At 38.9% G+C, this 142,796-nt stretch overlaps 8 protein-coding genes and 2 long non-coding RNA genes across 70 annotated transcripts in view; 3 read left to right on the top strand and 7 right to left on the bottom strand.

Moving 5' to 3' along the window:
• Nucleotides 1–17,446, top strand: part of cables2b (Cdk5 and Abl enzyme substrate 2b) — a 42,659-nt gene extending 25,213 nt beyond the window's left edge. The window contains exons 3-10 of the mRNA XM_051424308.1: nucleotides 3,675–3,752; nucleotides 5,823–5,931; nucleotides 6,075–6,243; nucleotides 7,544–7,641; nucleotides 10,407–10,513; nucleotides 10,662–10,781; nucleotides 11,853–11,937; nucleotides 13,004–17,446. Of these exons, the coding sequence (XP_051280268.1) occupies nucleotides 3,675–3,752; nucleotides 5,823–5,931; nucleotides 6,075–6,243; nucleotides 7,544–7,641; nucleotides 10,407–10,513; nucleotides 10,662–10,781; nucleotides 11,853–11,937; nucleotides 13,004–13,150 (913 nt within the window). The 3' untranslated portion in view covers nucleotides 13,151–17,446. The remainder of the gene's footprint in view (nucleotides 1–3,674; nucleotides 3,753–5,822; nucleotides 5,932–6,074; nucleotides 6,244–7,543; nucleotides 7,642–10,406; nucleotides 10,514–10,661; nucleotides 10,782–11,852; nucleotides 11,938–13,003) is intronic.
• Nucleotides 17,447–22,955: 5,509 nt separating this feature from the next.
• On the bottom strand, nucleotides 22,956–40,098 carry LOC127376932 (uncharacterized). Of its 4 annotated transcripts, none has more exons than XM_051424389.1 (7): nucleotides 39,999–40,082; nucleotides 37,547–37,897; nucleotides 25,604–25,801; nucleotides 25,234–25,332; nucleotides 24,720–24,751; nucleotides 24,551–24,629; nucleotides 22,956–23,553 (listed from the first exon to the last, which is right to left on the bottom strand). In XM_051424389.1, the coding sequence occupies exons 1-7, from the start codon at nucleotides 40,036–40,038 to the stop codon at nucleotides 23,528–23,530; spliced, it is 825 nt and encodes a 274-aa protein (XP_051280349.1). In that variant the 5' UTR covers nucleotides 40,039–40,082; the 3' UTR covers nucleotides 22,956–23,527. The 4 variants fall into 4 exon arrangements, with proteins under 4 accessions (XP_051280349.1, XP_051280347.1, XP_051280348.1 ...); XM_051424387.1 differs by lacking the exons at nucleotides 37,547–37,897; nucleotides 39,999–40,082 and adding exons at nucleotides 25,986–26,336; nucleotides 27,173–27,283; XM_051424388.1 differs by lacking the exons at nucleotides 37,547–37,897; nucleotides 39,999–40,082 and adding exons at nucleotides 25,986–26,336; nucleotides 27,173–27,283 and having other exon boundaries at nucleotides 25,610–25,801.
• Nucleotides 28,544–47,239, bottom strand: LOC127376942 (uncharacterized). 2 transcript variants are annotated; one of them, XM_051424427.1, is made up of 5 exons: nucleotides 46,849–47,239; nucleotides 30,309–30,653; nucleotides 29,762–29,905; nucleotides 29,465–29,563; nucleotides 28,544–28,968 (listed from the first exon to the last, which is right to left on the bottom strand). In XM_051424427.1, the coding sequence occupies exons 1-5, from the start codon at nucleotides 46,886–46,888 to the stop codon at nucleotides 28,925–28,927; spliced, it is 672 nt and encodes a 223-aa protein (XP_051280387.1). In that variant the 5' UTR covers nucleotides 46,889–47,239; the 3' UTR covers nucleotides 28,544–28,924. The 2 variants fall into 2 exon arrangements, with proteins under 2 accessions (XP_051280387.1, XP_051280386.1); XM_051424426.1 differs by lacking the exon at nucleotides 46,849–47,239 and adding an exon at nucleotides 32,073–32,192 and having other exon boundaries at nucleotides 28,545–28,968.
• Nucleotides 47,240–57,685: 10,446 nt separating this feature from the next.
• Nucleotides 57,686–116,971, bottom strand: LOC127376922 (mucin-5AC-like). Of its 50 annotated transcripts, none has more exons than XM_051424318.1 (10): nucleotides 112,279–112,293; nucleotides 111,226–111,355; nucleotides 107,917–108,264; nucleotides 107,338–107,523; nucleotides 107,054–107,152; nucleotides 106,425–106,462; nucleotides 98,917–99,081; nucleotides 86,898–87,034; nucleotides 85,655–85,891; nucleotides 75,452–76,031 (listed from the first exon to the last, which is right to left on the bottom strand). In XM_051424318.1, the coding sequence occupies exons 2-10, from the start codon at nucleotides 111,263–111,265 to the stop codon at nucleotides 75,980–75,982; spliced, it is 1,302 nt and encodes a 433-aa protein (XP_051280278.1). In that variant the 5' UTR covers nucleotides 111,266–111,355; nucleotides 112,279–112,293; the 3' UTR covers nucleotides 75,452–75,979. The 50 variants fall into 50 exon arrangements, with proteins under 50 accessions (XP_051280302.1, XP_051280303.1, XP_051280311.1 ...); XM_051424320.1 differs by lacking the exons at nucleotides 106,425–106,462; nucleotides 107,054–107,152; nucleotides 107,338–107,523; nucleotides 107,917–108,264; nucleotides 112,279–112,293 and adding exons at nucleotides 99,173–99,210; nucleotides 99,845–99,943; nucleotides 100,131–100,241; nucleotides 100,635–100,985; nucleotides 103,562–103,691; XM_051424342.1 differs by lacking the exons at nucleotides 75,452–76,031; nucleotides 85,655–85,891; nucleotides 86,898–87,034; ... (2 more) ...; nucleotides 111,226–111,355; nucleotides 112,279–112,293 and adding exons at nucleotides 57,686–57,844; nucleotides 80,719–80,867; nucleotides 92,485–92,599; ... (1 more) ...; nucleotides 115,828–116,178; nucleotides 116,811–116,969.
• On the bottom strand, nucleotides 66,318–67,508 carry LOC127376959 (uncharacterized). The gene is made up of 3 exons (XR_007887593.1): nucleotides 67,027–67,508; nucleotides 66,511–66,539; nucleotides 66,318–66,416 (listed from the first exon to the last, which is right to left on the bottom strand). It is a non-coding gene; the product is annotated as an uncharacterized LOC127376959 (long non-coding RNA).
• LOC127376952 (uncharacterized) lies at nucleotides 71,819–72,738 on the bottom strand. The gene is made up of 3 exons (XR_007887585.1): nucleotides 72,668–72,738; nucleotides 72,463–72,584; nucleotides 71,819–71,967 (listed from the first exon to the last, which is right to left on the bottom strand). It is a non-coding gene; the product is annotated as an uncharacterized LOC127376952 (long non-coding RNA).
• LOC127376930 (uncharacterized) lies at nucleotides 76,038–79,590 on the bottom strand. Of its 2 annotated transcripts, XM_051424382.1 has the most exons (7): nucleotides 79,536–79,590; nucleotides 78,215–78,571; nucleotides 77,573–77,758; nucleotides 77,186–77,208; nucleotides 76,986–77,023; nucleotides 76,783–76,891; nucleotides 76,038–76,253 (listed from the first exon to the last, which is right to left on the bottom strand). In XM_051424382.1, exons 1-7 carry the CDS (start codon nucleotides 79,573–79,575, stop codon nucleotides 76,077–76,079), a joined length of 930 nt encoding a protein of 309 aa, XP_051280342.1. In that variant the 5' UTR covers nucleotides 79,576–79,590; the 3' UTR covers nucleotides 76,038–76,076. The 2 variants fall into 2 exon arrangements, with proteins under 2 accessions (XP_051280342.1, XP_051280343.1); XM_051424383.1 differs by lacking the exon at nucleotides 76,038–76,253 and having other exon boundaries at nucleotides 76,783–76,912; nucleotides 77,186–77,293.
• Nucleotides 116,972–117,660: 689 nt separating the features above from the next.
• LOC127376943 (uncharacterized) lies at nucleotides 117,661–123,207 on the bottom strand. 4 transcript variants are annotated; one of them, XM_051424429.1, is made up of 5 exons: nucleotides 123,057–123,207; nucleotides 121,723–122,052; nucleotides 121,103–121,159; nucleotides 120,767–120,900; nucleotides 117,661–119,014 (listed from the first exon to the last, which is right to left on the bottom strand). In XM_051424429.1, exons 1-5 carry the CDS (start codon nucleotides 123,094–123,096, stop codon nucleotides 118,907–118,909), a joined length of 669 nt encoding a protein of 222 aa, XP_051280389.1. In that variant the 5' UTR covers nucleotides 123,097–123,207; the 3' UTR covers nucleotides 117,661–118,906. The 4 variants fall into 4 exon arrangements, with proteins under 4 accessions (XP_051280389.1, XP_051280390.1, XP_051280391.1 ...); XM_051424430.1 differs by having other exon boundaries at nucleotides 121,121–121,159; XM_051424431.1 differs by having other exon boundaries at nucleotides 122,008–122,052.
• A 957-nt stretch (nucleotides 123,208–124,164) lies between these two features.
• On the top strand, nucleotides 124,165–132,567 carry LOC127376931 (uncharacterized). Of its 2 annotated transcripts, none has more exons than XM_051424386.1 (11): nucleotides 124,165–124,306; nucleotides 124,959–125,000; nucleotides 125,291–125,334; nucleotides 126,030–126,137; nucleotides 126,259–126,296; nucleotides 126,572–128,380; nucleotides 128,984–129,307; nucleotides 131,532–131,846; nucleotides 131,980–132,078; nucleotides 132,173–132,207; nucleotides 132,295–132,567. In XM_051424386.1, exons 6-11 carry the CDS (start codon nucleotides 128,335–128,337, stop codon nucleotides 132,403–132,405), a joined length of 930 nt encoding a protein of 309 aa, XP_051280346.1. In that variant the 5' UTR covers nucleotides 124,165–124,306; nucleotides 124,959–125,000; nucleotides 125,291–125,334; nucleotides 126,030–126,137; nucleotides 126,259–126,296; nucleotides 126,572–128,334; the 3' UTR covers nucleotides 132,406–132,567. The 2 variants fall into 2 exon arrangements, with proteins under 2 accessions (XP_051280346.1, XP_051280345.1); XM_051424385.1 differs by having other exon boundaries at nucleotides 124,168–124,306; nucleotides 125,266–125,334.
• A 978-nt stretch (nucleotides 132,568–133,545) lies between these two features.
• Nucleotides 133,546–139,637, top strand: LOC127376940 (CMRF35-like molecule 6). 3 transcript variants are annotated; one of them, XM_051424424.1, is made up of 8 exons: nucleotides 133,546–133,676; nucleotides 134,952–135,296; nucleotides 135,913–135,996; nucleotides 136,479–136,562; nucleotides 136,660–136,700; nucleotides 136,817–138,393; nucleotides 138,633–138,660; nucleotides 139,467–139,637. In XM_051424424.1, exons 1-6 carry the CDS (start codon nucleotides 133,637–133,639, stop codon nucleotides 136,913–136,915), a joined length of 693 nt encoding a protein of 230 aa, XP_051280384.1. In that variant the 5' UTR covers nucleotides 133,546–133,636; the 3' UTR covers nucleotides 136,916–138,393; nucleotides 138,633–138,660; nucleotides 139,467–139,637. The 3 variants fall into 3 exon arrangements, with proteins under 3 accessions (XP_051280384.1, XP_051280383.1, XP_051280385.1); XM_051424423.1 differs by having other exon boundaries at nucleotides 134,949–135,296; XM_051424425.1 differs by lacking the exon at nucleotides 136,660–136,700 and having other exon boundaries at nucleotides 134,949–135,296.
• Nucleotides 139,638–142,796: the final 3,159 nt, after the last annotated feature.

Here is a 142,796-nt window from a genome sequence, read left to right as displayed (position 1 = left end):
TAGCCCAGAAGGGACAAACCCAAACACTGGCGCTAGATAGTTTCTCCCTCGCGCTTGGGAGGGGAGACTGAAGCGAGGGAGTTGTGATCTGCAACTACACCACTACATGCCACTAAATCTTTAAAGCATCACTGAATCTCATCCCAACCCGAGCAAAGAGCAGATTTATCAGTGTATAAAGCCCTCTGGTATGAGGAGCTTTTCTTGGACCTTATGTTGACCTGTCTAACCAAAGAAAGCAACACAGAGTCAAAATGAATGTGTTAGTGAGTGTGAGAGTGCAGGGTCATTCGGTGGGCATCCTCTCAATAACTGCTGTTTCACTGAGTTTGGCCCACGACAATCTCAGCATTGTATTGCAGTGTAGGAGAACCGCCACCCTCTGTACCTGCATCCACATACTCAACACAACCCTCTTCAGCAGGTTTTAAGATGAGGGTTTGCTCCTTTAAAGCTCGTATTTTATTTGTTTAATCCAGGTTATGTAACTACGTTGGTAGATTTACTGCTCCCTCTGCCAGTATTCTGATTAACTACAGAGCTGGTTGGGGTCTTAGTTTGATTTAGCTAAATTTGAAATTGGGAGCATTTGCTTCTGTTGCTGTTCCGTCTGACAGTCTCGGGATTGATTGGATGCTATCCTCTGTTCGCCTTGGAGCTCGAGCAGTGTGTGGCCTGTTTTGAATGTTTTATTGCTGTCAGAGAATGACAAGGTCAGTGATATGAGGTCTCCACTAGGATCTGCGTATAGTGTGTGTGTATTTATATATATATATAAAGGAACTGATCCCTCACAAACATGATAAACTCTGACATAAGTGTGTTTATGTTTTCACACAGTGTGAATCATCTTCCAGTCTCTTTGGTTCCTGAGCCAAACATAATGACTGTAAACATTTTCCTCTGAGACAAAAAGCAGCCTCTACTCCACAGGGGTTTATACTTCAGAGGATCCGCAGTGACAAACACACACACACTTTGTTCCATTGAAACCATGTCATAGTTAAGCGTGGTAAAGGTGCAGGTGGAACACTGAGGTCAGTTAGGAAGGAGTCAAGTGTGTGTGTGTGTTTTCAGGTGTTACCAAACACAGGTCCCTGATGTGATCCCTCCGCGGCTCCTCGGCAGGAGCAATTGTCTTCTTTTAGCTGTATAATTTGACCTGACTGTTGTGGTCCATTGGTTCCCAACTTCGGGGTTGGGACCCCCACTAGGGGTCGATAAAGCTTCATTGGGGGGTCGCTAGGCCTTCTACATATTAAGGGGTTTAAGAAATGTAGAATAATGGCCAGTCAAGTTAAAAAATACATAACACAGACAGAGAATTGTATAAAAAGTTCCCTAAATAGGAAATTATCTACTCGTTTTACACAAATGTCTTCCAGTTCTTGTGTTCATTATTTGGGTTGTACAGTTTTGAATAAAATATGGAATATCCATAAAGTATGTCACGTCTGATTAATAAATGATAGAAAAGGAGTCGCCCCATGTTAGAACTCTTAGTTAGTTTTATTTCCACTGACTGAAAACATGCTCATGTAATAGCACTGTGAGGTACAACCAGATGTCTCACATATTCTCTGTAAGTTAATTGAGTGTGAACCTGAGAAAAAACAAAGGATTTTTACTATAAACCTGCTTTAAGCAATACTGGAAAAACAAAAAAACCAAGCTGCCTGTTAGTCATCAAACACACACGTTGGAGATGTTTACAGCTGGAGTCTGGTACGGTCGAGATCGGAACACGGAGTGAAAAAGAAAAAAACAGAACAAACCACAGTGACCAAAATGAAATCAATTTAGTTCAGTTGTGATATTTATTGTCCCACAAGAGGAAGGCAATAAACGTGTGAAAGTTATACACGCAAGGAAAAGTACAATAAAGTGTCAATACGATAAATAACAGCAACAAATTAGAACAAGGATGAGATAAAATACGGCAAACAGTTGTCGTTGTTTATGGTATATGTGAATTAAGGATGTTTGCTGCAGATGTTTAACTCAGCAGTCTGTCTGACCAGAAGAGAGGGTATCAAACTTCTTTAAGAGAGCATGCTTTGGAGTCGGTCAGGATCACATTAAAATCAATATCATTATTGACAAGAAGATTACTTGTTAACATTTACCTTGGTAACGATTAATAAACAGTATCTTATTTAACAGTAATCTCTATTTAACATATACATAAAGCTATAATATGTAACATTCCCTGATAAAAGAACGCTGTTTCACATCCATCATTTTATTACAGTGACTGCGTTTCCTTGCTTGCCTGTAGTTGCTCTAACTTCCAGATAAACACGGCATACGTCAGAGTGAGGAAGAAAGTCGGTAAACATGACTAAAACTTTCATTTCCTTCTTCTTCTTCTTTTGTTTTGATGTGTGCGACCACGTATCCGGGGAAGATAACACGCTTGACATTAAGGAGCACTTTAAAGTATTTGCATAAATAATAGAATCAGCAATATTTTGCATCTGTTCCGACTATCATAAAATAGATTTGAAGACATTTATGGCTTCTGTCCTTTATTAACCCAGACAAAGACAGACTGCTGAAACAACACACACAACATGCTTCAGCCTCCACACTGAAGACTCCTTTGCTCCTCCAAAGTGAGGTTGTAGCTAACTCCATGTTTAACCCCGTCACTGCTGGTGAACTGAAGTTGTAACATTTATTTCCTGATAAACTCTGGCTCATACTGAACAACCGCTGATTCATTCACCTGACTCACCTGAGCTCAGACGCTTCATCTTTCTCACCCCTCGCCACACACACACACACACACACACACACACACACACACACACAGCACAAAAAGCTGCAGTCCTCTTCTATTTGATGACAGTATTTACAGTTAGCTTTGTTTTGTCCCGTATTGTGCTGACAAAGTGTGGCAACTTGGCCGACATGACATCTATTTTTGTGTACCAGCTCTTTCTCATCTGCACCCGCTGCATTTCTCCAACACTTGGTACTGAACTGTCTGTCTGAATTAGACTGGAGACAACTGCTGGTGGAACAATCCGACTCGACCAATCAAATGGACTGTAGAGTAGGATTGAGGGTTGAGCTAGTGCTCAGCAGAAACAAGTATCTGGTACCGATAGGGTACTTTTTTACAAGTACGGGTAAAATACGTACTGGTAAATACAGCGACTTTTATTCTCTGAAGCTCAAGTTCTGAGGATGTCCTTTCCAGTTTTCTAATAAATATAACAACATCTGATCAACCCATATCAGTTTTTAGGCTTAAATGGTTACTCCTGCCCACATCCAGTTTAAGCCCTGCCCATTCTGAGAACACATACTAATACAGATAATTTAGTTGGTTGAACAGATACAGATAATGCTGTACACATTGATCCCTGCTGTATAGTCAGGTTTTTTGTTGTGTATTTGAAGGGTAAGAGGCAGTCTGTATACAGGAATGAATGAATCAAAGGAATCAGACTAAAATGAGATGGTTGTGGTTACTTTCTGATTAACTGTCCAGCCCTTATTTGGAGTTGGTTTTCTGTGTGTCTGGTCGGCTAAAGCAGTCTGATAATGATCGCTTCTGCTCACCAGAGATTTGACTTCCCGCCTTGACAGCGTTGCCAAGTTGACCCCTGATGTTACAGATGTTACAGCAACGTAACCACTAATGTGTGCGTTTGTTTGTGTTTCAGGATCGTGCTGATCTGCGCTAAGAGATCTCTGTGTGCTGCCTTCTCTGTTCTGCCCTACGGAGAAAGCTTCTACCTCAGGTAATCCACACACAGCTGCACACACACACGCGCGCACACACACGCGCACACACACGCACACACCTCTAGCATCCGTGTCAGGCAGGATGAAAGAGTTTAGAAGGAAGAGCTTAGGAGGAAGAGGTAGAGCTGGCCACAGAAAGAAAGAAGGTGGAGGAGAGGAGAGATTTTCTCACTGGGAGACAAAGAAAAAGGATAAAGGACGGATTGCTGAGAGAGGGCAACGGGTGGAGGAGGAGGAGGAGGAGGAGGAGGAGGACCTGAGGACGTCCTGATAAACAACTCTTCCACAAACAAGGAAGAGGGGATATTTGGGATGATTTTCCCATGTGCTTCAGAGCCCCCTGACTTGACCTGAGGGCTTTTTGTCTGGTGACTGACACACACAGACACACACAGACACACACAGACACACACACACACACACACACACACACACACACACACACACACACACACACACAAACCGATACACACTTAGGTCTTTACAGACACATTTACAGATAAACATTCAGCAGAATGTACACTTATCATGTTCTCCTGTTCACACACACACACACACACACACACACACACACACACACACACACACACACACAGATAAAAGTACAGAGTAACAGTAATGTGAATTTATCCTAATCCCTTTCTCTCCATCACATTCTCTCACTCACACACACACACACACACACACACACACACACACACACACACACACACAGTTGCAGACGGTAATCTACAGCAGCCCTTGTTTATCATGGCGCCACGCTCAAACTACACATACACACACATTGTAGAAAGTATCAGTACACAAAGAAAAACAAATCTGTTATGTACACACAGATTATTATTTTGCACACACATCTTTCTCTGTTGTGTGCGCACACACACACACACACACACACACACCCCACCACACACACACACACACACACACTTACATACACAATAAGTATGAATATACACACAAGAAACATTTGTCTTCCTGGTATTTTTCTCCCACTGAGGAAGTGAGCTCACACTTCCCTTTTTATCTTGTAGCTGATGCTCCAGTCTGAAAGTGCGAAAGTTCAGCGTGAACATGTGGCTCTGGTGGGAAGTGAGCTCTGACCTGCACTCACAGGATTTTTTCTGAACCACATGTCACCTCATAATGCTACAGGCAGCAGGATGTAGGGAGGGAATACTACATTGTCTCTTCTTCAAACTACACTAGGAATCTAAAGCGCCACCAGCAGCCCCTAGAGGCTGCAAAATCCATTACAGCACACAATTACAAAAATGCACCAGCATTAAAAATGTAAAGTTTGCCTTGGAGGTGCTGGAGGAAAGGTCGTGGAGTTGTTGTGCAAGCATATAATCAGTATATTTAATTGCAGCCTTTCTGCTTTTTCTCGTGTACAAGTGTTAAGATTTTGGTATGATGACGCTAGAGGACAATCAGGAGGTCACTAAAATCATTAGGATTCATCTACAAATTTTAATTTAAGCTCAGTCCTCAGTAAATTCTGATGAATTCCTCTGTTTACAATGGTATTAAGATTTCAGCTTTGTAAAATTATGATCATGTCGATGATTTAGTCAATGTTCAACAATTACTTTTCTGAAACTCCACAATTCCCCTTTGTCAAGATCAGTCTTTCATGATTAGGGATGGGAACCGAGAACCACTTCCAGTTGAGAACCTGTTACAGATTGTCGACCCGATTTTCCCAGTATTTCTGACAGTTGTGCATGAAAAGTGAGGCAAATCATGCAGCCTAATCTGGAGGGGAAGAAATGGTCCACAGTCTGGCTTCATTTCACAATGAAAGATGACAGCAGTGCTAGGCTTACTTTTCCACACAGAAAATTGTTTAGGTATCCGTGAGGGAATTGATAAAGAATCTGATCGATAATGGCATTTGTATCACTAAAATCTTTAGTTCCCACTCCAACTGCTGCAGTCTGATCCGTCATCTGAATCTTTTATCTGAGATATCCTTAATTTAAATTCCTCTCTCTCTCTCTCTCTCTCTCTCTCTCTCTCTCTCTCTCTCTCTCTCTCTCTCTCTCTCTCTCTCTCCCACCCAGTGACCCCACATTAAACCACCCCAGGAGGAGGCACTCATCCGGTAACATCTCCACCACCCTGGAGATGCTGCCGGGGCTGGAGGGCTTTCAGCTGGACACCTACGGCAGGGTAGATCAACACACAACCACTAACACACACACACACACACACACACACACACACACACACACACACACACACACAGAGGTCTTGGAGGGTTCTATGTGGTCAGATCCTATAAATTCATCTCTCTCTCTCTCTCTATGTCTCAGTCTGTGTCGTACGCCCAGTTCCTGTACCCCACTAACGCCCTGGTGAGGCAGAAGCCGTCGTCCACCAGCGACCTGACGCTGCAGATTCCCGTGTCCAGGAGCACACACAGCATGCAGGGCAGGAGCTGCCCGCCCAGCAGACTGAACAGCACTGTGGGACTGGACCTGGGTAACACATACCGCCATGTGGTCTTGTGATGTCAGGATTTCACCACGCAACTACTGAGCCAAATTTAGGGTTGATAGCTTGATGTCCCCGCATTTAGACCGATTTAGACTAATCAAGAGAACATTCATACAGGAAGTAGAGGCAGAGGGGTGTGATTGAAGCTGCAGAGAGAAAGAATGAAAATACAAAAGTATGTAGGGGTAGAAGAGACGACAAACACAGGGTGGAGGGATGGGATGAGAGAGAGAGAGTTGTTGCAGCTGTGCTGGAGTGTTGTTCTCTTTATATTTTAAACATGTGTGTATACATATGTACACACTGTGTGTCTCATGCTTCTCCTATCATAAACACACACACCCACAGAGCCCTGTATTAGCCTCTAAACCTCTCTCTCTATTGCAGAACCTTTCATTAACACAACCCAGCTGTGTGTGTGTGTGTGTGTGTGTGTGTGTGTGTGTGTGTGTGTGTGTGTGTGTGTGTGTGTGTGTGTGTGTGTGTGTGTGTGTGTGTGTGTGTGTGTTAGTGTGTGTGTGTGTGTGTGTTAGTGTGCACACTGATAGCAGGTTTATATTTTTAGTCCTCTTGTGACGTCTTCAGTCTCAGACTCAGCTCTCGAAGCTGCCGCATCTATACGTCATCCGTTAGGTGGCTAACTGGTCACAGAAACATCAGCGATCATTTGGTTTTGTTCAGTTAGAAAACTGTGACGTCCTCTTCAGGAATTCTGAGATGCAGCCAGCTGTTGGTCAGTAAACAGCTGCAGTGTGTGTAACCGCCCATCAAACTACAATGTCCAGTTTTATTTCATTTCTACGTGTGTTAAATACACTAATGCAACATAAAATCAAAAAAAGAGACAGATGGAGTTGGTTGAAGTGGAGCACAGCTAGCAGTTTGCTTACCGCCTTTGTGTCTTTGTGTCTTTGTGTCTTTATGTTAGTCTAAACACACCACTGAGATAACCATCTGTCTTCATATCTGGCTCTCAGGACGTCTCACAGGGTGTTTCTGCGTTAGAGATCCTTCTGAATGATATCTGCCATAAGGGACAATGATTATAATATATATTTATACAAATCAAATCAATCCATGTATTCAATTAAACCAGCTAACTGATTAATTGTTGACATTTTATAGAAGAGTACTCCGTTGATTTAGTGTTGCACTTTTATAACATTGTCAGACTCTTGATGGGCAGTTCAGAAAATAAACAAATCGAGATATTGTTTTTTTTATCCACACCCACTCACTTAAGGGTTTACTCTAAATTCCTTCTACTTCACTCTGTGTTGTCCAGGTGTGGAAGATGTGACAGACTACGACCCTAACCTCCTCAATGACCCCCAGTGGCCTTGTGGGAAACACAAACGAGTGCTGATCTTCGCCTCCTACATGGTAAGAAGACACTGAAGGTGTTCTTTATTATTTTAAGTGTGTGCTCCATGGAAAAAATATTCTACAGTTTGATTTTAAAGGTCCAGTGTGTAACATTTAGGAGGCTCTACTGGCAGAAATGGAATATAATGCATAACTATTTTACTAAGTTTGGTGTTTAGAAGGGGAGAGTCTGCAATTACACCTGCCACTAAATCTTCCACTCTGGACCTTTAAGTGACCTCAAATGCATGGAAAATGACTATAATTCTGGATCAGCAGTAAATATCCAGCAGCCGTGTGTCTCCAGCTCTGCTGGCTGTTTGACGTCTTTAATGACACACTTCTTCTCCTGTGTCAGAGGACAGGTGGTTTCAGTGCTCTCAAAGCACTTTACTGCTATACTGTAGTAGTGAGCCAGGGTACAGATGTTCACACATCCATTGCTGTTTGTGAACAAACCATTCAAAGTTGGCCCCAGGGTCAATTAGTGAGCGAGAGGAACGGACCTGCAGCTCTTTCTACATCCAGACCTCTCTCCACAGAACACTGTGTCAGTGCTGGAGAGGAGACACTGATGTAACCTACTCGCTACATTTTCTCTGAGTCCCGACCTCACACCTGCACGCTGCCCAAATAATAAAAAAACTCTGGCTGAGAGCAACACACACACTTCTAGTGCGTCATTAGTGATGATTGAGAGGGATTATTCTGAAGTCTATACAAAAATCCTTCTCTTGAGATCTTGCCAAGTCTATGACATAGGTAGTTTCTGTTCTAGACGGTTTATAAGCAACAATTTTATAACACAAGTAAGAAACTATATGGGATTTGATCTATTTAATATGATTAACATCTGATCAGATCAGTGTGTCACATACCTAACTTCAGATAACGATGGTGTTTGGTAGTTTTGTTTCTGTCTCATTTCTGGATCTGGTTCCTTTTTGCAGGGATGGAAATAATCTTTATAAACTTTGTTGTGTCCAGAAGTTCTCACTACACCTGTGTGACATTAAGGGCAATTTTAATTTCCCACATTGTAAGAAACTGGAATAAAGGAGCAGAAAGAAAAACGTAAGGAGAGGAAATAAAGAAGAGATGACAGAAGTGGAGAGGAGAGAGAAGGATAAGGGATTATAGAGCTGCTCTGAGAACAGCATAATCACTACTCAGAGAGGAAAAACACACACACACACACACACACACACACACAGCTCTTTTACATCAACATAATTATCCTATAGGCAGCAGCTTAGTTTTATCCCTCCACGGAGGTGATTTAAAAACTATGGAGACACACACGCACACACACGCACACACTTTATCAGTACTGTTTAATCCATCAAACGAGATTATTGCTGAGGTGGGCTGCTTTGTCACTGATCTTACTGTGTGTGTGTGTGTGTGTGTGTGTGTGTGTGTGTGTGTGTGTGTGTGTGTGTGTGTGTGTGTGTGTGTGTGTGTGTGTGTGTGTGTGTGTGTGTGTGTGTGTGTGTGTGTTAGCATTACACAGTGTGATCTCACCACCCACAATGGTGTCAACTCTCTGATCTAAACTACAAACAGACTCAGACTTCACACACACACACACACACACACACACACACTATAAACGGACATTAAATAGGCTTTCAAACTGCATGTACATGATTCTAGAAAAGTTTTAAAATCATCATTCAGAGAAACTCTGGTCGTATCTTACACATCAGGAGAACATTAGAATGTTTCCTCTCTGCTCTCACAGTACTATATGGACTGGAGCAATAAGGAACAGAGACACGGTTTAAATGTCACCGTCTGAACTAGGGCTGCACGTTCATGGCCACAATTCTAATCACCATTATTCTGATCAATATTGACATTGTGATTATTTCACAATGACAGAGCACTGCTGTATCCAGGCTGCAGCTGCAGGGTGTGCATGCAGCGACATGACAGCTCACCAAAAGTGTAACCATAACATCTTCATCACCCCTGCTGGCAGGCTGTTAGTTTAAGAAGCACTTGACATGCAGCAGAGTTTTCTATGAGCCGAGCACACATTTTAAATGTCAATATCATAGACGTTCATTTAGTTGTGGGAGCCAAAATCATGATCGTAATTAATATTCCATTAATTGTGCAGCCCTAGACTGAACCCACACACCAGCTTGTTGTCTTTCTGAGTTTGTTAACAGTCTTTATTTGTTGTCAGTTAGTGACCCAACTGTCTGCACCTACTGGATATGTTCATATATTCTGTGAGAATCGACAGTCAGAGAAATGTACCATCTATCTCATTAAACTCTGGGTGTATAAGGTCATTGTGAGCAATTTAGCAAATCAATTAAAATTCAATATTGGATCTCTATACATAATTTGTGCATCAGCGTGATGAAGTGTCTTTGTTTGTGTGTATTCAATTCACACTGGATCAGACAAAAAAATCCTCTCTGGTTATTTTATACATTAACACTTTTTAAATAGATTTTTCATAATTGAAGCCATTGAAGCCACCATTGATCAATCAATGGATCAATGTCCAAGCAGACAGTGTGTGCTCAGAGTAAAGCCGTAGATGGTAGAGTAGAGAAATGTATCCTCAGTGTTTACTTACTCATGGGGTTCATTTACATTCTGTCACCATTGTTTGACTTTTAAATGTCTCTGCTTACACTTTGCATAAACAGAGAAAAGAAGAGATTGTTGTGCTTCTCTTCCTCCACTCCCTTTTCTTTTGTTCTGTTTCCTCCATTTTTCTTTCTTTTTAATTACATCTTCTCCTCTCGCCCTTCTTCCTCTAGACGACGGTAATAGAATACGTCAAACCGTCCGATCTGAAGAAAGACATGAACGAGACGTTCAAGGAGAAGTTTCCTCACATTAAACTCACTCTCAGCAAGATACGCAGGTAAAGTATTCGAACTGAATCAACTAAAATGCTACTATGTTATTATGGCAGTAAGATAAACTTACTTTCTTTTTATATACACTTTGCTAAAATGTAAACTACAGTTAAGAATTGCATCATAATAAAACTGTCTTTGTCTGTCTGGCAGTCTGAAGAGAGAGATGAGAATAGTCGGGGAGGATTGCGGCATGCAGCCCGTCACCATCGCGATGGCGTTCGTCTACTTTGAGAAGTTGGTGCTGCAGGGTCGACTCAATAAACAGAACAGGTACTGTAACACCTGAACGACTCTCTGTGCTTTGAATGCTCATTCACACTGCGTATGGACAATATTTGACAGATTAGGTGATGATGGAGAACTGATAATTGCAGTAATTCCTACTATAACTAGTCTCAGGAGTGCAGTCTGGATTTATAACAGTTAATGCAGATTTTGGGAAACAACAACAACATGTAGGAAAACAAAATGCTGCTGTGTCCACAGTGTGTGGTGTAGGAGTGGCTCCCCCTTGTGTTTGTTTTTAGTTATTGTCATTAATGCAGCTGATCCATTTCTGTCACACACTCCATAGACAGGTGAGAGCTCCTTTGTGTCCCATAAACCCCACAAAGCAACATAATGGCGTCAATGTCATTGTAAATGTTTGGGAAAATGACGATTTGAAGAATGGAAACCTGTTATCTCTCCATCTCTCTTAAAAATGGGCATTGATAGGTGTAAATGATTTTTTTTTTTTTTTTTGGTATGGGGTTCCTACAAATACTGAAGATTTCCTTCATATTAAGAGAGCCACTGATTGGGGGGGAGAGAGAAAAAGGCCCCACCCCCCCCCCCCCCCTCCTGGGGTCTTATTTAATTTAATTTAATTTTTTTTTAAACAATTCATAAAGATTTCACTTTTCAAATAGAGCAGAGAGACACTCAGAGCGCAGAAGGCAGAAACAGGACAGATCCAGAGAGTGGGTGGGGTGAGAGTGAGTGAGTGAGTGAGTGAGTGAGAGAGAGAGAGAGAGAGAGAGAGAGAGAGAGAGAGAGAGAGAGAGAGAGAGTCTCCCATTTACTTCTATTAAAGCCCACACAACTAACGAGATCATTTATTCAGAGTTTGTAGTTCATCTTTGTTCAACTAAGCAGATGTGAGCAGTCGGTCAATTGAACGTCTTTAAAAATGTGTTATTGTTATCAGTTATTATTCTAGCTGTTTCATTACCATATTTACATACATACATTATCACCTCACCAGACCACAGACTGTAGCGTCGCTCTCATTGGAGGGTCCGTGTGTGGTCTAACTCTGCAGAACGACGTCCTGTCACTGACACTGTTGTTGTTTCACAGGAAGTTGGTGTCAGCTGCCTGCATCCTACTGGCTGCTAAGATCAGCAGTGACCTCAAGAAACAGGAGGTCAAACACCTCATCGATGTAAGTCTCTCTCTCTCTCACACACACACACACACACACACACACACACACACACACACACACACACACACACACACACACACACACACACGGTTACCTCTGTCTGTCCATCAGATCATGTTGCTCTTGCTCAGGTGTTTATGATGCTGATCTACCTGAGCAGGTGGAAAACAACCTGCAGGACACTTTCTGTCCTTTACAACTGTCCTCACACACAGTAGAGAAGGTCAAACCTCAGCAGTGTCATTAAGTCCCAACTGGTACAGCGTCATGGCTGCTGTTATTGGCCAATTTCAGGTTGTCACACATACTGTATGTCAGTATCAGCATATATGTCGGCTGATGAGTAACATTAAAACGTCAGCACAGATATGTTTGAGGTCATTTGGAAACAGTAGCTCCATTATATAGTCTGTCCACCAGAGAGCGCTGCATCTACAGTCTGTATCTTGGTTACATTTCTTTATACCCATATTTAAAGCATCAAAAAAATATTTGATTATTCAGAATTAAATATCAAGCAAAAAAAATATCAATGCTGTTCCCAGCTTCTCTGTTGTGAGAATTCTCTGCTTAATTCTGGTTTATGTCATTGTAAACCTAATATTTTTCTCCAACCTCTTTTAGGCTAAACGATGAATCACTTCATCTTAAAAAAATTAATTGGTATCCCAAAAGGGATCAGTTGTTTTCTGTAAAATAAACAAAGCGATAAATCCCATCTCAGATTACCAGATCTTAAACTGTCTACAAATAACATGTAAAGCATATTTTCAAACTAAATAATTTTCAGTTTCAAAAAACGGGGAAAAATAAAGCAAATCCTCCCATTCAACCTAAACATTAATAACTTCAACCAATAATCAAGACTTGTGAATCAGAAGTCTTGATTATTCTACAGTCAGCTCAGTAGTGATCCAGACATGACACCATTTGACAAAAAATAGGGAGAAAATTCAAATAGAATATAAGAAAGTCTGTCTCATCAAAGACAAGTGGACATTTGACATGTTGTCAGAAAGCATTGTGTCTGTGTCTCACTCTTTGGTTTCTGTTGTCTCTGTAGAAGCTGGAGGAGCGTTTCAGGATCAGCAGGAGGGAGCTGATATCGTTTGAGTTCACCATCCTGGTTGCCCTGGAGATGGCGCTCTACCTCCCTGAGAGCAAAGTCATGCCCCATTACAGGCGGCTGGTGCAGCAGCAGCAGTTATAGCAGCGTTCACACCCCCCTTCCTCCCTCCAGGGACTCCCAGCACCTTCCAGCTCCACACTGTGACGCCTGGCTCAGAGGCACTGAGGAATCATCCTCCTCTCGGACACCAAAGCCCGTCCGCACTGTGACGGTAGAACGACGGCAGCGCCTGGCTCGACGGCACAGCAATGCAAAGAGAGCAGCATCGCCTTCTCTTCCTCCCTTAGAGACCAAAGTGACGACACTGTGATCCATGGCTCAGCAGCACCACGGGGATCACTGGAGGTCAAATCCATCACAACCCCTCCAAATCACATCTTTTTAAAGGGAATTATGTTTGTTTTTTACACCTGATTACACCTGGTTTGTCACACCTTTAAAAAAGGTTTTCCTCGCCTTTACAGAGATTTCAGTCAGCCTTTATGAAGCCATTTTCAGCAGTTTCAAGTACTCCTCTCTAAATTCTCTGCAGTGGAGCAGGTGATGAACTTATTGCCCAACCCCCCCAGAGCGATAAAAATGTGTTCCAGTAATCGCTTTTTGGACTCGCGTAATGTGACATTTCACATTTGGTCGGCTGAATTTGGTTTTAGAATCACTCAACTATTTAATGGCATGGACTTAATACACGTACCAGACCTGACTCTGATTGTGCAAGTTGGTTTTGGTTTGTGTTTAAAAAAAAACTTGCAGTCACAGTCGAGTTCACAGAAATCAAGAAATTCAAGGACAGAAAAGAGACATTTACATCCAAACTAAATCAAAACAGAAGCGCTGTTTTCAAAAAGTAACACCGAATCAAAAGATTTTCTCTCCAGCTGTTTTAGCTCCTTTCGGTTTAACCTAAATTGAACAGTTTTTAACGTTCTAGTCAAAAACTGCTGTGGGCCAAATTCACTGAGTGAAGAAATTGACCAGAAAGTCTGAAATAGCACTTCTTATGTTGAGTTTTGTGCATCTGACAATCATTTTGCTGCATTTAAAAGCATCTTAAATCAAAAGTCTTCTCTGCAACATCCCCATATTTTTGTACAAAACTTAAATTGTGAAATTCAGTTTAAGGTGATAAATTCAGGCCGTGAGGGGGAATACTTCCAGCACTGTGGCGGCAGCAGTTTCCAGTACTTGTTTGGACTCGTCGTCGCTGTTTGTGTACTTTGATTTGTCGAGGGGGAAGGTTCACTGTGCTCTGTGACACACGTGGAGCTGCAGTCTGCTGCTGTCAGACCGACGGTTTAGATGTTTAAGTGCCTTACCGGAGGCCACCTGAAGTGTAGATGATCCTGTTCTGTCTGTCCTGAGCCACACATTCAAACCAGCAACTTTATCTTTACCTCTCCCCCGTATTTTGACCTCTTTCTCGCGCTCATGTTGTCGTCCCTCCTCCTTGCCAGTTTGGTGTGAATGACCGGCTGCACACTCTGGTGGTCACAGAGAAGAATTGCGTCCTTTGGGAACAACACTGTCACTGTCTCCGTCCCCTCCATCCGGTTCACACAAACACTGGGTCCCACTGTAGGAGTCCATGTCCGTTATGGTCTGTCCTAGCAAAGCCACCTCCAAACGCTTCTTCAGATGAAACCTGAATCTTGCAGCCGTCTTTTACCCTAATTTGGAGGAAACAACCGCTGTTTATTTTTTAGGTTTTAACGTCCCAGAGAAGCCGAAATAATTATACTTTATTTGTATTTAATATATCAGCGTTTGGCTGGTGTCTGGCATTAATTCACAGATGTTCCGTTAACACTAGAGCTGAAATTAAATTTATCGGCCTGTATCAATACTTGAAAATAATCATTTGTTTTTGTTTTTATTTAGGCAAAAATATCACACATCCACTGATTCCTTAATACTAATTTTTTTATGCTGACATAACAGCTATTTGAATATTGACTCTGAGATGAGAAATTGTAGTATTTTTCACCTTTTTTGGACATGTTGTGGAAAAAAAGGTTTAATCAATCGCCAAAATAAATGACAGTTTAATCAACGCAGAACATAATCTTTAGTTGCAGCTCTAGCTAACAGTCGTCACTTTATTTTACATCCGTTATTTTGTGCTGCGGGGCTGATAGTGCTCACATACGGTACAGTCATATATTTTTAAAGTAGGCCGGTGCCAACGCTAAGGCTTCTTAAGGCGGACTGCAAACACATTATTCATGGTTGTTGGAGGGAACTCACTGTAGCTACAGACGTCCTCATTCTGTCTGCACTGTGACGGAACATCAACTACCACAAACACCTCTCTGTTCATGAACTACCTTAGAAAAAGGACTTTTCACTCAAATATATTATTTATTCTGTTTTCACTGTATCATAAAGGGACAAATATTTAACCAAACAGAGGCCGACAGGATGTTTGTGCCTGGTAACCATTGGTTACAGGCGGCCATGTTGGAGGAAAGATGGCTGCACAAACGCTCCCTGTGGGGCCTCTGTTGTTTTTGCACTTTGCCTTTTTGCTTCACAATCCTGAATCTTTATTTTATCACTAAGTGTAAGGGTAATAATATTTTTCTACATTAAATGTGTCGTTGTATTATTGTATGTTGAAAACTGACAGTCACTGAAATTGTATTTATTGCTAACAATCCCCCTGATGAGGAATCATGTTTTAATCCAACAGCTGCGGTTGTGAACCTGCAGATGATGCAAAGCATCTTCACACCAGATCATTAAGCTGAAAACTATTTCAGATACAGTTTAAAGATAAAGCCTTTAAAATGTGATTCTTCATCTTGAGGTTTCCCGTCAATGTTCTTCCACTGATGTTATTTTCTGTCGTGTGTTAAAAGTGTGTGTGTGTGTTGTATTTTGGAGTCTGGGTTCAGCGGCACTCGAGAGTCGGAGCAGGAGAGCTGATGGGTTTCGCTTTAGAGAGAGTTGTGCTACACGAGACAAAACCGAGTCACGTCGGGTTCGCTTTGGGTTGCGTTCCATTAGTGTGACGAGCTAACCAATAGCCAATGAAAGAAGCTAATATTTGGCAGCACCAGTTGCATACGGTTGCTAATGTCCAATAATTCTGTTATTTTTAACAAATTCCACAAAAAGACCAAAACCAACAATGTGTTCAGACTTCACCAGCCCGCCTGTATTACTCAGACAATAGTAAAGAATATATTTCTTAGGAACTATTTTTAGAGGCGATTCTGGGAGTTTTTTGGACACCAGTGGAACTCTGTGACACAGAGGAATGAGCTCTCAGGCTTTGGAGTAAGTTTAAGTATAGTGTATACTTATTAGTAGGATCAATTTATTCATTCATTGCTGGTTTTAGCTTCTCAAATGTGAGAATTTGAATTTCTTGGGCTGTGGAAAAATTGAACGAAACCAGTACCGCCTGAAAGATGAGAAAAGACATCATTGATAGTAAAGGAGCTAGAAGTATTTAAAGAAGAGGGTTTGTCTCAGTGTTTCTCTCCTGCTCTGACAAAGGTAGTGACGAAGAATCCACACAGAGCAGAGTCGTTTATTTAAACTGGTGTCTTTGTGAAATCCACGCAAGTTTATTTTGGCAATAAACAGCGAAGCTTCTTTGGTTTAAGTTAAAATATGAAAGACGTTCTGAATAGAAGACTCTGCCTGAGAGCAGGAACGGCAAACAAGCTTCCAAATTTGTCTTCTCTACATTAGAGATTTTTGTGAAAAAGATCCTATGCAGCTTTTATTCCGTCAGCTGACCTTCCTCCTCCTCCTCCTCCTCCTCCTCAGTGTGTTTACCTGTAACGTGCCACAGCATTTATTTTCACCCTCATTTATTTAAACCTCACGTTGGATTTAGTTCATTGTTTTGTATCGAGTTATTATTTCATTCTTCTTTGAGCACTGTAAGGCTGAAAAGGGAAATATTTACCAAGTGTTTGTCTTCCATTAATAATTATTGTTTTTACATTTTAAGTTAAATTTCATTCTAAGTTTAATGAATTAGATTTTTGTATTGTGTGTTTGTCGGTTTTTTATGGACAACTCGGACGAGCGACGCAGCAGTTTGCAGCCAGTCGAGGCATTACAGGAAGTCGGTCTATGAGATCTTATTTATCTGTTTCTGGGTTCAGCTCTTGTTGCCACTTTTGTTCACTCCACATGTAGTGAAACAGAAAACATCAGATTAAAGTTTTATCAACCTGCTCGTACTGACGACACTGTCCGCAGAGACTGCGTTGGTCACGTTACAGGACAGTTCAACAAAAACAGAAATAAGTGGCTGAAAATATTTATAGAAATATTTTATAAAAAATAAAGACCGTATACTGTTTAAACTGCCAATGTTCAATTCATGTGAATTTATTTTCATTAAAAATATGAAAGTGACTGCTTCTGCTCTAACTCATTCTTTCATCAAAGTTATCTTCTTGGTTGGGGAATAAAGTGAAGGGAGGTTTGTAATACAGTTCAATATTTGTGTTATGAATATTAAATCAATCATTGTTGTCATGATGACCACAAACACAAACCAACTAATGTTTAAAAACTACAGACTGCAATAAGAGAATATATACATTTGTGCACAATAAAAGCCAGAGCCTATTAAGACGTTGTATATTCACAGTTAACAGTTACAAACTGTTTATGAACTAGTTGCCAGCAGTTTGGTTTTCCAACATTTTCAGGCACACATTAAAGGTCCACTGTGTCACATTGAGGAGGATCTATTGTCGGAAATGGAATGTAATATTCATAGGTATGTTTGTCGCTCTGTGATTGGAGAATGATATTAATTACATTCTGATTTATTTTATTATTATTTAATTTATGAAATTATTACTTGCTATCAGATTACAGAGGCTGTTCAGGACCCAGCTTAGCTTCCCATCACTCCGCTTTCAGTGAGTCACACTTTGATAGAAAATAGTCCACATTATACCTGAAACACTTTACAGTAACTTATAGTTTGTACCTTACAAATCATTTACCAAAATATGTACAATATTTAAGATGAGCCTAACTTAAAGTTGAATCAGTAAAAGTCGCTCTGAACGGAGTGCAGAGGAGGTGAATCATCATCGGCGAGGTTGCTGCACGAGCTCGTCTCTACCGGAAGCACAGAGTGGATGACATTATCTGCAGCCTGGAAGTAAAGAAACACAGAAAATGTTATCACTTACTGACTGTTTTAGTCTTAAAAAGCAACTTAAAGCTTTGATTTGATTTAGTCTCTACAGCAGAGCTTTTCAAACTGGGGTCCAGGGACAAACAGGTGTTGGTTGCAGGGGCCCCCAGCAAAATTAAGAAGAACATTTCAACTTTTATCTCATGTTTTGTGAAGAAACTGGCAGATTCTCTCTCTCTGTCTGTCTGTCTCTCTCTGCGTCTCTCTCTGTGTCTCTGTGTCTCTCTCTCTCTCTCTCTCTTTCTCTCTCTCTCTCTGTTCACACTTTAACATTCAGTCCGAGGACTTCCTCCTCAAACCCACAGAAGCTTGTAGCTTGAGATATGATCACAAACTGACCTGGTTCCTGTTTCTTAAACAGACAGGACGTTACTTAGAAACATGGACGGACTTAAACTTTGCTTAAAACCACATTTCTGAGAACATGCCCACAGAATTTATTCTGCCACAGCAAAAACATTTCCTCTGCTGTATGATGAAAGTCAAAACATACTGTTTTCTGAACGCACACTGCACTTTCCTTGTCAACGTGTGTGGATACATTTCTGTTAGAAGACTTGAACCAGGGTCTTCTCTACTGAATAAACTTTCCTTTTCCAATGTACGGTGGAATTGCACATATTGTGTTAATAGGCTAAATGTGGGGGAAGGTTTATTTCATGTGTGAAAGCTGGTTTGACAGGTAAACTGTGTTGGGTTTTTTGAAAATCAGTTTTACACATTCAGTTGTGTTTGTTCTGTTTCCTGCAGTCTCACCTTTGGGTTCACTGGCCCTCTTCCTGCAGAATATCAGCACAGACGCTGATAATACGAAGATCATGACGACCACAGTCAGACGCACATACAGCTGCACACCTGTGGTTGTAGAACAGGTTTGATTTACACTTTCTGGTTCATTATGAAATATCTGGGAGTCTGCATACCTGGACTCTCAGGTACATGTGGGAGTCCATTCACGCAGTGATGTAAACCAATATTATCAACTATAATATTTAGATGATTAAATCAATACTTCATAACATAAAGATCTATCAACCAACAATAAACAGTGTATGTATAAATTCTAAACATACAAGCAAAAACATTCATGTATGTGCATAAGAGTTTACACCGTAGAATAAAACATCGCCAAGGCCCGTTACCTGATAGATTCTGACTGAAAAATGTACCTGGACCTGCAGCTCTCTGTTGCCGTTCAGGCTGGTTGGGGGTTTCAGGGGAGGATGATGAAGGTGTGGAGCTTCCTGAACTGGAGCTTAAACTCTGTGTTGTTGTCGGTGTGGAGGCTGATGGGACTGATGGTGTAAAAGGTGCTTTGGTGGTGGTTTTCCAGTTTGGTTTTGAAGCGGTTGGAGCTGTGAAACACATTTCAGATATTTTACAGATGAACTGTTGCTTTTAAAGGAGCATTTATCAGTGTTCACAATGATGGAAATATGCAGCTCCAAATATAATTGTTAGACTAAACATGTTGGGTTATTAGAAACATCAGCAGCTGTCAGTGAACACTTCATTTCATGACTCTCAGTAGAAACTCACCATCTTCAACTCTGAGCTCAAAGTCCTTGATTGAATCTGGAAGAATATTTCTGTCCAACCAAAATCTGTACCGCCCCGAGTCAGACTTAGTCAGCTTTGTGATGCTCACAAGCAGAATTGTTTTAAATTTTGGAAAATGTCCTTCTTCATATTCAATGCTGTATCTGCCACTCTGAGCTCTGTTCTCATCTGTTTCAATGAGAATGTCTTTTCCTTCACATTCTCTCTTACAGAAGATCCTTCTGCTTCCAGACAAAGAGAAGGAGCATTTAACTTTGAAGGTTCCTCCTTCAGTTCCTTTAAGGACTGGGATTTCTGCATTGATGAAACCAGTGTTTCCATCCCGCAGTGCTGTTGGAGAGATGAACAATCAATAGTTACTATCTTCCTGTACGATCCTGCAGTCTGATCATAATGAACAGATCCACAGAGTCACACTGAGAGCTGCTCAGTTCAAACAGTCAAACAGCAATTTGATTCAATGCACATTCAGCCAACAAAGATTGACTTTAACTGGGATTAATGTTTGTAACTAGGGATGGGCATGATTAATCGACGATCGATTAATTGATCATTAAGAATTTGGTCGATGACGTTAATTTTTCATCGATAAAACTAATGCAGGTTCTGTTGCGTAGTGTGAGTCTTGAGGAATGCAATGAATTTCGCTATTTGGCAGCAATTAAACATTTGACCACACAGGGGCAATATTTGAAAAAACACGCCACAGGCCTACTCAGTTACCTGCGAGTTTCAGTGTATTTCAAAAGTAATCATGAAGAGGACAAGGTCACGGCGAAGTGTGGTGTGGGACCATTTTGATTTAAACAATGACTTAGTTCACTGCCAACACTGCGAAGCTGTGTATAAGTACAACCCGGCCACGACTCAAATGATGTACCACTTGAACAACGTGCATCCGACCCTGGCTAGTGGCGGTGCATCCAGCTCTCAGTCTCAACCTAGCATCGACTCGATGTTAGCACGGACACCGAGAAGCTGCGATGCACAACGAGCAGAGAAAATTACCCAAGGGATCTGCAAGTTCATTGAGATGGATATGCTGCCCTTAAGTATTGTTGAGGGCGAAGGTTTTCGAAAACTGATAAACTTATTGGAACCAGCATATCACATTCCATCACGGCGTACCATCACCAGACTGATAGAAACTCACTACGAAGAACGGAAGCAAGAGCTGTTAAAAGAATTGAGCACAACTGAGAGAGTTGCTCTAACCACAGACTGCTGGACCTCTTTAACAGCTGAGAGCTACATCACCATCGGAGGTACCTGTGCATCACGGCAACGTCGGTCCCCTCAGAGCGGGTGTTTTTGGCGGCTGGACTGACGTTCACCAGCCTGCGGTCACGTCTGACCCCAGAGCATGTTAACATGCTCATCTTTCTCAACAAAAATCAGTAGACTGGTGCTGAAGTTGTATGTGAGTTACTGGTTATTTTTTCTGAAGCTTTGTTAATAAGCCTAATTCATTGTTAGGTAGGCTAATCTCTCTCTCACCCTCTTTCTCGACTCCGTGCCTTTTTTGATAGTTTTGAGTTACATTTGGCAAAACCTGTCCGAACTAAGTATTATATATTTTTATATTATTATTATTATTATTATTATTATTATTATTATTATTATTATTGTTATTATGGGAAAAAACGAGGGTCAGTTGTGTTTATGAGCACCGGCTTCTAGCTGCAGGCTCCACTTCTTTAGAGAACAGTAGCGCATATCAAGTGTAACCATTGGATCCGGTTTAACTGCCACAAGAGTTGTTCATCTTGTAATAAAGATCTCAATGAGGCATGTTGAATATAGCATATAAATAGTGAATTTTAATATAAAAATATTAATGATTAATCGGAAATCGATCGTTAATTCTCCAGACGATCGACTAAGACAATTTAATCGAATGCCCATCCCTATTTGTAACCAAAAAAAAGACAAAAGATTATTACACTGAATCTTTCTAATTTCCCTTCAGCCATTCAGCCTGGTCAGCTCATTTCTGCTTGGGAAAGCTAGAAAGTGAATTTCTATTTTTGTTTATTTCTTTGTGAAAATGACTTCTCGGTATGTTAAAAATCAGTTTTTGGATGTATTTGAATTTTGCAGTTCTTCCTCTGGAACTGGTTGAAATCAAATAATAAAGGTTTATTGTTTTTTTTTGTCTTTAGCTCTAAGTACACAAAGTGGTTTAACAAATTGCATGTTGACTAAAGGAAGAGGCATTGACTAGTACCTGTACATTTTAAAGTGACTGAACATCGTGTTCAACCACAGAAACCAACGATGTGTGAGACAGAGACAGATAACAATCAAGCAAGACTGAGATGAGATGCAACAGTCCATTGTTAAACATGATAAATACAGAATGAGTGTACTCACAGAGGAAGAACAAGCAGATCAAAGTGTGACAGACTTTCATGTTGGAGGCTCTGATGGTTTATCGCTGCCTCTCTTCCATCTTCACTGACAAACCAGGAACTCCTCACTTCTCTAAAGTCCCTCCTCCAAACAGCACTGAACTCATCTCTACTACTATCTTGTCTTTTGTCCTGTGCAGAGTCTAGAAATCTCTATCTGAAGTCATTTTTACCATTATTGAGTTCTATAAATGTATTCTTTATTAAATCAAGTGTAAAAATCTGCCATTTTAACCTGTTACCAATATAAATAAACTTGTTTTCAAAACTCTATTTTAAGGAGTGTTTGTGCTGCAGTAGGATGAATGAATAACAATTGATTCTAGAAAATTGTGTCTGAACACCACACATTCATTTTTATTTTATCCTCAAGAAAACAGATAATTTGTGTTACATAAAGCATCAAAAGAGGGAAATGTATTAAAGTCAACATCTTTTTATCCGTTACAACTGGAGCGGTGAGAAATGGTCCAGTAGACTCCCTGAAGCAATCCGAGAACATTACAAGTGTTGAAGCCTCAGCGAGCATTCAGACTGATAACAGATCAAAACATTTTTAAAAGAAGGAGGCAAATAAACTGCACCACATCACTGCAGGCTAGAAGCTTCCATCGATAACAAACTACCTAACACTTTGTACAAAAATGTACCTACATTATACTGAACAACACTTGGATTGTGTTTGTATCTGTGGCCTTGAAGAGAAAAAGGACACCAAAAAAAACAAACAAGGAATCACTTCTCTTTCAACAGTTTACTTTTTTTTATTACTGCATATCTGCAAATCACTGCAGGAATTAGCCACTGAATGGGTTAAATGGTCAGACATGGAAGAACATTTGACAGTAGTTTACTTGTTTGTCTTTGTCAACTTACTTTCTTACAATGCTTTTCTAGAAACTGTGAAACTGAGAGTAAATACCCAAGAAAATGTTCTTAATGTAAATAAAGGGTGCAGAAATGTACTTGCTTGACAGATGGCTGCACAAAATCTGGCAAAAAAAGCGTTTAAGTATCTCTAAATCTCCACAAATAGGAAATAAAACAACAAAATATGCATTGATCTTCATTCATGTAGATGAAACATGTAATATAAACTTACATACAAAGCTTCTCCATGGCAGCGAAGGATTAAAGCTCTGGAGTTCCTACTGTGTAACCTCCAGACAAATGGCTGCTCTCAGCTATGACCCTACCCATGTGATCAGAAAAGGACCAATAGCCAACAGGTACATTCAGCATGAAACAGAAATCAGAGAGGAGACAAAATGATCTGCATCACCACAGGGGGCGCCGTTGAGCTGCTGCACCTCAGAGTAGGGGAACTTTCTGGAAGTCTGGAAGAAAACAAACAGAGGTCAAAGGTTATCACGTACTGACTGTTTTAGTTGTAATAGCTACTGGAAGCTTTTATTTTATCTTGTAAATAAATTCAGTTTCTTCATTTTCATATGTCCATAATCTCCAAAGTCCTGAAAGGTGCTATTCTTATACCAACCTATGTAACTAGTTTTAGATATCAGCTAGCACTGCAGCTAACTCACTGTTTTGTCCACAACCCAAAGATATTCAGTTTACTGTCAAAGTAAAGTAAACTAAAGAAAACAGAAAATATTCACATTTGAGAAGCTGAAGTCAGAGGATTTAGACTTTTCTCTCTTAAAAAATTACAAAAAAGGATGAATCGATAATCCAAATAGTTGGCAATTACTTAATTTTTGACAACTCATCAATTATTTGACTAATCATTGCAGCTCTAATATCAGCAGGGATTCTGTATACTTTGGCAGGTTTGTTGTTTAATGACCAACCAGTGTTAGACACGTTGTCTGTTTTGTGTGAAGCCCCTCAGCTACAAACAGCTGGTTTCTGAGTGTCTTCATTTCAGGATGTGATCTGCTTCATGTGAACTGTAACCTGGGTTTCATAAAAAATATGAAACATAAAGTCCGAAGACTTCCTCCTCAAAACAACGAAAGCTTTAAGCTTGACCTATGATCACAAAGTGGCATGGTTCCTGTTTCTTAAACAGCGAGTTACTCAGAAACACAGACTGACGTCAAATTCTTTTTTGAGAACATGTCCACACACTTCTCTCTATACTGCCACTGCACAAACATTTCCTCTGCTGTACAATAAAGTCAGTACCGAATAAAAATTTGATTTTACGTCAACATTTGTTTTTGTCCATTCTGGGCTACTGTAGAAACATAGTGGTGCCCTCTGTAGATATAAAAGGCTCATTCTAAGGTAACAAAAACATAACAATTCTTATTTTCAGTTGATTATACATTATATATTATTATTCATTTTATATAAGATGTTTTTACTCACGTTCTCCTGAGAACTGGCTGCTGTGAGTGTAAACTGTAGATATTTCTTCAGGAGGAGATGTGCTCTGTCTGTCCTCCTCCTGCAGGGAGAGAACAGGAGTTTGGTTTGTGTTCAGATCAGCTGGTTTCACAAACACTAATAACATTGGCTCAAATTTACTGAAACTCACCTCGTTGAAATGAACATACTCCACAGTAGGTTCTGAAAAACATGCGGTTCAGAAGATCAGGTCCACTGTTAAAACATCTGGCTTAGTCAAAGAGACACATACAGCCCATTTCTATCAGAACGTTCCAGTAACTAAACATCCCTGTTGGTGTTCTGTCGTGTGACTCTGATTTTGGATGAAATAAATGAATGAAGATGACACTGAAACCTTTATTTAGTTCCTCATAGGAACAGATACCATCTGGTTTCATGTTCATCTTGCTACTGTAGATTGCTTAGATAGCCTGCTAGCACTAGTAATCACTAACTGTTGTTTTGAGTTCTTTTATCTGGCACTACAATTGCAACAAGGAACCAAAGCTTAAACATCTATTTTACTACATCTATAATATGCCTGTGCTGGAAGGGCACTCCTGATCAATGATAAACATTAGAAGCAATGAGAGAAAGCTGCTTCGACAGGTCAGAAGAGATGAAAATGGTAAGTTTGAGAATTCTGTTTCCTGCAGTCTCACCTTTGGCTTCACTGGCCCTCTTCCTGCAGAATATCAGCACAGCCGCTGATAATACGATGATCATGACGACCACAGTCAGACTCACATACTGCAGCACACCTGTGGTTGTTTGAGCGGCAGAATACGTTTGTTTTAAATGTTTTGGTTCATGAAATGTATCTGGGAGTCTGCATAACTGAAATCTCATAAAAACAGTAGTAAAAGTAAAAGTAGTAAGCAGTAAACATAGGTTGCATAATATGTGGGAGCCTAGAGACCACTGACACTGACGCCATTTAACTCTATAGTGTGATTCAGTTAACTAGGAGACTTACATGTTTCTGAGCTGTGGAAAATGGAAGAACACACTATTTGAATGCTGTAAATGTACCTGGACCTTGACCTGGAGCTTGAGCTGACTGTCGCTGTTCAGACAGTATGGGGGTTTCAGGCAAGGATGATGAAGGTGTGGAGCTTCCTGAACTGGAGCTTAAACTCTGTGTTGTTGTCGGTTTGGAGGCTGATGGGACTGATGGTGTAAAAGGTGCTTTGGTGGTGGTTTTCCACTTTGGTTTTGAAGCGGTTGGAGCTGTGAAATACATTTCAGATATTTTACAGATGAACTGTTGCTTTTAAAGGAGCATTTATCAGTGTTCACAATGATGGAAATATGCAGCTCCAAATATAATTGTTAGACTAAACATGTTGGGTTATTAGAAACATCAGCAGCTGTCAGTGAACACTTCATTTCATGACTCTCAGTAGAAACTCACCATCTTCAACTCTGAGCTCAAAGTCATCGTAAGAATCTGTAGATCTGTCCACCTTACATCTGTACCACCCTGAGTCAGACTTAGTCAGGTTTGAGATGCTCACATCCATAGAGATAATAGATGGTTGAGGATCTAAGTGTTTATATTGGATGCTGTATCTGCCTCTCTGAGCTCTGTCCTCATATGTTTCAATGAGAATGTCTTTTTCTTCACATTCTCCCTTACAGAAGATCTTATGTTTTCCAGACAAAGAGAAATCAAAGTGACACGAAGCTCTGATGTTTTCTCCTTCAGTTCTTGTATAGACGGAGGTGTCACTATGGAGGCAGGCAGTGTTTCCATCCCACAGTGCTGTTGGGAAGATGAACAATCAATAGTTACTATCTTCCTGTAAGATCTTGCAGTTTGATAATAATGAACAGATCCACAGAGTCACACTGAGAGCTGCTCAGTTCAAAGTCATTGTTTACTGAAGTATTTGCATTTGGGAACAACTGAACAAACCATATGTGAGATCCAGTTAAAAGATACTGAAAAGGCTAGAAAGTGAGTTTTTATGGGGGTTTTTTGTGTGTGTGTGTGTGTGTGTGTGTGTGTGTGTGTGTGTGTGTGTGTGTGTGTGTGTGTGTGTGTGTGTGTGTGTGTGTGTGTTGGTTTGGTCAAATTCCCATCTCTCATGTGAAAATGACTTTGTGAAAACATTTTGGTTGTATTGCTTAATATATTCACGGCCCAACCCAGAATCACCAAGGGTACCGTACTACTGGGTTGCATGGCCATGCATGCCGATTCCGTGGGTGCTCCAGGGCTCAGCACCCACAGGGGATGGCCGATTCTAAGCTTTCTCTATTACTCTGTATAATGTAATCCCTTTGCTCAACTTATGAGACTGCAACAGTCTAAATACAACAAAAAGCAATAATTAAGCTGTAAAACAAGTACAGCAGAACAATCGGGTTAACCCTAACCCCGTCTTCACATTTTGAGATCACTTAGTATTAGTACATTTTAACTTAATTCATACTGGACATCAAGTTTAACCACAGAAACAAACATCATGTTGGACAGTCCTCTGTGAAAACAGTTAAACACATGCTGCGTAAAGCTAACTGACCAACTAGGAAAACCAAAGACAAATCACATAATAAAGAGAAAGAATGATAGAAACAGAAGGAGAGTGTACTCACAGAGGAAGACGACGCAGATCAAAGTGTGACAGACTTTCATGTTGGAGGCTCTGATGGGTTCACGCTGCATCTCTTCTGTCTTCACTGAAAAATTAGGAACTTCTCATTTCTCTAAATCATGGAGTCCCTCCTCCGAAACCACAAACTCAACTTTCCTTTCCTCTTTCTGATTCTTTGTTCCACAGCAGAGTCAAAAACAAATTGTAAACAAACTGCATGACTACAGTGTGTCCACACGGACAGAAACCCCCTCTCACTGTCCATTTAGTCCATTATTGAGTTATATAAATGTCTTTCTTTCTTAAAAACAAGTAAATAAATCTGCTGTTTCAATAAAGCCCAACTTATTCAAAGAGTTCTTTCTTTTGTTTTTTTACAACAGGAGAGTTTTTGCTTTAGTAGAAAAAAAGCGAATGAATGAATGTGTGAAAAACATTTTATTATGTACTGAAGAAAAGAGATCATTTTTGTAACATGAAGTAACACGAGAGGGTGAACAATTAAAAGTCAAGATCTTTTGTCTTTACAGAAGAACTGAAGTTGTGAGAAAGAGTCCAGTACAATCCCTGAAGCAATTTATTTCAAATGTTAAATCCTGAGAATTTAGCCACATAACATTATCTGCATCACCACAGGGGGCGCTGTTGAACCAGGCAGCTGCACTGTTGGAGCTCAGAGTAGGTGAGTTTACTGGAAGTCTGGAAGAAAACAAACACTCACTGACTGTTTTAGTCTGAATAACAACTGGAAGCTTTATTTTTTTTAAGTAAAAAACAAAAACAATGTCAGCAGATTATCAGAATTTTAAAAGAATAAAATATTTCTATCAGCATCTTAAATCCAGTATTGAACACTGTCAGTTGTGTGTGAAGTTAATTTTCACAGTTTCATGGTTCTCTTTTATTTCCAGTGTGAAGTTTATTATAGAACCAGAGGTTGTTGCAGCCGGCCTCTAGTGGCCACTGGTGGTACTGCAACTCAATGCACTTCCACACAACTGTAGTGCAGGCTGTTTAAACAACTACAGGCTGATGTTTCAGTGTGGGTTATTCATATTTTATGGTTCTATATTTCAGCTCAAACATGCATGTTAACAGTCAGTTACAATAACTGCCCTTCCTGTAGTCCCAGGACAGGAAGCCCCTCAGCTGCAGTCAGCTGGTTGTTGAGTTTACTCACCTGTTTGGTCACATAAGCATCGTTTCAGCATGTGTTCTGCTTCATGTGAACTGTAAACAGGCTTTTATCTACTCATTTTTTATTTGATATTGAACCCTGTATCTCAGTACACAACCTTTCCCTCTCTCTTTGCAATGAAACATTCAGTCCGAGGACTTCCTCCTCAAACCCACAGAATCTTGTAGCTTGAGATATGATCACAAACTGGCCGTGTTCCCGTTTCTTAAACAGACTGCACGTTACTCAGAAACATACTGACGTAAAGTACTTGTGAGACCACATTTATAAAACATGTCCACAGTCTCTCTATATTGCCACTGTAAATCATCCCTCTGCTGTACGTTCTTATCTACTCAACTTATTATAGTGGGTGAAGTCTAAAGACACTGTTGTCTAAACCCAAAGTTAAATGAGCAGTGTGTAGGATTTAGTGTCATCTAGTGGTGAGATTGCAGATTGTAACCAACTGAAACAACCTGTTTGGTTTGTCCTGGACCTTTAAACCCCTACCACAGTTTGAACTCACCTTACTCTGAGAACTGGCTGCAGTGAATGTAAACTGTAGACATTTCTTCAGGAGGAGATCTGCTCTGTCTGTCCTCCTCTCTGATCCTGGCCTGCAGGAAGAGAACAGGGCTTTGTGAAACCAACTGATTTTAACACAAACCAAACATTTAAAACATTCAATGACATTAACATACTCCACAGGAGATTCTGAAAAACGTGAAGTTCAGAAGATTAGGTCCACTGTTAAAACATCTGGATTAGTCACAGAGAAACATAAAGCCCATTTCTATCACAACGTTCCAGTAACTAACAGAAACTAAATATCTCTGTTGGTGTTTTCACCGAATCTGAGGAACTGTAAAGATTAGGCAAAATGGACCGATGACAAATTAAAAACTAGTTTTTACACACAAGAAAGTGCTGGCTCATTTTGTGGATGAAAATACTACTACTTTTATAAAACACCGCTTGCATGCATAAGGCAGTCCTGATCTGTGATAAACATTATTAGCAGTAAAAGGGAACTGGTTTGATACATAAAATGTGTTTTTTGTCAGAAATGTTTTACATGTTCAGTTGTGTTTGTTCGGTTTCCTTCATCCTCACCTTTTGGTTCACTGGCCCTCTTCCTGCAGAATATCAGTGCAGCTGCTGATAATACAATGATCGTGATGACCACAGTCAGACGTACATACAGTTGCACACCTGGGAATGTTTGAGCAGGAGAACAAGTTACTTTTACACTTCCTGGTTCATTAATGTATCTGGGAGTCTGCACAACTGGAGGCCGCTCAGTCAGTCCGTAAAGTTGAAGGAAGTCGACATTTATGAGTAAAAAAACATTTCACATTTATTGCAGTTTGTTTCAGATAACTAGGAGCCTTTTGAATGCTGTAAATGTACCTGGACCTGCAGCTCTCTGTTGCTGTTCAGACAGTATGGGGGTTTCAGGGGAGGATGATGAAGGTGTGGAGCTTCCTGAACTGGAGTTTAAACTCTGCGTTGTTGTCGGTGTGGAGGCTGATGGGACTGATGGTGTAAAATGTGCTTTGGTGGTGGTTTTCCAGTTTGGTTTTGAAGTGGTTGGAGATGTGAAACATGAAAAACACAATGAAACAATCAGATACTGATTGTACAGATACAAAGAACTCTGTGGTAACATTTCATTGAAATAACACAAATTTAATCATACAGCTAAATGCAGGAGGTCATCAATGTGTTTGCTGCAACAATATTCAAATCAACTGCAGTGTGTCCATTTGTGTGACAGTTTGAGTTGATCAGATATTTTACAGATGAACTGTTGCTTTTAAAGGAGCATTTATCAGTGTTCACAATGATGGAAATATGCAGCTCCAAATATAATTGTTAGACTAAACATGTTGGGTTATTAGAAACATCAGCAGCTGTCAGTGAACACTTCATTTCATGACTCTCAGTAGAAACTCACCATCTTTAACTCTGAGCTCAAAGTCCTCGGTTAAATCTCGTGACCATTTTATGTCCAACCAACATCTGTACCGCCCCGAGTCAGACTTAGTCAGGTTTGTGATGCTCACATACAGAAGTGCAGATCCATCAGTTCTTTCTTTATATTCAATGCTGTATCTGCCACTCTGAGCTCTGTCCTCATTTGTTTCAATGAGAATGTCTTTTCCTTTACATTTTCTCTTACAGAAGATCTTCCTTCTTCCAGACGAAGAGAAGGAGCATTTAACTGTGAAGTTTCCTCCTTCACTTCCTGTATGGACGAGGATTTCTGCATTGATTAGACGAATGTTTCCATCCCGCAGTGCTGTTGGAAAGATGAACAATCAATAGTTACTATCTCCCTGTACGATCCTGCAGTCTGATCATAATGAACAGATCCACAGAGTCACACTGAGAGCTGCTCAGTTCAAACAGTCAAACAGCAATTTGATTCAATGCACATTCAGCCAACAAAGATTGACTTTAACTGGGATTAATGTTTATAAAAGAGCAAAAATGATGATCCCACTGAATAGTTTGGTTTCCCTTCAGTCACTCAGTCTGACATTGTGTTCAGGTTAGCTGATTTCTGTTTGGGAGGAACTCAGCTGTTGGTTTTGTCTGAACCAATCACACAAGCTGTTGCTGAGAGCAGTTAACCTTATTCTTTAACATCAAACAAAACTATTCACTAAAAAAGAATCATACCATTTAAGACGTGTTGTTTGTGCAAGTCCACTTACAACCTGTACAGCTGTGTGTCCCTCATCTCACCATTCCTTAGAGCTTTTTTCTGTCTCTGTTTGTCATGGATGTAGCTAGGTAGTTAGTAACGTCTCCACACAGCAGATTCTCTTATTGTTACTAATTGATCCCCATTTTCAAATTAATGCGGCTGAATTTATTTAATTATTTACCTAAACATTTGCATTTGTGAACAACTGATAAAAAAGAACACCTGAGAAAGACACAAAATGCAGTTCAAATATCCTGAAAAAGTTAGAAAGTGAATTGTTATTTGTGTACGTGTTACTTTTTTTTTCTTTGTGTTTGTTTAGCGCAACTTCCCATTTCTCATGAGAAAATTACTTTTGAATGTCTCTCTGCATGTTAAATTAGTTTTTTTGTGTGTTGCTTAACACATTCACAGCTCTCAGTTTGTCAGCAAGGTTTCTAACTGTGGTTCACTGCTGCAGTTCTTCCTCTGGAGCTGGTTGAAATCAAATAATAAAGGTTAATTGTTTTCTCTCTTTTGCTCTAAGAAGGTTGACCAAAGTGGTTTAGCAAACTGCAAGTTAACTAAAGGAAGAGGCATTGACTCTGCACAGTTCTGAAAAAGTTGCTAAGATGTATTTTAGTGCAACTTGGAGGTTTCTATATTACTATGTAAGAAATAATCTTTCTGCTACTTCTATGAGACTGCAACAGTCAGCAGTAACAATTAAACTATAAAACATGTACAGAAGAACAATAGTTGGTTGCAGATTGGCAGGCTAAGATTTTGAGGAGATAACTAGTACCTGTACATTTTAAAGTGACTCTGAACATCGTGTTCAACCACAGAAACCAACGATGTGTGAGACAGAGACAGAGAACAATCAAGCAAGACTGAGATGAGATGTGACACAACAGAGTCCATTTTTTAACATGCTACACAAAGCTAACTGACCAACTATAAAAAAATTACAGAAAACTGATAAAATAAAGAGAGAGAATGATAGAGACAGAAGGAGAGTGTACTCACAGAGGAAGAAGAAGCAGATCAAAGTGTGACAGACTTTCATGTTGGAGGCTCTGATGGTTTATCGCTGCCTCTCTTCCGTCTTCACTGGTAAACCAGGAACTCCTCACTTCTCTAAATGATGGAGTCCCTCCTCCAAACAGCACTGAACTCTTCTCTACTCTTTATTAGTCTTTTGTCCTCTGCAGATCCAATTTTAAACGTTATGTATGATTTTACATTAACATGCTGCTTCATTGTAACTTAACGTAGCTTTAAAGTCATATTATAGTAACATAAATCAGTATAGTACATCTACACTACTAGAAATCTCTATCTGAAGACATTTTGTCCATTACTGAGTTCTATAAATGTATTGGGGAAAAAAAAACATTTTTATTTTATACTCAAGAAAACAGATCATTTGTGTAACATACAGCATCAAAAGAGGTTGATCTATTAAATTCAACATATTTTTAAAGCGTTACAACTGGAGCGGTGAGAAATGGTCCAGTAGACTCCCTGAAGCAATTTCTGCATTCAGACTGATAACAGATCAAAACAGGCTTTTTAAAAGGAGGCAAATAAACTGCATCACATCACTGCAGGCTAGAAGCTTCCATCGATAACTAACCAGCTGTTTGTAATTATAATTTGATATTATAGTATAAAGTTAACTTTTCACTCTGCTGATGGTGTGCCTCTTGCATTGTCTATTTATCTGCATTCTTCATGTCCTCAGCTGTGTGCTGCTGCCACAAGGGGGCACTGGAGTAACAGTCAAGAACAGATGGTATGTGTAAAAAAGAGTCAACTGTTTACAAGTTCAGTTTCAAATGCAAATGGAAAGTTTAAGTTTTTGTTTCAGAATGCCTTCATTTTTTAATATTGGCATTAAATTATTACTATGTCTCAGTGCTCGGGTATCCTGCAGTTTGTGTTACATTGTAATAGGATGGTTACTGAAACTGACTGTATATGGCAAAGCCCCACCTAGAACACTTGTCACCAGCCACCACCGCAAACAACCTACCGCTTCCTACAAAAAAGGCGGATTTGATTTATATCTGTGATCTTGAAGGAAAAGGGATTGAAAAAAAAGAAAAAATTATCCCAGAAACTTCAAACATGGTCATCTTCCTCATAGACATTCATCCACACTTTATAAAGACCAAACTTCCTGTTTCAACACTACATTTTACTTTTTCTATTACAGCTTTTCTGCAAATCACTACAGAAATGAGGCACTGAAAGGGTCAAATGGTCAGCTGGGAAGTAAAGTTGAGAGCAGTTTACTTGAAGATCTGCGTCAGTTAGAATGATGGCTGCGCTACATGTGGCAAAAAAGGATTTATTATAAGGAAATTGGGCGCCACACCACTTTCATACAAACTTGATTCAATCACTGCAGACTTTTTCCTGAGATGAAGCAAAACTAAAATCAGGAAAAACAGAACTTCAGAGAACAAGTTCCCCACATACAGTATATTACAGAAATAAAGACTCAATTGATTAAAAAAAAATAGCTTATTACGCCTACAAACACTGAAGTTAAAGAAATTACATAACATTTATAGTGGAATTAATAAATTTTGCTTGTTTACATTTGAAGTCAAAAATAAAAAATGAAACCTATTCAGTGGATCAGCAGGGTTGTGCAGAGTTGCAGTGTAACAGTTACACATTCTGATAAACCAATCTTACAGTTTAGTTCAACTGAAAATAAAAGTAGCAGAGAAATGAGTTAGAGCTCTGTGTTTATACAAGATGAATAATATATATTTAATCACTAAGCTCATATAAATTTACGAAAATATAAAATAATAATAACAAAATACGCATCATTTCTCATTCAGTAATATAAACGTACACACAAAGTTTCTCTGTGGCTCAACAGGCAGCGAAGGATTAAACGGAGAAAGTTCTGGAGCTCCTTACTGTGCAAACCTCCACACAAATGGCTGCTCTCAACTATGACCCTATCCATGTGATCATAAATGACCAACCAACCACTGGGAGGTGCTCAAATGCTTTTCACCTTCATCTAACATAAACCAGAGAGTGGACCACATTATCTGCATCACCACAGGGGGCGCTGTTGAACCAGGCAGCTGCACTGTTGGAGCTCAGAGTAGGTGAGTTTACTGAAAGTCTGGAAGAAAACAAACAGAGGTCAAAGGTTATCACTCACTGACTGTTTTAGTCTGAATAACAACTGGAAGCTTTATTTTTTTAAAGTAAAAAACAAAACAATGTCAGCAGGTTATCATAATTTTAAAAGAATAAAGTATTTCTATCAGCATCTTAAATCCAGTATTGAACACTGTCAGTTGTGTGTGAAGTTAATTTTCACAGTTTCATGGTTCTCTTTTATTTCCAGTGTGAAGTTTATCATAGAACCAGAGGTTGTTGCAGCCGGCCTCTAGTGGCCACTGGTGGTACTGCAACTCAATGCACTTCCACACAACTGTAGTGCAGGCTGTTTAAACAACTACAGTCTGATGTTTCAGTGTGGGTTATTCATATTTTATGGTTCTATATTTCAGCTCAAACATTCATGTTAACAGTCAGTTACAATAACTGCCCTTCCTGTGGTCCCAAGACAGGAAGCCCCTCAGCATCAGTCAGCTGGTTGTTGAGTTTACTCACCTGTTTGGTCACATAAGCATCATTTCAGCATGTGTGCTGCTTCATTTAAACTGTAAACAGGCTTTTATCTACACATTCTTTATTTGATATTGAACCCTGTATCTCAGTACACAACCTTTCTCTCTCTCTTTGCAACGAAACATTCAGTCCGAGGACTTCCTCCTTAAACTCACAGAATCTTGTAGCTGGAGATTTGATCACAAACTGACCTTGTTTCAGTTTCTTAAACAGAAAGCACGTTACCATTTTTAAAACATATCCACAGTCTTCCCTCTATACTGCCACTGTAAATCATCCCTCTGCTGTACGTTGTTATCTACTCAACTTATTATAGTGGGTGAAGTCTAAAGACACTGTTGTCTAAACCCAAAGTTAAATGAGCAGTGTGTAGGATTTAGTGTCATCTAGTGATGAGATTGCAGATTGTAACCAACTGAAAAACAACCTGTTTGGTTTTTCCTGGACCTTTAAACCCCTACCACAGTTTTTAACTCACCTTATTCTGAGAACTGGCTGCAGTGAATGTAAACTGTAGACATTTCTTCAGGAGGAGATCTGCTCTGTCTGTCCTCCTCTCTGATCCTGGCCTGCAGGAAGAGAACAGGGCTTTGTATTAAAATCAGCTGGTTTCACAAACACTAATAACGCTCATGGGCCCAAATTTACTCAAACTCACCTCGGTGACATTAACATACTCCACAGCAGGTTCTGAAAAACATGCACTTCAGAAGATTAGGTCCACTGCACTTTACTACTTAACTTGTATGCATTCATTTCTGTTAGAGAACTTGATCCAGGCTCATAAAACATGTAACTTGGGGGAAAATATAATTTTTCCTTGTAAATAAACTTTCTCTTTCCAAGGTAAGGTCAAATTGCACATGAATTGTGTTAAACATAGGCTAACTTCTTTGAGTGTGAAGAAAATATGTGAGTATATTTATTTCACGTGACATTCAGTTGTGTTTGTTCTGTTTCCTGCAGTCTCACCTTTGGGTTCACTGGCCCTCTTCCTGCAGAATATCAGCACAGACGCTGATAATACGATGATCATGACGACCACAGTCAGACGCACATACAGCTGCACACCTGTGGTTGTAGAACAGGTTTGGTTTCCACTTTCTGGTTCATTATGAAATATCTGGGAGTCTGCATACCTGGACTCTCAGGTACATGTGGGACCTGAGAGTCCATTCATGTAAAAGATCTCTCAACCAACAATAAACTTAAGTTGTATAATGTTTATGTTCTACATACATGCATAAACACACACATGCATGTACAGATTTTACGCTGCAGAATAAAACATCACCAAGTAAACAAACACAAATAGAAGCATAAATGAGATTGATGCAGCTGTTCAGTTTGTTATAAATGGATATTTTAATCTATTTGATACGTTAAACCTGTTAGCTGCTTCACAGATACATGGCACACTATTGGTTGGTTTGTATTGTCACTCAGCTCTGAGAGGACAACTCAAGCTGTGATTGGTTTTTTGTTGTTTACCAGTTTTGAAAATCTGGAATAACTTTGATTCATGATGTTAAAGGAAAGTTGGAAGAAGGCAAGTTTTAATGAGTTAAAAAACATTTCACATTTACTGCAAGCAGCCATAATGCAACTCTACAGTGTGGTTCAGTTAACTGGGAGATTGTGTACGGAAAAATCAAGAACAAACTGTTTGACTGGTTGGTGGTTTCAGGGGAGGATGATGAAGGTGTGGAGCTTCCAGAACTGGAGCTTAAACTCTGAGACACTGATGGTGTAAAAGGTGCTTTGGTGGTGATTTTCCAGTTTGGTTTTGAAGTGGTTGGAGCTGTGAAACATGAAAAACACAATGAAACAATCAGATACTGATTGTACAGATACAAAGAACTCTGTGGCAACAATATTCAAATCAACTGCAGTGTGTCCATTTGTGTGACAGTTTGAGTTGATCAGATATTTTACAGATGAACTGTTGCTTTTAAAGGAGCATTTATCAGTGTTCACAATGATTGTAAATGACCTTTAATACGGCCCAGCATATTTCAGGAAGTAGCTATTTCTGATTTGTATTAATCCAATAAGAGTTATTGTTAAGTTAAGCTATTATCTGGCCTATTATTTTGATAGTGAGGTCGGAGCTTTTAGTTTGAAGGGAGTCTTGCTGGAAAAAGGTGTACGGTCGCTCCTCAAGTGTGGCAGCATGACGAAGCGCGCCAGCCTAATGTCGAAATGATAAAGGTTTTGTTTACCTAGCACCAGCTGATAAGGGCACAAGGTTAGTTATGGCTTTGTTAAATATAGTGTTTAATGTGAAGTCATATTTTGGGAGAGTTTTAAGCTAATACTATATAAGCTCATTGTCTGAGGGAGCCGTTATCATGATGGAGTTTGTTTGCTAGTACAGTTTAAAAACTTATTGTATGTTAAATGTATTTAATGTATTTATTGTCACTAAGTTTAAAAAGGTGTTAAAAGGTGATATTTCATGATTTGAATATTGTGATTGATTTTCTATAAGAAGTTAAAGGGACATGATTTTCAATTAGTTATTTAATTAAGCTCATAAGTAAGTATTGTTTGTCTTCAGAACATTAAAGAAGATTAATGTTTCACTTTTGTTTCTATCTGTAGCTCTTACGGTGTGTTTGTTCAAGGGTAAAGGGAGCTACAGTGTTTGCTCATCAATAAATACATTGTGGACCATCAGTTAAAGAGTAGACCGTCATTCAGCCGGGGATGCTACAATGATGGAAATATGCAGCTCCAAATATAATTGTTAGACTAAACATGTTGGGTTATTAGAAACATCAGCAGCTGTCAGTGAACACTTCATTTCATGACTCTCAGTAGAAACTCACCATCTTCAACTCTGAGCTCAAAGTCCTCGGTTGAATCTGGTGACAAAGTTCTGTCCAACCAACATCTGTACCGCCCCGAGTCAGACTTAGTCAGCTTTGTGATGCTCACATACAGAAGTGTAGGATATTCTGGAAAATGTCCTTCTTCATACTCAATGCTGTATCTGCCACTCTGAGCTCTGTTCTCATCTGTTTCAATGAGAATGTCTTTTCCTTCACATTCTCTCTTACAGAAGATCTTCCTGCTTCCAGGGAAAGAGAAGGAGCATCCAACTCTGACGTTTCCTCCTTCACTTCCTGTACGGACGAGGATTTCTGCATTGATTAGACGAATGTTTCCATCCCACAGTGCTGTTGGAAAGATGAACAATCAATAGTTACTATCTCCCTGTACGATCCTGCAGTCTGATCATAATGAACAGATCCACAGAGTCACACTGAGAGCTAATGCTAATCGCGGTTAGCTCCGCTATGCTAGCTCAGGTAGCCTGCCACGTGGGCAGTATGGATGCTAATGGTGTAGCCGGCCAAGCTACTGGGCCACCACTATGTTGAATGAAGTAGAGATGGAATATGATGATAAACTGTAAAATGCTGTTCTATTGTACTGTTTGTGTACATAATGTGATTTATCGCATTGTGGTTATTTAATAACTCATGATGATTTAAAAATAGTGAATTAATAAAATTCATTTATGGTTTAAAAGGAAGTTAAAAGATAAATATTCATTTAAAAAGCTGTTTAAAAATATTAACATTGTTTAAAAAGACGATTAAGTCTATTGTTAAAAATATGAGTTCATAATGAATAGTTGTGTTAAAATAACTACTATAAGTGTGTACACTATCATTTACAATGATTTAAACTGTGTATGTACTGAATTTGATGATAAATATTCAGAGAATCAGAGTAGGAGAAGTAGAGAGTCAATATGAATATGGTATTAATGGAATGTGCTTTCTGCACCGTGTGTGTAGATTGGTTTTATTTTCTGCCGGATCAGGGATTGATCAGCACGAATTCTGAACCTTTCGGTTCAGTGGCGAGCCAGGCGATCGACAGGGACGGAGAACGGGATCCACTCCGAGGACCGCAGACTTCTACTCATTGCACTCTGACACAGATAAGACCGTTCACCACAAAATCTACCCGGGTAGTAGGAGGAACTGATAGATATACACACACACACCAAACACAGAACTGAACTTTATTCTTCTGATACAGAAGAAAAGAGCACTTTTATTTGAACTTTGTTTTATTTATTTTTTTAATTTATTTTTATAAAAGAGCTCTATTTTGTTTTTGGGGTTTTCCATTCTATGTGCTGCGAAATAATATTGTTGGATGCAATAGTTTGGTTTCCCTTCAGTCACTCAGTCTGACATTGTGTTCAGGTTAGCTGATTTCTGTTTGGGAGGAACTCAGCTGTTGGTTTTGTCTGAACCAATCACACAAGCTGTTGCTGAGAGCAGTTAACCTTATTCTTTAACATCAAACAAAAAAGAATCATACCATTTAAGACTTGTTGTTTGTGCAAGTCCACTTACAACCTGTACAGCTGTGTGTCCCTCATCTCACCATTCATTTGAGCTTTTTTCTGTCTCTGTTTGTCATGGATGTAGCTAGGTAGCTGTGTAACGTCTCCACACAGCAGATTCTCTTATTGTTACTAACTGTTTTAATAGATTGTTTTTAAATTCATCCCAGTTTTGCAAATCAATGCGGCAGAATTTACAATTTTTTTTACTCAACCATTTTCATTTGTTGAACACCTAAACAAAGCATCTGAGAAAAATGTAAGATGCATTTAAAAGATCTTGAAAAAGCAACGAAGTTCATATTTGTTTATATATGTGTGTTATGTCTTTCTTTCTTTCTTCGTTCTTACGTTCTTTGTGTTTGTTTGCTCAACTTCTCATTTCTCGTGAGGAAATAACTTTTGAATGTCTCTGTGTGTGAAATGAGGTTTTGGGTTTGTTCCTTAACACGTTCACAGCTCTCAGTTTGTCAGCAGGGTTTCTAACTGTGGTTCACTGCTGCAGCTCTTCCTCTGCAGCCGGTTGAAATAATATAATAAAAAAGAATTGTTTTGTATGTTTAAGAAGCTTTAAGAAGGTAAACAAAGCCAAGTAAGTCGCATTGACTCTGCACAGTTCTGAAAATGTTGCAGGTCTCTCTTTTACTGAATAAGACATTTTATAGTTTTCCTGCAACAGTCTAACAACCACAGATTGTCGGGCTACAACCAAAGGAGGAACTTCTATTGAACTATATGAAACTGACTGAATATCATGGTTAACCACAGAAAACAACGACATGTTGAACAGAGACAGATAATAAGTCCACTGTTAAACACACGCTACACAAAGCTAACTGACCAACTAAAAGAAAAAAAGAAAGATGACATAATAAAGAGAGAGAATGATAGAGACAGAAGGAGAGTGTACTCACAGAGGAAGAAGAAGCAGATCAACGTGTGACAGACTTTCATGTTGGAGGCTCTGATGGTTTATCGCTGCCTCTCTTCCGTCTTCACTGGTAAACCAGGAACTCCTCACTTCTCTAAATGATGGAGTCCCTCCTCCAAACAGCACTGAACTCTACTCTTTATTAGTCTTTTGTCCTCTGCAGATCCAATTATTTTAAACTCTATGTATGATTTGAAATTAACGCGCTGCTTCATTGTAACTTAACGTAGCTTTAAAGTCATATAATAGTAACATAAATCAGTATAGTAAGTCTACACTGCTAGAACTCTCTATCTGAAGTCATTTTGTCCATTACTGAGTTCTATAAATGTATTTTTTTTTAAAAAAAATGAAAAAATTTCCCTTTTTTTCCTTTTTCCCAAAAAAAAAAAAAATGTGCTTCAGGGGAATAAAAATGAATAACAAATTTAGAAAATTTAACAAAAATTTTTTTTTTTTTTTTTTTGGGAAAAAACATTTTTATTTTATACTCAAGAAAACAGATAATTTCTGTAACATACAGCATCAAAAGAGGTTGATCTATTAAATTCAACATATTTTTAAGCGTTACAACTGGAGCGGTGAGAAATGGTCCAGTAGACTCCCTGAAGCAATTTCTGCATTCAGACTGATAACAGATCAAAACAGGCTTTTTAAAAGAAGGAGGCAAATAAACTGCATCACATCACTGCAGGCTAGAAGCTTCCATCGATAACTAACCAGCTGTTTGTAATTATAATTTGATTTTATTGTATAAAGTTAACTTTTCACTCTGCTGATGGTGTGCCTCTTGCATTGTCTATTTATTTAATAATATTTTTTGTATACCAATTCAATAGCACTTATCTAGCACTCTTACATAAAAAAAAAACAAAAAAAAAAACCCTTAGGTGGTCCTCAGCTGTCGAAAAAAAAAAAAAAAAAAAAAAAAAAAAAAAGAGGAAAAAAAAAAAAAAGAGAAGAGAAAAAAAAAAAAAAAAAAAAAGGGGGAAAAAAAAAAAAATATTGGCAATGGCAGTCAAGGAGGATGTCCTCAGCTGTGTGCTGCTGCCACAAGGGGGCACTGGAGTAACAGTCAAGAACAGATGGTATGTGTAAAAAAGAGTCAACTGTTTACAAGTTCAGTTTCAAATGCAAATGGAAAGTTTATGTTTTTGTTTCAGAATGCCTTCATTTTTTAATATTGGCATTAAATTATTACTATGTCTCAGTGCTCGGGTATCCTGCAGTTTGTGTTACATTGTAATAGGATGGTTACTGAAACTGACTGTATATGGCAAAGCCCCACCTAGAAAACTTGTCACCAGCCACCACCGCAAACAACCTACCGCTTCCTACAAAAATGGCGGATTTGATTTGTATCTGTGATCTTGAAGGAGAAGGGTTAAAAAAAAAAAAAAAAAATTATCCCAGAAACTTCAAACATGGTCGTCTTCCTCATAGACATTCATCCACACTTTATAAAGACCAAACTTCCTGTTTCAACACTACATTTTACTTTTTCTATCACAGCTTTTCTGCAAATCACTACAGAAATGAGGCACTGAAAGGGTCAAATGGTCAGCTGGGAAGTAAAGTTGAGAGCAGTTTACTTGAAGATCTGCGTCAGTTAGACTAATGGCTGCGCTACATGTGGCAAAAGAGGATTTATTATAAGGAAATTGGGCGTCACACCTAAAGGTGCACTTTCACACAAACATGATTCAGAGAACAAGTTCCCAACATACAGTTTATTACAGAAATAAAGACTTAATCAATAAAAAAAATACCTTATTACGCCTACAAACACTGAAGCAACACTGAAGCAAAGCTACAATCAGTAAAAACAGTACTTCAGGGAACGAGTTCCCCACATATATTTCAGGAAAGACCTTATTAGGCCAACAAACACTAAAACTGAAAGATATTACATAACATTTATAGTGGAATAATTACATTTTGCTTGTTTACATTTGAACTCAAAAAATAAAAAATGAAACCTATTCAGTGGATCAGCAGGGTTGTGCAGAGTTGCAGTGTAACAGTTACACATTCTGATAAACCAATCTTACAGTTTAGTACAACTGAAAATAAAAGTAGCAGAGAAATGAGTTAGAGCTCTGTGTTTATACAAGATGAATAATATATATTTAAACACTAAGCTCATATAAATGTATGAAAATATAAAATAATAATAACAAAATACGCATCATTTCTCATTCAGTAATATAAACGTACACACAAAGCTTCTCTGTGGCTCAACAGGCAGCGAAGGATTAAACGGAGAAAGTTCTGGAGCTCCTTACTGTGCAAACCTCCACACAAATGGCTGCTCTCAACTATGACCCTATCCATGTGATCACAAATGACCAGCCAACCACTGGGAGGTGCTCAAATGCTTTTCACCTTCATCTAACATAAACCAGAGAGTGGACCACATTATCTGCATCACCACAGGGGGCGCTGTTGAACCAGGCAGCTGCACTGTTGGAGCTCAGAGTAGGTGAGTTTACTGAAAGTCTGGAAGAAAACAAACAGAGGTCAAAGGTTATCACTCACTGACTGTTTTAGTCTGAATAACAACTGGAAGCTTTATTTTTTTTAAGTAAAAAACAAAACAATGTCAGCAGATTATCAGAATTTTAAAAGAATAAAGTATTTCTATCAGCATCTTAAATCCAGTATTGAACACTGTCAGTTGTGTGTGAAGTTAATTTTCACAGTTTCATGGTTCTCTTTTATTTCCAGTGTGAAGTTTATTATAGAACCAGAGGTTGTTGCAGCCGGCCTCTAGTGGCCACTGGTGGTACTGCAACTTAATGCACTTCCACACAACTGTAGTGCAGGCTGTTTAAACAACTACAGGCTGATGTTTCAGTGTGGGTTATTCATATTTTATGGTTCTATATTTCAGCTCAAACATTCATGTTAACAGTCAGTTACAATAACTGCCCTTCCTGTGGTCCCAGGACAGGAAGCCCCTCAGCTGCAGTCAGCTGGTTGTTGAGTTTACTCACCTGTTTGGTCACATAAGCATCATTTCAGCATGTGTGCTGCTTCATGTGAACTGTAAACAGGCTTTTATCTACACATTCTTTATTTGATATTGAACCCTGTATCTCAGTACACAACCTTTCTCTCTCTCTTTGCAATGAAACATTCAGTCCGAGGACTTCCTCCTTAAACTCACAGAATCTTGTAGCTGGAGATTTGATCACAAACTGACCTTGTTTCAGTTTCTTAAACAGAAAGCACGTTACCATTTTTAAAACATATCCACAGTCTTCCCTCTATACTGCCACTGTAAATCATCCCTCTGCTGTACGTTGTTATCTTCTCAACCTATTATAGTGGGTGAAGTCTAAAGACACTGTTCTAAACCCAAAGTTAAATGAGCAGTGTGTAGGATTTAGTGTCATCTAGTGGTGAGATTGCAGATTGTAACCAACTGAAAAACAACCTGTTTGGTTTTTCCTGGACCTTTAAACCCCTACCACAGTTTCAACTCACCTTACTCTGAGAACTGGCTGCAGTGAATGTAAACTGTAGACATTTCTTCAGGAGGAGATCTGCTCTGTCTGTCCTCCTCTCTGATCCTGGCCTGCAGGAAGAGAACAGGGCTTTGTATTAAAATCAGCTGGTTTCACAAACACTAATAACGCTCATGGGCCCAAATTTACTCAAACTCACCTCGGTGACATTAACATACTCCACAGCAGGTTCTGAAAAACATGCACTTCAGAAGATTAGGTCCACTGCACTTTACTACTTAACTTGTGTGCATTCATTTCTGTTAGAGAACTTGATCCAGGCTCATAAAACATGTAACTTGGGGGAAAATATAATTTTTCCTTGTAAATAAACTTTCTCTTTCCAAGGTAAGGTCAAATTGCACATGAATTGTGTTAAACATAGGCTAACTTCTTTGAGTGTGAAGAAAATATGTGAGTATATTTATTTCACGTGACAAAGGTGGTTTGACAGGTAAAATGTATTGTTTGTTTGTTTTTTGTGAGTTTTAGACGTTCAGTTGTGTTTGTTCTGTTTCCTGCAGTCTCACCTTTGGGTTCACTGGCCCTCTTCCTGCACAATATCAGCACAGACGCTGATAATACGATGATCATGACGACCACAGTCAGACGCACATACAGCTGCACACCTGTGGTTGTAGAACAGGTTTGGTTTCCACTTTCTGGTTCATTATGAAATATCTGGGAGTCTGCATACCTGGACTCTCAGGTACATGTGGGACCTGAGAGTCCATTCATGTAAAAGATCTCTCAACCAACAATAAACTTAAGTTGTATAATGTTTATGTTCTACATACATGCATAAACACACACATGCATGTACAGATTTTACGCTGCAGAATAAAACATCACCAAGTAAACAAACACAAATAGAAGCATAAATGAGATTGATGCAGCTGTTCAGTTTGTTATAAATGGATATTTTAATCTATTTGATACGTTAAACCTGTTAGCTGCTTCACAGATACATGGCACACTATTGGTTGGTTTGTATTGTCACTCAGCACTGAGAGGACAACTCAAGCTGTGATTGGTTTATTGTTGTTTACCAGTTTTGAAAATCTGGAATAACTTTGATTCATGATGTTAAAGGAAAGTTGGAAGAAGGCAAGTTTTAATGAGTTAAAAAACATTTCACATTTACTGCAAGCAGCCATAATGCAACTCTACAGTGTGGTTCACTTAACTGGGAGATTGTGTACGGAAAAATCAAGAACAAACTGTTTGACTGGTTGGTGGTTTCAGGGGAGGATGATGAAGGTGTGGAGCTTCCTGAACTGGAGCTTAAACTCTGTGTTGTTGTCGGTGTGGAGGCTGATGGGACTGATGGTGTAAAAGGTGCTTTGGTGGTGGTTTTCCAGTTTGGTTTTGAAGCGGTTGGAGCTGTGAAACATATTTCAGATATTTTACAGATGAACTGTTGCTTTTAAAGGAGCATTTATCAGTGTTCACAATGATGGAAATATGCAGCTCCAAATATAATTGTTAGACTAAACATGTTGGGTTATTAGAAACATCAGCAGCTGTCAGTGAACACTTCATTTCATGACTCTCAGTAGAAACTCACCATCTTCAACTCTGAGCTCAAAGTCCTCGGTTAAATCTGGAAGAAAATGTCTGCCCAACATACATCTGTACCGCCCCGAGTCAGACTTAGTCAGGTTTTTGATGCCCACATTCAGAACTGCAAAAACCAAAGTTTCTTCTTCATATTCAATGCTGTATCTGCCACTCTGAGCTCTGCTCTCATCTGTTTCAATGAGAATGTCTTTTCCTTCACATTCTCTCTTACAGAAGATCTTCCTGCTTCCAGGGAATGAAAAGGAGCACCTAACTATGATGTTTCCTCCTTCACTTCCTGTACGGATGAAGGTTTGTGCATCAATGAGACCAGTGTTTCCATCCCGCATTGCTGTTGGAAAGATGAACAATCAATAGTTACTATCTCCCTGTACGATCCTGCAGTCTGATCATAATGAACAGATCCACAGAGTCACACTGAGAGCTGCTCAGTTCAAACAGTCAAACAGCAATTTGATTCAATGCACATTCAGCCAACAAAGATTGACTTTAACTGGGATTAATGTTTATAAAAGAGCAAAAATGATGGTCCCACTGAATAGTTTGGTTTCCCTTCAGTCACTCAGTCTGACATTGTGTTCAGGTTAGCTGATTTCTGTTTGGGAGGAACTCAGCTGTTGGTTTTGTCTGAACCAATCACACAAGCTGTTGCTGAGAGCAGTTAACCTTATTCTTTAACATCAAACAAAACTATTCACTAAAAAAGAATCATACCATTTAAGACGTGTTGTTTGTGCAAGTCCACTTACAACCTGTACAGCTGTGTGTCCCTCATCTCACCATTCCTTAGAACTTTTTTCTGTCTCTGTTTGTCATGGATGTAGCTAGGTAGCTGTGTAACGTCTCCACACAGCAGATTCTCTTATTGTTACTAATTGATCCCCATTTTCAAATTAATGCGGCTGAATTTATTTAATTATTTACCTAAACATTTGCATTTGTGAACAACTGATAAAACGAACACCTGAGAAAGACACAAAATGCAGTTCAAATATCCTGAAAAAGTTAGAAAGTGAATTTTTATTTTTGTACGTGTTACTTTTTTTTCTTTGTGTTTGTTTGCGCAACTTCCCATTTCTCATGAGAAAATTACTTTTGAATGTCTCTCTGCATGATAAATTAGTTTTTTTGTGTGTTGCTTAACACGTTCACAGCTCTCAGTTTGTCAGCAAGGTTTCTAACTGTGGTTCACTGCTGCAGTTCTTCCTCTGGAGCTGGTTGAAATCAAATAATAAAGGTTAATTGTTTTCTCTCTTTTGCTCTAAGAAGGTTGACCAAAGTGGTTTAGCAAACTGCAAGTTAACTAAAGGAAGAGGCATTTACTCTGCACAGTTCTGAAAAAGTTGCTAAGATGTATTTTAGTGCAACTTGGAGGTTTCTATATTACTATGTAAGAAATAATCTTTCTGCTACTTCTATGAGACTGCAACAGTCAGCAGTAACAATTAAACTATAAAACATGTACAGAAGAACAATAGTTGGTTGCAGATTGGCAGGCTAAGATTTTGAGGAGATAACTAGTACCTGTACATTTTAAAGTGACTCTGAACATCGTGTTCAACCACAGAAACCAACGGTGTGTGAGACACAGAGAACAATCAAGCAAGACTGAGATGAGATGTGACACAACAGAGTCCATTTTTTAACATGCTACACAAAGCTAACTGACCAACTATAAAAAACTACAGAAAACTGATAAAATAAAGAGAGAGAATGATAGAAACAGAAGGAGAGTGTACTCACAGAGGAAGAAGAAGCAGATCAAAGTGTGACAGACTTTCATGTTGGAGGCTCTGATGCTTTATCGCTTCCTCTCTTCTGTCTTCACTGGAAAACCAGGAACTCCTCACTTCTCTAAATGATGGAGTCCCTCCTCCAAACAACACTGAACTCTCCTCCACATTTTTTTCTCCACTTCAGGGTCAATTACCTGCCAGTGCATGAATGCATTTTACATTAAAACTGGGCTTGGTTGAACCCAAAGTGGCATTAATGCCATATGTTTGTCTAAAAACTAAATTCTATCTCTACAGTGTGTCTACACTAAATAGAAAATTCTTTGTCATTTTTGTCAGTTATCGAGTCTCTTTTCATCTCAAAACTACTTCAACAATCTTCTTCTTAAAAAAAAAAAGAATAGTGTTTGTGTATTAGTACACTGTAAAACCTAATGACACATCTTAATAAATGGAGTAAGTTCATATAACTTAATCCTCCAAAAAATTTGGAGTCACTCAATCTCATGAATTAAATCTAACTACATATATAATTCCAGTTTCTTTGATTGACTTATTTTCTTAAAGTTGACTTTATATCATTACAAAAATGTAACCACCACTGTGCTATAATGCTCAGGACTTTTTTATTTTTGTTTTGAGATGAAGCAAAGCTACAATCAGTAAAAACAGTGCTTCAGAGAACGAGTTCCCCACATATATTTCAGAAAAGACCTTATTAGGCCTACAAACACTAAAACTGAAAGATATTACATAACATTTATAGTGGTATAATTACATTTTGCTTGTTTACATTTGAAGTCAAAAATAAAAAATGAAACCTATTCAGTGGATCAGCAGGGTTGTGCAGAGTTGCAGTGTAACAGTTACACATTCTGATAAACCAATCTTACAGTTTAGTTCAACTGAAAATAAAAGTAGCAGAGAAATGAGTTAGAGCTCTGTGTTTATACAAGATGAATAATATATATATATAAACACTAAGCTCATATAAATGTATGAAAATATAAAATAATAATAACAAAATACGCATCATTTCTCATTCAGTAATATAAACGTACACACAAAGTTTCTCTGTGGCTCAACAGGCAACGAAGGGTTAAACGGAGAAAGTTCTGGAGCTCCTTACTGTGCAAACCTCCACACAAATGGCTGCTCTCAACTATGACCCTATCCATGTGATCACAAATGACCAACCAACCACTGGGAGGTGCTCAAATGCTTTTCACCTTCATCTAACATAAACCAGAGAGTGGACCACATTATCTGCATCACCACAGGGGGCGCTGTTGAACCAGGCAGCTGCACTGTTGGAGCTCAGAGTAGGTGAGTTTACTGAAAGTCTGGAAGAAAACAAACAGAGGTCAAAGGTTATCACTCACTGACTGTTTTAGTCTGAATAACAACTGGAAGCTTTATTTTTTACATGCATGTTAACAGTCCGTTACAATAACTGCCCTTCCTGTGGTCCCAGGACAGGAAGCCCCTCAGCTGCAGTCAGCTGGTTGTTGAGTTTACTCACCTGTTTGGTCACATAAGCATCATTTCAGCATGTGTGCTGCTTCATTTAAACTGTAAACAGGCTTTTATCTGCACATTCTTTATTTGATATTGAACCCTGTATCTCAGTACACAACCTTTCCCTCTCTCTTTGCAATGAAACATTCAGTCCGAGGACTTCCTCCTCAAACCCACAGAATCTTGTAGCTGGAGATATGATCACAAACTGGCCGGGTTCCTGTTTCTTAAAAAGACTGCACGTTACTCAGAAACATACACTGACGTAAAGTACTTGTGAGACCACATTTATAAAACATGTCCACAGTCTCTCTATATTGCCACTGTAAATCATCCCTCTGCTGTACGTTGTTATCTACTCAACTTATTATAGTGGGTGAAGTCTAAAGACACTGTTGTCTAAACCCAAAGTTAAATGAGCAGTGTGTAGGATTTAGTGTCATCTAGTGGTGAGATTGCAGATTGTAACCAACTGAAACAACCTGTTTGGTTTGTCCTGGACCTTTAAACCCCTACCACAGTTTGAACTCACCTTACTCTGAGAACTGGCTGCAGTGAATGTAAACTGCAGACATTTCTTCAGGAGGAGATCTGCTCTGTCTGTCCTCCTCTTTGATCCTGGCCTGCAGGAAGAGAACAGGGCTTTGTGAAACCAACTGATTTTAACACAAACCAAACATTTAAAACATTCAATGTCCAAAATGTACTCACCTCTGTGACATTAACATACTCCACAGGAGATTCTGAAAAACGTGAAGTTCAGAAGATTAGGTCCACTGTTAAAACATCTGGATTAGTCACAGAGAAACATAAAGCCCATTTCTATCACAACGTTCCAGTAACTAACAGAAACTAAATATCTCTGTTGGTGTTTTCGCCGAATCTGAGGAACTGTAAAGATTAGGCAAAATGGACCAATGACAAATTAAAAACTAGTTTTTACACACAAGAAAGTGCTGGCTCATTTTGTGGATGAAAATACTACTACTTTTATAAAACACCGCTTGCATGCATAAGGCAGTCCTGATCTGTGATAAACATTATTAGCAGTAAAAGGGAACTGGTTTGATACATAAAATATGTTTTTTGTCAGAAATGTTTTACATGTTCAGTTGTGTTTGTTCGGTTTCCTTCATCCTCACCTTTTGGTTCACTGGCCCTCTTCCTGCAGAATATCAGTGCAGCTGCTGATAATACAATGATCGTGATGACCACAGTCAGACGTACATACAGTTGCACACCTGGGAATGTTTGAGCAGGAGAACAAGTTACTTTTACACTTCCTGGTTCATTAATGTATCTGGGAGTCAGCACAACTGGAGGCCGCTCAGTCAGTCCGTAAAGTTGAAGTCACTCTGCATTAATTGACAATTGGGAGGAAAACAATCAAGGATCGTGATTGGTTAATTGTGGTTACCAGTCAAGTAAAATTGGTCAACATTTATGAGTTATTGAGTGAAAAAGCATTGCACATTTATACAGTCTACAGTTTGGTTCAGATAACTAGGAGCCTTTTGAATGCTGAAAAATGTACCTGGACCTGCAGCTCTCTGTTGCTGTTCAGGCTGGTTGGTGGTTTCAGGGGAGGACGATGAAGGTGTGGAGCTTCCTGAACTGGAGCTTAAACTCTGTGTTGTTGTCGGTGTGGAGGCTGATGGGACTGATGGTTTAAAAGGTGCTTTGGTGGTGGTTTTCCAGTTTGGTTTTGAAGCGGTTGGAGCTGTGAAACACATTTCAGATATTTTACAGATGAACTGTTGCTTTTAAAGGAGCATTTATCAGTGTTCACAATGATGGAAATATGCAGCTCCAAATATAATTGTTAGACTAAACATGTTGGGTTATTAGAAACATCAGCAGCTGTCAGTGAACACTTCATTTCAGGACTCTCAGTAGAAACTCACCATCTTCAACTCTGAGCTCAAAGTCATCGTAAGAATCTGTAGATCTGTCCACCTTACATCTGTACCACCCTGAGTCAGACTTAGTCAGCTTTGTGATGCTCACATCCATAGAGATAATAAATGGTTGAGGATCTAAGTGTTTATATTGGATGCTGTATCTGCCACTCTGAGCTCTGTCCTCATATGTTTCAATGAGAATGTCTTTTTCTTCACATTCTCCCTTACAGAAGATCTTATGTCTTCCAGACAAAGAGAAATCAAAGTGACACAAAGCTCTGATGTTTTCTCCTTCAGTTCTTGTATAGACTCGTGTTCTTCTGTCACCAACGAAGCAGGCAGTGTTTCCATCCCACAGTGCTGTTGGAAAGATAAACAATCAATCGTTACTATCTTCCTGTCCTGTAAGATCCTGCAGTCAAACACATCATTTACATCATTGTTTACCGAACCATTTGCATTACTAAACAAACCACCTGCTGATAAAGTGTGAGCTGTAGTTAAAAGAACCTTAAAATGCAAGAAAGTGAGTTTTTACCTTTTGTTTTTGTTTGATTGTATGTTTTTGATTATTTGATTTGATTCAGTATTTGTACTTTTTTAACATATTCACGGTTATAGACGCCCATCACATGCAGGCTCCAGTGCTTGTCTTGAGCCAAAGAGACTGAGCACTCACTGGGATGGCCGTTTAAAAACTTGCAGTTCGGGAAAATGTTACTATGATTTACTTTGACTGAAACTCACATATTTCTCTAATACTCTGTAATAAAATGTAATCTTTCTCTTGAATCTTTCCGACTGCAACAGTCTAAATACAACAAAAAGCATAAACAAGTAATATAAAAAATATAAAACAAGTACAGCAGAACAGTCGTTGATTGCAGATTGTTGGTATCAAACAAAAAAAATGTCTTTAGAGTTTGAGGTCACTTAGTATTAGTACAGTTTAACTTAACTCATACCGGACTCTGAACGTCAAGTTTAACCACATAAACTAAAATCATGTTGGACAGTCCTCTATTAAAACGGTTAAACACAAACTGCAGAAAGCTCTACACTATAAAACCAAAGACAAATCACATAATAAAGAGAGAGAATGATAGAAAAAGAAGGAGAGTGTACTCACAGAGGAAGACGACGCAGATCAAAGTGTGACAGACCTTCATGTTGGAGGCTCCGATGGTTTATCGCTGCCTTTCTTCGGTCTTCACTGAAAAATTAGGAACTTTACACTTCTCTAAATGATGGAGTCCCTCCTCCAAGCAACACCCTCACCCAACTTTCCTTCCTTATTTATTAGTCCTTGTTCCACAGCGGAGTCAAAAAAACAGTGTGTCTACACTGCTAGAAAACTCCTCTCACTGTCAGTTTTGTCTGTTATCAAGTTCTATAAATGTTTTTAATAAAAACAGCTTATTTCAAGAATTATTTTTAATTATTTTTACAAAAGGAGCTTATCTCTTTTGGAGGGAAGACATTTTTATTTTCTACTGAAGAAAACATCCCACTGTACAAATGTTGAATCCTGAGAGTTCAGACAGATAACAGACAAGCCTTAAATATGCATTTCAAACCCTATTTTTACTTTTTCCAGCAAATGGCAAAGAGTAGACAACAGTATCTGCATCACCACGGGGGGCGCTGTCGAGCGAGGCAGCTGCACCGTTCAGAGTAGATGAGTTTACTGGAAGTCTGAAACAAAACAAACAGAGGTCAAAGGTTATCAGTGACTGATTTAGTCCTTCATATGTACATAATCTACAAAGTTTATGTTATTCTTCTGTGTTCCTTTTGTTTAAGATATCAGCTATAGGGCTGCAACTAACCCAAAGATATTTAGTTTATTGTCAAAGAGGACTAAAGAAAATATATTCACATTTGAGAAGCTGAAGTCAGAGGATTTAGAATTTATTTCTCTTACAAAATGACTCAAAAACGAGGAATCAATTATCAAATCAGTTGGCAATTAATTTAATTGTTGTTGATTAATGAACTAATTGTTGCAGCTCTAGGGATTATGTATACTGAGGCAGGTTTGTTGTTTAAGCATCAGTTCAGCATGTGCGCTGCTTAATGTGAACCATAAACAGGGTTTTATCTCCAAATGTATTATTTAACATCTAACTGAATATCTGTATTTCAGTGCAGCACGTTTTCCTCCCTCTCTCTGCTCACACTGGAACATGAAGTCCGAAGACTTCCTCCTCAAAACAGCGGAAACTTGTAGCTTTAAATATGATCACAAACTGGCCTGGTTCCTGTTTCTTAAAAACACAGCATGTTACTGAGAAACAGACTGACGTAAAGCTCATGTAAAACTCTATTTTTGAAAACGTGTCCACAGACTTCTCTCTATACTGCCACTGCAAAACATATTTCCTCTGCTGTACACGAAGGTAGTCAAATTATTTTAGTGGGTGAAATCTAAAGATACTGTTTTCTGAACCCTGTGTAGAATGTAGTGCCATCTAGTGTTCTGGTGATGAAATTTCCCCTGCGGAAAGGCTGTAAATGCTACAGCAGCACAATGTTTAATCCCAGTGAATCTCAAGTGATTATACACTATACATAGTTATTCATGGTATATTCAATTTCAGCCATATTCTGTAAATGAACCCCCTAAATCTTTAAAAATTCTACCACAGTTTTAACTCACGTTGTCCTGAGAACTGTCTGCGGTGGAAAGTGTAAAGTGTAGATATTTCTTCAGGAGGAGATCTGCTCTGTCTGTCCTCCTCCTGCAGGGAGAGAAGAGGAGTTTGGTTTGTGTTCAGATCAGCTGGTTTCACAAAGACTAATAGCATTGACAAAGTTATAGTAAATAACAAAAAGTAATAACATGTCACCTCTGTGACAATAACATACTCCGTTTCCACAGGAGATTCTGAAAAATATGCGGTTCAGAAGATTAGGTCCACTGTTAAAACATTGGGCTTAGTCAAAGAGACACATACAGCACATTTCCACCAGAACGTTCAGGAATTAACAGGAACTAAACTGTTGGTGTTCCCACTGCATCTGAAGAACTGTAAGAATTAGGCAAATTGTGAATTTAAAAACTAGTTTATACACACAAGGAAACAATAAGAAAGTCATTCAAATAAGTAGATACTCAAATACGTAATTTGAATATTTTTTCATGCACTTTTTCCTCATGCATTTTGGTCAGTATGAAAATTAATATAAACTGGCTCATTGGATGTCATTGTCCATATACACCTCCAATGCTTGCTGAAATGAAATGAAATTTTGTGTGAGAAATTATTATGTCTTTTATGTTCAGTTGCCTTCGTTATGTTTTTTGTAGACTCACCTTTGGGTTTACCTGCCCTCTCTCTGCAGAAAAGCATCACAGCCGCTGATAATACGATGATCTTGATGACCAGTAGCAAATGCACATACAGCAGCACACCTGTGGTTGTTTGAACAGTAGAACAAGTTTGTTGATTAGCTTCTTAGTTCATCATAAAATGTATCTGGGAGCCTCCATAACTGGAAGCCATTTAGCCTCTCTGTCCGACTATAACCAGCCTCTCTTAGGCTTTTTCCACCAACAGGGAACTGGCTCTGTTCCGGTTCACACACCTAGAGTTTGAACCGTTCGGAGCATTTCAACCTAATATAAATATTGAATAAGTTTGGAACCTGAAAAGTTGGTCCCCAACTGGAACTATAGCAGGTTTTACTGAGGAAACAAAGCGGCACACCATATTCTACGCCCCCTGTTGATGATGAATCCTTGAAAAAAGTGGTTCTGCTCAAAACTGGTGAAAACGCGGGCTGGTTCGTTAGATAGCACCAAGGTTTTAAGATTGTTAAACAGAACCCATTCAAGAACCATAGCTAATTTGGTGGGAAGGGTGAATGTGGAATTAACAGTGTGGATGTTATCTTCCTAGCTAGCTATCTCCTAAAAAACATACACAAAAAAGCATCAGAAAAATGGCAATAAGTCAACTTTTTGATCAATTGGACACTTTAAACCTGTTAGCTGTTCGATTCTGACTGAAAAATACTTGACAGATACATTGCATGCTATTAGTTGGTTTGTATGTATAGTCACTCTGCATTGATTGACAATTGGGAGGAAAACAATCAAGGATTGTGATTGGTTAATTGTGGTTACCAGTCAAGTAAAATTGGTCAACATGTATGAGTTATTGAGTGAAAAAGCATTGCACATTTATAAAGTCTACAGTTTGGTTCAGATAATTAGGAGCCTTTTGAATGCTGTAAATGTACCTGGACCTGCAGCTCTCTGTTGCTGTTCAGGCTGGTTGGGGGTTTCAGGGGAGGATGATGAAGGTGTGGAGCTTCCTGAACTAGAGCTTAAACTCTGTGTTGTTGTCAGTGTGGAGGCTGATGGGACTGATGGTGTAAAAGGTGCTTTGGTGGTGGTTTTCCACTTTGGTTTTGAAATGGTTGGAGCTGTGAAACATGAAAAACACAATGAAACAATCAGATACTGATTGTACAGATACAAAGAACTCTGTGGTAACGTTTCATTGAAATAACACAAATTCTCTGCAAACAGTCAATGAATCAATGTAGTTTTAATCATACAGCTAAATGCAGGAGGTCAACAATGTGTTTGCTGCAACATTCAGTTTATTTCATGACTCACCATCTTCAACTCTGATCTCAAAGTCCTTGGTTGAATCTAGAAACATACGTCTGGCTGAACATTTGTACCGTCCCGAGTCCGACTTGGTCAGTTTTGTGATGCTAACATAGAGAACTGCGTATAATCCAAATGTTCCTTCTTCATATTCAATGCTGTATCTGCCACACTGAGCGCTTTTATCAGTGGTTTGAATAAGAATGTCTTTTTCTTTACATTCATCCTTACAGAAGATCTTTCTTTTTCCAGAGAAAGAGAATGAGAAGGAACACCCATATCTAATGTCTCCTCCCTCCTGTTCTGTAATAATGGGGACTGCATTAATGAGACGAGTGTTTCCATCCCACAGTGCTGTTGGAAAGATGAACAATCAATAGTTACTATGTTCCTGTGAGAGAGGCTGACAATAAGTAACCAATCCACAGAGTCAAAGAGAGCTGTCATAATAGAAAGTCATAAAAGGAAAAAAAATTGGGTTATGCTGTAGATTTCAGAACATGCATTTGGCCAGTAATGGTTTTAGATTAGATTATTAGTCATTGAGGATGGCTAACCTTTAGAAAATGTTATGCTGACTCACTAGTTTATACTTGTTCATACACTATATTTCAGAAGTTGAAGTTGCCTTTAAGATCAAGATTTTGCAAGAAAACATGAAAATTATATAAACTATTAAACTATGAATGGATTGAACTTCCAAAAAGTATATAAAGCATTTAAAATATGTTGTACCTCAACACCCTATAACGTTAAAGTACTGTTTACATGTTGATTCATCAATAATTACACTGACAGGACCCATTTTGACAAACAAAGACTTTTATTTTTGATCATTTGAGTGTATTTTGTTAATAATACTTAAGTTAAATTTGGAACAGAATTTTTACTTGCTGTTAAGTAATTATTTTACTTTTTACTTAATGATTGACTATGTATTTTTTTTGTTTTTAGGAAAATTCTGCTCATTATAACTTTAAATAAAACAAGATCTTGTTAAATTTTTAAGAAAGGTTTCCTGTGTTGTGAAGCTATAGAACAGTCTCAGCTACAGTGAAGCAAAAATAACTTTACTTTTTTTTTTTTTTTTGTCATACAAATACAATAAAAATCAACTATAAATCAAGTACAGAAGAACAATAGTGCAGACTGTGGGCTAAAACAAAAGTTTAAATTTGTAGAGATAACTATTGGCTACTTGTAATGAACCCCATTTTAAAGTGACTCACACCCGACTTAACCACAGACAGAGATAAAAAATCAAGCGAGACGGATATGTGACCAAAATCTTAAACATGTGCTACACAAGGCTAACTGACCATAACAACTAAAGACAAGTGACATAATAAAGAGAAAGAATGACAATGAGAAAGAGAAGGAGAGTGTACTCACAGAGGAAGAAGAAGCAGATAAAAGTGTGACTGACTTTCATTTTAGAGGCTCAAATGGTTTAACGCTGCCTCTCTTCCGTTGTCTCAGGTGAACCACAAACTTCCTCTCTCTCTCTCTCTCTTACTGAAATCTGTTTTTAACTGCAGTCAGTTTCCAGGTTAGGTTGTAACCAGTACTACGGCACTGACAACCTTTGTCCAGTCCAAGAACAGAACTAGTTAAGACTGGGTCCAAATGAGAGAAACAGAGTCAAAACCGAGAGACTGCAATTGGCAGGATCAATGAACAAATCAGCAGTGGATGTAAGTTAAAGCGACATTAAAGTCATATGTTTGTAATGTTGTGAGGCAGCTGCACTATATGCACAGTGCTTTGGACCAATCAGCGACCTTTGATGTATGTTATATGGTTCATTGATCTGATTGGTTGAAGTTTGTGATTGACAGTGATAGACAGGGGGTTCATTCAATCACCTGCCAAGTATTTTTTGAAACTTTTCAAGTTTCTAACAACGACTTTGTAGATGGTCAGTCAGGTTAATATGTTAGTAAAACATTTCTACACTATCCTAATTGTTCAGTCTATTATTGAGTTCTATATAACACTCATTATATAAGTGCAAAACTCTGTTTCCAATAAAAATGTTTCAAGAATTAGTTTTTAGTGAGTAGAATAAAAACAAATGACACTTTATTGAAGGAAGTTGTAGATTAAATTCTGCAACGTGATTCCTTTTTTGTGAAAAACATTTTATTTTGTATTCAAGAAAACAGATAATTAATTCAACATAAAGCGTGGCAAGAGGGTGAACTATTAAAAGTCAACATCAAATTGTTTTTGTTTGTACAGTACAAGTCATGTGACTGAAAACAGACCCACATTTTATTTTAAAACATGCATTTCATTCATAGGTTTTTATGCCAAGAACATTTAATATTAGCTATAAATGACATTTATATTTGTTTATTGTTAACTTAAAGGTCCAGTTTAAAGGATTTATTGGCAGAGAGCTAGTTGCAGATATTCTTTAATATAAGCATGGGTGCTAACATGCAGTCAGTGCAGAAGGTGGAATAAATTGCACAAAATCACTGCACACTAGCGAGGCAGAAGATTCCATTGATAAATCCTCTCCCTCACTGACATTCATCTACACTTGATAAAGATTAAACTTCCTGTTCCAACACTACATTACTTTTTATTTGTCGTTTTTTTTCTGCAAATCACTACACAACTTCATTTGCATTAAGTTACTTTGTGTAACTGGTTAGTTTCATGCCACCTACTAAGCCACAAAGATTAGAGAGTCTATTTATTTGGGTCCCAGGAACTTCAATTTCTATCACTCCACTTTCTTTACAACTGGACAGCAGCTGGTAGTCACACTTTGGTATAAAACAGATAAAACAACAAAAACTTTAATAGTACTTTAATATCTTTAACCAAAATATTTGAAATGAGATTAACTTAAAGTAGAAGTAGTGAAAGGATCTCTAACGTGAAGCTAGCTGAGAGCCATAATGTCTCACAGGTTGTTACAGGAACAAACTGGTTTCTGTGAGTGAATGTGACTCCTTCAAACCACTGTGTGTTCACCTGTTGACCACTGAGAGAGTCAATGTGGCGTCGACAGCGTTGGAGCTGATGCAAACTAACAGTAGAGTACAGAGGAGGGGAAGCGTCTTCAGTGCGGCTGCCATCCTAGCTCGCGTCTGACCGAGGCACAGAGTAGACCACGTTATCTGCATCACCACAGAGGGCGCTGTTGGGCGAGGCAGCTGCACCGTTGGAGAAATCCACCTCAGAGTAGGTGAGTTTACTCAGGTCGTCTTCAGTCTGGAAGAAAACAAACAGAGGTCAAAGGTTATCACTTACTGACTGTTTTAGTCTTAATAGCAACATGAAGCTGTTATTTTGAGGTTCTGTAGATTTTGTGTATATGAAGACAGAACATTTTATTCAATTTCAATTTCCCGAAAGATGCAATTCTTTCTACCTTATTCACATAAATTCTTTCTTTTATATATCAGCAAGATTTGTTCGGATTAAGAATCATAAACTGATGTTTCTTAATCAGTCACTTTTCTCTGTATATGAATAAATTAATTAACAATGAATATTCCAATGTTTTGGGTTTGAGTTTTTTGTACTTTTATTATGTTATCATGTTATTTGTAACATGGCTATATGGAAATAAACAGTGTTTTGAAGTAACACAGCGAGTAAACAGTCAACATGTAAACAGTAAACGTAGGGAAAAAAGGAAAACTCCCAAATATCTTCATAGATTGTTTCATAAATGTTGTATTTTAGTGTATTTTCATGAAATTTACAGTTATAGGTATTGGGAGAAGACATTGAGTTGCATCATTATCAGTGGGATCTTAATTATAATGGTGTTATTTTCTTTGAAATTTTGATGTTATACAACGAAAAAATCTTATTTTATTACCCTGGTAACAGGGTTATGCAGTTATGCAGATGCGCACACAGACAGGCCTTATGTGTGAGGACTTATTCCTGATTCATTTTATCTATGTTATTTTAGGTGGGTTTTTTTCCTGGGATATGACGTGGGCTTAAGAGGAAATCCTCACCTCAGTTTACATCAGTCGTGTTTGGATGTGGGACAGAGAAACTTTTATGAAATGTGTAAAAACAAAATTATTACCATGTCAAGTTATATTAGTGGATGTAGCCTAAATGTGTTTTAAGCCTAAATCCTAAAATCTGACCATAGTTTTTACTCACTTTGTTCGGAGACCCGGCTGCAGTGACAAAGCTGTACTCATCTGTGGTTTCAACTGCATTTGGTTTGGAGTATTTGGCGTAAGTGTAAACTGTAGATATTTCTGCAGGAGGAGATCTGCTCTGTCTGTCCTCCTCTCCGATCTCCTCATACACTCTGTTGGCCTGCAGGAAGAGAACAGGGGTCTGTTTGTATTAATATCAGCTGCTGTCACAAACACTAATGACACTGAAATATCCCAAATGTACTCAAACTCACCACTGTCACATTAGCATACTCAGATTCCAGAGGAGGTTCTGAAAAACATGCAGTTCAGAAGATTAGGTCCACTGTTGAAACATCTGGCTTAGAGACACATCTGGCACATTTCCACCAAATCATCCAGTAAGTAACTATAGAACCACAGTAGCTAAACTAAGGAACTACACCAGGAACAAAGTGTTTTTCAAACTTTTTCACCAGATTTGGCCGCTTGTACCACTTTTTATTTACTTCTTTTGAAAAAAGAACCTATAGCAACTTTTTGAGCAGACCTTAACTTTCTCTCCCACCAATATTGTGACTATATTGTGCTCTCAGGTGACAAATTAGACCTTGCTATTATTGGCTTGGTGTTTCAGTCCGCCCTTTTACACAGATATTTTGTCAGTGTCAAAGTTGTGAAATAATAATGTCTCTGCCGTTTCTACTCAACTTTTTGTTAGACAGTCTGACCCAGGGCCCTTCTAAAACCATGTTACCAGCTTTTAAGTTCTTTTTGTTTTGTGTTTTTTGTTTTGTGAGGAATAGTACGTTTTAAATGTTACATTTCTGTTATATGTGTGTGTTTCCTGTAGACTCACCTTTGGGTTTACTGGCCCTCTTCCTGCAGAATATCAGCACAGCTGCTGATAATGCGATGATCAGCATGACCAGAGTCAGACTCACATACAGCACCACTCCTAAGGATACTTGATCTGATACAGACAAGCATACACATTCATATATTTGCATACCCACAGTACATATTCACACACATGTACACACAAGTTTTGTTGAATGCTGTAAATGTACCTGGACCTGCAGCTCTCTGTTGCTTTTCAGGCTGGTTGGTGGTTTCAGGGGAGGATGATGAAGGTGTGGAGCTTCCTGAACTGGAGCTTAAACTCTGTGTTGTTGTCGGTGTGGAGGCTGATGGGACTGATGGTGTAAAAGGTGCTTTGGTGGTGGTTTTCCAGTTTGGTTTTGAAGCGGTTGGAGCTGTGAAACATATTTCAGATATTTTACAGATGAACTGTTGCTTTTAAAGGAGCATTTATCAGTGTTCACAATGATGGAAATATGCAGCTCTAAATATAATTGTTAGACTAAACATGTTGGGTTATTAGAAACATCAGCAGCTGTCAGTGAACACTTCATTTCATGGCTCTCAGTAGAAACTCACCATCTTCAACTCTGAGCTCAAAGTCCTTGGTTGAATCTGGTGACAAAGTTCTGCCCAACCAACATCTGTACAGCCCCGAGTCAGACTTAGTCAGCTTTGTAATGCTCACATACAGAAGTGTTTTCGATGCTGGAAATGTTCCTTCTTTATATTCAATGCCATATCTGCCACTCTGAGCTGTGTTCTCATCTGTTTGAATGAGAATGTCTTTTACTTCACATTCTCTCTTACAGAAGATCATCCTGCTTCCAGAGAAAGAGAAGGAGCACACAATTGTGATGTTTCCTCCTTCACTTCCTGTACGGACTGGGATTTCTGCATTAATGAGACCAGTGTTTCCATCCCGCAGTGCTGTTGGAAAGATGAACAATCAATAGTTACCATCTGTTCTTCCTGTAAGATGTTCCAGTCTTTTTTGTCTCACATTGACACAGATCCACAGAGTTATACTGGGAGCTGCCCATTTCAACCAGTCTGGGGCTATCAATTTAAATCTTTCACCAAACATCTTATACACCACAATCTTACATTCTGAAAAATAGAATAACTGTAAATGTAAACTGTACCAATTAAAGATGGGGGAAGGGATTCTTGAGAAATCCAATACTGTGACAAATACCTTGATACAGAGCGAACGACGACACAATGAGTCCAGGGACCAACAGTAACATGCTGTCTCACTGTGTACAGGTTTGATGTAACAGATTATGTAGTATATGTGACAACATAACCTAACCAGGTTTCTTGCCTAAACCTAACCAAACCTTAATCACAGTGGGGTAATATCAGACAACCGTTGTTGGATCTCCACTAATAAACTGCTGAAATGTTAAAAATGCTCAATGTACGTGGACTATCCAAATTTTACAACTGAAACCTCTTAAGTCTCACTGACTGACCCACCAGTGGTCAGTTATTACAAACTCATGTTGTGCATCCACACATTGTTCACACTGCACCTTATTTTCAATTTAGAATAGAATTAGAATATATCAGGTAATTATGTCTAAAGTAATACACAATATGTCATTTTCATTGGATGGAATGATGCAGTCATAAAGTCTTAGGTTTAATGTTTCATACAGTGTAAAACTATACAGCTTCAATGGTAAACTGGGAAATATAGAAAATATATATGGTATATACGGATACTGTCATACAGTTTAGAATTAGATGACTGACTAACCTTAAAGCTACTTTAGTGGAAATAAAAGAGGAAACATGGATGTTAAGGGGTTAAACTTCTAATTTCTTTTATAAAAATGTTACTTTCATCATTTAATTGCTTCTTTGCTTCATGTGAAATGAGGTTTGCACATCAGAAATCTAATTTATATAATATGTTCCCTGTTATTATCCTATGATGGTAGACAGACACATGCATAACATCACCTGTCACAAAATATATCAAACAAATGAGTTTATGAGCAAAACTGTGAACAATAGTTTACTGCTGCTGTTCTTCTGGAGACGTTTTCAGCTCTAACACAGTAAACTGAATAATTTAGGAACCAGTGAGTCAGCAAAACAAGACACATTCACAAACTGTTCTGGTAAAATCTAACAAATATTTAAACAGAAGTATAGAGATGAAGGAACACGTTTGTTGAGCTGCACAGAAAACCAATGAGTGGTATCTATCAACCAAAGTAAATCTAAATAAATAAAGAGAAAACAAGAAGTGAGAGCATGTCGATTGCTCCCCTCCCTCTATCTCACAGCCCTACTTCTGGTTTTCTTTTTTTATTTCTTTACTTTAAAGAAGTGTAGATACAATCTGTAGTTTCCTGTGTTACGAAACTCATCAGACTGAAGCAGCCGAACATATTCCTCTGTTACAGTCAGAATACAACAAAAACCACCTGCAATGCATTGTGGTACATATAAAACAGGTACAGCAGAACAACAGGCACATGTAAAAACCAAAAGAGGGATATTTCTGGGAAACCTACTTAATGACTGGTAATGAATATTAAAGTGACTAATGCTAAACCACAGAAACCAACAATATGAAATGCAGTGTAAAAGGAAGTGTGTTGAAACTCATGAGAAACTGTTTTCACTGGGCTGCAAAGTGTAACTACAAATACCTCGATATAAATAAAGAAAATATGCGAAAGAGAGAGAATGATAGAAAGAGAAGGAGAGTGTACTCACAGAGGAGGAAGAAGCAGATCAAAGTGTGACGGGCCTTCATCTCGGAGACTCTGATGGTTTATCGCTGCCTCTCTTTCGTCTTCACAGCACCAAACTCACTTCCCTAAATGATGGAGTCCCTCCTCCAAGCAACACACACACCCACACACACACACACACACACACAAACACTAACACACACACACACACACACACACACACACACACACACACACATAGAGAATGAGCCATCCACAGAGGCCGCCATGTTTCTACAGTAGCTCAGAACGAACAAACAAACTGGCTCTCGATTGGGCCATTAGCTCTATTTAGTCTGTTCATGGCCACCGTAGTTCCTCCATGTTACAAAACTTGTCCAGTCCTGTTTCCTGCTGCTACGAAATATAGTAAAAATCAAAAGTTTCCTGTCCTCCAGAGATCTTGAACAATTAATTCACAGCTTCATTTTCTCCCGTCTAGATTACTGTAACTCCGTCTACACGGGCCTCAGTCAGGCTTCATTAAACGATTACAGACTTTTAACCAGAACCAGTCGTCGGTCCCACATTACTCCTGTTCTCGCATCCCTTCATTGGCTTCCTGTAAAATTCAGAATCAACTATAAGATCTTACTGATTACATGTAAGGCACTTCATGACTTTGCCCCCAGTTACATTTCAGATCTCCTTGTTCCTCATTCCACTCCTCGGCCACTTTGCTCCTCAAATGCCTTTTATCCGTTCCCCGCTCTACCTGTAACACTAAAGGTGACCGTGCCTTCGCTGTTTAAGCCCCAACATTGTGGAACAGTCTTCCCCATTCACTCAGATTCACTGAATCTGTGGACGGTTTTAAGCGGCTCCTCTACAGGCCTTTCTATAGATCTCCTCGTTTGTTTCCTCATCTGTCGTCTCTCTTTTATTTTATTCTTTCCCTCTTGTTTTATCTTCCTTTGTCTGTATTTACATGCTCCCTATGTTTGTTTGATTGGGTATGGTTATACCCTTATGTATATTTGTTGTTTGTAAAGCACTTTGGATCTCTGTGTCAAAAAGGTGCTATATAAATAAAGCTTTACTTACTTACTTTGCGTTTGGAAGGAGAGTTTGAAAAAAAAAAACGAATTGTTTTTTTGCAAGAGTACAACGGCACCTGCTGGATGCCACTATAAAAAAGTATTTTTACAGGGACCGTGCACAATTTAAAGTAATTGCACCACAGTTAGCTAACAGCTAATTTGCATCTATTGTATCCTCAGACATCAAATCTCCCACTTAAAGAACATCTTTATCACTGTTCAGCAACTCTGCTGAGACAGAAACATGCAGCCTGAGGACTTCCTACTATTTTAAACAGCGGATGCCTGTGGTTTGAGGTAAGATCACAAAAAGGCAGAGTTCCTCTTTCTGAGAGCAGTACTCAAAGAGTCCTGAACTTCCTTGTCAAAACCTTTTGCCTGCATTACCCAAAATGCAACAGTTCTCCAGAAGTCTGGTAAATGTACTGCTTTCCAACGCCACACCTCCAGATTTTGTTGTCATTTTCTAACTTGTAGTCTTCAGCACAAACCGACTCAAATAACATTAATTCATCACGTAGCACAAAAGGCTTTAGAACTTTTGTCACATATAAGGAACAAGTAATAACTGTTGTATTAACACCATTTCACCAGCAGTTGCAGGTTGTGGTTGAACTGGGCAGCTCCCAGTGTCTGTGGATCTGTGTAAATATGAAGCAGAAATTATTGTTGAAACACGAGAGATTGCAGGAACGCTTGACTAAGAAGACAAAGACGAACTGGCACAGAAGGGAGGAAACACAGTGACTGTAAACTAAACAGGTGTGGGGGTAATCCGGCAGGTGCAGGTGTTTAGGGCGGGGCAAACTATTACTGATGGTGGAAAAACACACAAGGGCAGGAAGTGAAGGGTTCTGAAATGAAAGGGACAGGTATAAAAGTACAAAATAAAACAGGAAACACATACAAAATTAAACTTCACAATAAAGGACTGTGATGACTGACGGACTGTGACACAACACTACATTATTGAGGCACATCGGTGCATAGAATTATCTATAGGTGTCATTAGAAATCAATAAATTTACAAATCTTCAGACATTCCTCAAATGTCTTTTATCACTGAACTTAAGCTTATCACTTATTGTTAAATGTGGCCATAACACATCATTACATTTTGTGTGTTATTTTCCATTTTTTAACATGTTATGAATGAATCTGTGTTAAATATGACACCAAACTGGGATGTCCAGGCAAGAGGACGTGATTCAGTCCAGATATTTGTGAATACTGCTGCATCACTACCAGGTGGTGCCTCTGAGTAAACAGAGCACTGTGGTACCAAAATTCAACTCTCAACTCTCAAATGATTCCTTCATACATTTATTATTGCATAGGTTGATTACAGTATAAAGGATTTTAGTTTTAATAGTAAAGAAGAGAATTAGGGAAAGGCAGTTCAGCACATGTCATATACAAAGGCAACTCAAAGTGATTTACATATAAACATGCAAAAACAATGAAACTGAAAACGAGACAATTAATGAATTTAATAAAATATAAAGATTTAAAGCTATAGTGTGTAAAATGAATGAGGATCTCTTGAGAGAAATGGAATATAATATTCACAGGTCTTCATTAGTGTCTAATAGGGCTGCATGATATGGTAAAAAAAATTTGATTGAACTGTTTTTATCTACAGACTGGGCGGGTTCTCTGCATTTCGACATTCACTTTTCTTTTATTCACCAGTTTCGCAGCTTTTTTCTATGACTGCTAACTGGCGTCGCTGTCAGTGCAGAAGGAGGCAGATAAATTGACACTGAATCTTTTTGCTGACTGGGACGGTCTAAATACAACAAAATGCAATGATTTAACTATAAAACTAAAACAAACAACAAAAGTTGATTGCCGATTGAAAGTCTCTGTTTTCATACCAGACTCTGAACATAATGTTTAACCACAGAAACCAACAACGTCTAAGGCAGAGACAGATCAAAATCAAGCAAGGTTGAGATAAGATGTGACAAAATTGAGACAGGGAATGATTTAAACGGAAGGAGAGTGTCGACTGGAAAATGGATGTAAAAGTATGAATCAATGTATTAAGGCTCTATCTGCATCACCACGGGGGGCGCTGTGGAGCGAGGCAGCTGCACCGTTGGAGAAATCCACCTCAGAGTAGGTGAGTTTACTCGGGTCGTCTTCAGTCTGGAAGAAAACAATCAGAGGTCAAAGGTTATCACTTACTGACTGTTTTAGTCTTGATAGCAACTGGAAGCTTTTATTTTATGGTTACTTTTCTCTCTTGATGAACAAACTGAAAATAAATAGATATTGTTCTCATTAAACAAAAAATTAAGGGAAACATTTTTCTTTGAAATGTTATTATCTATCATACACATATAGCATATTTTTTAGGACAGCTTTCTCTCTATTGACCCAAAATATTCCCTCTGTTGTGCAACAAAACATTTTCACAAAGATCCAAACAAAAAACTGAACAATAAAAAAGCTTAAAAAGCATTTTACATCCACTGTCATTGGATGTGGGAAAGAGAAACAGCTTTTATGAAACATGTAAAAATCCAAGTTATAACATTGTCAAGTTGTGTTAATGGATGTTTTTTTTCTAAAACCTAAAATCCGACCAAAGTTTTTACTTACGTTCTTCTGAGAACTTGCTCCAGTGGCAAATCGGTTGTCATGACATTTTGGTTTGGAGTATTTGGCGTAAGTGTAAGCTGTAGATATTTCTGCAGGAGGAGATCTGCTCTGTCTGTCCTCCTCTCTGATCTCCTCATACACTCTGTTGGCCTGCAGGAAGAGAACAGGGGTCTGTTTGTATTAATATCAGCTGCTGTCACAAACACTAATGACACTGAAATATCCCAAATGTACTCAAACTCACCTCTGTGACACTAGTGTCCACAGGAGGTTCTGAAAACATGCAGTACAGAAGATTAAGTCCAATGTTAAAACACAGAAAACCATTTAGGCTAAGGTTGTTAAAGTATTAGTGACTTTTGGAGCAGGTTTTAGCTACTTTTAATCGAAAAGAGATGGTAACACTACTAAAAAGTCTCTTTCGCACATTCCTGTTTGAGTTCCTACAACATCTAGAGAACTCTATAAGTTCAGTCATCCCCTCTCTCTGCCCCCCTTTCCTGTCTATCTCTCTCTATCAAATAAAGGCATAAAAGGCCCAAAAAATAATACTTTAAAAGTTCAGTCATCCTGTCTTATGTATTTAGTGTATAAATTGCTCAACGAACCCATGAGATAGGGAAGTTTTCTACCTTCTATGTTCTAGGTCTTGGCACTTTCCATTGCACTTCAAAATGTGCTTTTATAGGCTGTGGGAAAGTTTTACAAACATAAATCTTCCATGGATTAAAAATCCCTAATATAAAGACTAATAATTGACCTTGTCTGCAGTTCGAGATGTCCTGACGATAGCTTCATTTCATTCAAGATCCTCTGGAATACTGAGGCAGCCATTAGATTACTGAGCTTTTCAACACGAGCTGACAGACATGATACCTTTGGTCAGTGTTTAGTTTTTTGTTGTCAGTGTGATAGGTGTGAAATAATAACGCCACTAACCTTTCTACTCAGATTCAGATTACTTTGCATACAATGGAAACTCATCTTTGCCACTTGCATATGTCAACATACACTATACACAACAGTACATAACATAGCAACACAAAAATGAATTTCTGATAGAGAGCCTGATCCAGGGTCCTCCTAAAATCATAACAGCAGAAAATTACATTTTCCCCATTTTCCCCACCTTAAAATTACTCAGATTACACATGATGTGTTAAACATACTAAAGTTTGTGATTTTTGAGAATATTGTTTTCACGTTTGAACGTTGGTTTCAACGAGTTTTTGTTCCATTGCATTCCTATAGTCTCACCTTTGGGTTCACTGCCCCTCTTCCTGCAGAATATCAGCACAGACGCTGATAATACGATTATCATGACGACCAGAGTCAGACGCACATACAGCGGCGGACCTGTAGTTGTTTGTTTCATAGAACAAGTTTGTTTTACACTTCCTCTTTCATTATAAAATATATTAGGGAGCGTACATAGCTGCTCTCCAGGTGCATGTGGGACCTGAGGGTACCAATGGTCAAAATATTGAAATCATTTAATCAATACCATATGACAAAAATAATTTTAATCAACAATGAATATAACTTCCATAGAGATAAGCATACACATATATTTGCATACATACCTGGACCTGCAGCTCTCTGTGTCGGTGTGGAGGCTGATGGGACTGATGGTGTAAAAGGTGCTTTGGTGGTGGTTTTCCACTTTGGTTTTGAAGTGGTTGGAGCTGTGAAACATGAAAAACACAATGAAACAATCAGATACTGATTGTACAGATACAAAGAACTCTGTGGTAACATTTCATTGAAATAACACAAATTCTCTGCAAACAGTCAATGTATCAATGTAGTTTTAATCATACAGCTAAATGCAGGAGGTCATCAATGTGTTTGCTGCAACAATATTCAAATCAACTGCAGTGTGTCCATTTGTGTGACAGTTTGAGTTGATCAGATATTTTACAGATGAACTGTTGCTTTTAAAGGAGCATTTATCAGTGTTCACAATGATGGAAATATGCAGCTCCAAATATAATTGTTAGACTAAACATGTTGGGTTATTAGAAACATCAGCAGCTGTCAGTGAACACTTCATTTCATGACTCTCAGTAGAAACTCACCATCTTCAACTCTGAGCTCAAAGTCCTCGGTTGAATCTGGTGACCATTTTCTGTCCAACCAACATCTGTACCGCCCCGAGTCAGACTTAGTCAGGTTTGTGATGCTCACATACAGAATTGTTTTAGATGCTGGAAAAGTTCCTTCTTTATATTCAATGCTGTATCTGTCATTCTGAGCTCTGTCCTCATCTGTTTGAATAAGAATGTATTTTCCTTCACATTCTCTCTTACAGAAGATCTTCCTGCTTCCAGAGAAAGAGAAGGAGCATCCAACTATAATGTTTCCTCCTTCACTTCCTGTACGGATGAGGTTTTCTGCATTAATGAGACCGGTGTTTCCATCCCGCAGTGCTGTTGGAAAGATGAACAATCAATAGTTACTATCTGTCCTTCCTGTAAGATGTTCCAGTGACATTCACACAGATCCACAGAGTCATACTGGGAGCCAGTCTGTGACTGAAAGGTACATGTCAATTTAATCCAACAGACATTTGATTTGGATTCTTTCAAAGATTTTGAACAGCCAAGTTCAAACAAATGTGCTTTTTGTTTTGTAATGTTTCTGTTTTTTTTTTTTTTCATTTGTGACCCACTGAATCCTCTTAAATCCCACTGATCAGTTATTACCAACTCATCATCCAAACATTGTTCACACAGAACTTTATAGTGGAGACTTCAAAGTTTCCAAAGATACCAAATATATCAGGCTAAACTTTAGAGTTTTATGTATAAAAAAATGCAGAACACATCTAGAATATTTCCATTTCATCGAATGATGCAAGTCTGCGGATGACACATACATACAACATATTCCCCTGTTAGCAAGCAAAAACCAACTGCAATGCATTGTGTCACATCTAAAACAAGCACAGCAGACAAACAGACTCTAGAAAAGAGGAACATTTCTGAGAAACGTATTCAGTTCTCACAGACAGTTCCAAGAGGCTGGGGGAAGCATATAGCTTCCCCAAAATTATCTCTGAGAAAAGCAGGTCTCTACAGCAGCTACCTCACGTAGCTATGAGCGGTCTGCACCACACTACACTGATCTGAGGTCAGTAGCAGAACTGTCATTCAGAACCCACATACACACCCCATTGGTATTCAATGCCCACTCCAACATCCGTCACTGTCCAGAGATCAATGGGGAAGCTTCTCTGTCACATATTACCCCACCCCCCCACACACACATACACACACATACACAATCAAACACATAAACACACATACACACGCCAACATCATAATAATATCAAATACTTATGTTAGTACTTGTAATGAACTGCATGTAAAAGTGTCTCTGATTGTCAGGTTTAACCACAGAAAACAAGGAGACAAACTGACCACAAAAACTGGAAAGTTTAAAATGAATAAAGAAATAAGTCAAATAAAAGAAAGAGTAGTAAAATAAGTCAAAGGAGTGTGATACAGAGTGTACTCACAGAGGAAGAAGAAGCAGATTAAAGTGTGACAGACTTTCATGTTGGAGGCTCTGATGGTTTATCGCTGCCTCTCTTCTTTCTTCATCATCAAACCAGGAACTCCTCACAACTCTGAATGATGGAGTCCCTCCTCCAAACAGCACACACACACACACACACAGACCTCTCCACCCCTCATTATTATGTAATGTTTGATTTTACATAAAAACTGGGTCTGATTGTAACTTACAGCAGCAATCTGTTGCAATCTTTATTAGTCACTTTTTTTTTTCTACCGCAGAGCAAAGTGTACGTAATCAGTCAATTCCCAGAACCCATAAGTGTCCTTAAGAAAGACACCGAACCCCGAACCGCTCCTGATGAGCCTCTGCCATCAGTGAATAGCTGAATACTGGTGTTTGTTAAAAATCTATATCTTAGTCATTTTGGTCCATAATTGTGTTTCTCTTTTTCTTTATAGATGGATAGATAGATACTTTATTTATCCTGAGGGAAATTCAAGTATCCAGTAGCATACAAAATACAAAACATACATTAAACATACATTAGACTAAAATTAAAAACCCTAACCTTAAGAATAGAATTAAAAATAAAATAAAAGCTAAAATATTATATTATATATATATATAATATATAAAATGAACAGTAGCAAACAGTAAACAGTGCAAATGTAGTGGAGTGCAAATGGAAGTAAAACAGTGCAAATAGAGGTAGAAATTGTCCACTGTCTATTGTCCTCCCTGCCTTTACTTCCGTCTGTTGTTGGAGCTGGACTGAGACAGCAGTCTGCCACTGAACACACTCCTCTGCCTGGTGAAGGTGTTGTGCAGAGGGTGGTGGGAGTTTGTCCAGGGTCCTTCTTTCTGCCACTGTCATCAGAGAGTCCAGCTCTGTGCCCACCACTGAGCCAGCTCTCCTCACCAGTCTGTCTCTCTTCTTGCTGCTTCCTCCCCAGCAAACCACAGCATAAAAGAGCACACTGGCCACCACAGACTGGTAAGACATCTGCAGCAGTTTTTTGCAGATGTTGAAGGACCCAAGCCTTCTCAGGCTCTGCCTTTCTTAGTCCAAGTGAGTGTTCAGTGCCTCAGTACAAAAAAATCTGAATCAGAATCAGAATCAGAATTTCTTTATTGTCATTGTCACAGATGTAACAACGAAATTGGTTGAGCAATTTATCCTCTGTGTATTTAAAAAAAGATCTAAAAATAAATAAATATCCACACATACCTACATACAGTCATGGAAAAAATTATTAGACCACCCTTGTTTTCTTCAATTTCTTGTTCATTTTAATGCCTGGTACCACTAAAGGTATATTACCTGAAGAATGAAATGAACACAACAAAAAATGCAGCTGATTCCTTAATACTTTATGTCCTATTTGACATGCTTAAGCTTAATTTTGTTCCCAGGGTATATAAGAGGCCATTTCATGTCATAAGCAGCACTGCACATGCAAAGGCCTAGAGTGGTTTCCTGCTTACATTCAAGCCGTAGCACAACTCAGAAGTTGTCAGCTCTCACCAGGGGTGGACTGGGACCTAAATTCAGCCCTGGCATTTTCTGTCCAGACCAGCCCAGTACATTATCAGCAGACACTACATAGAAGTCCACAAATCTCGTCTCATGCATACTACAAAGGAGAGTCATATTCCTTGATAGCAGTTAACAAATAAAGCACGTAACTATGAACTCAAGGACTAAAATTGACAGCTATAGCAATCAATCAGTCTTTATTCATTATAGTGTCAAATCACAACAGAAGTTATGTCATGACTAGGGGTGGGACGAGACTAACGGGAAGAACCCTCATGCTACCCTTTCAGTTTTTAGTCTGTGACTGTGAAAATCTTTTGGTGTAAGCCCAGCATTAGTTAAAACCAGACTGGGACAATAATAACAAAATCTCCTGACAAATAATCTAAATGGAAACATATTACAGACAGTAGCAGCATTAGAGCTGAAACTCATTTGTTTTAACGGTGACTCAGTCATTATGAAACCATGAATAGAGAATTGAAAAACAAATAATGATCTATAGCTGTGTGAAAAAGTCTAAGACATGAATTACAGGTCTGAATAGATATGCATTCTCATATACGTGTATGTGCACATGTATATATTGCCCTACTTCCTCGCCCGCAGCCAGCCAGCTCCACTCCTCACCAAATTCATGACCTGCAACAGCAAACACAACTTGTACTCAGTATCTGTGTACTGACAAGTATATGTAGCCATGTAGCCTTTTTGTGATGTAGTGACACTTAGTGAACAAATGTATCTGTCATGAAGGATGACTGAAGTCTCAAAAGAGCCCTAAGGCCTACCTGCATAACTGTTAATTGAACTTAAAAGATATGCAGATGTTTGAAATTAAAATCATCAATATGAAAATCTTCAACCAGGAAATAATCATAATCAAACCTTTTGTTTCAATCTGAGACAAAACAAGTTGCATAATAACCTCCCAAAGTCAAGACGAAGCTCTCTCTCTCTCTCTCTCTCTCTCTCTCTCTCTCTCTCTCTCTCTCTCTCTCTCTCTCCTGTTTGACAGGAGATGATGGTAGCAGAGAATATAGAGACATTTGTGAATTACCAATTGTCATTTTATCACACATATAGTATGTTTCTTCACATAAACCTTTAAACATACACATATTGCATTCCTCTCACCACATGAAATAAGCTCAGGAACCCAAAAGTGGCCCAGTGAATGATGGAGGAGACAAAGCAGGTCCTCAAAAGGGGACAGAGGGAAAACAACTCCTTAGGCTCTCATATATAGGGTGGTCAACCTGAAAGAGACATGGAAACATTATTAAGTCATCATCACAAATCAAGTATGAATTCATATAACATTATAAGACACATGACATACTCAACAAATCAGAGACGTCTCAGTAGCCAAACAGTGGTGAAGTGGAGGCAGTAAGAGAGCAAGTCCTCGAAAATGGACGGAGGGGGAACAACTCCTCAGGCTCTCACATGTCAAGTGTTCAACCTGAGAGGGACATGGAGACATTATTAAGTCTCTAATCATCACAAATTAAGTATGATTTCATAAAACATAAAATAAAATAGTTATCACCTCATTAAACAATAAATGAATTGAAAGATTACAATAAATTCAATGGCAAATATTGCAAATTAAACTCATTATTTCCTCTAGGTTTACTTGTATTTTGTGCTAAAATTCAAAGTATCTCATCTGTATTTACAATACAGATTCTGCATCTCTATTTACAGTCATCAGTCCATGTCAATGGTTACTGTTGCTATGGCAACAAGAGACTGCTGACGTTAGCAGCTGTTAGCTAACTTAGAACAATAATAACCCATAATATCACAATTCGGCATATTTAAACCAAATCAACCACAACTACCAACAGTCACAGCCCTTCAACTCTGGGCTAATATGTTGTCACAAGTATGCAGTTAATGAGGTCCCATCACATTCAATGGAAAAACCAGGCTAACGTTACTCACCATGTCTGCCTCCACTCGCTCGTCTCCCGGCGCAGCAGCACCTGCTGGGGTGGTGACCCCGGCACCAAATAGGTCTGTCAATGTCCAACATTTAGCAGCTTCCACCTCCAGAGACTTCAGCTTTTTAAGTCGCAGTGTTTCAGCACCACCCGGGCGTTTCTTACGGTTATCCATCTTCAGCTCAGCAGCAGCCCGTCCCGCCACTCCGGCCCATGACATGAGGTCCCGCCCACCCTGGTTTGTGTTGTGATTGACAGCACTGATTGATTGAAAATGACAAACATAGACCAATAATATGTGTCCATACTGGCAACACACTGCTAGCCCTCTGTAGCCAATTGGCCGGCCAAATTGGAGGGAATTTAGAGAGAGAAAAAAAAAACATAGCGGACCGGACCGGCCCACCGGGACGATGCCCGGTATGCCAGATGGCCAGTCCAACCCTGGCTCTCACATAATGCCTAAAAAAAAAAAATTATGTGAAGCCACAAAGACAGCCATCTTGGCACTGCTGGAAATTGGCATGAGTGAGAGACAGGTAGCCAAAAAGATCTCCAAGACAGCCGTTCATTACACCAAGAAAAAGCAAGCCGAACATGGTACTACCAAATTGCTAGCTGGTCGAGGCAGGAAATGTCTTCCTACCCCACGAGATGATCGTGCACTCATCCGTTCTTGTGTCAGGAATCGTCGTCAGACCTGCAGGGACCTTAAAAATGAGTGGGCACTGTCGAAAAATGTGACTTGTTCAGCAAGGGCAGTTCAAAACCGACTTCTTGAAGCTGGTCTGAAGTCACACAGGGCATGGAAGAAGCCCTTCATCAACGAAAGGCAGAGGAACGCCCGGTTACTCTTTGCTAGGGATCACAAGGATTGGACTGTTGATGATTGGGCTAAGGTTTTCTTCAGTGATGAATCCAATCTTGAGTTGATACCCACTCCAGCCAACTTACTGGTTAGGAGGAAGCCTGGAGAAGCCTACAAACCAGACTGCTTGCCCCTACAGTAAAACATGGGGGTGGATCGGTGATGATCTGGGGTTGTTTCAGTATGGGTGGAACAGGGCAAATGCAATTGTGTGAAGGGCGAATAAACCAGGTCACATACAGTGCTACTCTTGAAAACAGTCTTCTTCCATCAGCTGATAAACTCTTTCCTGCCTCGAATGACTGGATTTTCCAACAAGACAATGCCCCTTGCCACATGGCAAGGTCAGTTAAAGCCTGGATGGAGAACCAGAACATTCAAACCATGCCTTGGCCTGGTCAATCAACAGATCTAAATCCAATTGAAAACCTGTGGAACATCCTCAAACTCAAAATGGAGAACCACAAGCCCAAAAACAAAGCAAATTTGTTTTAATTTTTGCCAAAACGCATGGCTGCAACTTAAGTGATTTTGGTTATTATCAAGAAAACCATGGAAAATGGCTAGATATCAGCTCTTAAATTTAACTCTTATGAACTATTTTTGTTGTTATCGTTATATTTGTCCAAACAATTTTACCTTTAGTTGTACCAGGCATTAAAATGAACAAGAAACTGAAGAAACAAGGGTGGTCAAATCATTTTTTTTGTATGTAACCCCCATCCATGCACACACTCACTCACCCACCCACACAGACACACACTTCTGAGTAAAATCTACATACGCACATATATATACACACACACACACACACACACACGAGTCTCTAGTCTCTAAAAAATAAAAGTCATATGTCTCTTCTGGTTGTAATGAGCCTTTAATTAGGCTGTTAATTATAGTAATAAGATCTGGATGATATAGCTAATATTTTTATGTGTAGCAAAACACATCTGGAACCACATGTTTCTGAGAGGTGTGCCGCCGGTCGCCATAGTCGTCATCCGAGGTACTAGTGCGTGAGGCCGCGAGGCGTGCACCCAATGCGTAATATGGTTACCATGGTTACCATGAAAAAAAAAGGAAGGAATCACATTAAGCTCGTCACACGTTTCAGTTTCCTCAATATTAATACGCCAAAAAAGAAAACATAATGATTGTTCAAGAGTCCCAAAACACGAGTCCGAGTCGAGTCTGAAGTCTCTGTGTGTGCGACTTAAGTGTGACTCGAGTCAGAGTCGCAAACTCGAGTCCCCATCTCTGATCAAAGACACTGATAAAAGACTTGATATGAAAAAGACACTGCACCGGCTGATTTTCCTTTATTTTGTTAAAAGACAAAAGTTTTATTGCTCATAAAGCATAACAAGAGGGTAAACTGTTATAAGTCAACATCATTTAATAAGCATTAAAGATGCACTTTTCCCCCACTAGGAGGCAGTAGTATAAAGGCAACCATATCTAAATTTCATTCTACAGCCTTGTGTTGTAAATTACAGTAAAATAACCTTGAATCGTTGAATCAAATAGGCTACTGATGCTGCTTTGTCACAACCGTCTTCGTCTCATACAGACACACAAGGTAGCTTTTAGAGTCTGTGTAAGACACCTCGGTAACACATGGTTGAGGTTGTGAAACAGTCAGTTTCACATCACTTTCCCACAGAGATTACAGAGGATGTTCATTCACATCCCCGGGCTGAATTTATTTACAATTAGACGCCAGCTGGTAGTCACACTTTATCTATAATATCTTATATATAAATTTAGGATAAGCTTAACTTAAAGTAGAATTAGTAAAAGGAGCTCCAACTTGAAGCTAGCTGAGAGCCGTAACTTCTCACAGGTTGTTACAGGAACAAACAGATTTGTGTGTGTGAATGAAACTGTGACTGTTGACCACTGAGAGAGTCAATGTGGCATCGACAGCGTTGGAGCTACAGCTGATGCAAACTAACAGTAGAGTACAGAGGAGGGGAAGCGTCTTCGGCGTGGCTGCTCGCTGCAACCCGAGGCACAGAGTAGACGACGAGATCACCACAGGGGGCGCTGTGGGGCCAGGCAGCTGCACCGTTGGAGAAATCCACCTCAGAGTAGGTGGATTTACTGGAAGTCTGGGAAAAAAAAGAGCAGAGGTCAAAGGTTATCACTTACTGTTTTAGTCTTAATAGCAACTTGAAGCTTTTATTTTACTTTGTGGCTCTGTAGATTATCTGTATTTGAATAGAAATAAATAATAAATAATTCAGGTATGAAGAGATGATTTGTATTGTCCACATACTGTATGTTATTCTAAGATAATAACCATCTGTAATTCCTTGTCTTTGTTTTAGATATCAGCTGGGCTTTTAAGGACTGACCTGGTCCCTGTTTCTTAATTGGTTACTTTTCTCTCTTGATGAATAAATTGGACATAAATAGATATTATGTATTTTTCTTATTAAACTCAACATTAAGGGGAACACTTCCTGGATCCAAACACAAAAAAGCAATTGAACAATTTAATAGTCATTTTACAACTGCTGTTTTTGGATGTGGGATAGAGAAACAGCTTTTATGAAATGTGTAAAAAAACTCTCATCATGTCAAGTTGTGGATTTATTCAAATGTAGGTTCAAAAACCCTACCAGAGTTTTTACTCACTTTCTTCTGAGAACTGGCTGCAGTGTTAAGTGTACACTGTAGATATTTCTGCAGGAGGAGATCTGCTCTGTCTGTCCTGCTCTCCGATCTCCTCATACACTCTGTTGGCCTGCAGGAAGAGAACAGGGGTCTGTTTCTATTAATATCAGCTGCTGTCACAAACACTAATGACACCGAGATGTCCCTAATGTACTCAAACTCACCTCTGTGACACTAGCATACTCAGTTTCCAGAGCAGGTTCTGAAAAACATGCAGTTCAGAAGATTAGATCCACTGTTGAAACATCTGTAAACTGCATAAATCAAGGATTTCCATAGGCTGTTGTAAGGGAAAAGCAAGTGTTTACCCATAGCTACCCGATGTTCAGTTCCTTTGATATGTGTGTGTTTCCTGTTGTCTCACCTTTGAGTTTACTGGCCCTCGTCCTGAAGAATATCAGCACAGCAGCTGATGTTATGATGAACATGGCAACCACAGTCAGACACACGTACAGCAGCAAACCTGTGGTTGCTTTAGCAGTAGAACAAGGTTGTTTTACACTGACACAGGTTCATTATAAAATACAGTGTATCTGGGAGTCCTAAGTACATGTAGGACCCGGGGGTCCAGTCACACGGTGTTCTCAAACTAATATTAATATCAACTAACATTTCAGATCAACGTAACAGTATATTTTTAACTAACAATCAATATAAGTTCCACACAGACAAACATAAACATTCATATATTTGGATACCTACAGTACATACATATTCACAAACAAGGTTTTGTTGAATGCTGTAAATGTACCTGGACCTGCAGCTCTCTGTGGCTGTTCAGGCTGGTTGGTGGTTTCAGGGGAGGATGATGAAGGTGTGGAGCTTCCTGAACTGGAGCTTAAACTCTGTGTTGTTGTCGGTGTGGAGGCTGATGGGACTGATGGTGTAAAAGGTGCTTTGGTGGTGGTTTTCCAGTTTGGTTTTGAAGCGGTTGGAGCTGTGAAACATATTTCAGATATTTTACAGATGAACTGTTGCTTTTAAAGGAGCATTTATCAGTGTTGTACTTCTACAGCCCCTTTCTAGTCTTCCGACCACTCAAAGCACACTAACACTACAGGCCACATTCGCCATTCACACACATTCATACAGTGATGGCAACTGCCATCAAAAACTGAAACTAACTCATTGAAACATATTCATTGCTCTTGATTCTGTGCCATACACCAATTTGGGGTTCAGTATCTTGATCAAGGACACTTCGACAAGCAGCGGGAGGAGCCGGGGATGGAAGCGCCACCTTCTGATTAGTGGCCGACCCGCTCTACATCCTGAGCCACTGCCGACCCCATACAGCTCCCAATATAATTGTTAGACTAAACATGTTGGGTTATTAGAAACATCAGCAGCTGTCAGTGAACACTTCATTTCATGACTCTCAGTAGAAACTCACCATCTTCAACTCTGAGCTCAAAGTCCTTGCTTGAATCTAGAAGAAAACGTCTGTCCAACCAACATCTGTACCGCCCTGAGTCAGACTTAGTCAGCTTTGTGATGCTCACATACAGAACTGATGAAGATAAGCCAAAGGATCCTTCTTTATATTCAATGCTGTATCTGCCTCGCTGAGCTCTGTTGTCAGTTGTTTCAATAAGAATGTCTTTTCCTTCACATTTTTCCTTACATAAGACCTTTCTTTCTCTAGAGAAGATGAAGACGAAGGAGCATCCAACTGTGATGTTTCCTCCTTCAGTTCCTGTGCGGACTGGGATTTCTTTTTTGATGAAACCAGTGTTTCCATCCTGCAGTGCTGTTAGAAAGATGAATAATCAACAGTTACTATGTGTTCTTCCTGTAAGATGTTGCAGTCTGATGTGTCTCACATTCACACAGATCCACAGATTCATACTGGGAGCTGCCCAGTTCAACCAGTCTGTGACTGAAGGGTAACAGTTTAATCCAACAGAAAATGTACATTGTACCAATTAAAGGTGGGGTAAGCAATTCTGGAGAAATCATGATATAGAGCGAACAACACAAGAAGTTATGTAATTCAGTGGTTTCCAAACTGGGGTCCAGGGACCAACAAGGGGCTTTGATGGGGATTTAAGGGGCTAGCAAGAGGAGGAATATCATATTTTAACTTTTACCACATTTTTTGGAAGTTGGAACAACAGAAGAAATAAGGTTGGCCGTTCTGACAGACATTTCTAGTGATTCATCATTCATTGACTATTAATCAATAGGCTTTATTTTCTTCAAAATTAAAATTAAAAAAATGCTCAGAGAGGATTCTTTTAGACAAAATCCATTTAAACTGGGGGTCCTTGACATGAAAGAGTTTGAACCCCTTGATGAGACTAATGTTATCTAGATTCTGTTCATAGTTTACAGCTGAAGTGCTGCTGTTCTTCTGGAGTTGTTTTCAGCTCTGGCGAAGTAAACAGAATGATTTAGGAACCAGTGAGTCAGAAAAACCAAACGTATTTAAAATAAAACTGTCTTTGCTCTCACAGCCCTCCAACTGTCCTTTCTGTATATTCCAAAGAAGAGTAGATACATGGTTTCCTGTGTTGCAACAACAAACTCAGCTGCAGTCAGACTGAAGCAGCAGAACATATTATATTATTATTATAACATATTAAAACCTGCAATGCATTTTATATCATTTACATTTCATATAACAGGAACAGCAGAACAACAGGCACAAGTAAAAGGAAAAAGAAGACTATTTCTGGGAAACTGCAGTAAAAACAGAACAAAAGTGTACTCACAGAGGAAGAAGAAGATGATAAAAGAGTGATGGATTTTCATCTTGGAGGCTCTGATGGTTTAATGCTGCCTGTCTTCTTTCTTCAAACCAGGAAATGAGTCCCTCCTCCAAACAGCACACACTCTCTCTCTTTTTTTGTCACTTTTTCCACTGCAGAGTCAACTACGTGCAACTGTGTGAGTGCATTATACAGTAAAACCTGGCCTGGGTGGAGCTTGAAGCGCCTTTAATGTCATATCTTTAAAAAAAAAAAGGTGTGAGTACAGTCTGTCTGCACTGCTGCGGGGGCGACAACAGCTGAGGAAGTAAAGCAGGTTGTCTAGTAATCAGAAGGTTCCTGGTTCAATACCTCAAACCAGACAGTGTCGGCGTGTCCTTAAGAAAGACAACGTTGCACTGCAGCGTCTACCATCAGTGTGTGAATGTTAAAGCGTGCTGAGTGGTCGGTGAACTAGAAAAGGATTAAATGCATTTTAACCTTTACTGCTAGAAACCTCTATCTTAGTCCTTTTCTGAGTCTATTTTTTGTTCTTAAATAAAGTGAGAGTTCGTGCTTCAGTCCAATAAATGAATGACACTAACAAGGACAGACTGCACAATTCTTTTTCTTTATCTTGTTGAAAAATATTTTTTTTATTTTGTACTCAAGAAAATAGATAAATACTGCAACATAGCAATAAATTAACAGCATCAAAAAAGCATTTTAAAACCTACACACAAAAAGCTGTCGTATCTAATGGATAGAGAGACAGAGCAGAGACTCCCAACTAACACACTGTTTTAAATGATCTTGCATAGTAAACTAGGCCTACAATAACGTGTACAATATAAAAAACACTTTCAAAGTATATTTTGGTGGCCCCTCTGCAGTAACTGCAGGACCCTCACAGAGTACTTTTTGTTGGTTCACTACAGAACGTCCAGACACATTTTGCTCAACACAAGTTAAACCTTTCAGTCAGTCTCTCTTTTGTGTCACTGATATAGACATAACAGAGGCTCATTCACGTCCCAGGGCTGAACTTTAACTCTTAGCATCCTGCTTTCAGTGAGTCTTTACAATTAGACACCAGCTGGTAGTCAAACATTTTAATAATATCTTTAACCAAAATATTTAAGAGAAGCTTAACTTAAAGTAGAAGCAGTAAAAGGAGCTGACAAACAGATTTGTGTGTGAATGTGACTCCTTCAAACCACTGTGTGTTCACCTGTTGACCACTGAGAGAGTCAATGTGGCGTCGACAGCGTTGGAGCTGATGCAAACTAACAGTAGAGTACAGAGGAGGGGAAGCGTCTTAGGTGCGGCTGCCATCCTAGCTCGCTTCTGACCGAGGCACAGAGTAGACCACGTTATCTGCATCACCACGGGGGGCGCTGTGGAGCAAAGCAGCTGCACCGTTGGACAAATCCACCTCAGAGTAGGTGAGTTTACTCAGGTCATCTTCAGTCTGAAAGAAAACAATCAGAGGTCAAAGGTTATCGCTTAGTGACTGTTTAAGTTGTAATAATATGTTATTATATCAATCTTTGATATCTTTAGTAAAACTTGGAGTTTGTTTTAAATCTGATACATAAACTGATGTAAAGTAAAATACATGTTTTCTTCAGACAATCTTCTCTCTATTCTGCCACAAAATATTTCCTCTGTTGTTCAACACAATGACATTTTTTAACAGACAACTCAACTAATTAAAAAGTGAAGTGTACATCAGTCGTATTTGGATGTGAGACAGAGAAACAGCTTTTGTGAAATGTGTAAAAATCTAAATTATTACCATGTCAAGTTATATTAGTGGATGTAGCCTAAATGTGTTTTAGGCCTAAATCCTAAAATCTGACCATAGGTTTTACTCACTTGGTTCTGGGGACCGGCTGCAGTGATAAGGCTGTACTCATCTGTGGTTTCAACTGCATCTGGTTTGGAGTATTTGGCGTAAGTGTAAGCTGTAGATATTTCTGCAGAAGGAGATCTGCTCTGTCTGTCCTCCTCTCTGATCTCCTCATACACTCTGTTGGCCTGCAGGAAGAGAACAGGGGTCTGTTTGTATTAATATCAGCTGCTGTCACAAACACTAATGACGCTGAAATATCCCAAATGTACTCAAACTCACCTCTGTCCCATTAGCATACTCAGTTTCCACAGGAGGTTCTGAAAAACAAAGAGTCGACCAATCAGCAGTCAGTCAGAAACAACAGTGAGTGTGCTTGTACCGACCAACCTCTGATCCCCACAGTCTGTCTGCAGAACTCCTTAATATATCTTTATAAATGATTGAACTTGACTATTTATGCTTCATCTTTTTCTCATAATGTAAAGTTAATGTCTGGATCCTCTCTACTCATGACACAGTCTGTAAAAATAATAATAGTTAATAATAAAGCTAATTGAGTTGGTTCAGTTCAGCTTGACTTCATGTTTTTTAATGTCCATTCTTTTATATCTTGTATCTATATAGTTATGTTACGATGTAATGATGTCATATCACTTGATTTATCAACTATAGCAACGTTTCAACAGACTTTAGCAACTTTTTACATTTAAAAATGTTTTACTTAAATGAAAATGTGCAGTCTGTATTTTGTTTAATAATCTATGATAAATTAGATAATGAAGTCATTTCATTGAATAAGTTAATTGGTAGATAGAGCACAAAATCATTTGATTTCATTCATTTTGATTGAGGTGTGATATTCTGTAAAAGGCAACATTATGTAGCATGTTATCGTCTCTTTAAGATACATGTTCTGCTCGTTAAGGTGGATTCGTTTAATTTTGTTCAGTTGAGGCTCGAGCAACTACAGAGCCACATGGTTTTCTTACTGTAGTACAGTTTGATGATCCTGTAAGAAGATACTACAAAACTGTGGAAACCCCCCAGCAGCCATTTTGCACGTACCCATCACATCTGAAGAGTATTTAATGAATGAATGAAAAGGACTAAAACTAGTGTAGATCGCCTGCTAGCACTAATAATCAATAACTGTTTATGTGAGAGCTAGCATTCAGTGCTACAGTAGCAATGGAAGGTTTATTGCTCTGACACCTTAAAGGTGTCTTTAACACAAATACAAAACAAATTTCCACCTGGTTTTATTCAAGCAAAGTTGGCAGCTGTATAGTTTTTGTGTTTATGGTACATATAGTCAATGTTGTGGATGTACAGATGTTAGGTAACATACTGGACCCAGACGCACTCCCTTTAATCAAAATTGCTCACAGAGCACATGAGACAGCAAAGTTTTCTAGTTTCTAGGTTTGCTTCTGCATTTTGCACCTCACTGCACATCTGTATTAGTGTTTCTCTCACTGGCCCCTGGTTTCCTGCAGTCTCACCTTTGGGTTTACTGGCCCTCTTCCTGCAGAATATCAGCACAGCCGCTGATAATACGATGATGATGACGACCAGAGTCAGACTCACATACAGCGGCAAACCTGTGAATGTTTGAGCTGATGTTTGTTTTGTTGTTTGTATGTTATTTTGCATAACTCGACTGAACACAAGGAATCCAAACCAACAGTGAACATAAGTTCCACACAGACAAGCATACACATTAATATCTGCATACCTACAGTACATACATATTCACTAACAAGGTTTTGTTGAATGCTGTAAATGTACCTGGACCTTCAGCTTTCTGTTGCTGTTCAGGCTGGTTGGTGGTTTCAGGGGAGGATGATGAAGGTGTGGAGCTTCCTGAACTGGAGCTTAAACTCTGTGTTGTTGTCGGTGTGGAGGCTGATGGGACTGATGGTGTAAAAGGTGCTTTGGTGGTGGTTTTCCAGTTTGGTTTTGAAGCGGTTGGAGCTGTGAAACATGAAAAACACAATGAAACAATCAGATACTGATTGTACAGATACAAAGAACTCTGTGGTAACATTTCATTGAAATAACACAAATTCTCTGCAAACAGTCAATGTATCAATGTAGTTTTAATCATACAGCTAAATGCAGGAGGTCATCAATGTGTTTGCTGCAACAATATTCAAATCAACTGCAGTGTGTCCATTTGTGTGACAGTTTGAGTTGATCAGATATTTTACAGATGAACTGTTGCTTTTAAAGGAGCATTTATCAGTGTTCACAATGATGGAAATATGCAGCTCCAAATATAATTGTTAGACTAAACATGTTGGGTTATTAGAAACATCAGCAGCTGTCAGTGAACACTTCATTTCATGACTCTCAGTAGAAACTCACCATCTTCAACTCTGAGCTCAAAGTCCTCGGTTGCATTTTTAATCAAACTGCCCAACCAACATCTGTACCGCCCCGAGTCAGACTTAGTCAGGTTTTTGATGCTCACATTCAGAACTGCAGAAACATAAGGTTCTTCTTCATATTCAATGCTGTATCTGCCACTCTGAGCTCTGCTCTCATTTGTTTCAATGAGAATGTCTTTTCCTTCACATTCTCTCTTACAGAACATCTTCCTGCTTCCAGACGAAGAGAAGGAGCATTTAACTGTGATGTTTCCTCCTTCAGTTCGTGTATGGACAGGGATTTCTTTTTTGATGGGACCAGTGTTTCCATCCTGCAGTGCTGTTGAAAAGATGAACAATCAATAGTTACTATCTGTTCTTCCTGTAAGATGTTGCAGTGACATTCACACAGGAACACAGAGTCATACTGGGAGCTGCCCAGTTCAACCAGTCTGTGACTGAAGGGTAACAATTTTAGTTGTATTCTTTCACCAAATATTTTACACATCATAATCTTCGATTCTGACTCTGCATTCCAAAATAAAAAGAAAAAACTTAAAATGTAAATTTCAACAATTAAGTAATTCAACTATCTGCAAAATACAACAAAAAACAACTGCAATGCATTTTGTTACACGTAAAACAACAATAGCAGAACAACAGACACATGTACAGTAGGCCAGCTTAGTACTTCTTCTACTTCTACTTCTTCTTTACAGAGAAGTGGCCATTTTTAACCACAGAAACCAACAACAGTTTCTCAAGAGTCCACTCATGAGAATCATCAACAAAATATCAACAAATAAATCAATAATACATCAATTAAGATCAATACAGCAGGAAGACAGAGTGATAGAGAAGGAGAGTGTACTCACAGAGGAAGAAGAAGCAGATCAAAGTGTGACAGACTTTCATGTTGGAGGCTCTGATGGTTTATCGCTGCCTCTCTTCCGTCTTCACTGACAAACCAGGAACTCCTCACTTCTCTAAATGATGGAGTCCCTCCTCCAAACAGCACACACACACACACACACACACACACACACACACACACACACACACACACAGACCTCTCCACCCCTCATTATTATGTAATGTATGATTTTACATAAAAACTGGGTCTGATTGTAACTTACAGCAGCATTAATGCCATATTTCCATCTCCACTGCAAAAAGTCTCCATCTTATTCAATCATTTGTGTCTATTGTTGAGTCCTATTATATGTCCTATTTCATAAAACAAGTGACAGGGAGGGAGGGAGACTTAATACGATCCAGGAAGTTCAGTTTATGTAACAGATCGATGGGTTTGAAGGCAACTTATCACAGTGACAATCATTGTAAATAAAAAATAATCTTTATCTTTAGTTGTAGGATCATGAGGTAAACAGTAGACAGTGTTTAAAGAAGAGGTGGCCATATTTCATCTCTCAGTTTGTGGATTTTGATGAACTTTGAACCAATTCTGAGGTTATTTATAAGATTAATATATTGGACCTGCATTTAAGAATCAAGAGAGCTCAATGTCGTTGGTGTCAATGTTCAGATGTAATATTCCTTCAGATTTCTTCAGTTCTGCAGGCACAATAACTGACATTGAAATTCAGAAGACAATATTGTAATGATATTAGGGGTTAGTGGGGATGCTGCATCCATTCCTGACATTCCCCAAATTCAAAATGTCCATATTTCAACTCCTGGTGGGAACATTAAAATAAAGTTAAATACGGGAACAAAATAACTGAGGATGCAATATTAAAGGGTTAAAATTAAATACTTTATTTCACCTGAACTTTAATACATTAATATCTTTAAAAATATATATTTAAGAGAAGCTTAACTTAAAGTAGAAGCAGTATAAGGAGCTAACAAACAGATTTGTGTGTGAATGTGAGTCCTTCAAACCACTGTGTGTTCACCTGTTGACCACTGAGAGAGTCAATGTGGCGTCGACAGCGTTGGAGCTACAGCTGATGCAAACTAACAGTAGAGTACAGAGGAGGGGAAGCGTCTTCGGCGTGGCTGCTCGCTGCAACCCGAGGCACAGAGTAGACCACGTTATCTGCATCACCACGGGGGGCGCTGTGGAGCGAGGCAGCTGCACCGTTGGAGAAATCCACCTCAGAGTAGGTGAGTTTACTCGGGTCGTCTTCAGTCTGGAAGAAAACAATCAGAGGTCAAAGGTTATCACTTACTGACTGTTTTAGTCTCAATAGCAACTGGAAGCTTTTATTTTATGGTTACTTTTCTCTCTTGATGAACAAACTGAACATAAATAGATATATTTCTTTTTGTTTGATATTGAACTAGTCCATCTTTTGCTGCCAAAACAGCCCTGACCCATTGAGGCTTGGACCCCACTAGACCTCTGAAGGTGTGCTGTGGTATCTGGCACCAACACGTTAACAGTAGATCCTTGAAGTCCTGTTAGTTGTGAGGTCGGGCCTCCATGGATCGGACTTGTTTCTCCAGCACATCCCACAGATGTTCGATTGGATTGAGATCTGGGGCTCGTTGTTGTGTTCCTCAAACTGTTCCTGAACCATTTTTACTGTGTAACATAGCACATTATCCTGCTGAAAGAGGCCACTGCCATCAGGGAATACAGTTTCCATGAAAGAGTGTACGTGGTCTGCAACAATGCTGAGGTAGGTGGTACGTATCAAAGTAATATCCACATGAATAGCAGGACCCAAGGTTTCCCAGCAGAACATCACCCAAAGCATCACACTGCCTCCACCGGCTTTCCTTCTTCCCATAGTGCATTCTGGTGCCATGTGTTCCCCAGGTAAGTGACGCACCCGGGCATCCGAAAGATTTAAGAAAACGTTATTCATCAGACCAGACCACATTCTTCCGGTTCTGATGCTCACGTGCCCGTTACAGGTGCTTTCAGCAGTGGACAGGGGTCAGCATGGGCATCGTGACTGGTCTGCAGCTACGCGGCCCCGTACCAACAGACTGCTCTGTACTGTGTGTTCTGACTCCTTTCTATCAGAACCAGCATTAACTGTTTCAGCAGTTTGAGCTACAGTAGCTCGTCTGTTGGATCGAACCACACGGGCCAGACTTCACTCCCCACCTGCATCAATGGGCCTTTGCCGCCCATGACCCTGTCTCCGGTTCTTTCCTTCCTTGGACCCACTTTTGATAGGTACTGACCTCTGCAGACCGGGAACACCCCACAAGAGCTGCAGGTTTGGAGATGCTCTGACCCAGTCGTCCATCACAATGTGGTTCTTGTCAAAGTCGCTCAGATCGTCACGCTGCCCATTTTTCCTGCTTCTAACACATAAACCCTAAGGACAAAATGTTCACTTGCTGCCTTTATATGGCACAAAGCCTGGATCCAAACAACAAAGGACAACTATTTAAAAACTTAATTGTACATCAGCCATATTTGGATGTGAGACAGAGAAACAGCTTTTGTGAAATGTGTAAAAATTATTACCATGTCAAGTTATATTCGTGGAAATAGCCTAAATGTGTTTTGAGCCTAAATCCTAAAATCTGACCATAGTTTTTACTCACTTGGTTCTGGGGACCAGCTGCAGTGATAAGGCTGTACTCATCTGTGGTTTCAACTGCATTTGGTTTGGAGTATTTGGCGTAAGTGTAAACTGTAGATATTTCTGCAGGAGGAGATCTGCTCTGTTTGTCCTCCTCTCTGATCTCCTCATACACTCTGTTGGTCTGCTGGAAGAGAACAGGGGTTTGTTTGTATTAATATCAGCTGCTGTCACAAACACTAATGACACTGAAATATCCCAAATGTACTCAAACTCACCTCTGTTCCATTAGCATACTCAGTTTCCACAGGAGGTTCTGAAAAACAAAATATAATTTTACTGAAACTCACCAGTTTTTGTCGACTCCTGTCAGTGTCACTATATTAGTATTAGTATTTTCATATTGCTCATTACTTCATCTACGGTTCATTTCACAAAAATGATGTGTTTGTGCTTTCCATATTCAAGGAGAACAACAATAAAAACAAAACAAACTTAAGCCTTGAACTGAAGGTGGTTAATGCAACCGGGCAGGTTTAGTCAAAGAGACACATACAGCTCTGAGAAAAATGTCCATGCTTTAAAAATCATAACACAAAGGGTGATAATTGAAATTGTTTGCTGTTTGGGTGTCCTGTCCACAGTTTTACCTGCATCTCTTTTATAATGGTGGTACATTACATTTGCCCCAGTGCAGAAACTTTAAGGTTTAAGATCAAATTACACATCATGTGTTAAACATACCAAAGTTTTATATTTTATTTATATTTGTATCACATGTGAAAGCTGGTAAATGCAAGAAATTTGCGAGAAAATTAAGTTTTAGATGGTCAGTTGCCTTTGTTGTGTGTGTGTGTGTGTGTGTGTGTTTCCTGCAGCCTCACCTTTGGGTTTACTGGCCCTCTTCCTGCAGAATATCAGCACAGCCGCTGATAATACGATGATCATGACAACCAGAGTCAGACTCACATACAGCAGTAAACCTGTGAATGTTTAATCTGATGTTTGTTTTATGTTTGTATGCTATTTGAATAATTGGACTGAACAAAAGTAACTCAAACCAACAGTGAACATTAGTTCCACACAGACAAGCATACACATTCATATATCTGCATACCTACAGTACATACATATTCACAAACAAGGTTTTGTTGAATGCTGTAAATGTACCTGGACCTGCAGCTCTCTGTTGCTGTTCAGGCTGGTTGGTGGTTTCAGGGGAGGATGATGAAGGTGTGGAGCTTCCTGAACTGGAGCTTAAACTCTGTGTTGTTGTCGGTGTGGAGGCTGATGGGACTGATGGTGTAAAAGGTGCTTTGGTGGTGGTTTTCCTCTTTGGTTTTGAAGTGGTTGGAGCTGTGAAACATGAAAAACACAATGAAACAATCAGATACTGATTGTACAGATACAAAAAACTCTGTGGTAACATTTCACTGAAATAACACAAATTCTCTGCAAACAGTCAATGTATCAATGTAGTTTTAACCATACAGCTAAATGCAGGAGGTCATCAATGTGTTTGCTGCAACAATATTCAAATCAACTGCAGTGTGTCCATTTGTGTGACAGTTTGAGTTGATCAGATATTTTACAGATGAACTGTTGCTTTTAAAGGAGCATTTATCAGTGTTCACAATGATGGAAATATGCAGCTCCAAATATAATTGTTAGACTAAACATGTTGGGTTATTAGAAACATCAGCAGCTGTCAGTGAACACTTCATTTCATAACTCTCAGTAGAAACTCACCATCTTCAACTCTGAGCTCAAAGTCCTTGGTTAAATCGAACACAGTATTGCCCAACTGACATCTGTACCGCCCGAATCAGACTTAGTCAGCTTTGTGATGCTCACGTACAGAATTGCAGATCCATAATATGATTTCTTATATTCAATGCTGTATCTGCCTCTCTGATCTCTGTTCTTATCTGTTTGAATGAGAATCTTTTTTCCTTCACATTCTTTCTTACAGAACATCTTTCTGTCTCGAGAGATAAAGAAAGAGAAGGAGCATTCAACTTTGATGTTTCCTCCTTCACTTCCTGTATGGATGGTGTTCTCTGCATTGATGAGACAAATGTTACCATCCCGCAGTGCTGTTGAAGAGATGAACAATGAACAGTTACTATCTTTCTGTGAGACACAGAGTCACACTGCCCACTTCAACACAGTTCGACTGTCAGATGTGCAACTGTGTGTTCAATCTATGTTCAAACTGCCCATGGAAGCTAAATGAATTTCAGTGTATGATTCAGTTTTGCAAATGCTGTAACTTGTGGGCTTCTCTACTCCTCTGTAATGTGTCTTTTCTTAAATGTATTTTGTTTGCAAAATCTTTTAAATAATAAATTTCCTTTGATAAAGTTTTAATAAAGATTTAAACAAAGGTATAGGGGTGGAGTCACACATGTTTTAAGCAACACAGACAATCACTGAGTAGCATCTCAAACATATATCACAGTTAATATGAATAAATATATAGAAAACTAGAACTGAATGCATCTCTTTGTTCTCGTCGCCCCATTCACAACTTCAGTCCTTTCTATGAACTTTGAACAGGTTTAGATAAGTAGCTTCCTGTGTTACAAAACACTCAGTCAGACTACATCTGCAATGCATTTTGTTACGTATAAAACAGGTACAGCAGAACAAAAATAAATAAAGTAAGTTAAAAAAAAAAGAATAAATAAAATACTTCTGGGAAACTTTGTCTACATGGTACTTGTCTAAGTATTAAGTAAGCTGTCATGTCTGACCACAGAAACAAACAACCGTTTCTCAAGAGTTCACTCATGAGAAACAGTTTCCCACAAGATTAAAATGAAGTTTAAATAAATCAATAATAAATCAATAAAGATCAATACAGCAGGAAGACAGAGTGATAGAGAAGGAGAGTGTACTCACAGAGGAAGAAGAAGCAGATCAAAATGTGATAGACTTTCATGTTGGAGGCTCTGATGGTTTATCGCTGCCTCTCTTCCGTCTTCACTGACAAACCAGGAACTCCTCACTTCTCTAAATGATGGAGTCCCTCCTCCAAACAGCACACACACCCACACACACACAGAGACCTCTCCACCCCTCATTATTAGGTAATGTGTGATTTTACATACAAACTGGGTCTGATTGTAACTTACAGCAGCATTAATGCCATATTTTCATCTCCACTGCAAAAAGTCTCCATCTTATTCAATCATTTGTGTCTATTGTTGAGTCCTATTATATGTCCTATTTCATAAAACAAGTGACAGGGAGGGAGGGAGACTTAATACGATCCAGGAAGTTCAGTTTATGTAACAGATCGATGGGTTTGAATGAAACTTATCATAGTGACAATCATTGTAAATAAAAAATAATCTTTATCTTTAGTTGTAGACAGGGCTGGACTGGGACAAAAAATGGGCCCGGGCATTTTGAGCCGAGACTGGCCCACCAGGTATTGATGGAAAGACAATGAAGCCTATGAATGAAAACAAAGGTTCTTGTGACAATGCTTGTACGCCGCTGCGTATATGGGTCGCATGATGATCATGATTTCATAATCCCCGCATTTTCGTTGCAAAAAAGTCAGATATATTTTAGCAGAAAGTTGAAAAATGTTGCGTTTACGTCACTCAAGAGCAGCCGTTTTCCCCTGTTGCCATGGGAACGTTATGAAGTGACGTAATGACGCGACGTGAACATCATGGAAAAGCTGCAAACCCCGCGATGAAGCCGTGATGAAGCCCTTTTATTTATTCATTTTTACAGAAGTTGTAGCATATTCCTTTTGTAAAGCTACAGAACTTGTTTGACTCATCCATGTTGTGTAAGTTTGAGCCATGTGTTTATTAAGGTCTGAAATAAAACAAGAGGAGAACTTAAATCTTCCCAGCACTTTCTGTGATGTAGTATGTTTGCTTATCATAGGAAGTAATAAGAAATGACTCTTTACATTAAGGTAGTAGCCTAATGAGAACAGGGTGTTGGGGGAATCCCTTTTTTTTTTCTCTTTTTTGTCAAACCGCAGTTTTTGCAAGTTCCCGCAATTTCATTGCATTAAATTGCATAAATATCCCGCATATTCCATCGCATTTTGTAAGAAAACGTGCGGCATAATCAAGGATTTTTGCCCGCAACAATCACAAAAAATATTTTTTGCATTTTTCTTGAAGGACTGACTTTTATGTTAATGAGCAGCATCACATCTTCTGGCAAATCCTAATTTGATTCAGTCAAAATTCTATCAGATTCCCCTCCACTCGCACCAGCAGCTTTTTAGCTCAATTTTTTTCTGCATCTTGCTGTTCTCCATTTTCGTGATCTCCTCTCTCTCTGTATGATTGACTGATTGACTGCCGAGGCCCAAGAGGGAGGAGGCATCGGCCCTCGGCTGTAATTGGTCCAGCCTAGAATAAATCATGACTAATGGGCCGATCTACCAGTTTTGTGTACCAATAGGAATCATGACTAATATAAATACTAATATTAGTACCATTAGTAAAAAAAAAAAAAAAGGCCCAGCCCAAAATCACCATCGGGCATGATGACCAGTCCAGCACTGGTTGTAGGATCATGAAGTAAACAGTAGAGAGTGTTTGAAGAAGAGGTGGCCATATTTCATCTCTCAGTTGGTGGATTTTGATGAACTTTGAACCAATTCTGAGGTTATTTATAAGATTAATATATTGGACCTGCATTTAAGAATCAAGAGAGCTCAATGTCGTTGGTGTCAATGTTCAGATGTAATATTCCTTCAGATTTCTTCAGTTCTGCAGGCACAATAACTGACACTGAAATACAGAAGACAATATTTTAATGATATTAGGGGTTAGTGGGGATGCTGCATCCATTCCTGACATTACCCAAATTCAAAATGTCCATATTTCAACTCCTGGTGGGGACATTTTGATGAAGCTGTAGTCCATTAAAATTAAGTTAAATAGGGGATCAAAATAACTGAGGATGCAATATGAAAGGGTTAAAATTAAATACTTTATTTCACCTGCACTTTAATAATACATTAATATCATTAATAAAAATATTTAAGAGAAGCTTAACTTAAAGTCGAAGTAGTAAAAGGAGCTAACAAACAGATTTGTGTGTGAATGTGAGTCCTTCAAACCACTGTGTGTTCACCTGTTGACCACTGAGAGAGTCAATGTGGCGTCGACAGCGTTGGAGCTACAGCTGATGCAAACTAACAGTAGAGTACAGAGGAGGGGAAGTGTCTTCGGCGTGGCTGCTCGCTGCAACCCGAGGCACAGAGTAGACCACGTTATCTGCATCACCACGGGGGGCGCTGTGGAGCGAGGCAGCTGCACCGTTGGAGAAATCCACCTCAGAGTAGGTGAGTTTACTCGGGTCGTCTTCAGTCTGGAAGAAAACAATCAGAGGTCAAAGGTTATCACTTACTGACTGTTTTAGTCTTAATAGCAACTGGAAGCTTTTATTTTATGGTTACTATTCTCTCTTGATGAACAAACTGAAAATAAATAGATATATTTCTTTTTGTTTGATATTGAACTAGTCCATCTTTTGCTGCCAAACAGCCCTGACCCATTGAGGCATGGACCCCACTAGACCTCTGAAGGTGTGCTGTGGTATCTGGCACCAACACGTTGGCAGTAGATCCTTTAAGTCCTGTAAGTTGTGAGGTCGGGCCTCCATGGATCGGACTTGTTTCTCCAGCACATCCCACAGATGTTCGATTGGATTGAGATCTGGGACTCGTTGTTGTGTTCCTCAAATTGTTCCTGAACCATTTTTACTGTGTGACATAGCACATTATCCTGCTGAAAGAGGCCACTGCCATCAGGGAATACAGTTTCCATGAAAGACTGTACGTGGTCTGCAACAATGCTGAGGTAGGTGGTACGTGTCAAAGTAACATCCACATGAATAACAGGACCCAAGGTTTCCCAGCAGAACATCGCCTCCGCCGGCTTCCCATAGTGCATTCTGGTGCCATGTATTCCCCAGGTAAGCGACGCAGCCAGGCATCCCCCCCACTGTCAGTGCTCATCATGTTATAGCTGATCGGTGTATGTTATTATTGTAAATCTTAGTGTTATAATATATCTATCTTATATTTTTTAGTAAAATTTGGACTTTGTTTTAAATCTGATACATACACTTTTAAAACCATATTTTTGAGGACAATCTTCTCTCTATTTTGCACAAAATATTTCCTCTGTTGTACAACAACAAACATTTTATTAGTCACAAAGCCTGGATCTAAACAACAAAGGACAACTGATTCAAAAGTGAATTGTACATCAGTCGTATTTAGATGTGAGACAGAGAAACAGCTTTTGTGAAATGTGTAAAAATCAAAATTATTACCATGTCAAGTTATATTAGTGGATGTAGCCTAAATGTGTTTTGAGCCTAAATCCTAAAATCTGACCATAGTTTTTACTCACTTTGTTCTGGGGACCGGCTGCAGTGATAAGGCTGTACTCATCTGTGGTTTCAACTGCATCTGGTTTGGAGTATTTGGCGTAAGTGTAAACTGTAGATATTTCTGCAGGAGGAGATCTGCTCTGTTTGTCCTCCTCTCTGATCCCCTCATACACTCTGTTGGTCTGCAGGAAGAGAACAGGGGTCTGTTTGTATTAATATCAGCTGCTGTCACAAACACTAATGACACTGAAATATCCCAAATGTACTCAAACTCACCTCTGTCCCATTAGCATACTCAGTTTCCACAGGAGGTTCTGAAAAACCAAATATAATTTTACTGAAACTCACCAGTTTTTGTCGACTCCTGTCAGTGTCACTTTATTAGTATTAGTATTTTCATATTACTCATTACTTCATCTACGGTTCATTTCACAAAAATGATGTGTTTGTGCTTTCCATATTCAAGGAGAACAACAATAAAAACAAAACAAACTTAAGTCTTGAACTGAAGGTGGTTAATGCAACCGGGCAGGTTTAGTCAAAGAGACACATACAGCTCTGAGAAAAATGTCCATGCTTTAAAAATCATAACACAAAGGGTGATAATTGACATTGTTTGCTGTTTGGGTGTCCTGTCAACAGTTTTACCTACATCTCTTTTATAATGGTGGTACATTACATTTGCCCCAGTGCAGAAACTTTAAGGTTTAAGGTCAAATTACACATCATGTGTTAAACATACCAAAGTTTGTTATTTATTTTTTTATATTTGTATCATATATGAAAGCTGGTAGAGGCGAGACATTTGCGAGAAAATTAAGTTTTAGGTGGTCAGTTGCCTTTTTTGAGTTTGTGTGTTTCCTGCAGTCTCACCTTTGGGTTTACTGGCCCTCTTCCTGCAGAATATCAGCACAGCCGCTGATAATACGACGATCATGACGACCAGAGTCAGACTCACATACAGCAGTAAACCTGTGAATGTTTAATCTGATGTTTGTTTTATGTTTGTATGTTAGTTGAATAATTGGACTGAACAAAAGTAACTCAAACCAACAGTGAACATTAGTTCCACACAGACAAGATTACACATTCATATATTTGCATACCTACAGTACATACATATTCACAAACAAGGTTTTGTTGAATGCTGTAAATGTACCTGGACCTGCAGCTCTCTGTTGCTGTTCAGGCTGGTTGGTGGTTTCAGGGGAGGATGATGAAGGTGTGGAGCTTCCTGAACTGGAGCTTAAACTCTGTGTTGTTGTCGGTGTGGAGGCTGATGGGACTGATGGTGTAAAAGGTGCTTTGGTGGTGGTTTTCCTCTTTGGTTTTGAAGTGGTTGGAGCTGTAAATAAAAAACACAATGAAACAATCAGATACTGATTGTACAGATACAAAGAACTCTGTGGTAACATTTCATTGAAATAACACAAATTCTCTGCAAACAGTCAATGTATCAATGTAGTTTTAATCATACAGCTAAATGCAGGAGGTCATCAATGTGTTTGCTGCAACAATATTCAAATCAACTGCAGTGTGTCCATTTGTGTGACAGTTTGAGTTGATCAGATATTTTACAGATGAACTGTTGCTTTTAAAGGAGCATTTATCAGTGTTCACAATGATGGAAATATGCAGCTCCAAATATAATTGTTAGACTAAACATGTTGGGTTATTAGAAACATCAGCAGCTGTCAGTGAACACTTCATTTCATGACTCTCAGTAGAAACTCACCATCTTCAACTCTGAGCTCAAAGTCCTCGGTTAAATCTCGTGACCATTTTATGTCCAACCAACATCTGTACCGCCCCAAGTCAGACTTAGTCAGGTTTGTGATGCTCACATACAAAAGTGCAGATCCATCAGTTCTTTCTTCATATTCAATGCTGTATCTGCCACTCTGAGCTCTGTCCTCATTTGTTTCAATGAGAATGTCTTTTCCTTTACATTTTCTCTTACAGAAGATCTTCCTTCTTCCAGACGAAGAGAAGGAGCATTTAACTGTGATGTTTCCTCCTTCAGTTCCTGTATGGACGAGGATTTCTGCATTGATTAGACGAATGTTTCCATCCTGCAGTGCTGTTGGAAAGATGCAAAATTGATGAATTTGTATGATTTTTATTTATTTATTTTATCTGCAAAAAACTATTAGATAATTAATTTTCTTTGATAAAGTTTTTATGAAGATATATAAAAGGTATAGGGGTGGGGCTACACCTTTTTTGAAGCAGCACAGACAATCAGCGAGTGGCAACTCAAACATCTTAAATTTTAATACATATATAGAAAAGAAGAAGTGAAAGCATCTATTTGCTCCCCTCCCCCTTTCACAACCTTCCTTTGGTCCTTTCTATAATGATAGGTGTAGATAAGTAGTTTCCTGTCTTGCTACGACAAACTCAGCTACAGTCAGGCTGAACATATTCCTCTGTTACAGTCAAAATACAACAAAAAACCTCTGCAATGCATTTTGTTACATATAAAACAAGAACAGCAGAACAACAGACACATGAACAATAGGCCGGCTTAGTACTTTTCACTAAGTAGGCTGTCATGTTTGACCACAGAAACCAACAACAGTTAATCAAGAGTTCACTCATGAGAAACAGTTTCCCACAGCTGCAACAGTGAAAATGAAATTAAGTTGAATGAATAATAAATCAATAAAGATCAATACAGCAGGAAGACAGAGTGATAGAGAAGGAGAGTGTACTCACAGAGGAAGAAGAAGCAGATCAAAGTGTGACAGACTTTCATGTTGGAGGCTCTGATGGTTTATCGCTGCCTCTCTTCTGTCTTCACTGACAAACCAGGAACTCCTCACTTCTCTAAATGATGGAGTCCCTCCTCCAAACAGCACACACCCACACACACACACAGACCTCTCCAACCCTCATTATTATGTAATGTGTGATTTTACATAAAAACTGGGTCTGATTGTAACTTACAGCAGCATTAATGCCATATTTTCATCTCCACTGCAAAAAGTCTCCATCTTATTCAATCATTTGTGTCTATTGTTGAGTCCTATTATATGTCCTATTTCATAAAACAAGTGACAGGGAGGGAGGGAGACTTAATACGATCCAGGAAGCTCAGTTTATGTAACAGATCGATGGGTTTGAAGGCAACTTATCACAGTGACAATCATTGTAAATAAAAAATAATCTTTATCTTTAGTCGTAGGATCATGAGGTAAACAGTAGACAGTGTTTAAAGAAGAGGTGGCCATATTTCAACTCCCAGTTGGTGGATTTTGATGAACTTTGAACCAATTCTGAGGTTATTTATAAGATTAATATATTGGACCTGCATTTAAGAATCAAGAGAGCTCAATGTCGTTGGTGTCAATGTTCAGACGTAATATTCCTTCAGATTTCTTCAGTTCTGCAGGCACAATAACTGACATTGAAATTCAGAAGACAATATTTTAATGATATTAGGGGTTAGTGGGGATGCTGCATCCATTCCTGACATTCCCCAAATTCAAAATGTCCATATTTCAACTCCTGGTGGGAACATTAAAATAAAGTTAAATACGGGTACAAAATAACTGAGGATGCAATATTAAAGGGTTAAAATTAAATATTTTATTTCACCTGAACTTTAATAATACATTAATATCTTTAAAAAAATATTCAAGAGAATCTTAACTTAAAGTAGAAGCAGTAAAAGGAGCTAACAAACAGATTTGTGTGTGAATGTGAGTCCTTCAAACCACTGTGTGTTCACCTGTTGACCACTGAGAGAGTCAATGTGGCGTCGACAGCGTTGGAGCTACAGCTGATGCAAACTAACAGTAGAGTACAGAGGAGGGGAAGCGTCTTCGGCGTGGCTGCTCGCTGCAACCCGAGGCACAGAGTAGACCACGTTATCTGCATCACCACGGGGGGCGCTGTGGAGCGAGGCAGCTGCACCGTTGGAGAAATCCACCTCAGAGTAGGTGAGTTTACTCAGGTAGTCTTCAGTCTGGAAGAAAACAATCAGAGGTCAAAGGTTATCACTTACTGACTTACTGGTTATCTCTCTTGATGAACAAACTGAACATAAATAGATATATTTATTTTTGTTTGATATTGAACTAGTCCATCTTTTGCTGCCATACAGCCCTGACCCATTTCAGGCATGGACCCCACTAGACCTCTGAAGGTGTGCTGTGGTATCTGGCACCAACACGTTAGCAGTAGATCCTTTAAGTCCTGTAAGTTGTGAGGTCTGGCCTCCATGGATCGGACTTGTTTCTCCAGCACATCCCACAGATGTTCGATTGGATTGAGATCTGGGACTCGTTGTTGTGTTCCTCAAACTGTTCCTGAACCATTTTTACTGTGTGACATAGCACATTATCCTGCTGAAAGAGGCCACTGCCATCAGGGAATACAGTTTCCATGAAAGAGTGTACGTGGTCTGCAACAATGCTGAGGTAGGTGGTACGTGTCAAAGTAACATCCACATGGTCCCAAGGTTTCCCAGCAAACATCGCCCAAAGCATCACACTGCCTCCACCAGCTTTCCTTCTTCCCATAGTGCATTCTGGTGCCATGTGTTCCCCAGGTAAGTGAATCCAAAAGATTTAAGAAAACGTGATTCATCAGACCAGACCACATTCTTCCGGTTCTGATGCTCACGTGCCCGTTACAGGTGCTTTCAGCAGTGGACAGAGGTCAGCATGGGCATCGTGACTGGTCTACAGCTACTCTGCCCCAAACCAACAGACTGCTCTGCACTGTGTGTTCTGACTCCTTTCTATCAGAACCAGCATTAACTGTTTCAGCAGTTTGAGCTACAGTAGCTCGTCTGTTGGATCGAACCACACGGGCCAGCCTTCACTCCCCACGTGCATCAATGGGCCTTTGCCGCCCATGACCCTGTCTCCGGTTCTTTTCCTTCCTTGGACCCACTTTTGATAGGTACTGACCTCTGCAGACCGGGAACACCCCACAAGAGCTGCAGGTTTGGAGATGCTCTGACCCAGTCGTCCATCACAATGCTGTTCTTGTCAAAGTCGCTCAGATCGTCACGCTGCCCATTTTTCCTGCTACTAACACATAAGCCCTAAGGACAAAATGTTCACTTGCTGCCTTTATATGGCACAAAGCCTGGATCCAAACAACAAAGGACAACTATTTAAAAACTTAATTGTACATCAGCCATATTTGGATGTGAGACAGAGAAACAGCTTTTGTGAAATGTGTAAAAATTATTACCATGTCAAGTTATATTTGTGGAAATAGCCTAAATGTGTTTTGAGCCTAAATCCTAAAATCTGACCATAGTTTTTACTCACTTGGTTCTGGGGACCGGCTGCAGTGATAAGGCTGTACTCATCTGTGGTTTCAACTGCATTTGGTTTGGAGTATTTGGCGTAAGTGTAAACTGTAGATATTTCTGCAGGAGGAGATCTGCTCTGTTTGTCCTCCTCTCTGATCTCCTCATACACTCTGTTGGTCTGCTGGAAGAGAACAGGGGTTTGTTTGTATTAATATCAGCTGCTGTCACAAACACTAATGACACTGAAATATCCCAAATGTACTCAAACTCACCTCTGTCACATTAGCATACTCAGTTTCCACAGGAGGTTCTGAAAAACAAAATATAATTTTACTGAAACTCACCAGTTTTTGTCGACTCCTGTCAGTGTCACTTTATTAGTATTAGTATTTTTATATTACTCATTACTTAATCTACGGTTCATTTCACAAAAATGATGTGTTTGTGCTTTCCATATTCAAGGAGAACAACAATAAAAACAAAACAAACTTAAGCCTTGAACTGAAGGTGGTTAATGCAACCAGGCAGGTTTAGTCAAAGAGACACATACAGCTCTGAGAAAAATGTCCATGCTTTAAAAATCATAACACAAAGGGTGATAATTGAAATTGTTTGCTGTTTGGGTGTCCTGTCCACAGTTTTACCTACATCTCTTTTATAATGGTGGTACATTACATTTGCCCCAGTGCAGAAACTTTAAGGTATAAGATCAAATTACACATCATGTGTTAAACATACCAAAGTTTTATATTTTATTTATATTTGTATCACATGTGAAAGCTGGTAAATGCAAAAAATTTGCGGGAAAATTAAGTTTTAGATGGTCAGTTGCCTTTGTTGTGTGTGTGTGTGTGTGTGTGTGTGTGTGTGTGTGTGTGTGTGTGTGTGTGTGTGTGTGTGTGTGTGTGTGTGTGTGTGTGTGTGTGTGTTTCCTGCAGCCTCACCTTTGGGTTTACTGGTCCTCTTCCTGCAGAATATCAGCACAGCCGCTGATAATACGACGATCATGACGACCAGAGTCAGACTCACATACAGCAGTAAACCTGTGAATGTTTAATCTGATGTTTGTTTTATGTTCGTATGTTAGTTGAATAACTGGACTGAACAAAAGTAACTCAAACCAACAGTGAACATTAGTTCCACACAGACAAGATTACACATTCATATATTTGCATACCTACAGTACATACATATTCACAAACAAGGTTTTGTTGAATGCTGTAAATGTACCTGGACCTGCAGCTGATGTCTGTGTTGTTGTCGGTGTGGAGGCTGATGGGACTGATGGTGTAAAAGGTGCTTTGGTGGTGGTTTTCCTCTTTGGTTTTGAAGTGGTTGGAGCTGTGAAACATGAAAAACACAATGAAACAATCAGATACTGATTGTACAGATACAAAGAACTCTGTGGTAACATTTCATTGAAATAACACAAATTCTCTGCAAACAGTCAATGTATCAATGTAGTTTTAATCATACAGCTAAATGCAGGAGGTCATCAATGTGTTTGCTGCAACAATATTCAAATCAACTGCAGTGTGTCCATTTGTGTGACAGTTTGAGTTGATCAGATATTTTACAGATGAACTGTTGCTTTTAAAGGAGCATTTATCAGTGTTCACAATGATGGAAATATGCAGCTCCAAATATAATTGTTAGACTAAACATGTTGGGTTATTAGAAACATCAGCAGCTGTCAGTGAACACTTCATTTCATGACTCTCAGTAGAAACTCACCATCTTCAACTCTGAGCTCAAAGTCCCTGGTTGAATCTTTAAACACAGCTCTGTCCAACCAACATCTGTACCGCCCCGAGTCAGACTTAGTCAGCTTTGTGATGCTCACATACAGAATTGTTTTAGATGCTGGAAAAGTTCCTTCTTTATATTCAATGCTGTATCTGCCACTCTGAGCTCTGTTATTATATGTTTCAATGAGAATGTCTTTTCCTTCACATTCTCTCTTACAGAAGATCTTCCTGCTTCCAGAGAAAGAGAAGGAGCATTTAACTGTGATGTTTCCTCCTTTACTTCCTGTACGGACTGGGATTTCTGCATTGATTAGACGAATGTTTCCATCCTGCAGTGCTGTTGGAAAGATGAACAATCAATAGTTACTATCTTCCTGTAAGATTTTGAAGCCTGATTTGTTACACATTTCCACAGAGTCACACTGGGAGATGACCAGTTCAACCAGTATGTGACAACTGTAACAATTTAAGCCAACAGAAATTTGATTTGGATTCTTTCACCAAAGATTTTAAACATCAGAATCTTACATTCTGACTCTGCACAACTGACAACTGAAAACATAAACTGCACCAATTCAGGGATTCAGTCAACAACAATGAAACACATGGAAACCTGACTGTGAGGTGAGTTTTAGAGGCAGTGTGACTTCGTACAAAGTTGAAGGAAATGGCAGGTTGAAAGTTTCTCAACTGGAGCTGTAAGTTTGTAATTATCCCAGAGCTTTATGAATCTGCCTCATGAAGGTCCAGAGACAAAGAGGAGAAAAGAAAAAGAAGAACTGGAGTTCATTCAGAGGCTGAGCTGAACACAAACACACAGTCAGTGTGTCTGTTGGTCGTTAGCTTACAGCTAACCTCTGTACAGTTGGGACATTGGCTGTCTGAACACACGTTCACTGTACAGATGCACAAACATTATAGAGAGAGAGGGATTATATCGACTGGTTTTAATTAATCCCATATTATTCAATTGATGCTGCTCTTTTTCCAGGTTTGCTTTTTCTACTCAACTATCTGCAGCTGTTGTCAGAATCCAGCTCCACTGGGACAGATGGAGGACGAGAGGTCAAACCAATGTGCTTCTTGTTTTCTTTTGAAAGTTTTATTGTAAATTTATTTTCATTTCTGACCCAACCTTACATCCAAACTCCTGCAGTCTTTGGTTGAGTACAGTGTAAAACCCTAGAGAATCTGATAGATAAGTGATACTGTTGGAAAGAGTGAAATTAGATGAACTACTTAAGTGGTTAAACTTCCTATTTGTTGCATGAAAATTGTATTTAATTGCTTCTTTGCATGTGAAATGAGGTTTTCATATGTAAAATGTCTCCAGTAGTCTGTGATGGTAGGTGGAAACATGGGGAATAAAATGTGAACAAACTGTCACATGCAATGAAAGAAATAGAACTGTAATCCTGTAATCGTATTGTGCACTCGGCTACTACAGACGTTCTACCAGTCTGTAGTGGCCAGTGTCATCTTCTTCGCTGTTGTTTGCTGGGGAGGAGGCATTGGGACTTATGGTGCCAACAAGCTGAACAAGCTGGTGATGAAGGCCAGCTCGGTGGTGGGGATGGAGCTGGACAGTGTGGAGGCTGTGGCTGAGAAGAGGATGAGAGGGAAGCTGAAAGCCATCATGCACAACACCTCTCATCCTCTCTACCCTGAGCTCAGGCAGCTCAGGAGCACTTTCAGCCACAGACTGATCCAGCCCCGAGCCTAAAAGAAGTTTGGAGGCTCATTTGTACCATCAGCCATCAGTACCATTGTACCACAGCACCCAGTACCTCCAACCTCTTCAACCACAGCACCCAGTAACTCCAACCCCCGCAGACTTAGACTGGTTTTAAATTCAACCAAACTTGTATTATTTATCTTAAATTGCATATTTAAGTTTAGTTTTTTAGTCAAGCTGATTAAAATATTCTTTTATATTTTGTAATGTTCTTGTCCGTGATAAGATTGTACTCTTTTTGCATTATATTCCCCAATGCTGCTGTGTGGAACTTGAATTTCTCCTACGGAGGATTAATAAAGGTATATCTTATCGTATCTTACCTTATCTTATTTTGTCAAGACCAACTAGAATATTTGGCGAGACCAATGACAAGTCTGAGACAAATCTGAAAAAGAAAAAACATCTGGACCATACTCGAGTACTACAGCACCGACCTGTGGCAGACTGTGTGCCGCTAACTGAGATCTGAATCCAGAGTGTGTAATGGGACAGAATTGTCATGATGTTTGATGAGTCATATGTGTAACTGTGTGTTCAATCTATGTGTACATTTCTGGAAAAAAACCACTTGCGGATTTTTATTTATTTATTTTATCTGCAAAAAACTATTAGATAATTAATTTCCTTTGATAAAGTTTTTATAAAGATATATAAAAGATATAGGGGTGGGGCTACACCTTTTCTGAAGAAGTAAAGACGAGTGGTATCTCAAACATCTATCAAAGTAAATATTAATAAATACATAGAAAAAAAAAGTGAAAGCATCTATTTGCTCCCCTCCCCCTTTCACAACCTTCCTTCGGTCCTTTCTATAATAATAGGTGTAGATAAGTAGTTTCCTGTCTTGCTACGACAAACTCAGCTACAGTCAGGCTGAACATATTCCTCTGTTACACTCAAAATACAACAAAAAACAACTGCAATGCATTTTGTTACATATAAAACAAGAACAGCAGAACAACAGACACATGAACAATAGGCCGGCTTAGTACTTTTCACCAAATAGGCTGTCATGTTTAACCACAGAAACCAACAACAGTTTATCAAGAGTTCACTCATGAGAAACAGTTTCCCACAGCTGCAACAGTGAAAATGAAGTTAAGATGAATCAATAATAAATCAATAAAGATCATACAGCAGGAAGACAGAGTGATAGAGAAGGAGAGTGTACTCACAGAGGAAGAAGAAGCAGATCAAAGTGTGATAGACTTTCATGTTGGAGGCTCTGATGGTTTATCGCTGCCTCTCTTCCGTCTTCACTGACAAACCAGGAACTCCTCACTTCTCTAAATGATGGAGTCCCTCCTCCAAACAGCACACACACCCACACACACACACACAGACCTCTCCACCCCTCATTATTATGTAATGTATGATTTTACATAAAAACTGGGTCTGATTGTAACTTACAGCAGCATTAATGCCATATTTCCATCTCCACTGCAAAAAGTCTCCATCTTATTCAATCATTTGTGTCTATTGTTGAGTCCTATTATATGTCCTATTTCATAAAACAAGTGACAGGGAGGGAGGGAGACTTAATACCATCCAGGAAGTTCAGTTTATGTAACAGATCGATGGGTTTGAAGGCAACTTATCACAGTGACAATCATTGTAAATAAAAAATAATCTTTATCTTATGAAGTAAACAGTAGACAGTGTTTAAAGAAGAGGTGGCCATATTTCATCTCTCAGTTTGTGGATTTTGATGAACTTTGAACCAATTCTGAGGTTATTTATAAGATTAATATATTGGACCTGCATTTAAGAATCAAGAGAGCTCAATGTCGTTGGTGTCAATGTTCAGATGTAATATTCCTTCAGATTTCTTCAGTTCTGCAGGCACAATAACTGACATTGAAATTCAGAAGACAATATTTTAATGATATTAGGGGTTAGTGGGGATGCTGCATCCATTCCTGACATTCCCCAAATTCAAAATGTCCATATTTCAACTCCTGGTGGGAACATTTTGATCAGTAAATAAAAGTTAAATACGGGAACAAAATAACTGAGGATGCAATATTAAAGGGTTAAAATTAAATACTTTATTTCACCTGAACTTTAATACATTAATATCTTTAAAAATATATATTTAAGAGAAGCTTAACTTAAAGTAGAAGCAGTATAAGGAGCTAACAAACAGATTTGTGTGTGAATGTGAGTCCTTCAAACCACTGTGTGTTCACCTGTTGACCACTGAGAGAGTCAATGTGGCGTCGACAGCGTTGGAGCTACAGCTGATGCAAACTAACAGTAGAGTACAGAGGAGGGGAAGTGTCTTCGGCGTGGCTGCTCGCTGCAACCCGAGGCACAGAGTAGACCACGTTATCTGCATCACCACGGGGGGCGCTGTGGAGCGAGGCAGCTGCACCGTTGGAGAAATCCACCTCAGAGTAGGTGAGTTTACTCAGGTCGTCTTCAGTCTGGAAGAAAACAATCAGAGGTCAAAGGTTATCACTTACTGACTGTTTTAGTCTCAATAGCAACTGGAAGCTTTTATTTTATGGTTACTTTTCTCTCTTGATGAACAAACTGAACATAAATAGATATATTTATTTTTGTTTCATATTGAACTAGTCCATCTTTTGCTGCCAAAACAGTCCTGACCCATTGAGGCATGGACCCCACTAGACCTCTGAAGGTGTGCTGTGGTATCTGGCACCAACACGTTAGCAGTAGATCCTTTAAGTCCTGTAAGTTGTGAGGTCGGGCCTCCATGGATCGGACTTGTTTCTCCAGCACATCCCACAGATGCTCGATTGGATTGAGATCTGGGACTCGTTGTTGTGTTCCTCAAATTGTTCCTGAACCATTTTTACTGTGTGACATAGCACATTATCCTGCTGAAAGAGGCCACTGCCATCAGGGAATACAGTTTCCATGAAAGAGTGTACGTGGTCTGCAACAATGCTGAGGTAGGTGGTACGTGTCAAAGTAACAGCCACATGGTCCCAAGGTTTCCCAGCAAACATCGCCCAAAGCATCACACTGCCTCTGCCGGCTTTCCTTCTTCCCATAGTGCATTCTGGTGCCATGTGTTCCCCAGGTAAGTGAATCCGAAAGATTTAAGAAAACGTGATTCATCAGACCAGACCACATTCTTCCGGTTCTGATGCTCACGTGCCCGTTACAGGTGCTTTCAGCAGTGGACAGAGGTCAGCATGGGCATCGTGACTGGTCTACAGCTACTCTGCCCCAAACCAACAGACTGCTCTGCACTGTGTGTTCTGACTCCTTTCTATCAGAACCAGCATTAACTGTTTCAGCAGTTTGAGCTACAGTAGCTCGTCTGTTGGATTGGACCACACGGGCCAGCCTTCACTCCCCACGTGCATCAATGGGCCTTTGCCGCCCATGACCCTGTCTGCGGTTCTTTTCCTTCCTTGGACCCACTTTTGATAGGTACTGACCTCTGCAGACCGGGAACACCCCACAAGAGCTGCAGGTTTGGAGATGCTCTGACCCAGTCGTCCATCACAATGTGGCCCTTGTCAAAGTCGCTCAGATCATCACGCTGCCCATTTTTCCTGCTACTAACACATAAACCCTAAGGACAAAATGTTCACTTGCTGCCTTTATATGGCACAAAGCCTGGATCCAAACAACAAAGGACAACTATTTAAAAACTCAATTGTACATCAGCCATATTTGGATGTGAGACAGAGAAACAGCTTTTGTGAAATGTGTAAAAATTATTACCATGTCAAGTTATATTAGTAGATGTAGCCTAAATGTGTTTTGAGCCTAAATCCTAAAATCTGACCATAGTTTTTACTCACTTTGTTCTGGGGACCAGCTGCAGTGATAAGGCTGTACTCATCTGTGGTTTCAACTGCATTTGGTTTGGAGTATTTGGCGTAAGTGTAAACTGTAGATATTTCTGCAGGAGGAGATCTGCTCTGTCTGTCCTCCTCTCTGATCTCCTCATACACTCTGTTGGCCTGCAGGAAGAGAACAGGGGTCTGTTTGTATTAATATCAGCTGCTGTCACAAACACTAATGACACTGAAATATCCCAAATGTACTCAAACTCACCTCTGTCACATTAGCATACTCAGTTTCCACAGGAGGTTCTGAGAAAAAATATATAATTTTACTGAAACTCACCAGTTTTTGTCGACTCCTGTCAGTGTCACTATATTAGTATTAGTATTTTCATATTACTCATTACTTCATCTACGGTTCATTTCACAAAAATTATGTGTTTGTGCTTTCCATATTCAAGGAGAACAACAATAAAAACAAAACAAACTTAAGCCTTGAACTGAAAGTGGTTAATTCAACCGGGCAGGTTTAGTCAAAGAGACACATACAGCTCTGAGAAAAATGTCCATGCTTTAAAAATCATAACACAAAGGGTGATAATTGACATTGTTTGTTTGGGTGTCCTGTCCACAGTTTTACCTACATCTCTTTTATAATGGTGGTACATTACATTTGCCCCAGTGCAAAAACTTTAAGGTTTAAGATCAAATTACACATCATGTGTTAAACATACCAAAGTTTTATATTTTATTTATATTTGTATCACATGTGAAAGCTGGTAAATGCAAGAAATTTGCGAGAAAATTAAGTTTTAGATGGTCAGTTGCCTTTGTTGTGTGTGTGTGTGTGTGTGTGTGTGTGTGTGTGTGTGTGTGTGTGTGTGTTTCCTGCAGTCTCACCTTTGGGTTTACTGGCCCTCTTCCTGCAGAATATTAGCACAGCCGCTGATAATACGATGATCATGACGACCAGAGTCAGACTCACATACAGCAGTAAACCTGTGAATGTTTAATCTGATGTTTGTTTTATGTTTGTATGCTATTTGAATAATTGGACTGAACAAAACTAACTCAAACCAACAGTGAACATTAGTTCCACAGACAAGCATACACATTCATATATCTGCATACCTACAGTACATACATATTCACAAACAAGGTTTTGTTGAATGCTGTAAATGTACCTGGACCTGCAGCTCTCTGTTGCTGTTCAGGCTGGTTGGTGGTTTCAGGGGAGGATGATGAAGGTGTGGAGCTTCCTGAACTGGAGCTTAAACTCTGTGTTGTTGTCAGTGTGGAGGCTGATGGGACTGATGGTGTAAAAGGTGCTTTGGTGGTGGTTTTCCTCTTTGGTTTTGAAGCGGTTGGAGCTGTGAAACATGAAAAACACAATGAAACAATCAGATACTGATTGTACAGATACAAAGAACTCTGTGGTAACATTTCATTGAAATAACACAAATTCTCTGCAAACAGTCAATGTATCAATGTAGTTTTAATCATACAGCTAAATGCAGGAGGTCATCAATGTGTTTGCTGCAACAATATTCAAATCAACTGCAGTGTGTCCATTTGTGTGACAGTTTGAGTTGATCAGATATTTTACAGATGAACTGTTGCTTTTAAAGGAGCATTTATCAGTGTTCACAATGATGGAAATATGCAGCTCCAAATATAATTGTTAGACTAAACATGTTGGGTTATTAGAAACATCAGCAGCTGTCAGTGAACACTTCATTTCATGACTCTCAGTAGAAACTCACCATCTTCAACTCTGAGCTCAAAGTCCTCGGTTGAATCTATCAAAGTTCTGTCCAACCAACATCTGTACCGCCCCGAGTCAGACTTAGTCAGATTTGTGATGCTCACATTCAGAAGTGTAAGATATTTTGGATAAAATCCTTCTTTATATTCAATGCTGTATCTGCCACTCTGAGCTCTGTTCTCATTTGTTTCAATGAGAATGTCTTTTCCTTCACATTCTCTCTTACAGAAGATCTTCCTGCTTCCAGAGAAAGAGAAGGAGCATTTAACTGTGATGTTTCCTCCTTCACTTCCTGTACGGACCAGGATTTCTGCATTGATTAGACGAATGTTTCCATCCCACAGTGCTGTTGGAAAGATGAACAATCAATAGTTACTATCTTCCTGTAAGATTTCGAAGCCTGATTTGTTTCACATTTCCAGATCCACAGAGTCACACTGGGAGATGACCAGTTCAACCAGTATGTGACAACTGTAACAATTTAATCCAACAGAAATTTGATTTGGATTCTTTCACCAAAGATTTTAAACATCAGAATCTTACATTCTGACTCTGCACAACTGACAACTGCAAATATAAACTGCACCAATTCAGGGATTCAGTCAACAACAATGAAACACATGGAAACCTGACTGTGAGGTGAGTTTTAGAGGCAGTGTGACTACGTACAAAGTTGAAGGAAATGGCAGGTTGAAAGTTTCTCAACTGGAGCTGTAAGTTTGTAATTATCCCAGAGCTTTATGAATCTGCCTCATGAAGGTCCAGAGACAAAGAGGAGAAAAGAAAAAGAAGAACTGGAGTTCATTCAGAGGCTGAGCTGAACACAAACACACAGTCAGTGTGTCTGTTGGTCGTTAGCTTACAGCTAACCTCTGTACAGTTGGGACATTGGCTGTCTGAACACACGTTCACTGTACAGATGCACAAACATTATAGAGAGAGAGGGATTATATCGACTGGTTTTAATTAATCCCATATTATTCAATTGATGCTGCTCTTTTTCCAATTTTTCTACTCAACTATCTGCAGCTGTTGTCAGAATCCAGCTCCACTGGGACAGATGGAGGACGAGAGGTCAAACCAATGTGCTTCTTGTTTTCTTTTGAAAGTTTTATTGTAAATTTATTTTCATTTCTGACCCAACCTTACATCCAAACTCCTGCAGTCTTTGGTTGAGTACAGTGTAAAACCCTAGAGAATCTGATAGATAAGTGATACTGTTGGAAAGAGTCAAATTAGATTAAAGTACATTAAAGTGGTTAAACTTCTTATTTGTTGCATGAAAATTGTATTTAATTGCTTCTTTGAGTTCCATATTAAAATGTCTCCAGTAGTCTGTGATGGTAGGTGGAAACATTGGGGAATAAAATGTGAACAAACTGTCACATGCAATGAAAGAAATAGAACTGTAATCCTGTAATATAAATTTTTTTTTTTTTTTTTTTTTTTTTTTTTTTTTGGGAGATTTTTAAAAAAAATTTTAATATTATTTTTTTTTGGGTGGGGGGGGGGTTTTTTTTTTTTTTTTAAAAATAAATCCCCCGGGGGGGGGGGGGGGTTGTTATAAAAAAAAGAAGAGGGGGGGGGGGGGGGGGGGGGGGAGAGGAAAGAAGAGTGGTTTTTTTTCACCCCGGGGGGGGAGTTGTTTTAAAAACCCCAATACCCCTTTTTTTGAGGAAGCGCTCTTCATCAATGGCTTGGAGGAAGTTACTTTAATAAAACATATTGTTGGATTTTGTGCACTCGGCTACTACAGATGTTCTACCAGTCTGTAGTGGCCAGTGTCATCTTCTTCGCTGTTGTTTGCTGGGGAGGAGGCATTGGGACTTATGGTGCCAACAAGCTGAACAAGCTGGTGATGAAGGCCAGCTCGGTGGTGGGGATGGAGCTGGACAGTGTGGAGGCTGTGGCTGAGAAGAGCATGAGAGGGAAGCTGAAAGCCATCATGGACAACCCCTCTCATCCTCTCTACACTGAGCTCAGGCAGCTCCGGAGCACTTTCAGCCACAGACTGATCCAGCCCCGAGCCTCAAAGCAGTTTGGAGGCTCATTTGTACCATCAGCCATCAGTACCATTGTACCACAGCACCCAGTACCTCCAACCTCTTCAACCACAGCACCCAGTACCTCCAACCCCTGCAGACTTAGACTGGTTTTAAATTCAACCAAACTTGTATTATTTATCTTAAATTGCACATGTACACATAGTCAAGATGCTTAAAATATTTTAAATTGAACACCATTGCACTTGCACATTGCTTATTACTTATAGTGTATATATTTTTCAGTTATAGTTTTATATTTCTATTATATTTTGTAATGTTCTTGTCCGTGATAAGATTGTACTCTTTTTGCATTATATTCCCCAATGCAGCTGTGTGGAACTTGAATTTCTCCTACGGAGGATTAATAAAGGTATATCTTATCGTATCTTACCTTATCTTATTTTGTCAAGACCAACTAGAATATTTGGCGAGACCAATGACAAGTCTGAGACAAATCTGAAAAAAAAAACATCTGGACCATACTGAGTACTACAGCACTGACCTGTGGCAACTGGGCCCTAACTGAGATCTGAATCCAGAGTGTGAATGGGACAGAATTGTCAAGATGTTGATGAGTCATATGTGTAACTGTGTGTTCAATCTACGTGTACATTTCTGGGAAAAAAACACTTGCGGATGCAAAATTGATGAATTTGTATGATTTTTATTTATTTATTTTATCTGCAAAAAACTATTAGATAATTAATTTCCTTTGATAAAGTTTTTATGAAGATATATAAAAGATATAGGGGTGGGGCTACACCTTTTGAAGTACACAGACAAGAGTGGTATCTCAAACATCTATCAAAGTAAATATTAATAAATACATAGAAAAAAAAAGTGAAAGCATCTATTTGCTCCCCTCCCCCCTTTCACAACCTTCCTTCGGTCCTTTCTATAATAATAGGTGTAGATAAGTAGTTTCCTGTCTTGCTACGACAAACTCAGCTACAGTCAGGCTGAACATATTCCTCTGTTAGACTCAAAATACAACAAAAAACAACTGCAATGCATTTTGTTACATATAAAACAAGAACAGCAGAACAACAGACACATGAACAATAGGCCGGCTTAGTACTTTTCACCAAATAGGCTGTCATGTTTAACCACAGAAACCGACAACAGTTTATCAAGAGTCCACTCATGAGAAACAGTTTCCCACAACTACAAAGATTAAAATGAAGTTAAGATAAATCAATAATAAATCAATAAAAATCAATGCAGCAGGAAGACAGAGTGATAGAGAAGGAGAGAGTACTCACAGAGGAAGAAGAAGCAGATCAAAGTGTGACAGACTTTCATGTTGGAGGCTCTGATGGTTTATCGCTGCCTCTCTTCCGTCTTCACTGACAAACCAGGAACTCCTCACTTCTCTAAATGATGGAGTCCCTCCTCCAAACAGCACACACACACACACACACACACACACACACACAGACCTCTCCACACCCCACACACACACACAACCCCCAACCCTCATTATTATGTAATGTGTGATTTTACATAAAAACTGGGTCTGATTGTAACTTACAGCAGCATTAATGCAATATTTTCATCTCCACTGCAAAAAGTCTCCATCTTATTCAATCATTTGTGTCTATTGTTGAGTCCTATTATATGTCCTATTTCATAAAACAAGTGACAGGGAGGGAGGGAGACTTAATACGATCCAGGAAGTTCAGTTTATGTAACAGATCGATGGGTTTGAATGAAACTTATCACAGTGACAATCATTGTAAATAAAAAATAAAGAAAGTAAAAAGTAAACAGTAGACAGTGTTTAAAGAAGAGGTGGCCATATTTCATCTCTCAGTTGGTGGATTTTGATGAACTTTGAACCAATTCTGAGGTTATTTATAAGATTAATATATTGGACCTGCATTTAAGAATCAAGAGAGCTCAATGTCGTTGGTGTCAATGTTCAGATGTAATATTCCTTCAGATTTCTTCAGTTCTGCAGGCACAATAACTGACATTGAAATTCAGAAGACAATATTTTAATGATATTAGGGGTTAGTGGGGATGCTGCATCCATTCCTGACATTCCCCAAATTCAAAATGTCCATATTTCAACTCCTGGTGGGAACATTTTGATTCAGTCAATTAAAATAAAGTTAAATAAGGGTACAAAATAACTGAGGATGCAATATGAAAGGGTTAAAATTAAATATTTTATTTCACCTGAACTTTAATAATACATTAATATCTTTAAAAAAAATATTTAAGAGAAGCTTAACTTAAAGTAGAAGCAGTAAAAGGAGCTAACAAACAGATTTGTGTGTGAATGTGAGTCCTTCAAACCACTGTGTGTTCACCTGTTGACCACTGAGAGAGTCAATGTGGCGTCGACAGCGTTGGAGCTACAGCTGATGCAAACTAACAGTAGAGTACAGAGGAGGGGAAGCGTCTTCGGCGTGGCTGCTCGCTGCAACCCGAGGCACAGAGTAGACCACGTTATCTGCATCACCACGGGGGGCGCTGTGGAGCGAGGCAGCTGCACCGTTGGAGAAATCCACCTCAGAGTAGGTGAGTTTACTCGGGTCGTCTTCAGTCTGGAAGAAAACAATCAGAGGTCAAAGGTTATCACTTACTGACTGTTTTACTCTTAATAGCAACTGGAAGCTTTTATTTTATGGTTACTTTTCTCTCTTGATGAACAAACTGAAAATAAATAGAAACTTTTGTTAATGAACTCAAAATGAATGGAACATTTTTTGTTGAATATTGAACTAATAGCATTATAACTATAGAAAGCTGGCCTTTAAAACCTGTGGTCTTTCTCCAACTCAGTTTAAATATCTTATTATATATCTATCTTATATATTTTAAGTAAAAGTTGGAGTATTTGTTTTAAATCTGATACATAAACTGATGTAAAGTTCTTTTAAAACCATATTTTGAGGACAACTCTCTGTTCTGCCACAAACATTTTATTCGTCACAAAGCCTGGATCCAAAAGTTAATTGTACATCAGTCATATTTGGATGTGAGACAGAGAAACAGCTTTTGTGAAATGTGTAAAAATTATTATCATATCAAGTTATATTAGTAGATGTATAGTAGTAGATATGTTTTAAGCCTAAATCCTAAAATCTGACCATAGTTTTTACTCACTTTGTTCTGGGGACCAGCTGCAGTGATAAGGCTGTACTCATCTGTGGTTTCAACTGCATTTGGTTTGGAGTATTTGGCGTAAGTGTAAACTGTAGATATTTCTGCAGGAGGAGATCTGCTCTGTCTGTCCTCCTCTCCGATCTCCTCATACACTCTGTTGGCCTGCAGGAAGAGAACAGGGGTCTGTTTGTATTAATATCAGCTGCTGTCACAAACACTAATGACACTGAAATATCCCAAATGTATTCAAACTCACCTCTGTCACATTAGCATACTCAGTTTCCACAGGAGGTTCTGAAAAACCAAATATAATTTTTACTGAAACTCACCAGTTTTTGTCGACTCCTGTCAGTGTCACTTTATTAGTATAAGTATTTTCATATTTCTCATTACTTCATCTACGGTTCATTTAGCAAAAAGCACAAACACACCCCCCTCCTCTCTTTTTCTGAGGCTCTCTGTCACAGCACTGCAGGTACACACACACACACACACACACACACACACACACACCAAGTTGCGCCCCCGTCCCCCTCCCTCCCTCCTCCCTCACCTGTAGTTCTACACACTTGAAAAATGGAGCGAGATCGACAGCCCAAGAGGAAAGGTGGAGCAGAGAGGGAGAGGCTGAAAAAGATAACAGCACTGGCCACAGATCAGCAAAGTGCTGTAAAATAACTGACATGTTTGTCAGTAAGGGAGCAGGTCAGAGTCAGACATTAAACAATAGTGGTGACAACAGATGCACCACCATAGTCTATCCAGCACCACCAGCTTAATGAGGAGGTTAGATCCACTTTGTGGAAGCTGATGGGCTAAAAGTGACTTAATAAAACAAATGTTGTAACAAAGGATATTGCAAATTTTAGAATATGCTTAACTAACATAACACAACATAATAAATTATATGAATATTGAAATCCTTGTATTATATTATTTAATTTAACCTTTATTTAACCAGGTAACATCGCACTGAGACTAAGAACATATTTGTTGTTATATGAACATAGCCAGTGCATATAAAAATTGTCAATTAGTGAATTTGTATAGCTGGGAAATGATGGGTGGCTTTTGGATTTTTCTTTACAAAGGTGGAGAAGGAAGCAGTGTCAGCACCGGCACTAGTGCTGCAAGAGCTCCTGCTGTCATAGCAGTGGTGGACAGCAGCAGTGAAGAGTCAGAGCAGGAACCTTCAGGTACAATTTAAGTACAAAGCAAACATGCAGGCTATGCTTTTAGAATAATTTGTGCTTCACTTATGATGATCAGTATATGGTCTCAAGTTTAGGTTTATTTCATTTACTACTACACTGTTAATGTGCAGCCTGCACGTTAACAGTGTAGCAGTAAATGAAATAAAATAGAAATTATGATTATAATGATAACTGAAATGATGATAATTTCAGTTATGTGATTTGAGTACAGGTTATTGCAGCACAACAGAAACATTTATTTTGTAGGGGAAAGAAACAAAAAGCTGTGTGTGGGTGCATGTGGAGCCTTTGCTTTATTATTTTACACTCTTACATCAGTAGGCGCCCAACCTAACTCACTCTTGGTGTTTCGCGTTAATCGGGTGGTGGTGGCATGGGATGGTATCAAATTCCCGGCCTGAATTATTGTCCCAGTCCGTCCCTGTCTTACATTAAATGTGGTTAAATTTGCTTTGGATTATGTGTTTGTGCTTTCCATATTCAAGGAGAACAACAATAAAAACAAAACAAACTTAAGCCTTGAACTGAAGGTGGTTAATGCAACCGGGCAGGTTTAGTCAAAGAGACACATACAGCTCTGAGAAAAATGTCCATGCTTTTAAAATCATAACACAAAGGGGGATAACTGATATTGTTTGCTGTTTGGGTGTCCTGTCAACAGTTTTACCTACATCTCTTTTATAATGGTGGTACATTACATTTGCCCCAGTGCAGAAACTTTAAGGTTTAAGGTCAAATTACACATCATGTGTTAAACATACCAAAGTTTGATATTTAAAAAAGAATATTTGTCTCACATGTGATGGGAGATGTTTTTTGTGAGAAATGGAAAGTGCTTAGTTGCCTTTGTCGTCTGTGTGTGTGTGTGTGTGTGTGTGTGTGTGTGTGTGTGTGTGTGTGTGTTTCCTGCAGTCTCACCTTTGGGTTTACTGGCCCTCTTCCTGCAGAATATCAGCACAGACGCTGATAATACGATGATCATGACGACCAGAGTCAGACGCACATACAGCTGCAAACCTGTGAATGTTTGATCTGAAGTTTAATTTCCATTAGTTTGACAAACTGAGTCCAGGTCCATGTGAACCCTGATGGCCTATTCATATATTTGCATACCTACAGTACATACATATTCACACACAAGGTTTTGTTGAATGCTGTAAATGTACCTGGACCTGCAGCTCTCTGTTGCTGTTCAGGCTGGTTGGGGGTTTCAGGGGAGGATGATGAAGGTGTGGAGCTTCCTGAACTGGAGCTTAAACTCTGTGTTGTTGTCGGTGTGGAGGCTGATGGGACTGATGGTGTAAAAGGTGCTTTGGTGGTGGTTTTCCAGTTTGGTTTTGAAGCGGTTGGAGCTGTGAAACACATTTCAGATATTTTACAGATGAACTGTTGCTTTTAAAGGAGCATTTATCAGTGTTCACAATAATGGAAATATGCAGCTCCAAATATAATTGTTAGACTAAACATGTTGGGTTATTAGAAACATCAGCAGCTGTCAGTGAACACTTCATTTCATGACTCTCAGTAGAAACTCACCATCTTCAACTCTGAGCTCAAAGTCATAGGTTGCATCTTTTAACACAGCTCTGCCCAACCAACATCTGTACCGCCCCGAGTCAGACTTAGTCAGCTTTGTGATGCTCACATACAGAAGTGTTTTCGATGCTGGAAAAGTTCCTTCTTTATATTCAATGCTGTATCTGCCATTCTGAGCTCTGTTCTCATCTGTTTCAATGAGAATGTCTTTTCCTTCACATTCTCTCTTACAGAAGATCTTCCTGCTTCCAGAGAAAGAGAAGGAGCATCCAACTGTGATGTTTCCTCCTTCACTTCCTGTATGGACCAGGATTTCTGCATTGATTAGACGAATGTTTCCATCCTGCAGTGCTGTTGAAAAGATGAGCAATCAATAGTTACTATCTGTCCTTCCTGTAAGATGTTGCAGTGACATTCACACAGATCCACGGAGTCATACTGGGAGCTGCCCAGTTCAACCAGTCTGTGACCGGTAACAATTTTAGTTGTATTCTTTCATCAAATATTTTACACATCATAATCTTCGATTCTGACTCTGAATTCCAAAAGAAAAAGAAAAAAACTTAAAATGTAAATATCCACAATTAAGTAATTCAACTATCTGCAGCTGTAGTCAGTCGTTTTCATTTGTGACCCACTGAAACTTTACATCTAAAATACCACTGGCTGAAATAGCATATTCCTCTGTTACACTCAAAATACAACAAAAAACAACTGCAATGCATTTTGTTACACATAAAACAACAACAGCAGAACAACAGACACATGTACAGTAGGCCAGCTTAGTACTTAGAGAAGTGGCCCTTTTTAACCACAGAAACCAACAACAGTTTATCAGTTCACTCATGAGAAATGGGTGAGAAATGAGTTTCCCACGATTACATCGTTTAAAATTAAGTTAAAAGAAATCAATAATAAATTAATAAATCAATAAAGATCATACAGCAGGAAGACAGAGTGATAGAGAAGGAGAGTGTACTCACAGAGGAAGAAGAAGCAGATCAAAATGTGACAGACTTTCATGTTGGAGGCTCTGATGGTTTATCGCTGCCTCTCTTCCGTCTTCACTGGAAAACCAGGAACTCCTCACTTCTCTAAATGATGGAGTCCCTCCTCCAAACAGCACATACACCCACACACACACAGACCTCTCCAATCCCCATGATTATGTTTTTTCCCCACTGCAGAGTCGATTACCTGCAAGTTTGTGTGTGATTTTACATAAAAACTGGGTCTGATTGTAACTTACAGCAACATTAATGCCATATTTTCATCTCCACTGCAAAAAGTCTCCATCTTATTAAATTGTATTATTATTTATTATTATTATCGGTCTATTAAGAAGTCCTATTACATGTCTTATTCATAAAACAGCTGATGAAAATCTGCCAGTTTAACCTGTATCCAATTTTGTACACAAGGAAGAATATAATTCATGTAACACACAGTTTGACAAGAGGGTGGACTAAAACTGGCTGCATCTCTCTTCAACATTCTTCCAACATTTTAATTGTTGTAGCCGAGGTTGGCACCTAAAACAACATTTAATAAATACAAAGGGGGGTTTCGTTATTTTAGGTGAGAATGAAAAACAAAATCTTTATATCTTGTTGTCAGGATCGTGAGGTAAACAGCAGACAGTGTTTAAACAGATCTTTATTACTGTTCAGCCCTCTATCTCTCCGTCCAAACTGAAACTCGCAGCCTGAAGACTTCCTCCTCGAAACGACAGATGCTTGTGGTTTGAGGTACCATGGCTAAGTTCCTGTTTATGTAAGTCTACCAAATGAGCGTCACACTTCTTGCCAAATAATGCAAATCAATGCCGCAGAACCAGATATTGAAGTTTTTATTCATCTGTGAACCTCCGTCCAATTCATTTCCTACTCTGAAATGAGAAACGGGAACTACAAATGTTGCTTTTTTTAAAAGTGGTTTTGTCACTCAGTTCGAAAGAAATGGATATCAAAGTGTTTTCTGACACGAAATACAATTTATAGAAATTCTGTTTTTTCAGAACTTAAGAAACATATTATTTGGTTGAAAACATGGTAACTGATCAAAGCTGCTAACAATAATGAGCTCCAAAGGCCTTGTGTATCATATACAGGTATTGCATCATCTGAACTCTAATTTATCTGCAGATAAGAAGACAAACCAATTTTAAACATGTGAAAGGATGTCAAGGGTCATATGTTTGAAGATCTGAAAGAGCCATGAACATAAATTCTGTCTTTCCCATTGCTTTCCCGACTGTATGAATGGAGAGCTGTATGATGTAGATCAATGGTTCCCAACCTTTTTCCTTAAGGGATCCCTTTTCTATCAGTACACTGACGACCCCTGACTAAGCAGCATATTTTATGGATATTTCATATTATATTTGATGCAAAGCGATAAAGAGTGAGCAATAATGACAGGAAGTTTGTGTTAAACGAGTGATTTGGATGAATTCTGAGCAGATTATTTCCTGTGAATATTGATCAGAGATTAGCTTTCCTGATAATTTTGGGACCTTTTTTAATACAATTCTCTGAGTATCGTCTACTTTTTTATTATCTAACAATCATTCATACTTAATCGGTGTCCTGCCTGACAAATTCTATTCGGACTTTGGTTATTTTAACTGTACTTTACTAATGCAGACTAGGCTGTTTATCTAAATCTTAGAAATCTTAGAATCACTGAGATATAAACCTACTGTGTATGTATCTTTATATTTTTCCTACACCCATTACATTTAAGAAGCCCTTGCGAACCTAGTTGGGGTCCCGACCCCCAGGTTGGCAACCACTGGTGTAGAATGTCCCAATAAATAATACCGAAAACTGTAGGTTAGTTGACATTTAAAGATGAGTTGCAGCCAATGAATATGTCTCTTTATATTGCATGGGCGCCATTTAAGTGAGTTAGAAATTATACAATGAGGAACATTCAAGAGAAAACCTACAGAGATTACTGTACGCCGCATTGAGGGGTAGAAGTTTAGTTCTGGATGCATTTTGATACACGGCATCGGCATAGTCAAGAAATGGTAAAAATGGCTTTGGTGTGCATTCACCAGACAACTGTTGCTGTGTCATTTGTGTTGCGTCTGTGTGAGCGTAGAGTAGATTTGGTCCTTATCCCTGCTGGTTAGATCGAGGCTCTGGTAGGTGTCTTCACATGTGGAGACCGGAGGAAAGTTCTGAAAACAAAATCAGTAACATTACCAAGGAGGCACACCGGAAACAGCAGCAGCTTGCATGGAAATGTGTTTATTGGCGACAAAGTTTGCACAAAGGTGGAAACAGAAGCTGTGTATTTAGCTGTATTTTGGTGAAAATATACATAAGACGTATTGACTATGCTGATGTGGTTTGAGAGCTTTCTGTAGACATTTAGATATTTCTTTGCACTGTGAAAATTGTCACTATAGCTGCTGTTCTCTGTGAAGTTTCCACAGCTGCTATTTTAAGCTGTAATATTGGATTTTTTTTGTTTTAGCAGAAGAAAGTTGTTATGGCAACTTCATTGGCCCATTTACACATCTAGCAGGAACAGAGCAACTTGATTTATCCCCCTTGTGAATATAAGTCCAATATTAACTTTCCTTTTAGCCAAATATTTGGTTGCTAAACTGTCCAGTGCGTTCACGAGTAGTCTAGCTAATCTAGTCTAACTGTGTCTGTGCGGTGCAGAGGAAGAAATGTACAGCGAGTTGGGGTTTTTTTTTTTTTTTTTCAGGAAACAGCTGCCTGCTGTTGCTAGTGGAAACGGATGACGAGTGGTCGAGGTGAGGTTGCAGGTTGAAAAACTGAAACAAAAAACTGAAAGCTCTGAAAAGTTGAGAGGAGCCGCAGAGTCTGGTGATATTACATTACAGAGAACCAGCATTAATATAAAAATATTGATTGGTTTTATGTACAGAAAGTTAATTTGTGATGCCCATTTCTGCCAATGTGATGGAAAAAAAGAATCTGTAAGTTATTATAATGAGAAACTTTCTCAAAATACTGACATAACAGCTAAAAATAATGACTTTGTGATACTAGGTCATTATGTTGAAGTAAACTGATCAATAAGCACACTTTAACATAAACACAGATCAAAATAAACGTTGTGGTAAACCTTTAACCTCGAAAGCTACAACAGCAACCACAACCACACTGAGAGAGAGAGAGAGAGAGAGAGAGAGAGAGAGAGAGAGAGAGAGAGAGAGAGAGAGACAGACAGACAGACAGACAGACAGACAGACAGACAGACAGAGACAGAGAGAGACAGAGAGATATCTATAGTTATAATTCTCAATTACATTGCAGTCAGAGTTTTATAAATTTATTAATTTTATAAAAAGATTCTCAGTACAGTTTTTTTTTCTTTTTTGTTTTAAGTTTATAGAACTAAATACATACAATTGCAAATTTTAAAAGGACCAGTGTGTAAGAATTAGTGGCATCTAGCAGTGTAGTGGTAGATTGCATTGCCCACACCTCACCCTCCCCTTCCAAAATGCAAAGGAGAAACTACAGTAGCTTCGAAAAGTGCAAAACCAAAAAGGCTCAATCTAGATCCGGTGTTTGGTTTGTCCATTCTGTGCTACTGTAGAAACATAGCAGTTCAACATGGCAATAACAATAAGATCAAATTGGCCCATTCTGGTAATGAATACACAACCATTGTTGTTTTGAGGTAATTATACACTAATAAAAAACATACTTATGAATATTATATTCCATTTCTGACAATAGATCCTCCTAAATGTTACACTTGTATTTATTTATCACTTGCTCTATCATTAGTTGGTTGTCAGGGCTGTTGGGTGAGATTCACAGAACATGTTTTGAAAACTGCAAATACACTTGACTGCTTTGTTTTCTTTCTTCCCCCAGTGCAGCAGCAGCCATCTTAACAGCAGACAGCGAGAGTAAAGCAAGACAGATGAGTTGAAGAAAGTCACCTCAGTCTTGGTGCACTCCAAGATTCCCCTCGTCTTCTTTTTGTGGAGGAACAGCAGAACAACAGCCAACAGCACAGCCACCACTACCACAGGTACACACACACCCAACACCAGGAGGACAGGAGGACTCGAACCTGATCAAATAAAGGACATCAAAGAACTGACTCATTCTTGTGAGACATAGATGGATTGTTTAATAAAAAGATGTCTAGCATCCTGCAAACATTATATAAAATCCTCTACGTGCTTCTGTCATGATAATATTAGTTGAAACAGACATTTTGGACAATAACGTTGTTGTATTTGAATTTTATTAAGGATTAAGGAGACAAACACGGTAACTGCTGACTGTACTTGCAGACTCCTTGCTGGTTTCAGGGGTAGTGATCGGAACTGTGAACGACAAAAACACAAAATGAAAACATAAGAGACAAATCAAGTTACTATAACACAGGTGTTGCCTGTGCTTCTCTCTCTCTCTCTCTCTCTCTCTCTCTCTCTCTTTCTGAAGAATAACTAAACTCAATAATAAACATAAAGAATACTTCTGCAGCAGCTCAACAAGTCCTCAGTGTTCATTGTAGTACACATAGTCGCGCAGTGTGTGTTGCCACAATTTTCAGATGTTGTAATGAGGAAATTAGTGGTTTGGAAATTGAATATATGTTAACAGAAGAAGTGTTAAAATACAATGATAACACAGAAAAAATTAGCAATAAAGGTCTGTTTATAAGCCAGTTTCAGATAAAGTTCTCTACAGTTCAGGTACGGGTTAAGGTCGGGTTCAATATTTCTCCTATGGGGGATTAATAAAGGTATATCTTATCTTATTTGAGAATTTATAGTACACAGTAAGTAAAAGCAGACTATATATCTTCCTCTTTAAAACATCAGCTGTCAGTGAAATCGTCCACAGACATGCAGAAACAGCTTCATGACTTCCAGGAGAAACTCACAGTCTGTAATGCTGACTTCAAATTCTTCATATGAATCTGGAAGTAAAGGTCTTCTCACTCCACACCTGTACCATCCCGCGTCAGACTTCCTCAGCTGTGCGATGCTCACATACAACAGCTGTGAGTTTCTCTCATATTTGAGGCCGTACCTGCCTTTCTGCTTTTCAAACCCACGCGTTTCAACGAGAACATCCTCCTCTTTGCATTCTGCCCTACATAAGAACTTCCTGCCGATTTCCACTAACGGAAAGGAGAATCCGACGCTGATACTTTCTCCCTCAGTACCTCGAATGTGCCTTGGAGAACCATCGTCTTCATCACACAGTGAACCTGAAAAGATGAACGATGGATGAATAGTGACACTTCTTGCATTGTAGACCTTGTGATTGACAGCTCATTCTCAGTGAGTCCGTCCAGCTCAACGCACCAAACTCAGATCAAACTGTCAAACAGTGCTGATCAGATATGGATCCAGATTCTGTTACTGTGTTGACTATTTCTCTCTTAGAATAGTTTCAGAAACGTATTTTACTGTTTATATTTATGATGCAGCATGACAGTCATGAACTCACACAGCAGCACTTCCCCCAACTCGGAAGTACAAACTTTTGCATTACATACCAGAAGAAGAAAAATGATATTGCTATAGCTATATAAGATAACATACACTGATAGCGGTAAAATGTAGATAGGCCAGGCTCGGCCATCAGTCAATACTTCAATCATAGTTTAACAAAAGTTTCAAGATGAGTAATGTTTATACTAAATCCCTACACTACCTTTGTTATGTAACTTAAAATAATAATGTTGTCTCTTTTTTGTGTGCAGAAGTGAAAATTAGTCATCTTCAACATTTGTTGTCTTCTGGTTTAAGAAGGCAGTTGGAAAACAGATACAAAATAGGATGTATGCTCTACGGGATAACTACTGCACTGTAGCTGTGGGAAAGAAGAAGTAGCTGTAGCAGAATTATTTGGCTTTGAGCCACCTCTGTTGTTTAACTTAAAAGCCTTATAATGTAACTAATAAATCAGTATTATGTATTTTAATGTAATTGTACAAAATTAAACAATAAATACATCCTGTATGTTAGTTGCTGTTAGTTCCAAACCTAAAATGTATGTGGATTGAGAGCAGAAACTGCAATTTATTAACAGTTGGATACATAAATGTGAACATAAAAGTCATGATATTAATAATTATAATAATAATGACAATAATAATAATAATAACAATAAAACAATTCTAATGTATGTATACATGTATGCACGAATAAAGAGAAGAAACTGTGTGTGCTGCATCACTAAATAGTAATCAGAGTAATCAGTCCTCACCTGATAAAAAGCAGAAAAAGAGAACATGATGGATATTCATTCTGAATGTGATACAGATGGAGAGAAATCCTTAAACTGCAGGAGAACTGTGTCTATCCTCCCTCACTCTGGCATCTGACATCCAGTGCCTTTCTACTTTGTTCTTCTTTCTCTGACCTGTTGCACAAACAGTCCTCGAATGTCACAACTATTAATGATACAGCTGAGTGTGGGAACATTAACGCTCTCTCTCTGTTCACACGTTCAAGTTCTCCACTTTTGAGTGACCCACGTCAAAGGTTACCACAGACCTCGTCAATGCTTTATGAAACCTGCTTGTTTTGTTTTGTACATTCATACTTATTTGAAAGGCTGCAATATGAAGTTGCAAATCATTATCAATCAAATCCGCGGCCACGCTGAGCTTTTAGCCTCTTTTAGCTCACGGTTTTGGTTTTACAGGACATTGTCACAACCTCTGACACAATATGAGTGGACTCAAATGCACGACTCTGGGACAGACAGACAAAGATGTAGCAAAAATGATATTTATTTATCCAAAATATAATTCAAACAAAAGGCGCTCTCAAGGAGGATCAACAAATCAACACAAACTTCAACTGAAACATGAAATAACCTGAACACTTGACGATACTCTTTCTACCAACTGAACAAGACAAACTGACAAAGACAAAGGGAGACAAGGACTATTTATGTGTGAATACTGCAGCAGAGATTAGTTTTCTTGATATTTTACTTCCTTTTTTGACAAACTCATTGCTTTCTTCTCATTGTTCTATTAGCTCTTTGGTTGTTTAGTAGAGACTGAAGGCTCTGTGAATATAGCTTCTGTTCAGGTCTTTGAAGTTTAGATCTTAAATAATAATAAAAACTTTAAAAATAACAGTTTCATTCAGTTATCTTCACATAAATGAATGAGATGCTAAGATATAAGCCTACTGTGTATATTTTCAAGTTTTTACTGCCACTCTGTAAATGTAAAACTGATATTAGACATCCAACCTCATCATCATTATTGTGTAATAGGGGGAACTAAAACCACAGATACACAAAAAGAGAAAAGGGAATAAGTTGAAGTTGCATCACTTATTAAACTGAGAAACTTCAACTTCTTCTTTATTCTACTTCTTAATTCATCACACAGACGGACACCGAAAGAGAGAGAGAGAGAGAAACGACAGAGGCAGTCGTCCTCAGGATCTAATTCAGAATGAATATCCACCATGTTCTGTTCTTCTGCTTCTTACCAGGTGAGGACTGATTACCTCGACGTCAATGCTGCAGCACACACTGGCTTGGTTATTTCATTTTGTTCTGGTGTCAACAGTTTTCAAATGATTTTAATTTAATTGCCAAGTTTGAAGTGTTGATTGTGTCTACAAAGCCATTTTTATTTGCAGTCTTAGTGAGAGAAAGCTGTTTCTTAGGATGTAGGACTCGTTACCAATGTTGTGAGGTTGTCTAAAATTGTGATATAATGTCTATATAACGTTAAAAAAAAGAAAACATTTCTATTCTACTTTGCCCTCTTGGCACTTACTCTGTGAGGCTGTACCTGGCACAGTGGTGCTATAACGTCAGCATGCTAATACGCTATGTCTCAGCATCTCTGCAAGCAAATCTCTACTGAAATCCAGAATCACAAACCCCACATTTAAAGGTCCAGTGTGGGTCTATCGGCAGATATTGATATTGAGTTTCTAAAGGTGAGTTTCAGCAGGAAAAAGGGAGGAGGTTTTTTAAAGGACATGCATGTTATAAAGCATTGCAGCCGATAGATTCTCCTCAATGTTTCACACTGGACCTTTAAAGGTTGTTACTACACTACGGTGAAATATTGCCACAGTTCTTCAGAAAAAGGCATATTATCATTATTTCCATTACACTTCCTTTTCTTTACAGCTCAGCTGCCGCTCGGCGAGGTCACAGGAAGTATCGTTGCAGGTATTGCACACTTTATGTTAGTTAGCTGTAGCACGTCTCGCTACTACCGAGGGTCCTCTCAGTTGTACATTAATGAAATATGATGATTCGTTTAACAGACTGGTATTTGTGGTGTCAACTAGTGAGATTACAGCACGATGATGTCGAGGCAATAGTTCTGCTTTCACACAAACTGAGCCAAACACAGTCACTATAGTTACAGTTGATACAATTTGTTTGTCTTCCATTAAATAACAAATCATCATTTTCACTGCACTTCTCACAGCTTTTACCACTTTTCCTACAACCAGAAAGCAGCATGAGCAGCAGTCGACTGAGGAAACAACAGCTACAGGTACAGATACAGCGCAGAGGATGCAGGCCTAAGCTACCAATGAGTCGGGCCAAATGACCGAAGCTAACATCAGTAACATTAGTGTGGCTAAGATACCAGCTGTCCTTCATCAGCTAGCAGCAGAGGTGGTGTTGGGTATACACTGATAGAGCGTATACACGCCTCTGGGCAGGGGGATTTACTGTATACCCGCTTAAAAATGTGATCGTCACCAGTAACATAATGAAAACACTATGAATATTATATTTCATTTCTGCCAATAGAGCCCCCTAAAAAAACTCTATTTATTTATTTATCAGTAAATCACAGATAAACTCTTTATTTATGCATATTTTTTAACTTGGCGACACAGAAGATATTCACCCGGACACTCAAGTACCTCTTTAATCTCCTCATGAGATTAAAGAGGTAACTTTAATGTCAAACCTCAAATAACACACAGCCTTCTCTACACGTCTCCCTCTATTTATTCTGATATATTCTGATATACACATTCATTTAAAAAAATATTTCTGTTTTAAAAAGACAAAAGTTTGCATTTAATTTGACATTCAGAGGATGTCATGATGTTAAATGGACAATCTACAAAGCATTATTCAGACTTCTCTGCATTGCATAGGTCTTTTTAACCCTTTAACACAACTTCTCTCTCTCTTCTTCCCCACTCTTGTGTTGCTCTTATGTCTCTCGCTCAGATTACTCGCTGGTTGTCGTCATATGTGTGACACTGGTTTGTGTTGCACAGTTGGCTGTTTTTCTCCTACAGATGCTTTACAAATGGAGGTCCAAGAAGGAAACAGATGGTGACTTCTCAACCTTATCTGCACTCCATTATAATACACACAACCAAATTATTAATTATTATTAGTGTTGAATTTCTTTCTTGACTTTAGTCTGACTTTGGTTGTCGTCTCTGTTCCTCAGGTTTGAACAATGAGGAAACAGACAGCAGAAACATGGAGGTGAGTTTATTTTTATTTTTCCAACTGTAAAATATCTCACCTTGCTCACAATTCATGAAAAAAACCAATACATTTATTGGATCCTCTTTAAAAGTGCTTGTTTCTGTTATGTGTTATAAAAAGAAAAAAAATGTGTGGTCAGATATCTTAAAACCTTAAATATTAATATCGTATCGGCACAGAAATTCTGTATCAGACAGGCTACACCCTTTATCCCTTATCATCTGTTTTGTATGTATATTGTCATATTGATAAAGGTTTTGTTTTTTCATTAGTTTGCCACCTATGAAAACTTGGGTCCCCTCTCCCGATGTGAAGACTCCACCTACCAGAGTCTCGACTTTGCCAGCAGGGATCAGGACCAGATCTACTCTACACTCCCACAGGATGTGTATAGTTGCTGAATGGACACTTTTTTATATAAAGCTCAGAAGTGTGTTTGGTTCTTCCTTCATCTGATTTACTTTACGCTGAACGATAACGAGTGGGACTAAGTTCCTTTACAAATATAAGCAGAGTAAAATCTCATTATTTTCTCGATTTATCTTTTTTCTGTTAAAAATATCAGAAAATAGAAAAAACTGTTGGTCGTTAGTTTCCTAGAGCTTCATATCGCCACAGTTGACAAGCTGAAGGCGGCAGATTTCAAAAGCAGAGGCCGTAGGGGGATACATTCGAAATACTTGAACCAAGGTACCAACATCATCATGCTAGCATGTCGAGATAACGTTGCAAAATTGGGCGAAATATTGGCGATGGAAAAAAATGTTCAAGGCATTTGAAAGGGATTCCCTGACCTCTGAAGTCAACATATCTGAATGAAAATGGATTTTATGGGTATCAACAAGTCTCCCTTTTGCAGACAGTTTCTACTACTCCCATGCTGTTCTTTTGCATGTGGTATAATAATATACCACATGCGTATGGTCAATAAACACTGTTGGAATTGCATACATTGGGAATTGGGACATAAGTTGGTGCTCCTCTTGTGCCACCAAAATCCCCTGATTGTACGGTGGCCCTGAGAGCTCACATTGTCAAATTGTTGAAGATTGTTTGCATGTATTTTATGAAGTGTCAGTGAGCTCTCAGGGTCCCTGTGGTATTTGACACAAACTTACATTGTGACCTAGTGAGGAGAGCGCTTGATGAAAAGTCAAACAATCACCAAAGTGCAATACTCCAGTTCATCCTGAGGAGGGACGTGTGTATACCAAATCATTATCATTCATTTATTTAACATTTCACTCGAAATCACAAATCCCAACCTCATGCTGCTGCGCAGAGGAAACGTCACAGGATCACCAAAGTCACCTGGGAACCATGAAGGTCAACCGGGGTGCCAGTCCACTGAGTAAAAACCAGTCACTCACTACGGGATTGAGACTGACGGCAACTGGTGCCAAACACACTTCAGTTTCTTTAAATATAAAAAGTCACAATTTGCTGCTGACAAGAGGAAACACACAGTTCTTTTTTATTTTTTTGCAGAATTGCCCCCTGTACCCAAAAAAGATCAACCACTTCCTGTTTCCCTTCTTCGTTCTACGTTTCCTTTACGTTAAAAATACAGGGTGAAAAGTGTGGCTCAGACGGAGAACAGAGATGGTGCTAGAGCTAAAATATGTGTTGGTTAACTTTTAGTATCACCGTTTTTTTTTTTATCTGATGTGTTTCTGAAACAGGATGTTGAATGTATGAATGGGATATCAGTCTGGGAGAGAAGTTTGAGGATGTCAGGGGAAAGGATCATTTAAAGAACTGAGATATTAGTGTTTGTCCAGGTACATGTACAACTACATGTAAGGTGTGTCACTATTTACAATAATAATAACTGTTAAGAGGAAGCCACAGAGGGTTTTTTTTAAAATGCTTACGAAATCGAGATGTTGAGTAAGAGTTCAGTTCTAAGAATGAGGGGGAGCGAGAGTGGAGGGAGCATGTTTGAAAGTTGTTTATTGAGGAACTTTAAACTTCAGACAGACGGAGAAAGTCGGTCAGTTCTCCTGGAGTTTAATGATTTTTTATTTGTTTTCAAATGAAAATGAACATCCATCATTTCCTGTTCTTCTGCTTCTCATCAGGTCAGACTGGCTTTTTCTTTAATGCTGCAGAACACACTTCTTTTGGTGGTTGGTGTGTTGGTGTTGGTGGTTGCTGTATCAGGGTTGGGCAGTGGTCTGACAGTGATAGTCAAAAATATATAATGCACGATAATTTTCAGGTCAGATAAATTATCGGCTGATTATATTATTATGAATTATGAATTATTGGTTGATATTAATGATAATTTATTTGGACTTCTTATGAGAAACGATTGATAGGCTTTATATTTTGTAAAAGTGTGTGTTTTAATTAACTTAAATAAATGAACATTTGCAGAGTCAGAGATGTTGTTTGTTGTTTGCTGTTGTGATGTCAGTTAGATTTGGTTAGAACAGAGATACATCTTATCATTTCTTACCCTCAAGAGTTCATACTCTGCAGGCTTTCAACTTCTTTTTAAAATACAAAAATGCAATTATGCAGTTTTTGCTGCCGAAGAATAATCCACACCGTGCATTCCTGGATATAATACTGCTAATAAACCTGCTAGAATCCTGATAGTTCAACCTGAAACCACCACTGCCTTCACTAAGTCTGAAATCTATCAGCGTCTGAACTGTTCTTGTTCTTTATTTGAGCAGCACTATTTGACGGAGGCGCTGGACTCGATCAATCCCAACTTTTTAAAAAAATGAAAGGCGAAGATTTCAGAAATTCATTCGCCTTTCAGGCCCCGACAGGAAGCAGGATGTACCTGTGTAGGAATGACTGCAAAAAGGAAGACGTCGTCGTGGAAACAAGCGGGAACAGAGCTGTGAGTGGCAGATACACCATTAGATACGACAGGGCTGAGAATAAAGTGGTGGTGGTCATCTTGGGGCTGACCCAGTCTGACGCGGGGTTGTACACGGTCGGTGTGAGTGGGTCATCACTCGGTCCGTACAGGTTCGAGATTAAAGTTAAAGGTAAGTTGATGATTGATTGTGAACATGGCATACAATCCCAACATTTTATACAGCGACGTGTATATTCTAAAACTGGTGATCAACACAGACATTGCCATTTGAATTTTGATATTAAATTATAAGGCTTGTTAATGGTTAACATTTTGTGGTTGTCTGTTATTCAACCATCAAATATTTTTGAAGATTTGAGATTATAGGCTACAGAAAAACAGATTATAACTTTATAATTTATGATGTGTTCTTAAATTAAGTTCTTAAAGGACCAGTGTGTAGGTTTAAGTTGCATTTGGTGGTGGCTGAACAGCGTTGGTCAATGTGTTTGATGACCTGTGAGTGAGAAACGGCTGTAAAGTGTGTATGAGAAACTACGGTGGTCGCAAAAAACTCTGGGCTTCTGTAGAAAGATGGTGGTTCAATACGGCTGCCTCCCTCTTTAGATAAAAACTTCTCATTCTAAGTTAACAAACACATGAATATTATATTCCCTTTCTGCCAATAGAGCCTCCATAATGTGACACACTGGACCTTTAAGTAACTGACCTCAGTACAGCTGCTGAGGAGCTAATCATATACTTCCATGGAAGTTTATTTTCAACAACACACTGCGGTGACTAATATAAGTGACTAATTTCTGCCGCGGAGAGGAACCAACACAGTCGCCCTTTTACCCTTTTGCTTTTTTAGCAGCAAGAGAAAAAACTTCCTGTTTCCAAAGAGCTGCAGAGGGCTGCTGGTTTTTCTACGTCAGCAGCAGTGGCATGCACAGGCTTTTTGAAGGGCAGGGGCAGAAAGAAAAAAAGGGCACATATAGTGCGTCCTCGCCACTGTAGAGGGCACTTTAGACACATTTTATATGTTATACAAATGGCACATTATATAGCCTTAAAACAGACTAACTAGACAGACTATTCAGGTTAGTTTGCTGTTAGGATCAGCATCCACGAGAACTGTGTGCATTTCAAAGTTAGACTGGATGTACGAAGGAAATAAATCCCTAGGGGGTCTGGGGGTCTTCCCCCAGAACATTTTCAATTAAGTAGATTCCATTTCCTGTATTCTAGTGCATTTTAACACCATATTAGCACCAGATAATCCAAACTGCTTCTGTGAGATATATATAGTTCTGGCTCAATATAGATCAACAAAGGGCCCAACATAAAAGTCATTGCAACAGTAATGTGTCATAGTATTTCTTGGTCCTAATAAGTTTAATGTATTTTCTTCACCCAAGAGGGCTCTGTGATAAAATCACACAGGGAACAATACACATTTAAACTATTTATCTGACAACTCAAAAGAAACAAACTATGATGAAGCATGAGAATAAGTGCTGCTCCATTGCTGCAGGTGGCAGGGATGAATCAAGTCTCAAGTCTTTAAACACAAGTGTAAGTCAAGTCTCAAGTGTTTGAGGTATAAACCAACTTTTAACTTTACTAGCTATTCCCACAAGACGTAGTGAGGTAGCTCCTCCTTAAACATGCAATAGGCATCTCTACCTAATAATAGAACTTAGAAGAGGGCAGTTGAGTGTTTTTTTCACCCAAGAGGGTAATTTAGTGTATTTTGCCAACCAAGAGGGCACTTTAGCACGCGATTTTCAACAATTGCCCCCCCGTGCACGCCGCTGGTCAGCAGCAGAGCATAGCCGAATCCACCTACATGGCGTTAGATCACAGACCATATATAATATATATTTCTAATTGTTTTATATCATAAAGTTCCTGTTTGGAGCCACGATTGCAGTGTTTTTGAACCATTAATTATCTCTCTGCTCACTGTCTCATCGTCACATTTTAACACATAACTAATCACAGGTGTATGCGCACGCTACGTGCATGAATATGACTGTGTAGCTGGCTGATAATCAAAGGATAAACTTGTTTTAAATTAAATTTAAGTTCTCATAGTTTAAGTATTTTAATTGGAATTGTAGTATTTTAATAGGTTTATATGTTAATTTAATTAATTTTTAAAAATATTTCAGAGATTCCTCAGTGTAGTGGCGGCTCAGTTATGATGTTAATAAAGACGTTTTAAAACACTGAAAATCAAAGTGTTCACAAAATGGAAACCATGAACATTAAAGCAAGTGAAAAACAGTTGAACTTTAAATGAATTATTATAACAAAATTCACATCTTCCTTCCTTGTTACTCTCATATACTTCCATTACTGATTAATCAGTCAATAATTTAGTTTTCACTCTTCATCTTTCCTACCAGAAATATGTGATAGAGCTATCTTGGGCGAGCCCAGAGTCCACAGCGCGACCGAGGGAGGAAACATCACAATCACGTGCCACTTGTTTTCACAGCAGCTAAACAGGAAGTTCTTCTGTACGGAGGAATGTAACACTTTTCTCATTGACACCAATAACGTGGAAGCTATGAGTGACAAATACATCATCATATACGGGAGCAATATGTTTAAAGTGACCATCACACAGCTGACCAAGTCTGACTCAGGGCGGTACCAGTGCGGCGTGGGAAGACTGGGTGTAAATGAATGCCAGAAGTTTGAGATCACAGTGACAGGAGGTGAGCTGATGAAAATGTTCCTGCGTGTCTTTGGAGGTTCAGAGTAAAAGCAACCTGAGAAAATGAATCCCTCTCCAGTTGTGATCTGTCATTGTTTGTTCAGTTATTATAATCTCTCACGTCTCTCAACTAGGTGTCAGGTTGCGTCCGGTTGTTTATTCGATTGTGGTTATCGTGCTGTTGGTCGTTTGTTTACTACTCGTCCACAAATGGAAGACAACAAATGTTGACTGTGAGTTGCCTTTCTGCCTTTATCTGTGCTTAAAATCCTCACAAACAGAACTACAAACAAGGAAAACACCTCTTTTGTGCTTTATGTTGCACAGATGTGAACACCAGGGGAACTGAGAGAAACATGGAGGTGACTCTGAGCTGTTACCACGGCTACCACTGCATTTCAAGTATCATTGCCCGTCACTTTTCGGTAAAAACACTGTTTGTTTTTCAGATTTCCATCTATGACGACTGTTGTGCAGTGTCCACACATGAAGAACCAGTCTACCAAGAACTTGATCCGTGCAGCAGTGATCACAACGTGTACAGTTCACTGGAGGAGTAATCGATTACAGTATTCAGATATCAGCATGTTTTCATTCTTCAGTCAAATCTGAACACACACAAACAACTGAAGTGACGCAACCAGACGCAAAAGATTTAATGCTTTTTATAGTGTATATTTTCTTACATACATCTAAGTTTCAATAAAGTCTTTTATGGTGTATATTTTGTGTCATGACACAGATTGATCATAATTTAAACTAATATGGGCTAAAAACACACACACAACAGGGTCTAGATAGTATTTCTAAGTTTGATATTCAGATTCTGCAAAGTGAATCGTATTGAGTAAGATCAACTATTTGCACCTGATTCATTGAGACGTGCAGGATGAAGCTTTATTGGTGGAGTGCAGCAGAAGTGAGAGGGGAAGCGGGAGGCAGGCGGTGATCCTGAAGCACAGGAGGTTGGTCTGAAACGAACAAAAGAGCAAAGTTTGGCCGAGGCGTAGCCCCCACTCAGGGTGTCAATGAGCGGTTGCAGAGGGTAGTTACACTGCAGGTTGCTGGGATGATGTAGTAATAAAGTATCTGTTATAAGCAGAATGCTAAGTTATAGGAACTCTTTGTGAGTATGAATAAAAGTATATAAATGACTTTCACTTTACAATAAATGTCACTTTTAGCAGTTTGCTCAGAGCAGGCCCAGTTCTCATAGTTTTGGTGTATAAATAAAGCTTCTCCATCCTGTCCACATCTCTCTGTTGGAGCACCACAATAAGGAAGTGAGTCCTGTGACAGACACACCTGATATCTGTTTGATTTCTTTTTAGATCACGGCGCCGATCGAGTTTGTCGTAACAGCCTGTACAGATCATAATTTAATACACCAAAGCTTCCAAACAAACACAAGGTATCCACTAAACTTATCTTTGTCCACTAAAAATAAAATATATATATATAATATATTATACAATAACACAAAAACCTTTATTATACTTTTCAAAACAAACTTCAACTTACTTTAAGTGGTTGAGGAAGGATTAAAACAAACACAAACAAATCAAATGGAATAAAATATCTAACAATAATATAAGATAAAGGCAATAATAATAATAAATAGAACTAAACAGGGCAGCAACCATCCCATTGTCGTCATCCTGTAGGTGTATGAACGAAGTGTTTAAACCACAAGGAATCACATCGAGCAGCTTCCTGATTGATCAGACAGACGGAGGCTGGAAGGATTGACGGGATAGAGGCAGATTGTTCTTCATCAGGATTAAATTCAGAATGAATATCAACCATGTTCTGTTCTTCTGCTTCTTATCAGGTGAGGAAGTTTGAGTTTGTTTCTCCGTACTGTACAAATGTTGAAAGTGTTGATTGTGGATGTTTATCTTATATAACACGTCGCTGCTGCATTGTCTCCACGGTTTAATGTAATCTGTCAAAAAATGACTTATTGTTCATCGTGATGTGTTACAGTAGGAACATTAATTAAAGGATAGGTTCACATTTTTGCAGGTCTGTATTAAAACAGTAGTCAGGTGCTCATATTAACAATGCAACAGGTTTTCCTGCTGTAGTCATTCATGCTGTTTATACCAGCCAGTAAAATTCACAGTTCCAAAGTTGACAGTTAAAGTTAATTTATACCAAAGGTACTAGGAAAGTCCCTCTTTGTGTTCCTGTCCCTCCTCCGCAGCTCGAAAGCACAACTAATAATAACAATAATAATAACTTTATATAGCACGGTTGGATCAGGGTTCCCACGTATCCTGGAATACCTGGACATTGAGAGACCAGTTCTCCAGTCATGGAAACACCTGGAAATTGATTAAAATGACCAAATATCTTGGAAATAATCAATGTTGTCCTGGAAATCTTTTAATTGTATTTTAGCCCCTCACTCAGATCGCACATGTAAAACCAGTAATACCAGACGCGAATGGACATCCTGTAGACGGTAATATCTACATGCAGACAGCCTATTAAAGATCACATTTGTTGTTGTGGTTTAAAATAAATTCTACTTGATTTGAACTAGAGGAATATCGTCTGAGTGCCTCATAAACGCTGACCCCCTACGATGCCTACCGGTGAATTATAAGACTGTTTGTGAGAAGAATGCCTGGAAAATGTCCTGGAAAATGTCCTGGAAAATGATTTTCTAAAAAAGTGTGGGAACCCTGTTGGATGTTTGGTCTTCACTGTGAAGAGTTTGACTCTAGAAGGATGTTTTCACATTCATCTGCTGAGAGTGGAAAGTTTCTCTGAGCTCACTGAAAACCAGATTTTTTAAGAGGCGGGGCCTATGAGCATAATTTGTGACATCATTAAGTATGATATAGAAATTTGAAGCCTACAGGATTCTCCTGTGTCGTCCTCTGCTGCATTTTATTTCAAAATGTGTAAGCTAGGAGGGGGCGAGCAGAATTTGGGGGTTTAGTTACACATTAAACTCACTAATGGCTGCCTCTGTCTCATCTCTGTTTGTCTGTTTGTGATGGATTAACTGTCATTAACCTGCCGTCTCTTTTAAAGTAACTCTGCAATCCATAACGTCCTGATCGTTCGTATTAGCTGTTTTCCTTCTTCTCAGCAGCATTGTGTGATGGGAACAGCGGGCTGGTCGATGCAGAAACGCTCACTCGCACTGAAGGAGAAAGCATCATAGTCGCCTGCCACTTCAGTGTGTTTGGAAGAAGAAAGTTCCTCTGTAAGGACGAGTGTGATAAGGAAAACATTCTGGTTGAAACGGCAGGCGACAGCGCTCAGAGCGGCAGATACAGCATTCTGTATAAAGAGGGAACTTTTCCAGTGTCTTCTACGGTTCTGTATGTGAGCATCGCACAGCTGACCAAGTCTGACGCCGGACGGTACAGGTGTGGTTTGGAAAGACGTTTCTTTCCTGATGCACACTGGGAGTTTGACATCAGAGTTACAGATGGTGAGTTTCTCCTGAGGCAGTTTTTAGGGCTGCACAATTAATCAAAATATTATCCAAATTGCAGTATGGCCAAGTGCAATGTGCAAATCACAAGAGCTGCAGTTGGTTGATGAAGGTAAAATGAGACAGAACAGCATTATAATGAAGTACTGTAGTGCTGCAGAGACGTCCTGGTCTTTAAATATTGTTCTCCAGATGTAAGAAAACATGTTTGTTTGGTACAAATCCCCTCAAAGATTTACATTATCATTTTAATATTAATCATTTTAATTGTTTTGTTTTGTGTGAAAATTCAATTTGTGATACCAAAGTGCTCATTCCCACAGTAATTGTCAGTCATGTCACAATATCTGTCTTAGTTTAAGCAAAATATATAAATAAAACTGAGTATCCACAGGTGGCTTGTATATCAAACTGTGTGGTGTCTTGTTTCATTTCCTTGTTTTGTCTTTTTTTTTGTGACTGAAGGTCACAGCTGCTTATGTTTTAAATATCCTGATATATTTAGATTAACTGCACTTTTTTACTCTTAAATCAAATATGACCCACTGTATGAGCATCCATGTGTGCATGGGATTGTCATTGTCATTTGCAATATGTTGTTGTTTATCCACAGCTCCAAAGACTGAGGCCCTGAACCATCCTGAACAGCAGCAGACGGAGGAAACGACAGCTGCAGCTACAGCCCACAGCGTTAAAGGTTCAAACCTACTGAAACTGTCTGTCAGCTCATCCTCAACAAACCAAATACTAACATATGAAAACACAATGCATGCATTAGATACACAGAGACTCATATTTCAACAAGATTTCTTTTTTTGAAACCTTTTCCTGGAAATGATGTCTGTTATTATTATTTGTACCAGCACATATGTTCTTGTAGCAGCTACCATATGATGAAACGTTGTTCTGGTTACGTTTACACTCTCTCTTGGTCTCTGGGTTTAAAGGGCCAGTCTGTAGGATTAATGGCATCTAGCAGTGAAGCTGCACTTTGCAACTAACTTCGTAAACTTGGGGGGGAAAAGTACAGCACCTTATCTAGAGCCAGTGTTTGGTTTTGTCCATACTGGGCTTCTGTAGAAATAATAACCGAAATTAGTTTGTATAAATGTGTTTTTTATAGGAGACGTTTATTATTGTTACGTCCACAGTTCAATGCGATGTTCTCCTCTCGCTCAGGTCGCACCCTGCCTCTCGTAGTATGTGTCACTGCGGCCGTGCTGTTCGCTGTTGTCGTGTTGCTCCTCTACAAAGGAAAGACGAGTGAGTTGCCCTCCACCTCTCATCTGTTCTGTCTGTGACTGTTTATTTCATTAAAAAGGGGAATCAAATCACTGGTTTTGTACTTTGTGCTGCACAGGTTTGAGCACCAGGGGGCAGTCCGATGACAGAAACCTGGAGGTGACTTTCTTTACCTCACTAGTTGAGTCTGGATCCTCCAGGTCCTGAATGTTGGACTGTCGATTGTATTTGTACGTGTACTCTGTGTCCCCTCAGTAAAGGTACTTTTCTTTCAGTTTCCCACCTATGAGAAGTGTGCCAAATGTGAAGACTACACCTCCCTGTCTGTAGACGAAATCAGCGGCGATGAGGACAGACACTACTGTAACCTCTGACCCTTCACTTTCTCTATGAAAACAACTGTTCCTAGCTTTCAAAATTATTTCATCTTTTACTTCAATGTTTTCACTGGTAGAAGAAGTACTATACAGCATCTGAGATGAGTTTTCCTGATCATTTTTTATACAATTCTCTGTCTGTTTTATGTCTTTTTTCTTTTTTAACAATCATAGACTTAATAGTGTTTTCTTCTTATTGTTCTATCAGCTCTTTGGTTGTTTTAACTGCAGACTTTTCTAAAGGAGGACGAGGCTGTTTATCAGAGAGTGAAGGTTCTGTGAATAAAACTTTTGTTCAGGTCTTCAAGGTTTATATCTTAAATAAAAATCTACATTTATAAATCATTTTGTTTGGTTTCCATCATATATAGGCCTACTGCATTTATTTTTTCTATTTTCTTACACCCTTTAAGATCAAGAATCAGATCAAGATCGTCTCCCTTTATGGTATTACTATCAACATAAACATATAATCTCCTCCTCTCCCCACGTACTTCCACGACTCATTTTTGCTTGTTCTGGCGGGGTTTTCTTCCGGTTTTTTTCTTCTTCTTCTATGGTACGTATGCCTAACTTCCTGTAATTGGTCCGAAAGTCCGAACCATCCAAAAAGTGTTTTCATACTGTAAACGAACCGAACCATGGTTCAGTTTGATCCGGACCGAGACCACCTCTTTAGTTCGGACCAAATTTTGGTCTTGTGATCAGGACCGTTGTCCGTGGCACCTTTCTCACCTACAATTTTGGTTCAGACCAAACTGAAAAGTCCGAAAGTACGGACCAAATGAGGTATGTGTGAAAACGCCCTAACTCGGCTTTTGTGACTCATAATAAAAGGTCTGTTCTACAGAAGAACTTGTGTCTGCTGCTGATTCCTCTCCACCACAATGTTTTCATCAAGTAAAAGTAGAAATACAGCAAAATAAAAGCATAAAAAAGCCCCAAAATATCTATAAAAAGAAAATTTGACCAGGTAAATAAAACAAAAACATCAGATCTGAGTAATAAAAGAGAACTGAGTGTTAAGGCTTGCAGTGTGAACGTAGCCTTGTCTCCAGTATTGTGTTAATCTCACCACTAACACAAAAGTAGAGCAACTGTATTTCTTTGTATTTTCACTGTATGGTTTAAAAACTATTATTTTATATATTTTACTGTAGATGTAAAAACTTACTTGGCAATAAACCTAATTCTGATTCTGGTTAAATATAGACCATACATGATGTGTTGAGGAGTCCTATAGTGACTATTTGCTTTCTTTCTTTACTTTAGTAACTTTCTCTATACTTTGTTTTTGTGACCTCGGAGGAAATGTGTCCATAACATCCCCTTTCCTGTGCCACTGTTCTGAGCTATTTCATACTTTTAGTTTTGTTTTCAGTCTGGTATATATGGACCACAGTGGGCTGTACTTACAACAGTTAAGCTGAGTGCATCCGACGTTTGCCATCTATAACCCAAGCAACCTGATTCAGGTAAGTGAAATCATTTATAGTGCAAACAAAAGTGTATCTTTCATATTTTAATATTCCTTAACTGACAAGACTCTAATAACATGATTATGCTGACTGATCATTGATGAACAATGTATAATATAATAACTTGCTATGGACCTATACAGGATATTTATATTACCACAGTTAATTTTATTCCACTCGAAGCAGTTTCCACTGAGAAATTAATCCACTGCTGACATTTCCTGTTTGTCTTTCAGAATAAACTACTTGTCCTGAAGATGTCAGGTGGGCAAACATCATCATAGTAAGAATAATATCCTTTGTGCAGCAGTGTATAGTGTCCTCTAATTAATATAATATAGTGAGGACTACTGAGGAGACAGATTGCCTTTTAATAAACCTTAAAGAGCGGACAGATCTCACAGGAGGAAAACAAAATGCCCAAACTTATACATATATAAACCTGTGTATCTAGTGTATGTTCATGTGTACAATTTGCTAGTACAAAAAGTTTATCACTGTTTAATTGGGAATTTATGTTTCATCTGACTTTTGTGGATATTAAAAAGAAAACAAAATAACTTGTCTATATTAGCAAATAACAATGTTTCCCTTTTCTTTCTTCCAAACCCAGACGACGAGGGTAAGTTTATTACTTTCTTAATTTTCACTCCAGCTGGATATTGGTTTTGATTGGATTTTGGCACTGAAGAGTTGATGTTTTGAAGAAATTTTAGTTATGAGACTAAGGGACATCTTAAGTTGTATTTTAATATATGTTTCAGCAATAAGAAAATATTGTCTGACACATCACTACCTCAATATTAAGAGGGGTTTTTGGCATTGAAACAATCAGGCTTGATAACTTCTGACATTGTTAGCTCAAAACGTTCTTCTGTGTACTGATATTTGTGTGGAACTGGTTCAAAGTCTGATGCTTTATGACTTTTGACATGAAATTCTTGAATATTTAACAAGCTTTTTCTCAAAATAAAAATCTTTAATAGTATATATTTCTAATTTGTTTAGATTTTCAAAATATAGATGAAATCTCCGAGGCAAATTAAAATGTGTTCTCTCTTTGTTTTCAGCCGAAGCACTTGAAAATGTGGGTAAAGAGGTGTGTGTTAGGGACGAAGCACTGTTGAAGATGATCGATAACTTTGACCGGCCTGGTAAAGCCTTTGCTGCTGGTGCTTATTCGGGATCGGGTTCGTTTGAAGATGGATTTGAGAATAAACCTGGAAAGCGTTTTCCAAAAACAGGAATGTACGCTACTGCAGGACTGGGTTATGCTCATGCTGAATTGGGCGTTTTGGAAGCACAAGCTAAAGTCGGTCTGGCAGCGGACACCGGGGTTACCGCTGGTCTGTCAGGTGTGGGGGTACAAGTCCTGGGAACAGGTGTCAGCATTGGTCGTACTATGAAGATTTCCTTATTCGGGTGTTTGCTTGAATGGAATTTGTTCTAAACTGTGGCTTTGTGTCAAATAAAGCTCTTTGTGATTGTGTTTTGTGCCTTCAAATCCAACAATGAAACCTCTTCTGTATCTGTATCACTGGAACTTTCCAGTTATATAAACGTTCTGTCATTTCTAATCTCCACCAAGATATATTGTTTATCTCCAATGTATGATTTCACTGCAGACAATACATTTAAACTTGCTTATTGATTTTTTAGTGTTTGCTGCTTTTAAATGACAGGAAGTGAAATGACCAGTTTCTGTCATAATAAGAATGAAATGCACAAATAAGATTTCTGCAAAAGAACAATAATAATAATAAAAGAATTAACTGAAGGCCTTTTATAGAAAGTAGCAGGAAATGTTTACAGGATGAATTTTCATAATTTCACATGGAGATATGGCTCAGGTCTGGCCTTCATTAGCACGTTTGTTTTAAAGTAGGCAATTATTTGAGTATTAATGTATCCATTATATTACTATTATAATAATTATTTATTCTATAAATTGTAATTTAAATTCATCAATTAGAGACTACCTGAGCCTGAAATCCTAAAGTTTCTTAAGCCTTGGTCACATTACACAACTTTCCATCTCCAAACTATGTCTCATCTCATCAAAGTTTGTAACTATACAGCATCTGAGATGAGTTTTTCTGATCATTTTTTATACAATTCTCTGTCTGTTCTATGTCTTTTTTATTTTTGAACAATCATACAGACTTAATAGTGTTTTCTTCTTATTGTTCTATCAGCTTTGGTTGTTTTAACTGCAGACTTTTCTAAAGCAGAGCGAGGCTGTTTATCAGAGAGTGAAGGCTCTGTGAATAAAACTTGTGTTCAGGTCTTCAAGGTTTATATCTTAAATAAAAATCTACATTTATAAATCATTTTGTTTGGTTTCCATCATATATAGGCCTACTGCATTTATTTTTTCTATTTTCTTACACCCTTTAAGATCAAGAAGGCCTCTCGACCCCCAGGTTGGGAACCACTGCTATACAGTATGTGTTGGTGTGCTGTGGTATATTTTAAACATGTAATCAGTAATAATCTTTATATGTGTAATCAATACCATAATATAGTCAATAAATAAATAAGTTGCACGATATCCTGCCTGTATGAACATGAGTGCTATCTAGTTGTCAGGGAATATTGGAACACCCTGTTATTTTCATAAGCTGTCATGAAGAAGATAATGACAGTATTTACTACTCATATTGAAACTGAAAATTATCTTATCTCGTGAAGCAGCCGGATAGATAGGACTTAGTCAGCCTCTCATCTGCTAACCGGTAGCCCCTAAACAACCCCAGTCAAGTAAACAAACTAACGTAAAGTGTAACTTACTGGTAGGCTACAACTACAGCCAGTGGCTACGGAAGCCGTTCGTGGCAGCGCATAAGTTTGAAGTCAAGACGAACACATTATTAATTAATTCGTTATCACAAGAAAACGATCTTTGTTATGTCGCGATAACAAAATAATTAATTTGTTATCTCGAGAAAACAAACTTTGTTATCTCGAGATAACAAAGTAATAATTCGTTATCACGAGATAACAGTGCATAAAAAAATAAAAATCCATGGCTGTTCTCGGCTTCCGTATAATAGTGCTTTTTTATTTGTCGTGTTTATTATTATGGTTTGTTGCACAGCATTACAATGGTCAACTCAAAATGTGGCTATTAAATGATCAGAAGAACTATGTTCCTGAGGAGAACCTGGCAAGAATGGCAGAGGACAAAATGAAGTAGCTACATAATCTAAGTCAATATTCAAAGGCATTGCCTGTTAATGCTAAAGTGACAAATAAAGAAGTATTTTGGTCCAGATTGGTTGTTGTAAGTCTGTAGAATCATAAATATGATCCATCTGGACATTGATAATGGCATAATACCTGTATTTACCTGCACAAGATGGACATAAAATTATTTACATACCTAAGTTAATACTGGTAACTACTAAATCAGACTGGGCACTAGTTTAAGGTTTATCACCAGGTTGATGCCAGTGAGTAGGCTAGAACACCACTTGAGGCCACAATTCAGAGTATGTGGGGTAATTAAAGGCTTAGAGAAGTTGATATGCTTTCAGTTTTCTTTCCTTTCCTTATCAGCAACACACAGGCATAACAGTTGGAGCTTACAGTGATGAGTGTGGGTTTTCTACAAAAAGAATAACAAAAATATACCATGTTAAACACTAAATTACATAATAATAATATACATACATACATTCACTCACAGAAATAAAGAGAAACTCAAAACACTCATTACTCAAGTAGCTGTGTAGTTCATTCATTTAAATATAATGTTCTACTGGTGTAAGATAGTTCTCAAAGTTGTCTAATGTGTTCTTTGTTTTCTTTTGAGTGTAACATTGTTGTGAAATAAGTAAAATGTGAAGCAGATTTTTTAAGTGAGCTGCGTAGTAACATGTTGTTGCAGAGTTTGGTCACAAGGTGGCAATAATGACTCGTACGGTGGCCGACAAGGGCAAACGCACCGCAAACTGCTTCAAACACGGGAATGATGCAAATCCAAAAACACACAAACACATAAAACAAATCCAACAGAAAAACGCAGTAACAGAAAAATGTTGCAATCACAGAAACGAAGCAGAAGCACAAACTTACAAACCCACAAAACCCCAAAACTGCCAGAGAGAAACGCTGCAAATTCACTCAACAAAACGGAAGTGCGCCAGGCCACTAGGGGGACCCGACCTGAGGGATGGACCAGTCCTGTGGGACCAGACCCGAAAGACGTGAAGAAGAAGAAGAAGAAGAAGAAGACTTTGACTTTCAAGTAACTTTATTTAAACAACATTCTGAAAAAACCCTTAAATACTTATTTCAAATGATGCAGAACTAATCTCACAAAACACTATAGAACAACCATCATTCTAAAAATGTAAAACCAAAGAGCCATCCTCCCCCAGTGAGCACACGACCTGCCT

Source organism: Dicentrarchus labrax, unplaced genomic scaffold (assembly GCF_905237075.1).
Source record: "Dicentrarchus labrax unplaced genomic scaffold, dlabrax2021, whole genome shotgun sequence".
In the NCBI taxonomy this organism is placed as follows: Eukaryota; Metazoa; Chordata; class Actinopteri; family Moronidae; genus Dicentrarchus; species Dicentrarchus labrax.
Note: the sequence above shows the minus strand (reverse complement) of the source record. Positions and strands in the feature narration are given on the sequence as shown.

Coding starts and splice junctions, on each gene's coding strand:
- LOC127376932 (XM_051424387.1), bottom strand. CDS start 27,242: ATGCAGCGTGAACCCATCAGAGCCTCCAACATGAAAGTCTGTCACACT. Junction 25,333..25,603: donor AGCTCCAGGTCAAGGTCCAG/GTACATTTACAG, acceptor AAACAACCACAG/GTGTGCTGCAGTATGTGAGT. Junction 24,752..25,233: donor GAGGGCCAGTGAAGCCAAAG/GTGAGACTGCAG, acceptor CATGTTTTTCAG/AACCTACTGTGGAGTATGTT.
- LOC127376942 (XM_051424427.1), bottom strand. CDS start 46,888: ATGAAAGTCTGTCACACTTTGATCTGCTTCTTCTTCCTCT. Junction 30,654..46,848: donor GATCTGCTTCTTCTTCCTCT/GTGAGTACACTC, acceptor TCTTTCCAACAG/CACTGCGGGATGGAAACATT. Junction 29,564..29,761: donor ACAGAGAGCTGCAGGTCCAG/GTACATTTACAG, acceptor AAACATTCCCAG/GTGTGCAACTGTATGTACGT.
- LOC127376930 (XM_051424382.1), bottom strand. CDS start 79,575: ATGAAAATCCATCACTCTTTTATCATCTTCTTCTTCCTCT. Junction 78,572..79,535: donor TATCATCTTCTTCTTCCTCT/GTGAGTACACTT, acceptor TCTTTCTAACAG/CACTGCAGGATGGAAACACT. Junction 76,892..76,985: donor AGTATGCTAGTGTCACAGAG/GTGAGTTTGAGT, acceptor CTCTTCCTGCAG/GCCAACAGAGTGTATGAGGA.
- LOC127376922 (XM_051424316.1), bottom strand. CDS start 116,850: ATGAAAGTCTGTCACATTTTGATCTGCTTCTTCTTCCTCT. Junction 106,463..107,053: donor GAGGGCCAGTAAACCCAAAG/GTGAGACTGCAG, acceptor ATTTTTTCTCAG/AACCTCCTGTGGAAACTGAG. Junction 87,035..98,916: donor CAGCCGGTCCCCAGAACCAA/GTGAGTAAAAAC, acceptor TTTTGTCCTTAG/GGTTTATGTGTTAGAAGCAG.
- LOC127376943 (XM_051424429.1), bottom strand. CDS start 123,096: ATGAATATCCATCATGTTCTCTTTTTCTGCTTTTTATCAG. Junction 120,901..121,102: donor AAGTACAGTCAGCAGTTACC/GTGTTTGTCTCC, acceptor TTATTTGATCAG/GTTCGAGTCCTCCTGTCCTC. Junction 119,015..120,766: donor TGGAGTGCACCAAGACTGAG/GTGACTTTCTTC, acceptor TTTTGTTTTCAG/AACTTTCCTCCGGTCTCCAC.
- LOC127376931 (XM_051424386.1), top strand. CDS start 128,335: ATGAAAATGAACATCCATCATTTCCTGTTCTTCTGCTTCTCATCAG. Junction 132,079..132,172: donor GAAGACAACAAATGTTGACT/GTGAGTTGCCTT, acceptor TATGTTGCACAG/ATGTGAACACCAGGGGAACT. Junction 132,208..132,294: donor GAACTGAGAGAAACATGGAG/GTGACTCTGAGC, acceptor TTTGTTTTTCAG/ATTTCCATCTATGACGACTG.
- LOC127376940 (XM_051424423.1), top strand. CDS start 133,637: ATGAATATCAACCATGTTCTGTTCTTCTGCTTCTTATCAG. Junction 135,997..136,478: donor TACAGCCCACAGCGTTAAAG/GTTCAAACCTAC, acceptor CCTCTCGCTCAG/GTCGCACCCTGCCTCTCGTA. Junction 136,701..136,816: donor CCGATGACAGAAACCTGGAG/GTGACTTTCTTT, acceptor CTTTTCTTTCAG/TTTCCCACCTATGAGAAGTG.